Here is a 144,179-nt window from a genome sequence, read left to right as displayed (position 1 = left end):
CATCACTCAAATGAGAGGAAGGAATCATTAACCTGAAATCTATATTTTGAAGAGCAGGTTTCGGCTTTGCTATTCGCGGCTCATGGTTTCACACAAACCCATTTAAAGACAGAATCTGTGTGTGTGAGCCATCAAAGATCTGAGGAGCATGCTATGTGGGGAGTTAAAACAGCTTCCAGAACCTTGGTGGTCAGCAACAGTACTGAACAGCAATCAGGAACAATGAATGAAAATAGTGGGGTTGCAACCTAGCCCGGGACGTGCTAGACACCCTGAGACACAGTTCCAGCCGCTTCTTGCTCTGCCCAGAGCCCTCCAGTCTGTAACATTTGGAGCATGCCTTCCCTTTATAGTAGTGTTTGCGAGCGCCCTGCCTTCCATGTCCACTCCAACTCCCAGCTGCCACTGGTGCAGAAAATGCTGCCAACTGGGGGGAGGGTATCGTCTCTATTTCCAGCCGTCTTCACGGGGTCTGGCTGGAATCGATGCGACAACATCAGCACAGTAGAAGTGCAGAGAAAACTGTCTGAGAAAGATAAAACTGGATCGGAAAGCAGAGAAGCCAAATTCCGGGCGCTGCATAGATCTGCTCTGCTCACGGCATGCGCGGTCACCGAAGGAAAATCTGCCCTCCTTCATTCACCCGAATCTGAAATGCCAGAAGCCACTCTTGCCCTGCTCCCTGGGGTGCTCAGAGCTGGGAGCTCTCACGGAAGGGATTTCCATCTGTGACAATGATTCCCAATCCATACATATTCATGGCAACGAGACTAAAAGAAGTAGCCACCTTCATCAACCTGAAATGTTTTTGGGAGACAGACACCTACGGAATGATGAATATGTATGAGTGATTTTATTGACTCGGAGATGAAGAAACGCAAAAGGAGATGAATGGCCCCATTTTCTCCAAGGCTGTTTCTCTTTTCTCCATTTTGGTATCAGACCATTAGCAACAGAAGGGAAGGATGGACGGATGGCGGAAGGAAATTGGTTCTTATTGAATTCAACTCTTCCTTGAAAGTCACTGGAATAACAACACCAAGGGATGGTACTACATTACCTCAGTCACTTGACCCACACTACAGCCCGAACGACAGAGAACTACCAAGTTCAAAACACCAAACGGCTTGCCCCTGGTCACAACCAAGGGAGTCTGGCTTTGTGCCAAGCATGCTGATCCCAGGACTTCATTTTAATGTATGAGAACATCAGGAATGGTACCCCACAAAACCTCCAGTGGAGTTGCCTCAGATATTCCCGCTATTGAACACGCTGACACTGACAACCTTTTTCCAAGAGGCCAGAAACTCTTCAAGCCAAAATTTCCAGTAACCTCCTGATGGCCAACTCCACGGACACGTCAGTCTTTGCCTTCTGGATTCCTTCAAAGTTCTGGGCTCACCATCATCCTGGTCCCCCAAACTCCTACTGTTTGGTTTCCACGGTGCCATATGTCCTTCCCTTTTTTTAACGGTATCTTTTCTGACCTGGTCTGTCTTCCTGCTCCCTTGGGCTTCCTGTTTGCTCAGTGTCAATGTTCACATCTCATGTTCAATGTGCTATGTGCCTCACGTACATGGAGTCACTCCATCTGTCAGTCATGGAGTCACCCCATCTGTCAGTCATGGAGTCACACCATCTGTCATGGAGTCACACCATCTTCAGTCATGGAGTCACTCCATCTGTCATGGAGTCACACCATCTTCAGTCATGGAGTCACTCCATCTGTCATGGAGTCACTCCATCTGTCATGGAGTCACCCCATCTGTCAGTCATGGAGTCACACCATCTGTCATGGAGTCACACCTTCAGTCATGGAGTCACACCACCTTCAGTGATGGAGTCACACCATCTGTCATGGAGTCACACCATCTTCAGTCATGGAGTCACTCCATCTGTCATGGAGTCACCCCATCTGTCAGTCATGGAGTCACACCATCTGTCATGGAGTCACACCACCTTCAGTCATGGAGTCACACCACCTTCAGTCATGGAGTCACTCTATCTGTCATGGAGTCACACCTTCAGTCATGGAGTCACACCACCTTCAGTGATGGAGTCACACCATCTGTCATGGAGTCACACCATCTTCAGTCATGGAGTCACTCCATCTGTCATGGAGTCACCCCATCTGTCAGTCATGGAGTCACACCATCTGTCATGGAGTCACACCATCTGTCATGGAGTCGCCCCATCTGTCAGTCATGGAGTCACACCATCTGTCATGGAGTCACACCACCTTCAGTCATGGAGTCACACCATCTGTCATGGAGTCACACCACCTTCAGTCATGGAGTCACTCCATCTGTCATGGAGTCACACCATCTGTCATGGAGTCACACCATCTGTCATGGAGTCACACCATCTGTCATGGAGTCACACCATCTGTCATGGAGTCACACCATCTGTCATGGAGTCACACCACCTTCAGTCATGGAGTCACACCATCTGTCATGGAGTCACACCACCTTCAGTCATGGAGTCACACCATCTGTCATGGAGTCACACCATCTGACATGGAGTCACACCACCTTTAGTCATGGAGTCACACCATCTGTCAGTCATGGAGTCACACCATCTGTCATGGAGTCACACCACCTTCAGTCATGGAGTCACACCATCTGTCAGTCATGGAGTCACACCATCTTCAGTCATGGAGTCACACCATCTGTCATGGAGTCACACCACCTTCAGTCATGGAGTCACACCATCTGTCATGGAGTCCCACCACCTTCAGTCATGGAGTCACACCATCTGTCATGGAGTCACACCATCTTCAGTCATGGAGTCACTCCATCTGTCATGGAGTCACACCACCTTCAGTCATGGAGGTCACACCATCTGTCATGGAGTCACACCATCTGTCATGGAGTCACACCATCTGTCATGGAGTCACACCACCTTTAGTCATGGAGTCACACCATCTGTCAGTCATGGAGTCACACCATCTGTCATGGAGTCACACCACCTTCAGTCATGGAGTCACACCATCTGTCAGTCATGGAGTCACACCATCTTCAGTCATGGAGTCACACCATCTGTCATGGAGTCACACCACCTTCAGTCATGGAGTCACACCATCTGTCATGGAGTCACACCACCTTCAGTCATGGAGTCACACCATCTGTCATGGAGTCACACCACCTTCAGTCATGGAGTCACACCATCTGTCATGGAGTCACACCACCTTCAGTCATGGAGTCACTCCATCTGTCATGGAGTCACACCACCTTCAGTCATGGAGTCACACCATCTGTCATGGAGTCACACCACCTTCAGTCATGGAGTCACACCATCTTCAGTCATGGAGTCACACCATCTTCAGTCATGGAGTCACACCATCTGTCATGGAGTCACACCACCTTCAGTCATGGAGTCACACCATCTGTCATGGAGTCACACCATCTTCAGTCATGGAGTCACACCATCTTCAGTCATGGAGTCACACCATCTGTCATGGAGTCACACCATCTTCAGTCATGGAGTCACTCCATCTGTCATGGAGTCACACCATCTTCAGTCATGGAGTCACACCATCTTCAGTCATGGAGTCACACCATCTGTCATGGAGTCACACCATCTTCAGTCATGGAGTCACCCCATCTGTCAGTCATGGAGTCACACCATCTTCAGTCATGGAGTCACACCATCTGTCATGGAGTCACACCACCTTCAGTCATGGAGTCACACCATCTGTCATGGAGTCACACCACCTTCAGTCATGGAGTCACACCATCTGTCATGGAGTCACACCATCTTCAGTCATGGAGTCACTCCATCTGTCATGGAGTCACACCACCTTCAGTCATGGAGTCACTCCATCTGTCATGGAGTCACCCCATCTGTCAGTCATGGAGTCACACCATCTTCAGTCATGGAGTCACACCATCTGTCAGTCATGGAGTCACACCATCTTCAGTCATGGAGTCACACCATCTGTCATGGAGTCACACCACCTTCAGTCATGGAGTCACACCATCTGTCATGGAGTCACACCACCTTCAGTAATGGAGTCACACCATCTGTCATGGAGTCACACCATCTTCAGTCATGGAGTCACTCCATCTGTCATGGAGTCACACCATCTTCAGTCATGGAGTCACACCATCTGTCATGGAGTCACACCACCTTCAGTCATGGAGTCACACCATCTGTCATGGAGTCCCACCATCTTCAGTCATGGAGTCACTCCATCTGTCATGGAGTCACACCATCTTCAGTCATGGAGTCACACCATCTTCAGTCATGGAGTCACACCATCTGTCATGGAGTCACACCACCTTCAGTCATGGAGTCACTCCATCTGTCATGGAGTCACACCATCTTCAGTCATGGAGTCACACCACCTTCAGTCATGGAGTCACTCCATCTGTCATGGAGTCACCCCATCTGTCAGTCATGGAGTCACACCATCTGTCATGGAGGTCACACCATCTGTGCATTCCATTGCCTTTTTCATGGTGCCAGCTCTCAGATCCATGTCTCCACCTCCAAACCCCTGCCAGAGACCCTAGCTAGGCCCACTGGACCACTGAATCTCAGGCTCTAAAGAACTCAAATAATTTTGTTGCGCATAGCCACTCCCACCCCCATTAATATAATCCCTATGCCCATCTAATCCATCTGATGAATGGAGAATGAGTATTTCCTGTCCATTACATTAGCCCCCCCATCCATCATGGATTTCTACATAGGATCTACCGGGTCTTTCCTAATATTTCATTCATTTTGCTACCACTTCAATTCAGTCTACATGATGTCACTCATGCCACTGTGAGGGCCTCCCTAGTGGGACTCCAGGACACTGTCTCAATCTACCCTCTCTCACAATACACACCTGATAGTTCAGCTCCCTCCTGCCACCTTCCAATGAGTGCCACTGCCTGCCGAGAAAGTCCTGGTTCTTTTTCACACAGGCCCCCATTCCCTGTCTAACACTTCCCCAACCTGTTCGCTCACACACATGCACACACGCATGCACACGCATGCACACACGCACACACATACATGCACAGGCACACACACGCACACACACATACATGCTCACACACATATAGTGATAGTTAATGATGCACTGCGTAAGTCCTCCAGTGTACTTGGCATGCATAGCCCCCTCACGCCCTTCTTTCTACCTGGAACATCTCTGCTTCAGTGTGTCCATAGTCAACTCATTTCTCTACAGCCATCTCCACCCCATCCCCTAAGCTCCCTGCACAACTCAAGTTCTGCTCTCGATGTGCTGCAGTGTGACTCTCGCAGTGTCTGTCTCTCACCGCAAACTGTGTATTGCCCCAGGCTGCAATTTTAATATTTTTCATATTTTATTTATAATATGCTCTGATCCTATACTGGTACATGAATAAGAATCAGAAATTATTATTGGTATATGCACATCAAAGAAAAAACAATAAATAATAAATTATCAAGTTGAATCATGCGTTACGATCAGACGTTATAACAGGAATTCAAGGAGAGCTCATCACCAAGCCATCAATGCTGATAATTTGCATTAAAAGCACTTGGTAGATTATGATAGCTGTTCCTTAGTTTTAAAAAGCAATGCAGTGGAGCTAGGGAGATGGCTCAGTCAGGAGAATGCTGTCATACAGCACCCGGAGCCGAGTTTGACCCCAGCACCCCTATAAAACATGCAGGCCCAGTGGTATGTCCTGTAATCCCAGGCCTGGAGAGGCAGAGTGCCTTGGGGTTTGCTGGCCAGTGTCAGTCGAGAACTTACAAGCTTTGGATTGAGAGACCCTGACTCGAAAATGAAGTAGAATGGAGGCTAAGGAAGACACCCAACACGACCTCTGGCCCTCAGCCACGCCCACACATGGACACAACACAAGACAAAACGGACACTACTGTAGGACATTTGCTTGTAGAGCGCTGAGACAGTGGGTCTATGTGCAGTTATACGGTATTTAGCGTTTAGTTCTCTGGCCCATTGCGTGATCTTCTGGGTATATAATGAACAGCATAGATCAATTTTATGTTTGCCCAAATATTTATCTATTGAGATGTTCCCAGACTTTTATCAAAACACCCATCTTCCTACCACTGATTAAAGATGCCACTACTATATATAATAAACCAAATTTTCAGTTGCACTCAGATTCATTCCCGGACTTTATATTGCTTATTTTTCTGTTTCCTGTGCACCAATTCGACACCATTTTAAGCATTAAAACAAGAAAAGCTTGGTCACACGTCTTACTGTTTTATAGGAATGAATATCCCTTAGCTATATAGTGAGTTCAAAACCAACCTGGGCTAAATAAAGCACTTTTTAAAAAACAAAAAGAATAAAAATGAGTTAAGGAAATAAAGCTAATTCCCTCATGACAGATGCCTTTCTACTCAGGATTTAAAGGCCATTTTTCTCCAGAGAGGTTCTGGAGAAAGTCCAAAGACAATAGCCAGGTGCAGGCTGACACGGTATTTTGATAAATACCCAAATGTAACTCAGGAACACAGATGTATCCCACCCTTCAGCACCTCCACCAGCATACATAAAGATGGGCTCCTTCAAATGGGTGCCCAGAAGCGAGAAAGAGCAACTGAGCGCTCTTCTATAGAGTGTTCCTCGACCCAATGGGGCCACTCAACAGGGTAGAAGGTAAGAAAGCGTGCCTACGACCAGACAAGGGTAAATGACAACAAAAAGGGAAAGGAACCCTACATGACTTGTATCTCTGAGCTGACTTGTATCTCTGAGGATCAGGCAGGGAAGGCTAGTGCTCCACGTCTGTGGCCAAGTGTCCAGCTACAGTCTCCTTTCCTTGGAGGATGGAGCCTCAGCAGATCAACAAGGTGAAGGTAGAAGAGCGGCCATGACCCCTCCAAGTGCTCCAACATCACTCCCCTACGCCCATTAGGCCACAACTCAAATAGTTCCTCGGGATCTTGACAACATTTATTTCCAGCTTCCTGATCCCCAAGGATTAAAGCTGCCATCTGAAAACCCAGGAAACTTGAACATGCTCAAACAGCAAACCCTCACTGGGTATTCACCCAAGAGCAATGGATACGACCTAAACTTTGATTGCCCTAATCATTCCAAAAGCTGCCAAACTGCCAGCCTTCGCCATTTAAAAATCACTCATTTCTAATGCAATTGTCTTGTCTATGAAGAGTAGGGAAGAAATGATTACTGGTCAGGGAGTTTTTCAGACAAATTAAATCCCTACAAAAACTGACCGTGTTAGTTCCACACTTAAAAGTCCGGCAAAACGAAATGCAGTTGAGGAAGAAATTATGGCTCGTCTGTCTCCACTGGGAATGCTTTTATAAACTCCGGAGATGGCTCAGTTTTTAAATGATAAATGCTGTAGGATTTTTGTTCATTACCACTGTTATATCTCAGCTGTTGTTTTATTTCAAAGAGCCTGAAGATGAGGAGGGGCACTGTGAAATGCTGTCTTCCAGAGATGGCATGGCTGTCCCAATCATTGAACTCACAGCTGCGGTCACTTGCACAAGACCAAGACACTTGACACCCAGGTATCAGCTGGGACAGACGCTCTGGAGGCTCCGCCACACACTGAGCATCTGTCGGCAGCGGGTAGCTGCTGGGAGAGGGAGAACCATTCTTCGCTTTCTGTCAAGAATGTGGCAGCTGGTAGGTTCCCGAGGCTCTGGTGGAGGGCCACCCCCACCACACACATAAGGGCAGCGCTGACTGAACTTAGTGGTGGTCAGAAAACTAAAGAGGACATGAATTTGGGATGGGATTACTTTGGGGGAGGCAGAGAGTTGGAGGGTAATGAGAGGTAAGTAAGGTCATATTATACAGTACACATATATGAAATTCTTGAAAACAAGAAAAATGTTTGCCTGTATGTCTTGTGTCACTTGCATGCCTTGTGCCTACAGGGGTCAGAAGAGTCTGGGGACCCTGGAACTGGTGTTACAGACAGTTCTGAGTCAGCCTGAGGGTCCTGAGAAATGAAGCCCCATCCTGTGGAAGGGGCAGCCGGTGCTCTTAAACACTGGGTCATCTTTCCAGCCCCCAATAAGGAAACATTTTTAAAATACTTTCAAAATTAACAGTATTCTAAAGATGCTTTTTAAAGATGTGTTCTTAGAGTAAGGGAATGTTGCCCAAAATTCCTTCAAAATTTAGTAAATATTTTAAATGTAAAGTCTATTTTATCTATACTGTATACTACAATGGCTTTGGGTGTGTGCGTGTGTGACTTTGGAATAGAGTTATTTTTCATACTCCTCCTTCCTCTTTTGGAACTGGCAAAATACAGAAATATTTATTTATGTCTTCCCAAGTCTAGACTTCCACGGGCTCTGGCTATTTAGAGCCCACGGTTGGTGTTTGTAACCCCTGACACACATTCTTTTCTTTCATCTCTCTGATTCCTGATCACTCTCTTCAGGGCGTCTGGCTAATCTTGCTGATATTTCTGGGGCATAGATGGACTCAGAACATGCGACTGAAGAAAACAGTCAGATAGGACCACAGCTCTGGACCTTCCTTTTACCTAGGAGATTTTCTTTTATTGGTATGGAAATGAGCAGATATCCGATAACCTTCGCCCAACCTGGAGCATTCGCGCTTACTCCAGGGAATTTCTTCAGGCTGATGTTTCGTGGGCTCTCCACAGTAGATTCAAAAGTTCTGTCACCGCTATCAGAATGATCTAGGTTAGCTCAAAAAAGGGAGAGATTCATTCCTTGGCCCCTCTGCCTGGCTCAGTGCCTTGACTGTCTATAAAACAGGAAAGGTACTCTCACCACGACTGAGGAAATGTTTTATATGTACACAGTGAAACACGGCAGTGGGGGAAGGGACCATCTTCACTTAAAGTCCCAACTCCTTTCCACAACCCCACTCTTGTTTTATCTGAGCACTTCCACTTAAAAAGTCTAAAAGATAGAGAAAGGCTATAAACCGGCAAGCACTTTCCTCCTGCGGTAATAAAAGTCAATCAGAAGGCTTTACGACCTTGCCCAGGTAAGTTGCTGTGGAGAAGATGAATTCAGAGCACAGTTTTCACTCCCAGAGTCTTGAAATAACCAGCAACAATCTACCGCTGCTCTTGATCGCCTCTCTAGAAAGCTCAGACCATCACCCACCACATTCTTTCTCTCCACACTTCTCGCCTCTGTCAACATTGCCACTACTTACACGGTTTACCCAGTCACATGCCAGTCACTTAATGGTCTACCATGAAACCCAGCCCTTCAGTGGCCACCCAACTCGTCTACCCTGAAGTCCAGCCCTCAGTGGCCATACAACTGGTCTACCCTGAAGCCCAGCCCTCAGTGGCCATACAACTGATCTACCCTGAAGCCCAGCCCTCAGTGGCCACCCAACTCGTCTACCCTGAAGTCCAGCCCTCAGTGGCCATACAACTCGTCTACCCTGAAGCCCAGCCCTCAGTGGCCATACAACTGGTCTACCCTGAAGCCCAGCCCTCAGTGGCCATACAACTGGTCTACCCTGAAGCCCAGCCCTCAGTGGCCACACAACTGGTCTACCCTGAAGCCCAGCCCTCAGTGGCCACACAACTGGTCTACCCTGAAGCCCAGCCCTCAGTGACCATACAACTGGTCTACCCTGAAGCCCAGCCCTCAGTGGCCATACAACTGGTCTACCCTGAAGCCCAGCCCTCAGTGGTCATACAACTGGTCTACCCTGAAGCCCAGCCCTCAGTGGCCATACAACTGGTCTACCCTGAAGCCCAGCCCTCAGTGGCCATACAACTGGTCTACCCTGAAGCCCAGCCCTCCAGCGGCCACACAACTCTCAAGAATGCTCAGACTCAGGCAGGAACTCTAGAAGCACCAAAGCCAGTCTTCAATGTGGGGGACAACCATATGATCCTGCAGAGACTGTCTAATGCTTCATCACTTCTCCTCACCCAGATGTCCCCAAAATAAACTGAGAGAGACTCAATAGAGCTTATTACCCGGAAATGAACACAGGGAGGGAAGTCACGTGACAGCGCAGTGTTTACGAAGTGAACTCATCAAATTAGAACCTGAACATGGGCAACACCTTTCAACCAAAACCTCAAGTTGTATAAATCATAAATCTCAAGGATAGGGTCACTTAGGTGAATGTCAACCTTGTATCTTTCTCTGAAGAATGGGTGCACTTTTCAAACCTTTCCTTGTGACATCCAACAATCCAAATCACTGTTTATCACTGTTGTATCAATGGAAAATCTAAAAATAAGATGACATCCTAAAGAATTAATTAAAACATTATATTTTTAAAATGAGAAAAACGACTCACTAATATTGCAAAAAGAACCCAGGCCAAATCCATCCTGAAGTAGCAGATTCCAGGGCAGGCTCTTCTGCCTCCGACTTCTGAATGGTTATGTATAAAGAGTTTCACACCACCCAACACAGTTCAGTACTCTGTGAAAATATCCCCCAAATACAGTTGAGCATCTTTTACGTGAATTACAAAGATGAGTTTTGCTAATTACCCCTCAAAAATAAGTCTTTATCTTCCCAGACTCTTGTTCTCTAGGGGAAATTACACGTTGGGGGGGGGTCACACTGACGTCCCTTGTTCTACTGAGACTTAACCCCTTCAGTGCCTCCAGGGCAGAGGTCCACAGTTTGCTCAGGAACATTGCACTGAGAAGAAGAAATGCCTGTCTCCAATGGACAGGACCCACACATAGGGCCCCAGAGAACACGGCATTTGTTTGACAAACATGCTGCAAAGACATTAAAGACTTTGCACCTAATTAGAGGGAGACAATGCCTAACATATGTACACCCTTAAAGCTATCCTTCTCAAACATAATCCATGGGCACTTGATATTAAGACTCTATATCTCACTTACTAGCAGCAAGCTAACCCCAAAGCATCCTATCCCTGGCTAAATCCTGCAAGCTCCCTTGGACCTCATGATATCTGTGTCTTGATGCAACTCAGGCAACCATGTGTGATGTTCGGGCTCCTCTCAATGCCCCTGGGTCAGCAGAACACCAAGGCTTGGCATGCCCAAGACTGCATCGGGAGCACCACCTCCCTCTGCTATGACCGGTTTCTCAACATCACTTTTATTTCAACCAATAAATGAAATCAGCGCTTAAAATTGCACTCCCTCCTAAGCAGTGTTAAGTGAATTTTTTCAAGTGGCTTCAGCAGAACCGGAGGCCGAGTCTATCACACAACCCCGTAAATCACCAAGCATGCAGTTACGCTTCAATCTTTGTTTCTTCCTGTCCGTGCCCCTTCACCCCTTCCCTTTTCAGGACAAGAGTTGGTGCTTCTTTGCTTTGCCCAAGAGGAGTGTTCGAACAACAACACAAAGAGCCCCTTGTGAGCATGCGCCCTCAAGAATGCTCAGATAATTTTGGTGGCCTGTGACTTACTAGGATTACACATATCAGATACCATCACCTCAAGCACCAGAGTCTCTCCCACCCTGTTCTACACCCCGTTCTTCACAACGCTCAGCACAGATGTGAATAGACGGTGGCCTGTGAGTCCGTCAGAGGAGGAACTCAGTGTGCACTCAGTGAGATGGCCTCCACGTGGACCTGCTGTCTTCAACTTCGAAGTGAGCAGGAAATCAAGGAATATTGATGAAACAGCAAATAAGTCTGTGGATGGGGAAAGGCGTTAAATCGGGGCAGTGTGGCATGCAAGACTGAGGAAGGCGTCTCATCCTGAGATTTACTCTTGCAGTGTCCTGGAAGATTAACGGCGGAACTACAAAAATGCCAAAGAACCCAGAGTTAATTATTCTTGAGATAATTTCTAGATTCAAAAAACCAATTCTCCCAGGGGTGCTTTTTCACATTTTAAATTTTACAACAGTCTGTGGGTGTCTGTGTAATTGAACCCTGGTGTAGAAAACATCCGTGTGTGTATCTGGATAAGCAGATGAAGCAAGCGGATGCGGTTACTCCTAAACTCCACTATTCGAAATCACACAATATTTCATTTCAGAAAGTCACAGAAAAAAAACCCTGAAAATGCCATTAAGCAGTGTTGTCAGCCTCCACAGCAATCCACTGTTTTCTTGATGTGTCTCTCTAACCACTGATAAAAACCCTTTGAAGTGGAAGAGTAAATATTATCATGTGATAGTACTTGGACCCAACTGTGCAAATACCACTGCATTGTGTCCCACTCTGGGGGCTCCGGGCCCGTCACACCACGCAGACAGGGTTGCTAGGGAAGAACCAATGTGCTTATTAAATGAGCCCAGGAGCAGGTCAGGATACATCTTGGCTCTTACAGCAAGCCACTTCTTAATCCTCCTCACGTAGACACATGGAGTGTTAAGGGGAAAATGCCGGCTTTGGAAAAAGTGTTTCTGTGGTGCTTAGAAGGTAGAGCCACCACAAACAGGCCACCAAGGGAACCCTCAACTCTTACCGCCCCCTTTGAGAAGCTGCTGCAGGATGGCAGAGGAGGGTAGGGAGAACAGCAGGGCAAACCCGCTGGGGGCATCCCCCTGCGCCACCAGGCCAGGTGCGGAACCTTACACCAGGACACCCCGAGGCAGCATCATAGACTGGGGCGCAGCTCCCCGCAAAGCACCCCTCAGTGGCTCACCTTGCCCGGGAGGGGTCCCGGCAGCAGCAGCTTGAGAGCCTGCCTCTTCAGCTCCACCAAGCGGGCGTTGCAGTTCTCGCACCAGACGCCGCGGTCTGAGCCGGGGGAGGAGCCGCCGCCGCTGCCCGAGCCTGGAGATCCGGTGCCGAAGCCCGGTGAGCCGCCCAGGGAGCCCGGCGAGCTGGTACCGATGCCCGGAGATGCAGGACCCGGGGAGCCAGTGAAGGAGCTCGGGGACGAGGTGCCCGAGCCCGGGGACGGGGTACCGGACGAGCCGAGCGCAGAACCCGCGCCCTCGGGGGTGGGCCGGCTCCCTGCGCGAGACTCCTCGTACGCCTTGCGGTACCAGCTCTCTGGGGAGAAGGGCGCGGCGGGCTTGGTGGGCGAGCACACTTCATTCACCTGCCGGAGAGACGTGCAACGTCAGGCCCTGCGGGGTCACCGGTCCCCGAGCTGAGCCTGGAGGGCTGGGGACAGCCGTCCTGCCTGCACTGCTGCGAACCTGCCCTCCATCTAGCTCCATCCCTCAAGTGACCTGTCCTTAGACGAGTCCTGCCCCACGCACCCTCCCCAGGGTGACCGCGCGCAGGTTCTCCTCCATTCCTCCGGGAGTCAGTAGAAGGGCTTGGGGTGTTTGGGTGTCCTTCGGTTTCTGCGAGAACACCCAAAAATCCAAAGCTCCGCTCTTTCAAATCCGGTACCCGCCCCCAGCAAGTCCTAGATGCACGGTCCTGGAACACCATATCCAAGGGGTGGGTGACTGTGACTTCTAGGTATTTACTCATTCGGAGAATAGCGCTCCGGGTCCCGCCGGTAAATGAAAGGAGCTCCCCGCTCCCGGGCAGCGAGCCCAGGGAACCGCAGAGGGATTCCTGGGAAACGCTTCCCTTCGGTTTAACTCTGCCTCCAATACTACAAAAGTTACCGGTGCAGGGAAAGGGAGGAACCGGGACCAAAGAAATTCCCAGAGCCAGGCGAGCCGCAGACCCACCTCCACGCATGCACGGCCCCACCGGTGGAGACGCCAGTGCCACCCGAGAGCTGGGGGCCGTGAGCCCGCCGGCGGTTCCCGGGCAGCGGAGGACACCCGCCCCAATGGGTCCCCGGGAACGCATCTCCGCGTGGACGCCGCCACAACTTACCCCGTATTTCTTGCCCCTGGTGGAGACCGCAAGCCTCTCTTTATTTCCAGCTACCGAATTCATGGTGGCTCTTCCAGAGGAAAGGGTCTAAATGTTCCCACAAGGCTACATCCAAAAGGTTTGCCAACCCAGAAAGCGTCCCCCCTCGTGGTAGGGGTTGGTCCTCAAGTCAAGATTTCTTAATGGTGGGTTGGGAAGAGAAAAAGCAAATGGACCCCAGAAGTGATAGCACCAATTTGCAGGAAGGGTTGGAGCGCCTGGTGGTTCTCAAATAATGGGTTTCCTCATCTCTCTGCCTCCTCTAGCCACGCGTCCTCTCTTCACCGCCACATCCAGATCGCTGGCATTTTCCTTCGCCCGGCCAGCGCGTTCTCCTCCAGCTGGGCCGAGAGGGAGGACGATGGCGAGGGCGCAAGGCGGCTGCAGGGAAGGTGGGCGAGCCCTCGCCGAGCCGAGCCGGCGGTGGGAACTTGCCTCCTTCCCCGAGCTCGCTAACTGAGTTCAAAGAAATTCTCCCAAAATATAAGGATCCAGACTCGGGGAGGAGCCTCGGCGTGTCGCCGAGCCAATATGCGCCGGCCCGTTTTCTCCTGACAGTTGCGCGCAGGGCAGGGAGAGGGCGGCTGTGCGCGGCCGGCGAGCAGCCCGCGATCAGGACGCGCGTGTGCACCCGGGCTCAGCGCGGAGCCTAGGGGACCGCGAACCTGCCGCCTCGGAGCCCGCCCGACCGCCGCCGCCGCGACCGCCGCGATCCATTTACGGCGCGGCGCTCGGGCCTGGTATCGCCAGGCGCAGCCGGGGCGGGGGTGGGGTCGTAAATCTGGCTCCCGGGGGGAAGTTGCTGGCGAGGGGCCCGCGGCCGGGGGCTCCGGTGCTACCCGCCGTGCGAGCCTGCAGCTCCAAGCCGGTAGAGCTGCGCGGAAATGCGGCGCGGGAGCTTCCCCGCCTCCCCGCCCCCCCGGGGGCTGGTCTCTCCTGGCAAGGCGTGCAGGTCTGCCTTTGAAACGCCGTGCAAAACGGATTGAGTCACAAACAAGTCCGCAAACAGGCCGGGGCCAACCCCCCGCCCTTTGTTCTCCCAGACCTGCTTGGCAAACCTTTCCTTGAATCGCCCTCTCAGCCCCAGCCGGCCAGGGGTTCCTTCTTCCTCGGACCCCTGCCTGGGCACCGGGAGCCTTCAGCCCCCGCCCGCCCTCTGGCCCAAACCCCTGTTAGTGATGGGGGAAACCTCACGAGACCCGCACAGGTGAACCAGGGATCCAGCGCGCAGCTGCCGGACTGGGGAAACTGAGGGATTGGCGGCACCGCACACGCGCGGGAGGACTGCGCGGGCCTGGAGAGGGGGTGTGGCGCGAGCTGCCCGGGCCTTCGGGTTGGGATCAGTCCCCTCGTCCCCTTGCGCGTTAGCCTGCGAGCATAGGGACCTGTGAGATCTCCAGAGCACCCAGCTGTCGCCCTCTGTCTGATTCCCGCCCCCCCCACCCCGCGTAGCGCCCCGGAGCTTAGGAAGCCGGTGTACGCCGGGCTCCACACGTGGCTGCTCCGGGGTGTCATTTTTCATTTCCCGGGAGGACATTTCTTCTGGTGATCCGGCAGGTCTATTTTGTTGTGACCTTTAATTAACACCCCGCGAGACGCCTCCTGCAGGACCAGCCGGGCGCGGAGATCACGTGTGGTGTAATGGCATCCCGGCACCCCGGAAAGACCTGGCTTTGGGCTAGGTGGGGGCAGGGGGACATTTCGGGCTTTCCTAGTCTGTCTTCCTTCTGAAACATGGATAAGCAAGAAAGGGGGGACAGAAAACAGCAATTGGGGTGCTGGGACCCTGGGGCAACGCCCCCATCTTGTCTTCCTACTGGAATCTTCGGTGCCTCCAAGGTGCAGCCACCCCCGCCCCCCACCCTCTGCAGCCAGTGCGCCCGGGATATTTCACAGCCTTCAAAGCAAGGCGAAAAGGTCAAAATGAAGATGTTGAGAAACTGTGGAAGTTTCCATTACGTTCCTACTTCCAATTTCAACGCGATCATATCTGCAGAGGACCTTAGGGGGACAGGTAGCCTCCAGGCAGCACATGCCGGCTGTAGCCACATCTGTATTCTGCCTGGGTGCCGCGGAAAATATCGTCGCCATTAGCTACGCGCGGCTTATCAGCCCCAAAGCAGCATGTGGCCAGGTGAAATGGACGAGCCCGTGAAGCCCCGAGTGGGAAAGGTGGGGTATCGACGAGGGCGGGGGGTGAGAGCCATCGCGGAGCAGCGCGGTTCGCCCTGAAGAATGATGAGCCCAGTGTAGATCTGATGTGCGTCCCAAAGTATCTGCGGCCCACCACGTGTTTGATGGGCTCGGAGCGCCCTCTGTTGGTGAAATTTTAAAGCTGGCGGTCCCCTCAAGAGAGTTGATGTAAAATCTACATACAGTGAAATGCGTAATTTTTTAGTGTAAAATTTCATGAGTACCCAATTAAGATATAAATTCTTCTCAATGAAAAAAATTCACCCCTTCCCAGGCAGTCCCCCACCCCCGTTAACCATTAGCAATCGCTGTACCGATTTCCCATCACCACAGATCAGTTTTGATTGATCTTGAATTTTTTGTCTACAGAATTCGTATGTCTTTTGTGTTTGGCTTAACATGGGTTTTGGGTTTCCTGTTACTGTTCGCATGGGTCTGTTTCCTATTTTGCTGTCTTACATTCCTCCCTTCCGCTTGCCTTTCTTGTTAATTGAATAATGTCTTCATATTCTCTCATCCCTCGACTGGGTTTCTAGCTCTAATGACTCATATGAATTTCTGACTTAGCGCGGGCTGTTCAGAGGTAACATTGCAGAATTCACTAAAATGTACACTTCAGCAGGCCATTTCCATTTTACCTCTGTCCTTCGGGCTGATGATTTAAATATACACATTGTAAAATCCACAATATGATCGTTTATGTTTTGACAAATCTGTCTTTCCATGAAACTGAGAAAATATGGGGTTTTTTAATGTGTTGACCTAGTTTTTGCATGTCTGGATTCTCCCCACCCCACGAACTAAAATTCCAATTGAATTCCTTTCTTTTAGCCTGGAGAACGAACTTCCCTTAGCATTTCTTTCTTTTTTAAAATTTACTTGTTTTCATTTTCTGTGTAGAAGTGGTTGTGCCAGTGGGGGGTGGCAGTCTGTGTGTGGCCAGGATGTGTGTGTGTGTGTGTGTGTGTGTCTGGGGTGTGTGGCCGGTGTGTGTGTGCATGCGCATGTGGGCCAGTGTGTGTGTGTGTGTGTGTGTGTGTGTGTGTGTGTGTGCGTGTGTATGTGTGCATGTGGGTCAGTGTGTGTGTGGCCAGGATGTGTGTGTGTGGCCAGGGTGTCTGTGTGTGTGCGTGCATGTGGGCCAGTGTGTGTGTGTGTTTGTGTTGAGGGGTGTGGCCAGGATGTGGGGGGGTGGGGGTGAGGGGGTAGGTGGGTGGCGTGTGTGTGTGTGTCTGGCCAGTGTGTGTGTGTGTGTGGCGTGCACACCTGGTACCTGCAGAGACCACAGTTACCGGAACTGGAGCTGCGGATTGTGAACTGCCCTGTGGGTGCTGGGAACTGGACCAAGGACCTCTGCGAGAGCAGCCAGCAACCCATCTCTCCAGCCCCTCCTTTAGCAATTCTTGTAGCAAAGAACTCGTGGCAACAAATTGTCTCTGGGTCTACTTATCTGCCTTACCTCTCTGTTTAAGGACTTGATTAACCAGATATAGAATTCTCTCCGGGGCTTTTCTTTTGGCCCTTTAGAATGGTCCTCTGCCCTCTTTCTGGTTAGAGGTGAGCTGCCACTGTCATGGGTGGCATGGGTTCCTTTTTCTTTCTATCTTCTTGTCTCGGGATACTCCTGGATATGATCTGTGTTCCTCCTGCTCGGGGTTTGCTGGATTTCTGGAACCTGACAGTCAGTATTAGTCACTTTTCTGCTGCTGTGATAGAATACCCCACAAAGGCGACCAGAGAGAAGGGGGATCATGTCGGCTCATCGTTCCAGAGGCTTAGAGTACATCCTCAGGGGGAAGGCTGGCGACAGGCAGGGGAGACAGGTGGCATGAGACTGACAACCCACATTTCATTCATACACAGGAAGCAGAGAAAGAGAGAAAATAGTCCAGCCGGTTATAAGCCCTCAACGCCCACCCCAGTGAAGTCCTGTCTCCAGCAAGGTCACCTCCTAATGGCTCTGTAACCTTCCCAAAGGGAGCCACCAACTAGGGATCAATTATTCAAATACATGAGCTATGGGGGGACATTTTTTATTCAATTGATCACAAAGTTCATCTACAAAAATTTCCCCCCAATTTGGGACATTTCGATTTCAGCCACTATTTATTCAAATCCTTTTACTGCCCCATTCTGTTCTTCCTGGACTCCAATAATGTGTGTGTTGTTGTTATGCTCCGTGGTCGTGACACACGAGTTACTGACTCACCTTAGCTAACTTTAGGTCACATTGTCTCAGTTGTTCTCTTATTAAGTTCACTAGCTCTTGCTTCCACTGTTCAGCCACTTGGAGGACATGTCCTCTGTGCGTGTTCATGCGCATGCGTGCGTGAGTGTTCATGCGCATGCGTGCGTGTGCGTATGTATGTATGTATGCATGCATAGTTATTTAAATTTGTGTGTTTTGTTTAAATACTCTAACAGAATAATTCCATTCTACCCCTCCTTCGTTAGGGTAGTTCTATTTCATTGTTTCCCTTACACTTAATGAAAACAGCTCTTTGTACCGCTGCTTGTTCTTCGTCCCTAAAATGTGGTCCTTCTGGGGTTTCTGCAGAGAGCCCTACAAGCTTTCCAAGTGTCTTGAACTTGACACTGAGCTCAACTTCCCTGTAGCAGGTAAAACTTCTGCCCAGCTCTGTCACCATCTCCACGTCATTTTTTCTGGACCTTTTGGAGACCTTCTCTGTCTCAGGGTTCAAGGATGCTTTAACCCAGTTAAAGATATAAGGAAACTTAATGCAGTCTCCGAGGCAACTTCCCGTGGCTGACTCTGTTCCGGGTTTCCATGCTCCCCCATCCCCTGTGCTGGAAGTGAAACCGAGGCCTCACACACACCCGACAAGGGCTCTATCACTGAGCCACACACCAGCCGAGATTGTTACATAGTTTCAGGGGTTTCTCTATGATGTTCAGCCTGTGGAGACTAGCTATAATTTTTTTTCCTATTAAATTAAAGAATCCCAATGAACACAAATAAACCTTTGCAAAGGAGAAGAGTTGAAGTGGACGGGATGTTTCTCACTTCTTCACAGTCGAGGACGTTGGTAGTATTTCCTCAGGACTTGACTTGTTTTTAAATACCCTTATTTTAGGGATAAAATCACATATTGGCTTATAACAGCCCAAAACTTCTATGAATAATAATTAATTGATTCCATTGGTACCTTTGGGTGAGAAGCAGTGTCTCTGGTCCCTCTGTGACCACAAAATACAAATACAAGAATTCAAGTCCACTCTCTGAATGAGAATGAAGTTCGTAATCCACCTTCCTTCCCGTTTAATTATCATATGCACATAACTTCTTTGGGAATGCTTCATGGGCTTTTATATTTCAGAGCATCCAATTTAGCGTCTCCTTTGTTTATATCTCAAAGATGAATGGCTCATAAAATTTATAGTCAAAATATGTGATGCCATGGCATTTTTGAGAGTCTAAAACTACAAGTCAGAAATAAAAACCCCAAATCAGCCCTGCAACTCCTAATTGCTACACAGCACACAGACTATAACAGATTCCACTCCTTTTTAATATCTTTCCTTTGAACTAATTTCCATATCAGTCCAGGCAGCAAGATGCCAGCAGAGCCAGCAGAGTGCGTGTGCCAGCGGCGGCTGGGTTTCTCCTTGAAAGATAATTAAAGCAGCTTCCACTGTCCGTGTGGCATCTTGATGAATATGCAGACAATATTTGCATATGATCGACTGGTGTTCTGGGACCATATGATCATGTGTGGGCTGCCAAGCTGATTTTAATTTGTGTGTTTGGTCACTACTGTAGTGGGAGAGAAGAATCGTTATCTTGTGAGCCTAAGAAGGCTTTCCACTCTTAGAATATTGTTTCAATAGTTCATTATTTTATTCTTAGAAGTTCCTTTTGTGCTAAATTCCAAATCTTTTCATTTCCTCCAGTTCTTGGGATGGAACCTAGGTTTTCCTGAGCTAAGCAAGTGTCCTACCCCTGAGGTATACTCCCAGCCCTATTCCAAGCCTTGACTTCAGCCCCAAATTCAGATTCAGGAGAGGTCTATGAGCAATTGCCGTATGGCTGTCTAAAAGAGTAAAAGAGGTGGGGCGGTGAGGGCTCAGCCTGCCAACCTCGGGTGCTGGAATCTGGCAACCTCGGGCTGTGCCACTGAGGAGCACAGGAAAAAGTACCACAGCATCCCATGTGTCGCTGTTTGCAGTAAGGAAGCCCTGAGGTCAGTGTGGGGCGTGCTTGCGACACCTGCACTTGGAAGGCGATGGCAGGAGGACTAGGGGTTCAGGGTCGGCCTGGTTACATATGAACCTGAGGCCATGTTAGAAGGAAGCAGAAGTGTGAAAGGGAGGAAGATAGGGAGGGAGGGAGGGAGGGAGGGAGGGAGGGAGGAAGGGAGGGAGGGGGGACAAAATAGAGCCCATATTTCAAACATTGAGTTCAGCAGTTTTAACTTTAGGCAATGGAAAACTAAGGGGGTTTGAGTAAGTGATAGTCTATGTTGAGGACACAGCATCCCTTTGAGCTGGCAGTGTTTTAAAAGGCACTTTGGATTGGGAAATAGTAGGGAATGAAAGTGGGGAGGTTCCAATTTGGTGGTTAGAAAGCAACCTAACCCAAAGACGGGCTCCTAAGCGTGTGGAGACATTCAGCATTATTGCCGCTCAGAAAAGGAAACACCAAAGCCACCATGAGCTAGGCTTCACACTAAAGCAACCATTATCCAAGAGACAGTCAAGGGCAGCATGGGCAAGACTGTGGACTGATGAGAACACTTGGGCTGTCTGATGTGAATTAGTGAGACCACTTTGGAAAACAGCTTGACCGTTTTTCAAGAAGCTAGATGCAAAATTATTATATGTCCATCAGCTCCACTAAGTATCCACTCCAGTACCCGCCCCTAAAAGTTGGTCTTTAGGTATTTGTCCACAGAAGTTCTAGGCAGCATTGTGCATGAGTAGCCAAAGATGGAAACACCTGCAATGCCCTCACCTGATGAACAGACCGTGACACAGTCACACAATGGAATACCAATCTGGCAATTAAAATGAATGAAGAATCATAGATGCTGTGACACTGGTGAACCATAAGACTGTGGAGCCTCGTGAATGCAACCAGGAAGAAGAGGTCACATGCTGTATGACCCCATTGTCTAAAACGTTCAGAGAGGGCTAACTTACAAAGTCAGAGTAGCATGGTGTTGCTTGGGACTTGGGATGGGAATGGAGACGGACTGTAAAGTAGGCATGAGATGTCTAACCGGGACAATGGAGAGGTTCCAGGACCTATTTGTCATGATGGCGGCATCACTCAGTACATTAACCAAAGAAAATGTTGCAGGGGGCACATGAAAGAGAATGAACTTCACATGCAAACACAGCTGAGGAAAGTTTTGTTGTGATGCTGTTTTTAGTGAGGTGGGAAAGGAAAAAAGAACTAGGAAGAAGGGACAGTTTAAGAGCTACCTCCACTCCATCACACGAAAGGGATGAACAGAGGGGCCTGAATGATTTCCAGATTCTTAAAATAAGTAAGAGAGATAAGGGAGGTGGTGTATTTCATTCAGGAAAGATAATAATCCAGTTGCTTGTTCCTCTGAAGCAAGAGTGTCAGAATTGACCTGTGTGGCCAGGAACTTCAGAGTGTACAGCCCCAGTCCCATGGATGTTATCTTCATGGGGATCTTGGGAGTCTAAGCTCCAGCTCTGGGAAAGGTGTCAAGACACTGGCTGGCTTCTGTTAAGAATAGAAGAGTCCTTAAAAAAAACTGAGAATGTGTGATTAATTAAAAGTTGTGATTTCTATAAGGAATTGCAGAATAAGCTCCTTGTGGTCAGGAGGCCGAGGGGAGGGGGTGCAACTGTCTCCAGCTTGGCCATGTGAGTCTCAGCAGATGTAAGAGTGGGAAGATCAGGCTGTGCAAATGAGAACCAGGAGAGCCAGCCATAGGGAGCTGGACAGAGACACAGGCAAGCAGGCAGGAAATGTCACCCAAGGACATGAGGAAGGAGGATGTGTAAACAGGAAGTAGATAGCTTCCAGGACCACAAGGAAGGAGGAGGGAGTCACCTGAGGACCTGCTAGGGACCTAGAGGGGCGTGTAGGGAGTAGCAGAGCCTAGGAATTGCTCCAAGTAGGGCTTAGGACCAAGGTCAGTGCTTCTAAATAGTGCTGTTGCTGCTCACCCCTTTATTGTGTGCTCTGTGAGCCAGGAACCAGCAGAAGGGGCCTGTGGCACTCCCACCACAGCAAGCACACCTACGATCACACCCCGCCTATCTCAGAGCCACACACACCTGCTGTCACATCTCAGTCTGCCGTGACATCCCCACCACCACCAAGTCTTCTCTACTCAGACTCTGCCCTGGAAAGTCCACAGTGCTGATCAACTCTCGTGTGCCCCACTCAACCGGTGAATTAACACTGTGTGTGTCGGAGTGGGTGAGTGGGTGGATGGATGGGTAGAGCAAAGGAGGGAGGGGAGGACAGAAAAAGTCAGTGATTGCTATATGCATTCATGGATGGATGAGAGACATCCAGTAAGAAAAAAAAAAGAATAACTAACTGGATGCTCCTGGGTGGGGGAACACTGGCAATTCTTGCAAGTTTCTTTCTTCCTTTTTACACTTATTTATTTGGACTGTGCATGGGAGGGGGGAATGTGTGTGAGAGTGCTCGTGTGTGTTATGTGTGTGAGAGAGTGTTCATAAGTGTGTGTTATATATGTGTGAGTGTTCATGAGTGTGTGTGAATGTGCGCATGTGCGCATGGAAGTGTGTGTGCACATGTGCAACAAGCAAAGCACAGTTTCTTTGACAAGGCCAAGAAGGCTGAGGTGTGTCAGCTAAGGCTGCTTGTTCGTTCCTGGCTGCCCAGACCTGAAAGAATCACACAGAAACTGTATTAATTACAACACTGCTTGGTCAATCATTTAAGCATATTGCTAGCTAGCTCTTATATCTTAAATTAGCCCCTTTCCTATTATTTTGTATTTTACCACGAGGCTCGTGGTTTAGCAGCTACATGGCTCTCCCTGACTCCGCCTACTTTCTCCCAGCATTGTTCAGTTTCCCCACCTATCCCTATTCTGCTCTGCTGTAGGCCAAAGCAACTTGATTCATTAACCAATAAAAGCAACACATATACAGAAGGACTTCCCATACCAGAGGTGGATCAAGTTCTAGTTCTTCTTATTACTTTTCCAACATTAAAAGGTCAAAATTATCCAGGCATGGTAGGACCTGCTTTTAATACTAGCACTTGGGAGGTAGAGGCAGACAGATACCTTCAGACTCAAAGCCAGCCTGGTCTACATAACCAGCTCCAGGCCACCTAAGACTATGTAGTTAGATCCTGTTTCAAGGGGGGAAAAAATTCACAGGATTTAAATGTAAAATTTCATTTTAAAACAATAACATTGATAAGTGTCAAGAAATTCAGGAGTTATGGTTTCCACAGCAACATCATACAGCCACTGAACTACTACTAAAATAAATGAAATTAAGCATTTATATGACTCTTGACATTCAACCATATGCTAAGCAATCACATTGTTGATTTATAATTCCTTTCAGCCACCTGTGAGGGAGGAGATACTCTCATTTCTACACTGAGGATGAAGAAACCTAGTCCCAGGAGAACCATGGTCCTACTGTGTGCTTGCCAGGCAACCAAGTCTCCAGGAAAACACTGCAGCAGGGTGAGATGTCAGTCACTGCTAAAGGCCTCCCAGGTCCTGCTACTGCCCGAGGACAGCTGAAGAAACACCACTCAGCTGTGTTTCTCATGGCCCAGCTCACCAGCTACACAGAACAATGGCCGTATGCTGAGAAGAGAAGAAACAGAAGAAGAGGAGGATGCAGAAGAGGGAGGAGGCAGCAGGAAGATGAGGAGGAGGATGGAGGAGAAGAGGACAACGTCCCCTAGTGTCAAGAAGGAGGAGGAGCAATAAATACTGGGTTCTGCAGCAAAGCAGAACCTGGTGCCCCCGGTACCTTGCCCTAGTCTCATTTTTCGGCAGCCACAAGACTTCACTGGATGCTAGCAATAGTTATTTTGGTAAGGCTTTGTAGTGAATATTAGGGAATCTCCCCTGAGATGAATGCAGGTGCACGAATTCAAAGCACGACCTGAGCGGCTAAGCCACAATTCTAACGCAGGTCCGTGGCAGAATGAAGCCTGCAGCCGGCACTGGCTCTGTGCTTAGTTGGCAATTCTATTCTCCCTTTTTTTCTTTTTCTTTTTGGGATGGGTGGGTGTGGGGTCCTCATTGTGTTGAAATTCTCGGCTCAAGCAATTCTCCTGCCTCAGCCTTCTAAGCAGTTGGGATCACAGGTGTGGCCAGAGCCTAGTTTTAGTTGTCATCTTCCTATATGATCTTTAAGAAGAAATAATCACAGTGGGGCAGAAGCAGAGACAAGCAAGTTGAGAAGCCCACCACCCTCTCAATGTGAATTTCAGTGTGAAAACAAAGAATGCCAAAGGAAGGCTGGCCAGGGTGCCATACCTCCCACATCAAGGAGCTGGCTTTGAACTCCCTGTCTTTGAGCAGACATTTAGAAAGTGGTTCTCCCAAAAGAGAAACAATAAGTAATGTGGTTAGACCACTGGCATGACTATTTAGAGCCCATGTTTAGGTATAAGCATTTTGCTGCCAAGCCTGCCAATCTGAATTTGATCCCAGAGCCCATAAGGGAAGAGAGAACCAACTATTACAAGTTGTCTTTAGTAGATAGAAGTTTCTATCCCACCCAGTCCTGCAGCAGTTCACTTCCAAAGAAACACACAGAGACTTATGTTAATTATAAATGGTTTGTCCTATTAGCTCAGGCTTATTACTAACTAGCTCTTACAACTTAAATTAACCCAGAGTTCTTGTCTATGTTTAGCCATGTGACTTGGTACCTTTTCTCAGTGAGGCATTCTCATCTTGCTTTCTCTGTGTTTGACTGGTGACTGTGTCTCTGCCTTCCCACTTCCCAGAATTCTCCTAGTCTGGTTGCCCCACCTATACTTCCTACCTGACTACTGGTCAATCAGCATTTTATTAAACCAATATGAGTGACAAATCTTTACAGTGTACAAGAGCATTATCCCACAGCACTCTTCTGACCGCCACACAAATGGGGGGGCATGCTAAGTGACTGCAATGTCCCACCTCTACTTTCTCCTGGGTAATGAGCATAGTTGTTTCACTTTTATGAGAGATCCCCAAAAACAAAAAGGTTAAACAATGTGCCCAACATCACAAAGAAAACAAGGTGTTTGAGGGTGGTTAGAGCTAAATGTCAAGTTGACAGAATTTAGACTCGCCTGGGAGAAGAGATTTCTGTGGGAGATTTTCTTGAGTCCACTAGTTGAAGTAAGAAGACCTTCCCACTGTGGGTGGGAGCAGTCCACAGCCAGAGTCCTGGACTGTGAACTGGAGAAGTCAGCTGCGCGTGCACTCGTTGCTCTTCTTCCTGACTATGGATATAATTTGACCAGCTGCTTCAAGCTCCCACTGGCTTTACCTCCCTGCCATGATGGGAGGCATCTTGAGCCGTCAGCCGAAATAAACCATTCCTTCTGGGCAGAGTATTTTTATTACAGTAACAGAAGAGTACCAAAGACAGACTCAACTTCCAGCTCACAAAACCCTCTTCTCTCTGCCCACCTTCCTACTTGCTGCACAGACCCCAGGCAGGCTTTACCACGGTCACTTCAGGGAAGCGGAATTAGGAAGCATCTGTCATTCTGTGCTGTCTTATTACACATAACACAGTCTTCCTGGTTCAACCACGGTGGCTGGTCATTTGTGGGTAGAATTTGGGAGGCCAGATGAGGAATGAGAGTGAGAGAGAAATCCCTACAAGTGAGGATTGCCCCAAAACCCAGGGCCTGAGCCAGACAGTTGACAGTCCTGTGGAAAGTTGAGTTAATATATCAGTCCACGTGATGCCCCACTTCCGGTATGTTTTTCCATGCCCTCAGACAGCCCCACCGCTTCCCAGCACTTAAAGGGCTGGCAGTCTTTGGCCCTCACTGAGGCTCAGGTATCTCTATGGCCCAAATGGAAAGGGGATTTGGGTTCGCATCCTCCCTCCTCCAGAGGAAGGGAAACAGAAAGCAGCCAGAGGGCAAAGCTGTGAGAGAACACAGGAGTGGCCCTGTGCACTGCGGCACACACCAAGGAATACCCAGAGCCATTCCTATGCAAAGGGTAGGAGAGATCCTCCCGGACTCCAGAAACACCATGGTTCCTGCTGACACCTGAGGCTTGATTTTCTGGCTACAGACTGTGAGACAGGAATTTTTTTTTTTTTTACTCTTAAGGTATCAAGCTCATGAGCATCTCTTCTGGAAGCTGTGGGATACTGACATGTTGGCCCATTACGTCACCTCACAGAATAAAGCCAAACCTGGCTTGGCCAGCTCCTCCCCCGCACACCTATTGTGCCCTGTCTCCTTCTGTCGTTTCAGTTGGCTGGCCTCTCTCCTCTCACCCACCTCTGTCCTCTCCCGTTCAGCTTTCCTAACCAGTCCCTCTTCATCACACCAGGGACTCTCTGCACCCCCTGCCACCATCACCCTGGGGGCCTCCATTATGAATGCTGGATTTATACTTTGCCCTGCACTGTGTGACAGCCAGAACTGCTCATTTGGAGTAAAAGCCAGGAAAAAAATAAGCAAACAGCTCCACATCATGTCATTACTGAGTCGCAGACACTTTTACCCTGTCCTCCCCCCACGTCTTCTTTCTCGCCCGGGTCATCATCTCCCCTGATACCCAGTAATTTCAGTCATTTTCCACCCGCATTTCTGTTCGTCTCCTGAGAATTCTCATTTTCTAATGCAGGAAGGTCACTTGGGCTTTTCTGAGCCTGGGTGGCACAAAGGACCTTGTACTTGGAGATGATAGGGTGGTGGGGGGTGCGTAGGACTATGGCAGCTCATTTGCTACCCAGTTCCAGCAGCAGGGGGAAAGCGGAAGAAACAGCCTGGAAGAAATGATCTAATTACTTCCTTCCTCCACAGCCTCTTTCTTCCCGCACAGCCTGGGTCGTTCCTAGTCTTCCCAGGTCAGGGCTCCTGTCACTGAGCCAGCGAAGAGCCTAGCAAGTAAGAATAAGATGCCCTGGGCTCAGGCAGGATACGTACAAGTTCAAGGACAGCCAGGGCATCCTAGAGACTCCCTGTCTCAAAATTAAAAAGTAAAAAGAGGTGGGGGAAGGAATATAGCTCAGTTAAAAAAAATTAAAAAAAATGCTTGCCAACTGTGTGTAAGGCCCGTGACTTATTCCTTAGCATGGCAAGCAGCAGCGACAACAGAAGCCTACTACTACCTGCACTAGAGCAGGGGCCCTTGGACAGGAGACCAACAGCGTGCTTGTCAGCCCCACAACCACGCAGGGCTCTGCAACACCATGGAAACAGCCTGCCACTGTGGTGTGTACTCAGGCACACGAGTCCTTGCAGTGTCGTTTTCTTTACAAAAGAACAACCTCCATGATAGTTTAAAAATTAAATAATAGCCAAGGCTCACTTCTGAAATCCCCTGTCCTGGCTGTGTGCCCTCTGCCCAGCCTCTCCTCCGGGCCACTGCTTGGCACTTCAGGAGATTCTTTCCTGAGCTGGATGTGCTTAGCCAGCAGTTCGGTGATTTACCGTTGGAGAATCGGCTCTTTACTCCGTGTGATGAAGCATGAAGGCTTAGCGCTTGTCTGTCACACTCCTTCCTCCCTCCTCGTGGGGGCGACATTTATAAAAATAAGAATGGGCGCGTGTTTACTGGGCTGTCGAGGGTAAAGCCAGCACTGGGTACCAGATGTTGGTACTCTCTGACGTGGTTAGCCAAACTTCTATCCTTGACACTTGTTCCTCCCTGAACTCCTAGGACCCCTCCTCTAACCTCTCCTGCCCCCCCCATCACTTTTCTTTGCAACCTTTATTGCTGCCTGCCCCTCTTCCTGCCTGTGACAGGTAGGACACCCATCTGTCAGCCACTTGTCCATCTGTCCTCCACCTCCTGGCGGCTTTCCCTATCTCATGGTTTCAAGTATCTGTGGGTGGTCCCCAGGTTCCTATCTCCCGCCCTTAGTACCCCTCACCATGAACAACTTTCAACCTGATATCTGTACCCGGCTGCTAAACAGGCATCTTCAGTTCACCTCATCTCCCACCCAGCTCCTGATGTGAAACCCTGAAAGCCACCCCCGCAGTCTTTGTAGCGCCACGCCATGGAACTTCTGCCCGTCCACTTACAGTTCTGATGTCAGGGGTCATTTCTGGTTCCTTTTTCTTTCCTTCACAGCATCTAGCCCATCAAGAAACCCACTGGTTCTACTCCCAGACCAATCCCTCCGTCTGAGCATGTCCCAGCACCCACTACCACAGCATCCATAGGTGAATCTCTATGGCTCCATCGCTCTTCTCATGAAACCCAGGTCCCAGCCAGAGGCCAACCAAAGCCTTCTCAAATGTAAGGCACTTCACTCTTTTCTCACGGTGGGGGTGGCCCAGGCTAGTCTCCAACCCCTCAGCCTTCCAAGCAGCTGGGATTCTAGGTGTGTTGCAGTATGCATGGCCTCGAGTGATCTCTAACTTCTGCCACCAAGTTCTAGGATGACAGGTAACACCAGAGTAAATACTCTGAGCAAAGCCCAAGGCTCATGCATGCTAGGCAAGCGTTCTTCCACTGCGGATATGTGAGGGAAGAACTTGGGCAACCCAAAGTAACAGAGCAAGAGCTGGATGGTGATGCCCTCTGACCCTGGCTCAGACTGCTGCGTGGAAACAGTGTCAGCTGTTCGGTCACACAGAAACCCATTCTCAGGATGAGCCTCTTCCTATGCCTCTGACTTACAGTAACAATGATTACACTTGGAGTTCATAAAGCCCGAAAGTACAAAGACTGCAAAATTCTGCATGTCATAAAAATACATGAGACTTTCTGAAAATATGCTAAAAATATATTTCCATCAATAAAATATGCAGCTTTTCAAAACTAAAGAAAAAGGTAGGCTCTATGGTTGAGAGCACTTGTTGCTCTTCCAGGGGAACGAGGGTTTGTTCAGGTGACTCACAGCCACCTGACACTCCAGCTTCACGGGCTCCAACACCCTTTTCTGGCACTGGATACAGGTAGTACACACATAAACAACATACCTTTGCATACAATAAATATATACATCTTTAAGAAAAATGCAATTGATGCCGGTGGTGATGGCGTATGTCTTTAATCCCAGTGCTCGGGAGGCAGAGGCAGGTGGATCTCTGTGAGTTCGAGGCCAGCCTGGTCAAAAGAGCTAGTTCCAGGACAGGCTCCAAAGCTACAGAGAAACCCTGTCTCAAAAAACCAAAAAAGAAAAAAGATGTAAAATTGTGTCTTCTCTAAATATTTTGGAAGCAGAAGTCTGTGCTTGACAAACTCATGTGTGACCAGGATTAACATCGTTCCTACCAACACCCCCCTCTCTGTGGTTTTTAAGACAGGCAGTGTTTGGGTGGAGAGTGGTCTAGTTGAATGACAGGTGAGGTGGGTGGAACCTAACCCTGCTCTTGGGGCAATCTTCTTCAGCCCATACCACTCAGGCTCTGGTCATCAGATTCCATCCCAGTTAGGAAGTTAGCTCAAAAGGCTCCTCACCTCACAAGTAGGCGGATGTTTTCACGTGTATTGTGGAGATGACAGTGGTAGCTAGGCAAGCACATTTCATCTTGGGTATCTTAGAGGCACCCAAAGCCAGGGCTTTAGACACAGACACAATGAAACAAGAACAAGCAAAAATGCATCAGGCAAACGAAAGTAAGAAAAACACTGAGTTCTGGTTAGGTCTGGGCCAAATGTCCCCATGTAATTTAATTCAGACCTTCTGAAATATTAAACCTAACAGCAGAACTCCTTTTAACGTGAGTGGTAGAATGAACTATGGCACAAGGGATATGCAAGGCTGGGGTGCAGCTCGGTGATAGATCACTGGTCTAGACATGGGAGACCCCCAATACCGCCTGCAGCATGGCCAAAACAAGCATACACGAAAAGCTATGCAGATACTGGCATGGTTGACACACTTGTGTATATATAGGGCTGAATATATAGAACCTGTTACCTGGACATTTTTACTGTGGCAAACAAAGAAGCTCCCCAGCCAGACGATGGTGACAAGTGTTTTTAATCCCAGCACTTGAGAGGAAGGTGGATCTCTGTTAGTTCAAGGCCAGCCCAATCTACAAAGTGAGTTCCAGGACAGTTAGGGCTGTCACACAGAGAAACCCTGTCTCAAAAAAGAAGAAGAAGAAGAGGAGGAGGAGGAGGTGGTGGAGGAGGAGGAGGAGGAGGTGGAAGAGGAGGAGGAAATAAGCTCCCCAATTTCTTGTTATTACTTTCTGAAAAAGAAATCTGGGGTCAGCTACCCTTGAGGGTTGCACTTAAATTTGTATTTGCTATCATTATTACAACCATCAGAAGGAAGACACTATTTTCCTGAAATATGGCTATGCCTTGGCAAAAGGTTCACACTTTTTTCTGTTTATTAATAATAAATGCCTATTATAATAAATTTTAAAGCTACCTATTATTTCTTTTCCTGTTGCCAGTCATTCTTGCAATCTGGAATTCTTGAACCCCCAGTAATAGCCAGAGGCATGAGTTGGTCTCTGCCTACAATGTCTTTGCCCTGGGCTGCAGGTGCCTGAGGCTTCTTCCAGAGTTCTCATTGAGTTGCTAAAGGCTGAGATGGTTGTATCTGAGTTCTCACTGCTCTCCAGAAGCCAGTGCAGGGGTGAACTTCAAAGACCTTCAGGTATCCTTACCACCTCACATAGACAGTTCTTAGCCCCTCTCTCCCTCTCCCTCCTTCTACATCTACCATTCACCAAGTGGGGTGCAGCTAGGGTAGAGCACATGCTTCCCACGCAGGAGGCCCCACATTTAACCCCTAACAGTTCTCAAAACAAGCGTTACTGAGAGTCGGGGTGGTGGCGCACACCTTTAATCTCAGTACTCAGTTGGCAGGGGCAGACAGATCTCTGTGCATTTGAGGACAGCCTGGTCTACAGAGCAAGTTCCAGGACAGCTGGGGCTACACAGAGGCTAACCCTGTCTCAAGAGACAGAAACAACAACAAACAGTATTACTGGTGTCCTCCTGGAGGAAGCTGCCCGACAGTTTCCATCTCAAACATGCTTATTAGTGACGTGGCCAATCCAAACTCCCTTCATCTTTTTCTCTCCTTGCTTTGGGGTCTTTCAGATGTCAATGTTATGACAGTATGGGGGAGGCAGGACAGTCAGGGCAGGACCCTTTTATAGCTAAACTTATTTAAGCTTTGGTAATTCTCAGGGACCAGGACTGTGACTTGAGTAGTTGTGCCCAGCCTGGTGATGCTCATTCCCCTAAACCTAAACTAAGAGAGGGGTTGGGTGTAGCTCACTGGTCTATCACACGCTTTGCATTCATGGAGCACTGGGTTCTGTCACCAACGCGAAGGGCAAACCAGCCAGGTGGTTGTACTTTAGTGTCTCTATCACTTACCATATAAACCAGACACAGTGGTGGTCTTTGCAAGAACTGCCCATCCCTGACTGTCTTGAGGAGTGTCTCAATATCAGTGGGAAAAAAAAATTTAAAAAAAATTCTTTACAGGGCTTAAAGGCTTTTCTGCTGCTATTTCTGAATGTCAGAGAAAATCTTTGCTGGCTTTGTACGTATTAGCCTCAAGAAGAGAGGTAGGGGAAAAAGCCACCTTGGCAGACCACCAACAGCCGAAGAGCCGGGGTTTCATTACACGGCTCTTCCCAGGCATTTAACTGATAAACATTCCTACAAGCCCAGCTCTTCTGCCCCTTCCACGGCATCAATCTCCATGTACATAGTTCAAGACAAAGAGAGAGTTTAGCCAGATACTCAAGGTGACTGAAAGCCTCAGGAAAATATAAATAAAGGTTTTTAAATTTATGGTACAAAATAGAAACAAGAACCACGGGCACTTTCCCCTGGCCGGGGAGGATTTATGACTTTGAACTCTGCATCTGGCTGAGGAAGCCTCGGCCAGCTTCCTAAGGCGCTGTGCCCCCCACAGCTGCTGACTACTCAAACAGCCCCACCACTGCTCCTAAATCAGAACTCCTGGAAGACTGAAAACCTCCGTGTTCCTTAAAGGGGACTGGGCAAATAAAATATGCTACAACCATGCCAGAGAATACTACGCAGGACAGCTCTTCGCCAAAGTTCCACTGGTCCTTCATAGCCCAGCTAACGTGCCAGTTCCCTTGGCTTAGGCGCCTGTTCTGGTCTGAACACAGAAAGCCGCCACCTCTGCCCGAAGCCCATGTTTCACACGAGCTGGTTCCCAGCTAATGGTACTGCTTTGGGGGGCTGTGGGATCTTTACGTGGCATCCCTGGTAGAGAGGTGTCTAGCCCCCAGCTGATACATGAAGGGCCTTAGCATGCACTTCAGCTGCCCTGATCAGCTCTGTCCTGCCTTCTCACAATGATGGATGGGATGTTCTGAAACCAGGAGCCCAAACAGGCCTTCCTCCCTTGTTTCTGTCAGGCATTTATCCCAGCAATGCGGGGAATAACTAGTGTGCTGCCCCACAGGACTTTGCTGTTTCTCACCCTGATAATGGTCACAGCTGTGGTGCTGGCACATTGGGACTTCTCTGTCCCTCAGCAGACAGCAGGCCTGGGGAGGGAGGGAAGCGCGGTGGATTAGTACCCGATCCACCCAACAGTTTGGTGCACCATGTTCAGGGAAGGAGCCTACGGGTGGGGGGGGCAAATAAATGCCCGAGGTGACTGAGAGATTGGAGGAGGCACACTGGTCAGTCGCAGTTAGCAAAGGCCCCAGCTGCACTCCATAGCTCATGCACACCCTCGGGTGTCTTCCCAAGTGGTCAGCTACTCTGGAAGACTCGGGGACACTTCCTCCACCATTGCTCACATGAACCTTCAGAATCGAGGTGATAGGTCATATCTCTCTTTCGCCAGTTCGAAGAAATAAAAACAGCTCTTTTCATAGGACAAGCAGACAGGGACCTTTCAAACACCAACATTCATAAGGGAGACATCCCCACATCTGATGTGAATAATGGCAGAAAGAGACAGCTGGTCAACCACTCAGCTGTAGGCAATGATTTCCACAGGGCGGTCACGTGGGAAAGGCTCCGGGACAACCCAGGAAGATAGCCTTACAACAGAACTCCCATGCACAGAAGCGTGAGGACCATGGGGCAGAGACTACATGGTGGTGAGAAAGCATGCTCCGTTTGCACACAGCCCCCTCTCCACTCTCAATGAAAACTAAATGTCAACTGTGCAGAACTCACCTCACTTCTGGGGTGATAGTAAAACACCCTGAGTGATATCATGGGCTGCCTATGGTTGCCCTGCCAACGGCGACAAACAACACACTTGGACCCTGGCGTCAGGTAGAACTATCTGAGTTGGGATTTGCATTTCATCACCACCTGGTCCCATCCCTTAGTCTTGTGGGTGTCAGTTTGCAGCTCTAAAGCTGGGGATCATCACAGTGACTAATTATAAGGATTTGTGGGGATTGAATGAGATACCGTGAGTGAGAAGCCCAGTACGCTGCTTGGCACGTAACGAATGCTTGACGACGGTTAGATGTTATACTGTCACACCATTTCCAGTGTTTCCTGGAAAACTATTTTCCTGTCTGAATGCGCTAATCTCCATTTTCTGCAGACAACTCTCAGTGCTGGACTGACATGATCCTCCTCCTGCTGCTGTGTTCTCAGGCAGCAAGGACTTCTTCAGTGTTCTCCTTTCCCACAGTGCTGAGTAACGTCTCCTGCATCTTTCTTACCTGGTCCAATACTCCTGGAAACATCAAAACACTGGAACTGCCTTTCTTAAGAAGTTTGATCCTCCACTGTGTGTGTGTATCATGTGAAAACAAAGTCAAAATTTTATATTCATTCAACTGAATTCTAATTGTAGAAGTTCATGGAGGTTTTACTCCAAGTTAGACAGTGGGCCAGGCTGTGAGAGAAAGGGGGCTCACTTTCAAAGGAACACTCCATGAAGCAAGTGGCCATGCTGCCAGATATACTGATGTGGGAGTGATTTCTTTCTAATCTGTTGCTTTCATTGGTTAATTAATAAAGAAACTGCCTTGGCCCATTTGATAGGCCAACCCTTAGGTGGGTGGAGTAAACAGAACAGAATGCTGGGAGAAAGAAGCTGAGTCAGACAGTCGCCATGATTTTCCTACCCAACACAGCCGCAGGTTAGGATCTTCCCTGGTAAGCCACCTCATGGGGGCTACACAGATTATTAGAAATGGGTTAGATCAATATGTAAGAGCTAGCCAATAAGAGGCTAGAACTAATGGGCCAGGCAGTGTTTAAATGAATACAGTTTGTGTGTTGTTATTTCGGGGCATAAGCTAGCCAGGCAGCCAGGAGCCGGGCTGTGGGAAGAGGTCTGCAGCTCTTACTACAATATACCAGCCATAAACAGGCACAGGCATCTGGCCATGGTGGCCCACACTTTCCATCCCCAGGGCTTAGCAGGCAGAGGCAAGTGGATCTCTGTGAGTTCAAAGCCATCCTGGCCTACAAAGCCAAATTCCAGGATAGCCAGAGCTATTCCACAAAGAATCCCTGTCCCGAAAAACAAACCAAAACAAAAGGCATAGTTATAAAAAGGAATGCCACCTCGTGTGGATGCCCAGAGTCTGTGCCACCACCTGCGGCCATGTTGATATCAAAGGGCCACACTGTCACCGGGGCCATACCCATCTGAGTGGTCTGCACAGTCACTCAGGGCCACAGGGATGTCCGGGCCCAAGCTGTGACAGAGGCGCTGTCTGGGTTCATGGTCCTACCATAGCTGGGGTCTGTGTTGATGTCTGTGACCCAGTATTACCACCGGGGGCCATAGGAGAACTCTCAGAACTGGCCCTGCCCTTCTCTGGCCACCTCAGTTGCCCCCCCCCCGCAAAAGACTGGCCCAAGTGGCGTGGCCACAGGAGATCTGGTCTCCCGGATAGATGGCCACTATAACAGCGAGCTGGCCCCACCCCTCACTGTGTGTGCAGAGAGCTGGCCCCAGTGGTGAGGTATGAGACAAACAGCCCTGATCCTCGCCTGAGGGGTGTATTCCCAGAGGAACCAACTCAGCTACCACCCAGTTGGCCCACCCCAACATCTACCCTATCTCTGACCTGCCAGAGTGTGTGAAGGAACTGGTCCTGTAGAACCATAGTGGCAGGATCTCCATGACTCTGGGCAACAGCAGGATATCTGAGAGGAGTTTCCGGGAGAGTCCAGCATTGATGGTGTACCAGAAGTCAGAGGCCAGACAAACAACTATGTTGTTTGGACAACAGGGTCTACTCTGTGGCACCCCACAGCTCCCAAGGCCACTACACCAAAAGAACACATGATGGAGAGGCGGGAAAGTCAGAGGAATGAAATGTTTTCCTCTTTTTTTCTGCTTGAGTTGGGGGTTAGGCGACAAGGGAGGAGGGTGGACATGATGTGAAAGTCCCCAAAAAATTAAAAAATTACTTAAAAATAGAATGCCCTCTATGTAAGACAAAGGGATTCAGAAGCAGGGAGAACAGGCTGATGATGAGGTGTGGAGATGAATTAATAAGCTGAGGGATCATAGGCTATGGAGCCAGACTTGAGTGTCAAGACGTGGCTTTGCCACTAGCTTACTTTGTGCCCCTCTTAGACTTAACTTTCAGCTCACCTCTCAGAGTCTCAGTGTCTGAGCTGTGTAGAGACAACCATGTAAGTCAACTCACATGCTAGTATAAGGGTTACATCACATTACTCCAGCATGTCTACCTGAACGCTGCCATGCTCCCCCCACGATGCTAATGAACTGAACCTCTGAAACTGTGTAAGACACCCCAGTCAAATGTGTTCTTTACAGGAGTTGCCTTGGTCATGGGGTCTCTTCACAGCAATAAAAACCCTTGGTGTTTCAGGTGTCTTAGGTCAGTGACGGTGCTCACCCTTGACCCACCACTGCCTGGTACATGCAGGATGAGGAGACCTAGACACTGATCACGTGCCTTTCTTGGGCGTTCAATTGCAACTGTTTGAAAATACTTCTAATCCATATATCAGATTAATAATACTGCTAGCCAGTGATACACAATTGCAGTCCTAGCCCTCGGGGAGGCTGATCTGGTAAAATTGTCTCAAAATAAGAAAACAAATAGAAAGATTATAGCTGTGCAGGCTCATACATTTGGGTACTTGTTCCCGAGTTAGTGGGCAGGGTTAGGGCTTTGTTGGAGGACCTGTAACTTGGGGGAAGGCCTTGAGGTTTCAAAAGACTCATGCTATTTCCATTGTCCTCTTTCTGCCTCATGCTGTGGATCAGACAGTGTGCTCTCAGCTATAAATGTCTAACCCCCCATAAGGCAGAGGAAATGCCTTGGTCAGGGTGTTCTATCACAGAAGCAGAAAAGTAATGAGGACCAAGACCAAATAGAAATCTCCTGACTTGCTCTGGTTATGCAGGAACCAAACGCAGGTTTCTGTCTGGTTTACCAGTCCAAATTCAGCGTTAACCAATGGCAAGTTTTTAACATATGTAGGACACAGAAATTACAGATTAGCAGAGTTCATTTGTGTGGACACTTGATTTGTTTGTATATACTTGTTTGTTTGTTTGTGTTCAGTTTTGGTTTTTGGTATTGTAGACAGGGTTTCTCTGTGTAACCCTGGCTCTCCTAGTACTCGTTCTGTAGACCACACTGGCCTCAAACTCAAATTTACCTGCTTCTGTTTCATGAGTGCCGGGATAAAAGGCAAGCACCATCATGCCCAGCTGAGCAGTGTTTTGTTTGCTTGGTTGGTTTTGGGGTTTGGGCTTTATGGTTTTTCAAGACAGGGTTTCTCTGTGTAGCACTGGCAGTCCTGGAACTCGCTTTGTAGACCAGGCTGGCCTTGAACTCACAGAGATCCACCTGCCTCTGCCTTCTGAGTGCTGGAACTAAAGGCATTTGTCACTACCACCCAGCTGATCAATTTTATTTTTAAATACACATTCTAACATGCAAGTAAAATATATACTATCAAAATATTGTGCAGTATAGGTATGTTACATATAATTAAAATACACGCAATATCAGAATATATATTTATTGGTTGATTATTTAAAACTTGCTTAGGGAAGAATCATTCTGAATTATAAACTCTTGGTGTACTGGGTCTTGCCAGGTTATCCTAAATCCTTGTTTTCTTATATCCCCATGGGGTTTGAAACCTGTTTTATAAATTTTCAAGCATTTCATTAAACCAAATGCAAACACTTGGTTTCCACACATTAAGAATACACAGGTGCTGTGACAAAAATAGCCATGTAACTGTTAATTCAAACACTGCGATTCACAGCACAGCGAGTAAGGTTACCAAGAGTGGCTTTGGTGGCATATGACCAAGTGGGAATCTATAAGGGACATTGATACTGTCAATGTCAATGTCCAGAGACACATCACCATACAACTGTCAAGTGAAAATGCATATTTTAAAAGAAATCAAGAAACATTTGCTTTTTATTTTAAATTAAAAATTGGGTGTGGTAGCTCACAAGCCAGCCTTTCTACACAGAGAGTTCCAGGCCATTCAGAGGTGCATAGTGAGGTCTTGTCTCAAACAAACAAAGTCTAATAGTTGAGATAGGGAAATTATTTTTACTTGAGTTTCCTTGTGTGTGATAAGCTCTTCTTAAAATTATCAATGAAGCTCCTAATAAAATGTCTTCTGTGCCAACTGGCATGCCCAATCTGTGGCTCGCTAGCTACAAACGCATTTGTAGATCACAGCGTCGTGTCTTGATGTCAAAAGGTTGGACACCTCTGTTATAGAAAGCATAGGTGGCAGCCGATGGAGACGTCACGTCCATTAGATCAAGCTTGCCACCCCTGGGGCTGAATACTGACAAAGAAATGGTCCAGACACACTGAGCCTCCAGGAGGAAAACAATTGAAATTAATCAAAGGAGTTGATTTAGTAAAGAAAAGACTAGAACAAAAATCAAACTGACTTTGAGTTGATCAAACCCCAAGATATAAAAGTTGGTCAATATAAATGTAGGAAGTAGCTATCTTAATACCACAAAAATACAACCAAATAATCCCCAAAATGCAAAATTCTTCTGGAGAAAAACAGTTGGATACAGGAGAGGACTGTCCTGGAGTGAAGACACACAAACGCAATGGCAGACCGTGTTTGGATCTAACTGGACTAAAGCAACAGAAGGGGCACCCTGGGAAGACGGTGGTGGGCTCTGGAATGATGTGTATCGGGACACCGGAGATTTCTCTTGGGTCTGACAGCTTCTAGTCTACTAGGGAAAGGGGAAGGTGCTCCTTACATAGCCAAGACATATCTAAGTTCTTACAGACAAAATGATGTAATGTCTAGAATTTGTTTCAAAATAACCTGCAAGGTGAGGCTGATGGTGAAGAGAGACAAGATGAAGGGCACTTAGCCACGGATTAACAGCTGATGGAGGCATTTGGGTCCTATTATCCTTTCTGGATTGAAGCTTAGCAAAAAGGCTGGTTTTCATCACCTAAACTGGTGCTCACTGCCCTACAACGGTAATTTCCCTCGTAACTTAAGTGTGTTTGTGCACCATCCATAGCTACCTGCGACCCCCACCTTACCCATCAGAGAAGCATCCATTCGTCCAGAAAAGGTACTTTGAGTCAATTGGTCACTGTCCGGTGTGTGTTCAGTCTGCAGACTCCTCTACTCTTTTCACTCTGCGCTGGGTGCGCCATCCCTCCAAGGGCCCACACTTACAGAATTTGGAGCAAGAATTTGCCTTCTTCTACAAGTATCTTGTTTTAACTTGAAGCTTAAGTATCCCCTAGGGAGCTGTGGGCTATTAAAAGCTCGGTTCCTAGCTCAGCACTGCTGAGGGGCAATGGAGCCCTCGTGAAGCAGAAGCCAATGCGATGACTTTAAGGCATTGGAGTCTTGCCGTTGAATGGGATTATGGGATGCACCCAGCCTCCTCTTCGGCTTTCCATCAGTCATGATCTGCACATGCTCCTACTATGACTGATGCACTACAGGTTCCAGAGCAAGGGCACCAGGCAGTCATGGTCTGGACCCTCCAGATCTATAAGCCAAAGTCATTATTTTTCATTATAAGCTGATTTGTTTCTAATTTTAATCATTGTGATGGAAGCTAACATACTTTCTAAACAGCTTCTTGGCAGGCACACCTTGCCCCTCTCCTCAGAGGGTTCACTCCCGCACCCGGCAATTTCAAGTCCAGCGGATTCAGACTCCTCACCCTGGCTCCTAACTACAGAGCGCCTTTGATCCTCTCTGTAGCACAGGAGACTTAAAGCCAACAAGCTGCTTCCCTTATGGGAAGACTAACCTGGTTGGTCAGCCATGGGTCATGTTTATCTTTCTTACTTCCTGTGTAACTGTTTCCTGGAACTGGAACATTCCCTCCTGGAGGGCAGAGGAAGGTTTATAAGACCAGGAAATCAAAAGCCTCACAACATGAAAAAATTGAAACTTACAGGATTCATATAGCTCCCTCCACAGAGTTACAGAAGCCATAAACAATTGCCTATGCAGACTCCCCTACCTGACAGAAACTGCCTGAGACTCCTGCAGGGAGATACGGGCATGCGCCACCAAGAGTGCTCACCCAGGCTGTGGTAGACTATCCAGTGAAGTCACTGCCCTCGAGCCTTCCATGCTCCCCTAATAACCCAGTAAGCTCACTGGTTCACCAAGTTAGACTTGGGTAGAATCCTCACTTTGATCTGTCATCTGTGTCCTGTCTGGGTTTGCTCAGGTCTCCCCAGAAAAAGTCACACTGTGCTTACTTCATAGTTTTGTGTTTTTTGTGTGACCAACAAGTAGAGTTTTAAAACAAATTTATAGCCCCCACCACCACCAACGGGAGTGATGACTGCACCCACAAAAAGTGAGCCTTTAATTAGATCAAGCCCTCAGCCAACTGCCGATTTACTGCTGGACAGAACAGAGGAATGCATTCAATACGCCATGCAGATGCCACCAGCAAAAGCCAGGTGGGAGAAAATGGACAAGACAAATATCTTGGGTTCTTCAAAAAATTCCAAAGGAGAAAAAGGAATTGGAAATTAAAACTATGCTTTAAAGGCTTAAAAACCATGTTAACCAAACATAATAGTGTCTGTTACGTACACATATATATTATGTTATATTCATATACATATATATTTTCTACATTAGTGGGGAAATGATTGTTTCAACACTAGCAGGATAGCTGGTAACATTAAACAATTATTAAGAGTGATCACAGTATTCCAGGCACTATGGCTTGACTGTGAAATGTTCTCCACAGGCTAACGAGTATGATCACCTGGTTCCCTGCTGGTGGCATTGTTTTGGGAGGCTGTGAAACCTTCAGGAAAGATACCTCACTGGAGGAAGTAGGTTGCTGGATAGTGGGGCTTATGGATTAGAGACTGCCCCATGCCTGCCTCAATCTGTCTGCTTGCTGCTCTACTGAGATGCAAGCAAGATACCTCATATTCTCACAGCCACAGAGCTTCCTGGAGCCATGCCTTCCCAGTCATGATGGCCTGTATCTCAACCAATGAGCCTGGGTACTCAGTTAGCCTCTCCACATTAACTCACCCAAACCACACTCATGATTTCTCCCCAAACCTTAGTTGTTCTGCCAAATACTGCGGTATCCTTCCTTCATCAAGGTCCCCCACACTAGGAAATTCCTTTCACTTCACCTTCCAAATGAATCCCAAATCCTATCACTTCTCATCACACCCACCAATATTACGACGCCATCCTGTTGTGTTGACTCAAGAGCTGGCTGAGTCCCATCCAGTGGTTTCCCTTCCTGTATCACGCCTACAAAGTTCTTTCCCTGGCTACTTGACCCTTTGTGCTCTGGGCTCTGCCCATCTCCCATCTTAACCTTTCATTCCTTCCTCTACTCTGCTGGCCAAGGTGGCCTCTGTGCTGTTCCTTCAGGCTCTTGATGTCATCTCCACAGGGAATGCTTTTTCCCAATGCACCTTCACTCCCTTAAGGTCATTGCTCAACTCCTTAGATAGGATTTCTGATCTCATCATAGCTATAAAATACCTTCTTACCCCTCATCTTGCCTTATTTTTTCCATATTATTTGTCCTCATATGACATATATTGATTTACATTTTATCTGACTCCTGACCAGAATTTAAGTTCCATAAGGTCAAGGACATTGATTACCAGAACAGTTGTTAGCACAAAGTATTCTTAAAGAAATACTATGAATTAATGAATCAATGAAGTGAAAAATGACAAAGATGGCTTTTTCATGAAGTTTCAAGTTTATGAATTCTAGGAAAACAACTTCATTCATTCCTAGAAACACTATCCCTGTAGCGAACCTCATACAACTGAGAGATAACCACACCAAGCGTAGAAAATGTCTGCATTTCTTTAGCAAATCTGTACTGAGCAACCTGCAGTGACTGACACCTCTTCCTGAGTCCCATGTGAAGACAGCTTCCAGTGTTCAGAGTGACTCCCCAGGCCTATCACCTACATCTGGAACAGCTGGGACTCACAAGCAGAAGGGTTCCTTACCCTAAGCCACACGATAGCTCTTTTAGCTTTAGCCTCAAGCCTTCTCATTCTGGAACGTTTCCTCACCACCCCCGCCCCCAGCACTGGCATCAGGACTGCCAACACGAGCACAGGAAAACACTTGAGGCTCATCTCTCGCTTCCCTTGTGAGGCCCTTTGTGCCACAGGCAAAGCTGGCTGCCGGCTGCTCCAACCCCAAAGCCCTTTGTTAATGTTGCTGAACAACTAACTGCTGTTTGGTGTCTTTGTCCTGCTGCCTCTCCCTAAGTCTGCAGTCTCTCAAAGACGAGGCTTGTCTGTCTCTGGAGCCTAACACAGCATCTGCCATGCAGTGGGAATTCAGCGAATGTTCGGTGAGTGAGCAAACGGATTCCATGAGGAGACTTCCATGCAGCGCTGCTGATGGAGCGATGGCCAGCGGGCCTCCCGCTGTCAGCCTTTCAGGACCCTTCTTCGCTGCACATCTGCATGCACATTTCTGCACTTCCTATTTCCTTGCATAAGCTTTTGCAACATTTCTGTGCCAGAGGGGCTCATCTGCATTCCTTCTGGTAGTAACTGTTCTGAAAGAAAATGTCTCTCTCGATGAATTCAGAATCTGCTGAAAATATTATGCCTCGTGGGATCCTATTTCCCAGTGATCAGAGAGGTCCTTGTCTGAGGAAAGAGCCAGTGAGGTGCAAGTTTGGTGTCTCCTGGAGCAATTCAACTTGATGCTTTAGTACAATGCCACGGGCCTTTAAAAAGCTCCAGTAATGGTAGGGTTAAGTGTTGAAAGCAGTAGGGAGGGGAGGCAACTAGGTATGGTGTGCACACTTATTATCTGCGCTTTCGGAAGGCTGAGGCAGGAGAATTGTAAATCCCAGGCTAGTCTGGGTTACACAGGGAGACTCTGTCTCAAAGAAGAACAAAACAGTACATTCTAGGTGTGTGTACATTAACATGGAAAGACACAGTGTATTAATGACTAGCAGATTACATAACATTGTGGTTTGAGATTGCAGTAAGCAGTTGTGTTTATTATTTCTCTTCTCCACAAAGACTCTGATTTCTTACCAGAGTATTCCTCCCTCAGTTGAGTACGGTTGTGGGCGGTGAGATCCATCATCTGTGATGGATGCTGAGGAGCAAAGCTGTCCTTAGCAGGTGCACGGGCCAGCAGCAGCAGTCTGCAAAGGCAGCTCCACCCAGATGATGACTGATACGCTCTTGCTCCCTGTTGCTTTGTCCTCCAAAGCCCCGTGACTCCAGTCTGCCCCACCTACTCCACTGCAAGTTTGGAGCTTGGTGCACAGCCCTTTCTCTGCTCCTGTCTCCTCCATCAGGTCCCTATTTGCTTCTACAAGGCCACCTTGCTTTCTGCATGTCTGAGAAAAACCCTGTCAGGTCCACAGTGATATTCTGAGGACATTAGAGACATACACACATTTGGGAAAAAATTTGGGAAGAGATAAGGCCAAGTGTTAATTTACAGAGCTGTTGAAACTTCACATTGCTTCTCCAGAGACCCATTCCCCCAGAAAGTCTTAGTTTACACTTTCTAGTGACATGAGCCAACCTGCAGGGGACACAAGAGAAAACACTGGACTCCATTTATATACCGCACACGTCAGAATCAGTTCTTGTGGACATTTTCTCTGAATGGCAGGCAAAACCACTACGGTAAGCACAAGTAGCTTCAAGAAAGTGGTGCTGTGTGCTGGGAGTGTGGCCCGGGGTACAGGTCAGAGCTAAGAAATCTACTCCTGCGAGCTCTTTGCCAGCCGTGACACGAGGCTAAACAGCAATGGTATAGTCGGATTTGAGGAGCTAAAGAAATGAAAAGGTCGTGGATCAAGAAGACTCTCAGAGACAGATTTCCCTAAGTGAGGATCATGCCCTGAGCAGGTAACCAGAGCTGGAATACACCTATGACAACTAGCAAAACATTTAAATCCTAAGCACTCGGAACACAAAAACAAACTTCAGCATGCTGTAAAACTCCATGATTGTAGGCGGAGACTGCTTGTTCGTTTCCCAGCCAGCCAGACCTGAATAATCACATAGAAACTATATTAATTACAACACTGTTTGGCCAATGATTCTAGCATATTTCTAGCTAGCTTACATCTTAAATTTACCCATTTCTATTAACCTGTATATCACCATGAGGTTGTGGTTCCAGTAAGGTTCCTAAGGTTCCGTCGTGTCCTTCTCCTTTGGCAGCTACATGGCGTCTCCCTGACTCCACCTACTCTCTCTAAATACCTCTCTTTGATTTCTCGGTTGGCTTTATTCTGCCCTGCCATAGGCCAGAGCTGCTTTATTCATCAACCAATAAACAATACATATAGAGAAGGACATCCCACATCACATGATAGTGACATGATATTTAACACATACTTAAATTTCCCAAATAGCAATAAATCAGTTCAAGATTTCTTACTGATTGGTTGAAAACCTAACAAGCAACATGATAGATTTGATATTTGGACCAATCATTTAACGTCCTGATTTTATGTGCTTTTTTTTCTCTTGAGTTAGGAGGATCTCATGAATCAGGCTGGGTTCAGGCTGGCCTAGAACTCACTACATAGCCCAAGATGTCCACGAACTTCTGACTTTCAAGCATTCCTGACCCCAAGAACTGGGATTGGAAGCATGTTCCTCCATGCCTGATTTATGCAGTGTTAGGGACAGTGGAGTCCAGGACTTTATATGCTAGGAAAGCACTCAAACAACTGCGCTACACCCCAACCACAGTCCCAAATGCATGTCTTTTCTCACCAGATCAGGTGAATGACTCATGTTGCTATAAATGTGCTGTGATTGATAGCAATTCTAAAATGGAGGGAAGGAGAGATGGGAGGAAGGGAGGGAGGGAGGGAGGGAGGGAGGGAGGGAGGGAGGGAAGAAGGGTGAGCCTCCTAAACCCCCCACTTTCAAGTCCTTAACATAAACATCACAGCTGACCATTCATGGTACAATGACAGCCAACCTTTTGGTATCTCTCCATCAGCACCACCCTCACCTAACAAATGAAGTTTTTTTTTCAGCTCCCTACTTTCCCACACTCTGGCTGTCCGTATCCAGGCGGCAGGTCTCCATCTCCACCCCACCCCCTGCCTGCCTGCCTGCCTAGCTGGTTTTCTATAAATAACATCCGTCTCCATCCATTACAGCTTTATGCTATCCGTCATCACACCAGCCCTATACAGCAATTCTTTCCACTTCCCACGTGAAGATGCAGAAGCTCAGTAGTACCAGTGCCAGTTACACACTCTGTAAGGGTAACATCCAACCCCAAATCCCGTCTCCACACCATGTGATACTTCCCAGGGCAGAGGTTCGGTGGGCATTTAAGTGTGCCTAAGCCTCTCCCCCAAGTCCAACGTCCATTACAGAGGAAGATTTAGGGGCTACAACTCCAGAGATTCTCCAGAGGAGCTATATGATCATTCTTGGCTACACAGTTACTTTCTAAAAACCAGCCATCCCCCAGGGGGCTTGTGAAGCAAGTGACTGGCAGCAGTGCTTTTAGAAACACTAGAGACCGCTGAGTGTAAGTGTGGATAACCTGGAGCTGTTTCAGCTACTCTGTAGCGTGATGGCGACCTCCAAGGAAATGTCTGTATAAGTGGTGATTTCTTCTGTGGAAGTTAGGAAAGGAAAGGAAAAGAGAAAGACAGAAAGGAGAGAAAGAGCCAAACATATTCTGGTCCACAGGAAATAGGCCTGTCCTTGACAATGGGTCACATTCCCAGTTAGCCTGCCTTCCCAGACAATCCTTTTGTCTCTCATAGGCACCGGCTTGTGAACAAACATTGGTGCCCGAAGACGACAAGGCCCAGCCTGGGATCTCTGACTTCCAGGGTGTGGTGCAGAGCTCCAAGTGAGTCACAGGCGCAGTGGGATCAGAGTGTGGTCCCCAGACTCGCAGACTCATGCAGCTTTGCCTGCCGAGAAGTGTGAGAACATAGCTAGCTCTCCACAGGCAGGCAGGGCCACGCAGGAAGCCAGAGGACCCAGAAGTGCCCAGCCTTTCATGTGGGTGCTGGGGCCTGAAGCCAGGTCCTCATGCTTGTTCATCGAGCACCCTTACCACTGAGCTATCTACCCAACCCCCAGGAGTAATCTTCATCATTTTCATGAAGAACATGCAGGCTGGGTCCACCCAGGGCAAATGGGGACATAAAGTCATCCCACTTATGAAAGAAGTGAAGGAAGACAAGCCACAAGGAGCAGAGTCCCAGCTGGTGCAAAACTAAACAAAAAATGACTTTTGTTGTGAAGGTTTGACGTCACAGCATAACCCATGAAGACTGATCAATACAGTCCCATACAGCTATGCAACCTCTTTGTCACTCCCTTGGAATAAAGGTACCTATTTGATTGGGTCATCAAGAGGGTTAAATGAGTATATTTAAGGAAAGCACTTAGCCAGTGCCTGGCACACAGTTAGAGATGAATAAGCACTGTCTACTATTATTAATTAGTAATAGCATAGAATAGAGACATGCCCTGTAGCAATAGAATGAGGGCAAACGGCAAGCAGAGCACATTGTTCCCAGGAACGGCAAGCCATCTGAGCACACATAGCAGTGTGTGCCCTTTGGAGTCTTACAATCCTCTGTGCAAGCCTGCTCCTAGCCAGCGTCCCCTCCCACCTGAGCCTACAGACCATCGCTTCACTCTTCTCTCTGACTCCTCACCAATTTTGATCTTCCGTCCTTCCGTTTCCCACCGTGACTCAACACTTTCCACAGTTTGCTACTGGGCTTGGGTTATTTGAACAAATCCTCCAGGGTCTCTTGAAAACTCTTTAGTAGACTATTCCCCAGCTCTCTCATTCCCACAATACACTGCAGATCTGCACCATCTCCTCTAGCCTTAAACCCTACCATCCTCCTTCTCCTTCAGAGATAGCACAGCCAGACGCAGAGGCTCGGGATGGATTCCTAGCACTGGGGAGGAGAAGCAGAGAGGTCACAAGTGGTAAGCACAGCGAGACCCCTTTCCCTCCAGGGTTTCTCTGTGTAGCCCTGGAACTCACTCTGTAGATCAGGCTGGTCTTGAACTCACAGAGATCCAACAGCCTCTGCCTCCTGAGTGCTGGGATTAAAGGTATGCACCATTATCACCTGGCTGCAAGACCCTATCTTAACAATAACAAAAGACAGTAAAGCTAGAGGCCACTATAAGAGACTAGGACGTTAATTCACGTCTATAACCAAGGTCAAGACCGTTGTAGCCTGGATCCTGGACCCTGCGAGTGCCCCGTGTTCTCTGCCATGTCTCAGCCCTTTAAATACACAAAGCACACATGTACAGTTCCTATCTTCCAAACCCCCTCCCTCCACCTCTCTCCTCTCTATACTGCCCGGTAGCCTGTCCTCCAGGCTCTTTCTCACATCTGTTTACTCCTGAAGCCACCAGACTCTACTACCTGCCACTTGGAAAGTCTGCCCCAAGTGAGGTTTCCAGTGAATGTGTTGGTGCTGAAACTGAAGGATGTTTCTCAGTCATCAATTACTTCACATCCCCACATCTGGCTCTCCTCCCATGGCTTCCCTCTGGCTTTCCCTCCTACCAGGCTTCTTCCCATGCTCTGCAGGCTCCTCTTCTGCCCCCCACAAACTTACTATCTCCCCCAGTTCTGCCCTTGATCATAGTATTTTCCTTCTGGACACCGTGTGCTGACAACTCCGAAGCCCATGTCTCTAGCAGATGTTCCTTTATTTATCTATTGATTTTCTATGTCCTACAAGCTCCGTAAGCCGGAGATGACCACAGTCAGGCTCATCAGCCTGCTCCGTGGGTGTCTGATCTGAATGCCTGGTATCATTATTTACCAAGTGCTCAAGCCAGAAACCCAGCTTTGTGCTTGACTTTCCCTAGTCCATCAGTCGTGCCAACCGAACAGCCTGCCAGCTGGTCTCCTCGCCGCATTCAAGTTGTTTCTCAGGCTATCTGCCACTCCAAAACTCCTTTCTCTGCATGTGCAGAATAAAATCCACACTCAAACACTGAAACCTGAACCCCAATTAGCCCATTATCTCTTAGGACACGGTTCCCTGCTCCAACCCTGTCATCTCTCATCAGGTCCCAAATATCTATAAACCAGACTTTCAGTTCCCAGAACTTGTGTTTCATGACACCTCTGGGGTTTTGATGTGCTGTCCTCCTGCTGATGTGCTCTGTGTCCTGAAGTAACTACTCAGAGAATGACAGTTTTTCCAAACTTAAGAACTATTAAGTTTGTAAGTCATGTGCTACTGTCCTAGTCTGTCCTCTAGAAAGCGCCCTCAGCCCACCAGGCTTAGCCACCTGCTTCTCTTGTCCAATATTCAGTCCCCTGATGTGACTGCTGACTGACTTGCAAGTCTCCCTCCCTAAAATGTGACGTTGATTCATTAGAATTTCTCCATCATCCAACTCCAGCTTCCATCATGCTATCTAATGATACTCAGCAAATGCTTTTACCCACTGAGCCATCTCCACAGCCTAGAGAGTAAGTCTTGTGAGAGGACCATTGTAAACGCGCAAAGCTGACTCCCTCCCAGCCTCTCTCTCCTGCTTGCTCAACCATGTGCTCCTGTCTGGCTAGCTGCACTTTGGCGAGATGCATGCAAGAGTGGCCCTGGCTCGGGGTGCACAATGCTGCCTGGACCTTGACCATCTATAATGTGAGCTAAATGAACCTCTTTCTTATGGAGTCAGTCCATTTCAGGTACTACATTCTGGTAACAACAGGCTCGATACACTCAGTCCTCAGGACAATATTCCCATGACAGATATTCTGAATAGCTGAGGATTCTAAAGAGGAATTGCCATTATCAGATCTCATTCAGTCTTCCTTTCTCTGGACTCAATTATCTCACCTCCTTTAGCTATTCCATAAATGGCAACATGCTGGATGAGCAAATTTCAATTTTACACAAAGTTATTAGACTCCCAAATGAGATTTGTAATTGGCATTCACAAGAAATCAATTATTAGTGGTTACTCCAGTCGCTCTCCCCACACTCAGCCTGCTCAAGTGTTTACGCGGCTCTAAAAAGCAGCCAGCACCACAGTGCCGTCCATGTCCAGGCTGGGACCATTCTGCCCCACAAGAGCTTTCCTTCTATGCCAATCTTAGGGTGCTAGGATCAATCTTCATTTTTTGTTTAATTAATTTCAAGGTAACATTGGCCTAGTTGTGGAAAATAAGCAATAATACATTTAAGGCTAAAATATTTTATAATTCCTTTTAAATAATCAACTTGTCATTCCATGAATCTAGTCATATTAAACAAATTTATGTTTTAAAATTGGTCATCTCTAGAATACCTTGAAACAATTATGGCACAAGGCACTAAATATAAAAATTACAATCCAAAATGTGAAATTAATTAGAACAAGCAATTTTTCAAACTATCTTTTCAATTAGTGTACAGTTGTCTTAAAAGAAGAGAAAAGAAATTAAGTCTTTAGAGCATTTAATTTTCATCTATCACCATCATTGTTATGTAGTCCTTGTAATTGATGGAATTTGATTCAGGATCAATTGCAGCAGATAACATTTCTTCCATTTCCTCTTGAGAAAAAGGCTCACCTGGAGAGACAAGAAAGATCATCATTTATAGTCAGGAGTTTTTGTCTTTCCACTAGTCAGCTTCCTTGCCATGGAGCCCACAGGCCCCCAGCTGTGTCTAGTCTTTTCTCCACTGGAGCTGAACAGCCAACATATGAGAACCCAGGAGTTCAAAAGGCATGCTGCCATACACCCTGCAAGGCTGCAGACTTACTACCCTGCTGGGACCTATAGAATACACATTTCAGTCAGAACAGGAGTACATAAAACATCATGAACAAAGTTGTTTATTCACGTAAATTAAAATTATTGAAAATGCAAAAGTATTTGCTTGAAGTTAAAGTTTTATAAGCGAATATAATTATTATGTTTAGTGAAACTGTGGAGAGATGACTAGCTATTGCTGAAGAGAGAGACCAGACACTTGACTACAACATCAGGTCTGTCTCACTCACACTGGCTTAATCAATAGCACTCATCAATCATCCTAAAACTCCCCCTTGTTTGAGTCTGGGCTAGTATTGATGTCAGATGAAATCAAAAGTTGGAGAGAAAATCTGTGAGCTTTAGTTGGACTCAGGTAACAACTGAGAGCCATCTTAGAAACTGGCTTCACCAGGGTAGGACACAAACTCCAGAAGAATGTAGAAAAAGCTGACTATTTAAGACAGAACTATGTGTATGCAAAATTCATGAAGTCCTTGTTTTTTATTGCTGAGTAGTACTCTAATATGTATAAATTCCATACTTTCTTCATCCATTCTTCCATTGAAGGGCATCTAGGTTGTTTCCAGGTTCTGGCTATCACAAACAATGCTGCTATGAACATTGTAGAGCATATACTTTTGTTGTATGATAAGGCCTCTCTTGGGTATATTCCCAAGAGTGGTATTGCTGGGTCCAGGGGTAAGTTGATCCCGAATTTCCTGAGAAACCGCCATACTGCCTTCCAAAGTGGTTGCACAAGTTTGCATTCCCACCAGCAATGGATGAGTGTACCCCTTTCTCCACAACCTCTCCAACAAAGGCTATCATTGGTGTTTTTGATTTTAGCCATTCTGACAGGTGTAAGATGGTATCTTAAAGTTGTCTTGATTTGCATTTCCCTGATTGCTAAGGAAGTTGAGCATGACCTTAAGTGTCTTTTGGCCATTTGAAGTTCTTCTGTTGAGAATTCTCTGTTCAGCTCAATGCCCCTGGAAAAGCCTGGGATAAAACCGGACTCTCTGAACATAGCGGACAATGAGGACTACTGAGAACTCAAGAACAATGGCAATGGGTTTCTGATCCTACTGCACGCACTGGCTTTGTGGGAGCCTAGGCAGTTTGGATGCTCAACTTACTAGACCTGGATGGAGGTGGGGGTTCCTTGGACTTCCCACAGGACAGGGAACCCTGATTGCTTTTCGGGCTGGGGGGAGACTTAATTGGGGGAGGGGGAGGGAACTGGGAGGCGGTGGCGGGGAAGAGACAGAAATCTTTAATAAATAAATAATTAATAAAAAAAACAAAAAAAAAAAAGACAGGACTATGTCCCAATGCTAAAGAAAAATACAGGGCATCCAAGTCATCATGCTAGGCCTTTAATGGGAAAGTCTTATGCAAACCAAGGTTTGAGGGTTACTGTCTTAGTTAAGGTTTCTACCGCTGTGCAGAGACACCATGACCATGGCAACTCTTATAAAGGAAAACTGGGGTTGGCTTACAGTTCAAAGGTTCAGTCCATTAGCATCATGATGGGACATGGCAGCATGCAGGCAGACATGATGCTGAGAAGGAGCCGAGAATTCTACATCTTTGATCCACAGGCAACGGGAAGTGAACTGAGAACTGAGACTGGGTATGGCTTGAGCGTATATGAGACCTCAAAGCCCATCCCCACAGTGACAAACTCTCTCCAACAAGGTCATACCTACTCCAACAAGCCACACCTCCTGATAGCACCACTTCCTATGTGCTTATGAGGGCCAATTACATTCAAACTTCCACATTCCACTCCCTGACCCTCATAAGTTTATAATGATATCAAAATGCAAGATGCATTTAGTCCAACTTCAAAAATCCACATAGTCTATCATAGTCTCAACAATGTTTTAAAGTTCAAAGTCTCTTCTGAGATTCATGCAATCTCTTAATTGTAATACTCTATAAAATCAAAGTAAAAAAACAGACCACATACTTCCAAGACATAAGGCACAGGATATACAATACCGTTCCAAAACATAGGGAAAGGAGCATAGTAAGAAAACACTGGACCAAAGCAAGACCAAAAACCAGCTGGGCACACTCCAAACTCTGCATCTCCGTGTTTGATGTTACATTTCTCTTCGCCTCTAGCTCCTCTCATCTTTGTTGACTACAACACACTTCTCTCTTGGGCTGGTTCTACTCCCTGTTAGCTCTCCTTGGCAGGTATCCCATGGCTCTGGCATCTCCAACATCTTGGGGTCTCCAAGGTAATTCAGGTTTCAACCTCATAGCTTCACTCAGTGGCCTCTCTAGACCTCCATTAAGGGACCCCACGGACACATGCCTGGCCTCGGTGGCTTTCCTTAGTTGCCAAAGTCCATAGCCCCTTTCTTCTCTCTTTAATTCCAGAACCAGATGGCCAAAGCTGCCAAGTTCTGCTGCTTTCTGCAGCTGGAACATGGCCCCTTGTTCAATTACATCTTTACCAACTTTCTGTTTTCCATGGTTTCCTTCACTGATTAAGTTTGGCTGTCCTGGAACTTGATTTTAGATCAAGCTGGCCTCAAACTCAGTGATCCACCAGTCTCTGCCTTCCCAGTGCTGGGTTTAAAGGCATGTACCACCCACCACACCCAGCTTTAACCTTAATTGCTTTTCATAAATTGGAAATTTAGCAGAGTGGGATCTTCCCCTGAGCTTACCTCTCTTACCTGAGGTCACCTTTATTCCACTTATTAATCTGTTTATCTCCTTGAACACAGAAATTAAACTCCATTCTACTTCTCTTCAAACTGTACATTTTGTACCTTTCCTTGCTCACTGACCACCGCTGTAAGAATGGCACTGATTCAAGTGTCTCACGTGTACTAAGTTAACCAACACCTCACAAGAGGGGAGAACTACTAGGGCATGAACAGTAAAAACCCAGAGACAGATGTTAGGGTTCAACCTAAAGATCAGAAAAGCAAAGCAGTCAAGCCACTAGAGAGACCTTTTACCTCTACCAAATCTTCAGACTGTGAATCCTCAGATTTCACACTCCACTGAGTTGCTGTCTCCTCCCACTTTATATCACCTTATATCCCTCTCTCCACCAGCCATTTCACTCCTGTCTCCACCTCCCTAGTGCTGGGGTCAAAGGTGTGCGATCCCAAGTGCGATCCCTTTGTGTGAGCTCTGTTTCTCATTTAAACAGACTCAATCTTGTGTAGCTCAGGGTGACCTTGAACTCACAGAGATCCAACAGCCTCTGTCTCCTGAGTCCTGGGATTAAAGGTGTGTGCCACCACACCCTGGCCTGTAGCTTTTACTTATTAAAACACAAATAATATACCACTATAAACAACCAGGTCCATTTACAGCACATAAGCAATGCAGCCTGCCCTGCAAGTGAGTGGGGATTGAGTCTGAAGGCCAGAAGGCCAGATTACCAACCTTGGTCAAAGCACTCCACTGCACTGCTTAGAGTAAGTCTTGCTCACAGTAGTCTGCCTGCCACACTGGGCAAGGAAAGAGCTGTACAGTATTTGATTTAATATAGCAGGAAAATTGATCAACACTAAAAATCAGAAGCTTGAAGGACAAGCCTCACAGATTCAAGTTCTGGCCCTCTTACTAGCTTTATGATCTTGGGCAGGTTGCTTAACCTCTCTTCCCAGTCTACACAATACAGATGATATTATCATGGGCTTGGCATAAAGATCAAATATGTTATTATTCAAAAAGCACTTCCACAAACATCTGACACATAGCAACATGTATTTGTTTTTAAAAGATTGGAGATCCTCCCTGATGCTAAACACCATCTGATGTAATGTACACCCTGAACACACACGGTTTGCCGTGTCTATCTAACAATCCCCTGGGCATTTAGAATGTACATTCTCAAACTTAAAGATGTGTTGGCTGCTCTATGGATACTATGAAAAGATTGTGGAAATACCTTTATAGTCACAAAGCTTGAATATGCTTAAAAACAATTTGGAATTTTGAGAATCAAAATATCACTTATTAGCCATCCCCGGTGGCACACACCTTTAATCCCAGCACTCAGAAGGCAGAGGCAGGCAAATCTCTGAGTTCAAGGTCTGCAGAGTGAGTTCCATGACAAACAGTGAGTGATTCACAGAGAAACCTTGTCTCTTAAAAAAAAAAAAACACTTCTTAAGCAACCATTTTACTGAATTAGGCAGCTGCAGCCACATCTAGAGGAAGGTCACATTACACCCAATACTAATGATACATTAAGATAACATGGTTCATCTTATATGTACAGATCATACAGCATGGAAGAAATTGAATATTTCTATTTCTATTATTTTCTGAAAAGAACTGGTGCAGGCTCTGTCTATTAGGATATCCAACAGTTGCCCTGGAAGTCCAAGAATTCTGTAAATATGCCTTCCTGGAAATTCTGATAAACCAGACTCCTGTGACCCACATGGCTCTGTTATCCCTACACACAACACAGCCAGTGCCTGACTTCACTGTTTCAGCTGATAGCATTTTTGTCCCCTGCCCTCTTGTTAGTCACTATGGCCCAGGGTCCCATGATAGAGTCCTACTGCATTGATCCCCTTTCTCTAGTCCCTGTGCCAGGCCAGGCCTGTGTTAGGAACCCTGAGGATGCTGAAGGAGCCCCACAGCTTATCTTGCTGGCTGAACCTTTCTTACTCGCTTACAAACCGACCAGCACCAGAATCACTTTCCAACAGTACTGCTGCACTGGGTGACTTAGTCCAACTCTCCACCGCCCAGGGGATGACCTGAACTCAAGAGCAGGCCTCCACAGTAGCACCAATCCCCTCCATTCCTTCCCTGTTGCTCGTCAACAAGACTTGCAGGCTGGCTGAGCTCACCTTCTTCCGTGTGCCTGGATGCTTGTCTTCCAGATTTCATTCCTATTGCTTTATCCATTTCCCACAAGCCACCTTCATCAGTCTTCATTCAATCTTACTATATCTGCCATCAATGGCTCACACTATCTTCAAAGCAAAGTAAGCTGGCTCCCATCTGTAATCCCATCTGGGAGGCTGAAGCAGGAGAATTGCCTTGAATTTAATGCCACCCTGGGATAGTAAACACCAGATTCACCTGGGTTACAGAGCACAACCCTGTCTCAAAACAGAAGCAAACAAATAGATCTACTTCTCAAGGAAGTTATTTTCTCTGTCTTCCTTCCCAGGCCCGGCTTTCCAGGCTAGTTTCAGCTTGCATTGATCCTCTGATGGTTATGTTTCTAATGTCTCTCATGGATCTAGTTCACAAGTTAGCTTTGCTTCCCCAGTAAGACTATACTATGCTCAAGAAAGGGATCAGATTCCAGTATCCACCCACTGTGTTTTATCAATAAACAAACAAGGGGCACACAGTAGGAGTTGCTGAATTTCTTTGGCAGTTTTTATTAATTTCATGTGGCCTAATATACTTTAGGGTTTACTTCCTTTCATCCTTGGTTAATTATTAAAGTTAGCCACTCAGGTGATTTTAACATGGTAAGTGATCCTGGGTGGCAGCTATGACTTTCACATATTCCTTCTCTCACTTCCTGTTTCCCGATGATGAACTGAGTCAAAAATGGCCAAACCAGGTGTGCACAGAGCCTCCAACACTGTTCTCCTTGCTCAAAATGATACCCATGCCCATGGCCTCAACTGATGTATGGACTGCTGCCTCACTCAGGACTTGGCCTGCGCATCTGGGAGCTGAGCAGAGGAAGCAGAACGCCTCCCTTAGTACAGTGTGTGTGTGTGTGTGTGTGTGTGTGTGTGTGTGTGTGACAACAGCATTAATGACTTGTCCACCAAGCTGCTTTCAGGGAAAACACATGTATATACTGACATAAAAAGAGAACATTTGAAGGAAATATATAGGTATTTGTGGGAGGAAGTCCCATTATCATAAAAAATATAGTTTTGTGTGAATTCACATTCAATTTAGGCTATATTGTTTGCAACTTTACCCCCTAAGAAGGTCTTCTAAAAGAATTTTTTATATATTATAATTCAAATCTTCTGTCTAAAAAGGCACTGGCTTATGATTGACAGTTCATGTTATTTAAGTGGTAAGTTTTTTATTCAGGAAATATTTTAAGTGACTAAAGTAAAAACAATTTACATAAGTAATCATTACACTTCTATTACACAAAATCAAATACCAAACCAAACCAAAATAATAGGAATAATAAGTAAGTACCCAACCAAACAATTGCTTTTAAAGTATCATCTCTTATAACTCTTGCATAATTGTTTAAAACATTAATTGGCACTGGAGCGATGGCTTAGCGGTTAAGACCATGTACTGTTCTTGCAGAGAACCTGAGTTCAGTTCCTGGTACCCATGTCAGGTGGCTGGCCAGCCCCTGTAACTCCAGATCCAGGAGACACGATGCTTCTGACCTCTATGGGTCTTGCATTCACACACACACACACACACACACACTTTTTAAGAAAATAAAATAAGCATCTTTAAGCCTAAATCTTTACACAAATTACTCTTAAAAGAAATAAAGCCCTCTGACCTTCCTCAGTCATGTACTTGATCAGCTCTTCCTTAGTCAGAATTCCTCGTTTAGCTGGATCCAAAACCTGCGGAAAGCAGGTAGATTTTCTTTGTTGAATAAATTCTATATGATGAGTTAATTTTTCACATGTACATGAATAATCTGGAGCTTACCCACCTCAAAAGCTCTGAGAAGGACATCTTCAGCAATTGGTCTGTATCTGAAATTTTTACAATAAAGAGACTTAATGTCAGCATATTTATCTCAGTCTCTACATGAGAAATGACTGCATTAAACAACATAAAAGCCACTAATATACTAGGCTAATGGTACTTCCCTGGATAAAATTTCTTTGGGTTTCTGAATATGAATATCAATAGTACCTACCCCACAGGAATTTTTGGTATTACCTATTAGCATTTCTCATTGATATGAAAATAAATTTATCTAGGACCAAAACATCTATAATCAATCAACTGTGGAATGTTAATGCTGTAAGTAACTAGTGTTAATTTTTATTTTAAAATTATTAAAATGATAATTCACAATTAAATATAACTACAATGTTGTTCTTTTCTGTAGCTCCTTTGCCTTTTCATTGCACCTTGCTTAGATTAATAAATACTAGCCTGGCTGGTATTTGTAAGCACAGCCTGAAGCACACTGGAAGGCTAGAGGGAACCAGCCTAAGATATAGACTAGGTAAATAAAACATAAAAAGTCAAGTGGTTTGGTTTTGTTTTAAGGAAAAATTCTGTAGCTCAGGATGGCCTGAAACTATGCAACTAAGGCTAGCCTCAAATCTGTGGCAATTCTCCTGCCTCAGCCTCAAGTGCTGGAATTATAGGCATAAAGCATCACAGCTGGGAAAGTTAAATGTTTTGTAATTGGAGTAATTCTAGTTATCGTGCCTTAAAATAAAAAAAAAAAGGATTTGCTTCCTTACTTTCTTTCGAGAAGTACTCTGGTCATCACTGGAAGAAATTTTTCATATCGAATGTATCCAGTTGGTTCCTCTTCCTCTACCTAAACAATTAAAAACACTCATTTATTCATTCAACAAATATATTGAACAACTAATTCTTTTTTCAAACACTGAACCCAGTATTGGAACTTGATGATGAGAATATGGGCATAAATGCAGCTTGTGGCGCTTGTTTTCTGTAGGAGAGACACATATAATTCAAAATACAGCAACACTGGTAGTTGGGGAGACAGCTGTCAAAATGGTGCTTGCCGGGAAATCATGAGGACCTAAACTCAACTCATAGCCCTCACATCAAAAGGTACGTGTGTAGTTGCATCACAGTGGATTGTCACTCAAAGTTAACCTCTGGCATGTACACACACACACACACACACAATACCACATATTCAACTTGTTTTTACTATATAGGGTAACCTCAAACTTGCAATGATCCTCCTGCCTCAGCCTCCCATATGGTGGTATGTCTGACATGAACCACCATGCCTGACTTGAATGTCTAGTTCTAGACCTATGCGAACACCATAAGTAAAGGAGTGCGGATCTAAGGGGGAGCAGAGAGCACAGGAAATGTCTCTGATCAGGGCATCAGGGAAGTCACTGGCAAATAGTAGTGTTTGGGCTGGTTTCTCAAGGGTAAAAAGTGGCTGTGAGGCTTGAGCACAGATCCCAACAAGGGCAGTTGCTGAGGGACAATAGTCTGTACCCCATCACTATTTTAAATAAACACTGATTGGCCAGGCAGGAAGTATAGGTGGGGCAACCAGGCAGGAAGTAGAGGCAGGGCAAGGAGAACAGGAGAATCCTGGGAAGAGCAAAGATTCAGTCTGCAGTCGTCATCCAGACACAGAGGAAGCAAGATGTGATTGCCTCGCCAAAAAAGGTACCAAACCACATGGCTAACACAGATAAGAATTATGGGCTAATATAAGTTATAAGAATTGGAATAAGAAGCCTGGGCTAATAGGCCAATCAGTTTATAATTAATGTAGACCTCTGTGTGTTTATTTGGGACTAAATGGATGTGGGACCTGGTGGGACAGAAAACCTCTGTCAATAGGCAGTGCTTCAAGGTGAGGCTGAAGAGAGACCTTACCATCCACAGGATGATGTCTGTTATCCTGAGAAGAGTGTGAAACCAAATTGGTCTCATAGGTGCGTGTGTGACAGGTCACTCTACTGTGGGTAAGGTGGCTTCTTCAGACAAAGGATGATGGTGCCTACTGGAATGGTGGCCATGAAGAGAGTGGGTGTGTGACAGGACACCTTTAAGAAGACTTGACAGAGTGACTGCATTCACCCATTACAGATAACAAAGAGCAGGCATCTGAGATGACTCCCAGATTCTGACTTGCACAAATTCATTGTCTTCCCTTGAAACGAAGAATACTGAATGAGATCAGGCTATGGCCAGTCAAGATCTCAAATCAGCCTTGGACTTATGAAATACTTCCTGAGTAACAGAACTCTGTTCTGCTACCCTAAGTTAAGATTCTCAAAATAAGAACTTTTGGTGCCTAGCACTACAAGAATGAAACGGGTCTTTTTGCCTCTGGTTTCAACTAGTCATAGTTCAGCTAGCCATAGACTGACTGAACAGATCTCTACTGACCTTAACTTCCATGTCAGGCAATGTATATGGAGCTATAAATTCTGCACTCTCTTTCAAAAATCCTATTAAAAGGCTCATAGATCTCAATTCAACAGATGAGTTTTTAAGAGATTTATTGTTTCAACAAAAGATAAATCTATAGGTGGCTATTAAGTAGAATATACTGTCATTCAAATGACAACTATTTTTAATGTTCATATGAGATTCATACCTAGTGTGAGTAGAGTCTTCAGACTCCATTATCAGAGAAAATTAAACCCATCTAGGTACATCATGTTTTAGAATTTCTGTACCCATTGGTATGTGAACAATTTCTGCAGCTTCTTCTGAGGTCTGAGTTGAGCAATTTGACATCATGTTAATATAGCTCTGTTGTACTTGGGCAGTAGTCTGACACTCCCAGAACACAGAGACTTAACAGTTAACTATCTGGACGCAGGTGCAGCTCATGGTAGAGTGTTTATGGGCTCTGGGGTTTAAACCTCAGGGCAGACTTCTTAAAAGTCAATCTCAGTATCTCCTGAAAACTTCAGAGAATCTCTGCCCATGAAGTCCACCAACATGGCTGCCTAAACATGACCTGAATAAGGACAACACCAATACACATGCTAACATGGAATGGCAAATCTCAGGCAGCCTCAACCCTTGACAAAGAACTACAGGCACCTAACAACATTCTGCTCTACTCATAGACCAGCGCCTTGCTCAGCCATCATCAGAGAAGCTCCCTCCTGCAACAGATGGGAATGAACACGGAAAACCACAACTGGACAACGTGCAGAGAGAGAGACCTTGTAATATGCAGTTCTAAATGGGATGTCTCCACCAAATCCCTCCCCCAGGGCTCAGGGAACCCTGCTGGAGAGGAGAGAGAAAGATTTTAAGAGCCATGTGATTGTTGACACCAAGAAAACAAGGGCCTCTGAATGCAGCTTGACACATGTAAGCACCCACGAAGACTGTGGCAGCATGCACAGGGCCTGCATGGGTCTGGGCCAGCGGGGGGTCTTGTGTTGAGAGGGAAGTGAACACAAGCCCCTATCCCTAACTCAGACACTATCTCCAATTGACAACCACTCACAAATGAACAATTAGCTTTGTCCAATAGTCTCACTGGAGATACAAACCACTCTTAAGGGCAGGCACCATGCCCAGCAGTAGACAGCCAACACAAGACAAAATCAAGGGCACTTTTGGAGGGTCTTTTGCATATATATTATGGTTTCTAATTTTGTGTTTTTATTATTATTACTTTAGATGCCCATTTGTTTTCTAAGGAGAAAAAGAAAATGTGGATTTAGGTGAGAGAGGAGGTGGGGAGGATCTGGGAGGAGGTGGAGAAGGGGAAACCATAATCAAATTATATTGTAAGAAAAAAGTCTAGGGATATCCGCTGCTCAGGTGCAGGCCACAGCAAACAAAAGAACAGGTAAGAGGCCCACCTGCCCCTGGAACCCTCCCACACTCTCAGTTTGGATCCCAAAGATCCAACCTGCTGCCACCCCGTTTCCCATCCCACCACCCACCCCTGGTGCCATGCCCCTCCCCCTTCAGGATACCCATTGCTCAGATACAGGCCACACCAGTAAGTAGAACTGGTGTAGGCCATTCCAGCCAGAAAAATAGGCAAACTCAGGCAGACACTCACTGCTGAACCACAGACCACACCAACCACAGCAGTCTACCCACAGACCTCTTCCACTCTCTTGGTGACAACCCCAACACTATCCCCAGTGCCCCTCCCTTCATCATCATGTCCCACCCCCAATTTTGATCCAGTGCTGGACCAAAGGCCAAGCTAGTAGCCAGAAGTCCAGCCCCCAACCTGGACAGAGACTCCCTGCTGGACCAGAGGTCACACAGGCAGGCAGAAACCCAGGTCACAAACACCAGAAAACCAAAGAGGAAACAGAAATAAAAGAACAAAGCAGCCATCCAACAAAGACAAACTCAGAAATCAGTGCCTGGACCTATAATCATCCCAAACCCAGATGCCTAAACACCAGTGAAAGAACACCATCAATAACAGCCAGGGCAATACGTCACCACCAGAGCCCAGCTGTTCTACAACAGCAAGACCTAAAAATTCCAACACAAGAAATTCTTGAAGCACAAGAAAACGATTCTAAAATCAACTTTATGAAGAAGATAGAGGTTCTTCAAGAGGAATAAGTTCCTTAAATTCAGGAACACAAACATAAATCCCTTAAAACCAAGGGAAAAAAACCAAACAGGTGAAGGAAACAAACTTCTCAGCACCTAATGGAACCTTCTCCAAAACTGACCACATACTAGGTCACAAAGGAAGTCTCAACAAATACAAGAAAACTGAAATAACCGCCTGAATCCTATCAGACCACCCATGGATTAAAACTGTATTTCAACAACAACAGAAACAGCAGAAAACCTACAAACTCATGGAAAGTGAACAACTGCCTATTGAATGACCACTGGGTTAAAGCAAAAATAAAGAAATTAAAGACTTCCTAGGACTCAATTAAATGAATACACAACACACTCAAACCTATGGGACACAATGAAAGTGGTGCTAAGAGGAAAGTTCAAAGCACTTAGTAACTTCATAAAAAAAAATGTGGAGTTCTCATACTAGTAATTTAACACCACAAAGCTCTAGGAAAAAAAGAGGCAAATACCCAAGAGGAGTAGAAAGCAGGATTAATCATACTGAGGACTGAAATCAATAAAATAGAAACAAAGAGAACAATACAAAGAATCAATGAAACAAAGAGTTAGTTGAGAAAAATCAACAGGATAGACAAATCCTTACCCAAACTAACTAAAAGACAGACTATTCAAATGAACAAAATCAGAAATAAAAGGGAGGCATAACAATAGACAGTAAAGAAAGCCAAAGAATCATTGGGTCATACTTCAAAAACCTGTTCTTCATAAAATTTCCATTAAAGAAATTTTCTTTATTTTCTTGATAGATACCTCTTACCAAAATTAAATCAAGACCAGATAAACAATTGAAACAGACCTATAACCACTAAGAAAATAGACAATGTCATTAAAAGTTTCCCAAAAAACAAAAAACAGACTTTCACAGAAGAACCAACACCAATACTCCTCAAATCATTCACAAAACAGAAACAGAAGGAACAGTGCATCATTTTATGAGGCCACAGTCACCCTAATACCCAAACCATACAAAGATTCAAAAAAGAAAGAGAATTACAGATCAATTTCCCTCCTGAACATTGATGCAAAAATACTCGATAAAATACTTGCAAATTGAATCCAAGGACACATAAAAAAGATTATGATCTATTTGATCAGGGATGATTCATCATAAGAAAATCTGTAAATGTAATCTACCATACAAAACAAACTGAAAGAAAAATACCTTATAATCATCTCAATAGATGCTGAAAAAAGCCTTTTTAAAAAATCCAACACCAACACTCCTTTATGAAAAAGGTTCTAGAGATATCAGAAATACAAAGGACATACCTAAACATAATAAAGGCAATTTATACCAAGTCTATAGCCAACATCAAATTAAATTGAGAGAAACTCAAAGACAACTTCCTGAACAGTCGTGACCCAGACACAGAGGAAGCAAGATGTGACTGCCTCACCGAATAAGGTACCAAGCCACATAGCTAGCACAGACTAGAATAATGGGTTAATGTATGATGCAAGAAAGAGTTAATAAGAAGAGCCTGAGATATTAGGCCAATCGCTTTATAATTGATGTAGACCTCTGTGTGATTTATTTGGAACTAAATGGCTGTAGGACCTGGTGGGACAGAAACCTCTGTTAACATCAAAGAGTTCCACTCCCCAGTGACTAAGCATTCATATATATGAGCCTATGTGTGTTATTCCTATTCAAACAATTACATTAATGTATGTTAAAGAAGACCTCCAACGAATCAGAATAGCAAAAACTGTATAACGTTTTCTTTTTCTTTTCTTTCTTTCTTTTTTTTTCCTTTGAGACAGGGTCTTGCTATGTTACCTAGGTTGGCCTTAAAACTCTTAACCTTTGTGCCTCAGCATCTCCAGTGTTAGGATTTTTTTTTTGTTTTTTTTTTCGAAACAGGGTTTCTCTGAGCTTTGGAGCCTGTCCTGGAACTAGCTCTGTAGACCAGGCTGGTCTCGAACTCACAGAGATCCGCCTGCCTCTGCCTCCTGAGTGCTGGGATTAAAGGCGTGCGCCACCATCGCCCGGCTCTCCAGTGTTAGAATTATAAGTATTTGTCATCATGCCTAGCATAAATTTTCTTCAGTTTTTAAAAAAAAGAGAGAGAAAAAGGATAATGAATATAAACAGACTCTTGTGGTTTAAAATTAGGAAAACAGATGGCAAGATGGCCCCAAGGGCAAAAGCACTTGCTGCACCGGCCTGATGATGTACTCTGTCCCAGAACCCAAGGGAAGGTAGAGAGAGAGAAGAGATTCCACAAAGTTGTTCTCTGACCTTCACATATCTGCTGGGGCATGCATGTGTGTGGCCACACACACCATACATACACATACATATGCACACACACACACAATTGTTTAAGTCCATTTTGAATGGTTTCTAGAAGTCCATTTTGAAATTGTAAAATTCTTTCCATGACCTAACACTGCCCTCTAGAGGCCATATCTAGTATGTTCTCTATACGTGCATAAGCAAAGGCATTTAAAATATGACTACTCTAAATGACATTCCCGGAAAGTTTAATAGGTGACAAACTCTATTTTATTATAAATGGTTTTATATTCAAATAATTAATTTCCTTTCGGGATAGTTTTAACAGAAGTTGCAAAGATAATAAAAGAATTCTCATACTTCTGTTGTTTTAAATTCTTTAGGTGTTTTATTGAAGAAAGATTGACAAATTAAAATTGTATATATTTAAAGGGTACCGCAAGATGCTTTGATGTACATATATAGTGAAATTATTATAACAACTAAGGCAATTAACATATCTGTCACCTCATTAACCTCCTGACTGTATAACGAGACCACTTAAGTTCACTGTGGGTAGTGTCTATGGGGCAGGTGATTCAGATTATGCTTTAAGTTTTCATTTTCAGAGATACTGCAAATGTTTTCCACAGTATATATTTAACTGTGTTCACTATCGTGGTCTAGTAAACAAAGATAAATAAGCCATGATGTTCCCACCACGAAGGGGAAACTGCCAGGAATGGTGTTTGCAATCCCAGCATTTGGGAGGCTGAGGCAGATGGAGTGACATGAATTCAAGAATAACTTGGTCTACATAGTAAGTTCCAGGCCAGCCTGAACTTCAGAATAAGACCTTGTCTCCCTCTCTCTCTCTCTCTCTCTCTCTCTCTCTCTCTCTCTCACACACACACACACACACACACACACACACACACACACACACACGAATTTAGCAGGGCAGGATGTGGGAGTGGTATTAGCAGACCTTATGGAGAGGAGTGGGAGCAAATATGATCAGAATACACTGTAAGGAATTAATAAAAGTACTTTTTAAAGAATGCAAAAGAGTCTTGCAAAAGGGGAAATTTGGGCAGGGGAGGTGACTCAGTGGATAAAGCACTGGCCCAACAAGCATGAGGACCAGAGTTCAGATCCCCAGAGCCCACATAATAGCTAGACTAGCCAACAGGCAAGTTCTGTGTTCAAGTAAGAGACTGACCTCAATGTATAAGGACAAAAACAATCAAGGAAAACACCAGTGCCAGCTCTGTCTTCCACATGTATGCACCTGCACACATACGTGTGTTCCCACACATGTGGACAACAAACACAGGAAAAATGGGAAATTTGGGCACAAACATGTTAACTGGGAGCATGCCACTGAACAGGAAAATGGCTACCAAGATTTCAAAAAAAAAAGTTGGGGGAGAACTCCTGGTAGAGAACTTACTTAGTGTTCTCTCAGGGCCCTGACTTCAACCCCAGCATTGGGAAGGGACCAGAAAAGAGTGGAAAGAGCAGAAAGCCTGAAACAGAGCTCTGCTAGGAGACAGATAGTTATAATTATAGTTCTCCTTAGTTATGATACAAGATAAATTAGATATTAAATTTCAGATTCACAAAGATAGGATAGTATTTTCTTTAATTTTGCCAAATACAAATAGACTAAATATTGTAACTGTAATCCTTGCTTGATAATTTATATTTAATTTTACTATGCTGAAGTTAAAACCTTCCTTTTTGATTAGACAGAAAAGGGGAAATGATGTAGGGGGTCTCTGTATGCTGTGAATGTGTTTTATTACCATTGATTATTAAAGAAGCTGATTTGGCCAATAGCCAGGCAGAATAGAACCAGGCAGGAAGTCCAAACAGAACTACATGGAGAAAAAGGGCGGAGGCAGGGAGACTAGAGCAGCTGCCAGGGAAGAAAGATGTGAGGTAACTAGCCATGAGCCTCGTGGTAAAATACAGAATAACAGAAATGAGTTATTTTAAGTTATAGAGCTAGTTAATAATAAGCTTGAGCTAATAAACCAAACAGTCTGTAATTAATATTAATCCTCAGAGTGGTTATTTGGGAACTTGCGGGCAGGAGAGAAACCTCCAGTTATAGATAAAGTTTAATGTACTCAGTCTAACAGTTCAGAATCTGAAGTCAACGCATGTAAGACTTGTTTATATAAGTTTAATACCTATGGCATATTTTTATCCAAAGGAGTTGGTTTATTACTTAAGCAGAAATGCCAACATGTACCAACTGGCAATTTGCAAAATTTATTCACAATTTAGAAGAGTTATTTTACAGAGTTAATGTAGGAAAAACACCGGATGGGGCTGGAGCGATGGCTCAGGGGTAAGAGCACTGGCTGCTCTCGCAGAGGACTCAGTTCAGTCCCAGCTCATGGCCATTTGTAACTGTAACTTAAACCTTCTTCTGACTTCTAAGGGCATTGCATGCATGTAGTACACATACAGACAGGCAAAACAGACGCATAACATTTTTAAATTAATTTAACCAAAAAGAAAATGCAACTTCTTTAAAGCATACATGACAGCTGAGATGTATTATACTTTCCATGAAAAAGCTCAACTGTTACCAAGATAGAGTGAAATCAATTCAAGAGCCTCGTATTGGGAATGCCCACTGGCTTCTTCCTGTATTGGTTAGGGTCTTTTATAAAATGGGCATTGCCTTTTTCATCAAATCATAATCAGGGCTATAGATGTAGCTCAGTGGTAGAGTGCTTGTTTAGCATGAGCTCTGGGTTCAACTTTTAGCACCAAATAAATAAATAACTTATTTACCATGTTTGACCAAAGATGAGCATAGTCTTATTAAAACTCCATCCTCAAAGCAGGGTGTGGTGATACACTCCTTTAATTTCAGCACTCAGAAGGCAGAGACAGGAGGAGCTCTGAGTTCAAGGTCAGCCTGGTTTACAAAGTGAGTTCTAGGACAGCCAGACACACACACACACACACACACACACACACACACAAAAAAAAAAAAAAAAACACTGTCTCAAAAAAAACAATGCAAAACAAAAATCCATCCTCTAATCAAAGGCAGAGTCCAGCAGCAGAGTGCTTGCCTAGCATGTGGCAATGGTCCAGCCTCTAGCACTGCAAAATAAACAAAACCCTTCTAGATCCTCTGTGTCATTTATGACACAGGGATAACAATAATGTCTACCTGATGGAGCTGTGTGACAGTTTTATGAGGTAGGATATGACCACTTTATGAACCCCAAGAGTTGATGATAATGACATTACCCATAGTGTAAACCCTTCTGCTTCTATGTGGTACAATGATACTGTTTCTTAAAAGACTATGCAGAAATTCTAGGCATAGGCACACCTCACTAACCATATGGTCCTGTTTCTTCAGAAGTTTTGCATTGTCTCTTATCTGTTGGTTGTTGTTTTGTTTTGTTTTCATGGTGCTGGATATTGAACCCATGGCCTCACAAATGCTAGGCAGGCACTCTACAGCCGGGCTATATATTCAGCACCCTGACTCCTGTCTATAAAATGCCATGTGGAATGCAGCAACTAAAAATATAAGACACTAAGATGCTATGTATAAGCCAGGCAGCGGCGGCACATGCCTTTAATTCCAGCAGTCAAGAGGCAAAGGCAGGCAGATCTCCATGAGTCCAAGACCAGCCTGGTCCACAAAGGGAATTCCAGAACAGCCAGGGCTGTTACACAGAGAAAGTCTATCACAGGGGAAAAAGCTAGGTATATTGACTATGTTGTCCCTTGTCCTAGAATACAAGGTATATGTACTGGAGTGACCTGACATCCACACACTCACATATACATTAATTCCCTAAATGTCTTTGGACTGCATGAAGACACAGGCTAGCACATACCCAAACTGTGTGGCCCTACTATTCAAAAGTCAAGGCTAGGAGTGGGCAGACACAGCTCAGCTGGCAGCATTTGCCTGCAATGAAAGAAGACTTGTGTTAGATCTCCTGCACAGCATAGAGCAGACATGATGGCTCATGTCTGTAATCCTGCACTGGAAGGTATGAGAACAGGAGGCAAGGTCATCCTCAGTCACAAGGTCATCTTCAGTCACATGATCATCCTCAGTCACAAGGTCATCCTCAGTCACAAGGTCATCCTCAGTCACATGATCATCCTCAGTCACAAGGTCATCCTCAGTCACATGATCATCCTCAGTCACAAGGTCATCCTCAGTCACATGATCATCTTCAGTCACATGATCATCCTCAGTCACAAGGTCATCCTCAGTCACATGATCATCCTCAGTCACATGATCATCCTCAGTCACAAGGTCATCCTCAGTCACAAGGTCATCCTCAGTCACAAGGTCATCCTCAGTCACAAGGTCATCCTCAGTCACAAGGTCATCCTCAGTCACAAGGTCATCCCCAGTCACAAGGTCATCCTCAGTCACAAGGTCATCCTCAGAACTTTGAGGCCAATCTGGAATAATATATGAGACCCTGAATCCAAAGCAAAACAACTAAACAAATAAATTAAGAAACAAAACACAGCTGTCCAATGGCTGTAATTGAGAATGATGCAAGGATAATCCAGTTAGTCTATAAGGAGGATCCACACAGTACAGAGTAACCCAAGCAGCAGTCACAGCGAAAGTCACAAAATCCCTTTGCAAAGTCCCAAGTCCACTATCAAGAACCATTTACCTCCCCCCCTCCTCCTCCTCCTTCGAAGAAGAAGAAGAAGAAGAAGAAGAAGAAGAAGAAGAAGAAGAAGAAGAAGAAGAAGAAGAAGAAGAAGAAGAAGAAGAAGAAGCAGAAGCAGAAGCAGAAGCAGAAGCAGAAGCAGAAGCAGAAGCAGAAGCAGAAGCAGAAGCAGAAGCAGAAGCAGAAGCAGAAGCAGAAGCAGAAGCAGAAGCAGAAGCAGAAGCAGAAGCAGAAGCAGAAGCAGAAGAAGAAGAAGAAGAAGAAGAAGAAGAAGAAGAAGAAGAAGAAGAAGAAGAAGCAGCAGCAGCAGCAGCACTAGAGGAGCCAGGTGTAGTGGTGCATGTCTATAATTACAGCAGTTGGGAAAGATGGGGAGATACGGTATTCACATCACCTTTGGCTAAATCTTTTGTTAAAGGCCATCATGGATGACTTGAGAACCTGTCTCAGAAAAACAAAATAAAAAATACCAAGTATTTTGAAAAAAAAAAAAGAACCATTTATCTGAATAGTGTGCTGGCTGATAAGCCTGTCTGCTCATCCTCCAATGGAGGAAGAAGCCTTCCTGCCACCAGAGGTCCCCTCTTTACGGCTGTCATGGGGTCCTCAGATGCTCCAGGGGCCCTGTAACATGGAGCTGACCCAACAAATATAGAAACACTATAGTATTTTCTCAAATGTCAATGTTTAAAACTCAATGCATGCGGAAAACATCATTTTTTCATTTTACTTTAGTGTTAAGTCTGTTTTCTTGACCTATTTTGCATCTGAGGAGACACAGGCATTGGGAGATTAAGAGTCTAACAGAGGGCCTCAGTCTGTCAGGTGTTTGATGGGAACACGTCTAGGCTTTTTCACTAACAACTGCATGTGAAATCACAAGGCCCTCTCTTCCCATTGCAGCGTTATTTAGAACTAGAACAACAAAATACAAAGTGAAAATTCTCCACCTAGCAGAGTAACAATGAGCCAATAAGATGAACTATTTTATGCTTCACAAAAACACAGGATAATATCAGTAGCTAAAATGGCCTATAAAGCACTGCTTCGAATAAGCAAGCAAGAAATACATAATGGATTTTAAAAACTTTTTGCAGCAAAAAAAGTGAGATATTTCAAGTTAGACTCTAAATACCATCCAACATACATTTTTAGACAGACCATTCTTCAAAGCAACATAAACGTAGAAAATACTTTAACATTGGATTGAATAAAATATTTTTAAAATTGACCAATATTTTCCAGAAGTGTTCCCTTTGCAAATGATTTTTAAATGTTTACTTATTTATTTATCAAATGTCATGCCCTGCATATAAGTGCTCCACTAAGCTAAATCCCTATCCCATAAATGGAAAAGCTTTAAGCTACTGCTTTTAAAAAAATTATTAACTCTGAGTGGGAAAATGGCTCTGTGAGTAATGGTGATTGTCACCAAGCCTCAACCTGAGACAATCCCGGGGAAATGAAAGAGAGAACCAACTCCTGCAAGTTGTCCTCTGACCTCCATATATGAGCCATGCCATGCATGCGTATGTGCACATGTGCACACACACACACACACACACACAATGTAATAATTTTACATTTTTATTTATTCGAAGCCATAACTTCTTTTTCTATTACTGAAAGAATTTTAAAAATAGACTGAGCTCCTCTTTGGTTGACTGTTTGTTGTCTTCTTAAATAAGTGGTAGCTAAATCATGCCAGTGAGCAAGGATCCTTCTAACTCTGGATGTCCACGATTTGAAGTCACGGAGCAAAGGTTGAACAAGAGCCTGAGCAGCCACCAGTTTCCCTACCTGCCCTCCCTAGGGAGGCTCACGTGCTGCAACTGCACTAAATGTCCATCCTCCTTGGCTCCTCCCACCGAGGGGTAACTGCCCCTTCTGGCCCTACTGTTTTATATTTAACTGGCAGCTGGGTGCTTTTATCTCTTAGGCAAAAGACCAGAGGACTATCTTAGCAAATCAAAGCTGCAAAAGAGAAAATTCTTACAGACTTCGGTGCTGGGGACTCCCACATCGCCTAAGGTGAGATTTGAAACTGACAAGCTCTGTAGTGCAATGGCGGCACGAAACTTGTGGGGTACCAATCAATTTCTGACTGGATTTAAGGCCCACTCCATGAGATGGAGCCCAACCCCAGCATGCTTAGGTGGCCAAGAACTGAAGACTAGACAGCCCAGGGGCCTAGAGGAAAACCAGATACTAAAGTTCTGCTAAGGGAACATAGCAATAAAATAACTCCTAACAACATGCTGCTATACTCATGGACCAGTGCCTGGCTCCGCCATCATTAGGGAGGCTTTCTCCTGCGGGAGATGGGAACAAACAAGGAGACCTACAACTGGACAGTGTGTAGAGATTGAGAGACCCTTGAGCACTCCGTTCTAAATAGGATCTCTCCATCAGTCCTTCCCCTCAGGGCCCAGGGACCTCTGCTGAAAAGGAAACAGAAAGATTGTAAGAGCTGCAAGGGATGGAGGACACCAAGGAGATAGGGCCTCTATACACAGCAGGACAAGTGCACATGAGAACTCACAGAAACTGCGGAGCATGCACAGGGCCTACATGGGTCTGGGCCAGATGAGGTCCCAGTGCTGGCGGGGAGGGGGATGGACAAAAGCCCAAATCCCTAACCAAGACACTATCTCCAATTAATAACCATTCACAGATGAAATACTAGTTTTCTCCAATGGAGTCTAGGGAAACAAATCACTCTTTAGGCCAGGTCCCATGCCCAGCAGGAAAACTCGGTCTCATAATTCTCTGTTAGGGCTTTTTCTTTCTTTTTTGTTTTTGTTTTTAGAGATTTTCAGAGACAAGGTTTCTGTGTATCCCTCGCTATCCTGGAACTCACTCTGTAGACCAGGCTGCCCCCCACCCCATGCTGGGACTAAGGTGTGCACCACCACTGCCCAGCTTCTTTCTTTTTTCACCTTATAGATTCTTTGTGTGTATATTATGGCTATCGGTTTGTGTTTTGTGGGACTCCTGTGTGTGAAGTATGTGTGTCTCTGCTATCGGTGCTTCTTGTGTTGTTTCTTTGGCTCTTTTTCTTCTGTTTGCTTGTTTGTTTTATCCTTTCCTGCTTTGCTTGTCTTTATCTTATTTGATTTACTTTTTTAGGTGTTTTCTAAGGAGAAAAAGGGCGTGGATTTTGGATGGGAGGGAAGTTGGAGAGGGATCTGGGAGGAGTTGGCAGAGGGGAAACCATAATCAGAATATATATTATGAAAAGAATCTATTTTCAATTTTAAAAATTCACTAGCTCTGTGTATGCCCGTAAAGCAGAGCAATAGCTGTAAGTTGTACTGAGGCCTGAGGGGGAAATGAGCACTGAGGAGAGCTTTGTTAGCAGTTGCTCGCTGTCAAAGAGCCTTGTCTCCTACAGGGAAGGGCAGACTCGGTTACATGTCAATCAAACACGAATGCTGCAACTCCATGAAAGAGAGGGTAATAAATAGGGATTGCTGGATATACAAGATTTTTATGTGGAGTTTTCTTTACTTTTATGATATTTAAAAAGTTGTTAAACCGTCACTGATGCTCAGTCTTCACTGTGGATCTGAGTCTGTTAAGATCACTTTGGAAGACTACGGAGACACTCAGCTGATGGCGTCTCATAACCAAATGTCAAGAGTCACCTTGGAAATTCACCTGTGCGTGCGTCTGTCAGAATGTTTCTAGAAAGGGTCAGTCGAAGAAGGGAGACCTTCAGTGTGGGCAGCATCGCTCCACGGGTTGGGGTCCTGGGCTAAATCATGTAGAAAAGGGGAGCTGAGCACCAGCATCCATCTCTGCCTGCTAACAGCAGGCGCAGTGTGACCAACTGTCCCGTGTTCCTGTCACCATCCATTCCCTACCATGACGGACTCAAACCACGTGCCAAATCACACGTCTCTGCCCCTCCTGGGGTTGTTTCTGTAGGGACTTTGTCACAACAATAAGAAAAGTAACGTATATACCATCCTTAGATCGGGCTTCAAACAATAGGCTGTGGGGAGGCACATACACTTTAGTGTGACATCCCTGAAACAGAAAATGCAGTAAAGACATCCAAAGGTGTTGACATGCTTAGGCGAAGCAGATACTTAAGGCCAGAGTGCTGGCTACAAGGCCTGGCATGCTGATGTGTGGGATGGAGAAATCAAACGGCAGGTTCCTCTACAGACACTGGCTAGGAAATCCCATGGAAGTACTAGGCTTGCATCTACCACTTTCTAACAGGAGGTGGCAGTGTTGTGTCGCAGAAGACTCTCACCTCAGGTAAAAGGCACCCTTCAGGAACTGCCTCGTCTCTCCTATATGGTAAACTGGCAATTTGTGTTAAATGGCGGCATAAGCCAGCTGGGGAGGCACTGGGCCCATCAGGGGAGGAAGGAAAATGCATACTGAAGGAAGGAATGAAACTAGCTAGGGTGAACAGGAGGCAAGCCTTGCTGATCAGAGGTCTAAAACACAAGACAGGGAAACAAAAACTGTCAGCTACTTCCCAGGACACAGGGCCACCCCTCTGGCAAGACCCCTTCCTCCGGTAAGGAAGACTTGCTACCAGAAAGGCTCTTAGGGGCCTGAGATAACTAAGAGACAACTAACCAGCAATTGAAACAGAAAGGCCAGTTTTCTCCTCCGCACAGACTGACTGGGACAGATACAGCATCCATGAGTCAGAAAACCACCAGAGATTATGTTCCATGGAAGATGGTGAAAGGAACGGTGCCCTGCTCACTAAGGGCATGGGGAAATGTTGGTGAAAGCAGCCTAGGCAGCACTCGGGCCCAAGATGGTCGCCTCAGATAGTTGGCTCATCAAGCCTGGGTTCACTAGGTCCCTGTAGGATTCACTAGACCCATGCACACACAAACCTGGGTAGTTAGCATCTGTGGGGTAATCTGCCAGCCAGCTCCCTCTAGGCCATGGCAATGTGAAGTTGTTTGACCACAGAAGCTTGAGGCCTCACAGCACTGACTGCTAAGGACAAACAGAGAACCAAGGTGTGCCAGCGACTCTGGCCGTCAAGGTGGCTACAGCTGGAATGAGCGGACCCCAGAGGGCTGGGCACACGTGTGAGGGGCTTTTCCTTAATTATCTGAAGTGGGAACACACTTCTAATCTGATCTTTGCAGTGGGGAGATAACACTCTAATCCAGATCTTTCGAGGTGGGAAGATCCACCTTTAATCTGGACCACAGGGTCTACTAGCAGCCTGTATAAGAGATAAGGAAGAAAGAAGCTCTCTCTTTGCCTACCTGAGCAAGTCCATTCCTTCACTGGCATTAGAACCCACTTCTTTGGGATGCTGGTATATACTGAAGACCAGCTGAGATACCCAGACTCATGGACTGACAACTAGTGGATTCTTGAACCTTCCGTTCATAGGCAGCCACTGTTGGATTAGCTAGACCTCTACGTCATTCTAATAAATCCCCTTTCTATCTACAGAGTGATTCGTTCTGTAAATTCTGTTACTCTAGAGAATCCCTACTAATACACAGGGAGATCCCAAGATACCTTCTCGGGAACACAGCACATTAGTAGCAAAACAGAGGGGCCAACAGGGACACTGCTTGCTACCCACAACAGGCAAGTGTGGAGGAGCAGGTGGCTGAAGATGTCTCCCCAATAAAAGGCACAATCCAAGTTTAGTTCTGAAGCCTAGATCAATAATCCTATCAACACAGGTCTCTTTTTTTTTGTTTTGAGACATCTTTTAGCTTTCCTCTGTAATACAATTCTCTTTAATTCTATGTAAGTTTGAATTTCAAAGGACATAGACCTTTAAATAGTATTTCTCTCCTCCCAGCTCACATGCTCTGAAAATCCTAGATAGCTCTGACTTAATATCAGAGGCAGGGCTGCTGGTAACCTGCGTGAAGTTAAGATTTGCACTAGCCTTCCTTCTCATACCTGCAGGCTTTTATAACATCCTATTCAGACAGGGGTAACTTGGAGTAAGTTGCTACTTTTAGAATACCAAACAGATGAATCAATGTTGAGGAATTTAAAAACTGGTCTATTTTAAGAGATTTCTGATCTTCAGGAAGCAAAGAGCTGAGGATTTAAAAAGTTATGTTAGAGATGTCTCTGTTCTAAAATTTAAGAACATGATAGCTAGAGAATTCAATTTCCAGATAAAGCTTCAAAATTTTAACAGAATTATTAAATATATATTATATATATGTACTGTATATATAATAATCAAATAAGTGTGTGTGTGTGTGTGTGTGTGTGTGTGTGTGTGTGTGTTTAGAGGTCGGAGAACAGCTATGGGAATCAGTTTGCTTCTTCCATTACGTGAGTTCCAGGAATGAAACTCGGGTTGCCAGGCATAGCAGCAAGGTCCCTTTCCTGCTCAGCCATCTGCCAGCCCCAAAATAATTTTAAAGCATACCTATAAATACACTTAGATTGTTTTTTCTCTGAAGTCATTAGAGAACATTTAGCAACATGATATTCACCTGTAGATATTTCCTGTTGTGGATTTTCAATGTCCTGAATGTATTTGATAAGTACAAATACGTGTGTACTCTTCCCATTTATCTGCTCACATTCAAGGGTGCTCAAGCTGCTGTAACTCCATTGCTAGAGTTAATTGGGATAAACTGTGTTGGCACACCAGTAAACTTTTGCATAACTTATATAGGCTGGCAACCCAGTTGAACCACAACTATTATATATGTAATTTTCAGGAAAAACAAGTCTTTCTCCTAATCTTCAAAACTTTTTTCAGTTACTTATATTTATAATAGTTATGGTCTGATTGGGGTCACTGGGCAGATGGTGCATGCCTTTAATATGCCAGCCAGCACTCAGGAAGCAGAGGTAAACTTATTTCTGTGAGTTCAAGGCTATCTAGAGCTACATAGTGAGTCTGTCTCCAAAATAATAAAAAGAAAGCAAACTACAGAAAATATTTACATAAATGGGGTTTGTGGTATTTGGAAGGTGTAGGAAGGGTTTGTTTGTTTTTTCAGATTCCTAGTATATACTAAAACACACACACACAAGCCATTCTTCTTCCCTGGTCTTCAGTTCTTAGTCTTGTTCTGTTTACTGAACACACACTGACTCTCTTTTATTTGTTTTGTTTTGTTTTTCTAGAGTCAAGGTTTCTCTGTGTAGCCCTGGCTGTCCTGGAACTCACTCTGTAAATCAGGCTGACCTCAAACTCAGAGATTCACCTGCCTCTCTCTTGTAAGTGCTGGGATTAATGACGTGTGCCACCATGCCTGCTACACACTAATTCTCATTTCACCATGAATTTATTTCCCAGTTCCTACCTTCCTCATAGCGCCTTTTGCCTCTCCATGCACAGTTCCAGCTTTGTGTATAAATGTTTTGAAGCAGGCATCTAGAACACCTTAGGGGGATTAGATGGGTCCATGGGAAAAACAAGCCTTTTTCCTAATCTTCATTCAAATAATTTTTGAGATTCCAAAGTAGAAAAACAATATATTCTTACAACTTAGAATATCTTACTAAACATTCAAATAATAATGAGGAAATGATGCTGCTGCTCTGGTCTGTACCTGAAATACCCACAGGCTCTTATTTTCAACACTTGTTCCCTAGCTGGTGGTACTATTAAGGAGGCCTTGGAACCTTTAGAGTGAAGTCTACTAGAAGTGGGTAGCTGGGGTGGGTCTTTGAAGGTTACACCCATCCACTTCCAGCTTCCCTGGTACACCAGCAACTGGTAGTCTCCGCCGAAGCCCTCTAAACAGTGGTTCTCAACCTATGGGTCATGACTCCTTTGGCAACACCTCCAAAAATATTTACATTGTGGTTCATAACAGTAGCAAAATTAGTTATGAAATAGCAACGAAAATAATTTTAACGGCTGGAGGTCAGCACAACATGAGGAACTGTGTAAAAGGGTCGCACGCAGCTCTATGAAGGTGAGAGTCGCTGCTCTAGAACCATGCTCCAAAACAAGTCTTGGCTCCCTCAAGCTATCTTCGACAGGGACTGTGGTCACAGGAATGTGAAAACAGCTAAGAGCTGCTACGGTGCTGATAGCTGAGCAACAGTGTCCATCTGACTGTAAACTGCCTGACTTTCCAGTGCTTTTCCATTTAAAACTGGCTTGTAATACATTACTGAATGTGTCCTGGAGGCAAACTCTGAAGTTGGCATTATTCTGGAGAAACTGATACTCAACAGAAATCAACTGCCTTGCCCTGTTCTAGCATGGATATGCCTTCCTAGTGAGAAATCACTCCACACACTTAGAGATTCATAAAAACTCTCCAGCACAGCAGTACCCAGCTCTGGCTAATGCTCAGAGGGGCCGGCCTTGAGCAGGTTTCTAACTTATACACACCACAGGCGTGTGCGTCTCACAGATGCTGTCACCCTCGCGCCTCCTTCAGTTCCCAGCTCCAGGTTCTCTTTGAACAATTTAAACAGAGACAGGAGACTGCAAGTCTAGCCTTTTGGACAGATGGACAGACGGACAGATGTGAGGGTTACACAACAAAGATATTGCCAAAAGCATTTCTTAAGTACCCCAGTGCTGTTCTTTTTGAATAGTGGCTACCCAGGGCCATCTTGTCCACCTGGCAGTAATGGCAGGGTGGTTATAACCCTTGAACTGGCCCTTAGAGGCCCGTTCTTTGGTATGGGATGAACCTAATGGCTGGTTGTAAGTCAGTTTCCTCCTTTTGCTATGGAAATGGAGCCTAATGGAGGTCGATGTTACTAAATAAACATTGGCAGAAACTCTCTTAGCATCCCTAAACTTCAGACTTCAATTGTGGTACAAACTTTCATTTCTAGCGTTTCTGACAGGTCTGGTGAGTACACTACTTTATCTCCCAGTCACAATGGGGCAGCATTCCATAATATGTTCTAATTATGATAACTAGTAAACCCTCCTTTGTAGCATCAACTTTACTACTTCAGGTTTCTCCTACAGCAGCCTAAAATCCAGAATTTCTTCTTCTTAACCTTCTTACATCATAGAATGGTGTGGAATAATGTTTTGTACACTGTGAAGATGTGTCCTTTGTCAAGTGCTGTGGGACAATGGTCTTTCATCCTGTCACTTGTATTATTTTTAATAAAATGCTAATTGGCCAGTAGCCAGGCAGGAAATATAGGCAGGGCAATGGCAACCAGACAGGAAGTAGAGGCGGGGCAACAAAAATCCTGGGAAAAGGAAAGATTCAGTCTGCAGTCATCACCTAGACACAAAGGAAGCCAGACAGAGAGCAAGCAAGATGTGACTGCCTCATCAAAAAAGATACCAAGCCATGTGGTTAACTTTTTGTTATTATGAATAATATTTTTTTTAGATTTTTAGACTGGTTAGTGCTTTCTATTTTAGTTGATTTATTATTATATGTGCCCTGAAACTTAGTTTTATTTTCTTAAATAAATAAAAACTGCAGTCTCTCTGCATACAGTATTACTAAATATATCTATTATTGGTCTTTCCCTATGTGGTCAGACTTCCTTGTCTTCATTGGCCTATCTTGAACTAATTTAAAAACTATATATCAATAGTTGTCATTTCTTCAAGACTTGATCAAAATGCTTTCAGGTCCCATTGCTGACTTACGTGCATAGCTACCCTAACACTCTCAAACAGCACGCTGAGTAGTGCAGGGAGTTTTTAGGTTTTTGTAAGATTTTTTTTTTTTTAGTTACAAGGAGTTCTAGACTCAGCCCAGTCTTCCTCGCTGCCTACCTACCTCTGCAATGAAATCATGTAGCTCTCCTTCAGTAGGGCAGCATCCCAGTGACCTGATAATTGTCCCAATCTCTCTAGGAAAAAAACAAAGTTGTAAACAGTTTCAGAATATAAATTCTGGAAAGGCAAGTATAAATTATCAAATAATTATCTAAATTATTTCAGATCACCGGTAATATTGCAAATCACCTCACTCAAGTATTGGCTCACAGCTGTACAAGAAACGTTCTGGGAAAAGTAAAAGGCACACAAGTGAACGAGGACAGGCCAACGCTTTCACTGACTGGCAAATGCAAACCCTGACTAGTTCAAAATCTCAAAGCTCCAGAGAAGGGATCAGGACGGGATGACAGGAGGAAGAAAGAATGGCAGCCACCATTCTTACCAATCTCAACCATTGCTTAACTCTAATGGACAAGGAAAGAGAATATATATTAAACATCTAGTATGCTAATATGCGCCTAGCAAATCTAGCGCTAGCCTTGTACTGTGGGAGCCTCATAAGTTCTAGCTATAGGACTAAGGAGAGACAGGCTGGGTTCAATTTTACTTCTCTCTGCTCGCTGTACTCCTGCTTATTTCAGTTGAGTCTTGTCCTCTTATCTTGAAAAGGCAAATGCTTACAAAGCTATCTGTAGAAAGAGTTGGTCATATTTGCTAAAGTAAGAAAGACCCACTGGCTACCACAGCATCTGCTTTGGCAAACACACTTAAACTGTAATGGAAACATCCCTTCAGTGGTCATGAGATCCAGAGACCACCCTCATATGGTCCATGCAGATTTCACACTGTTGCTCAATCTATATAAGTTGTAAGAAACTGCAGGATGGGACCAGACTTTGCAAAACACTCTCTTTGGTCCATGCCTATTGGACTTAAATAAAGCTTTGCTGTACAGCTCTCTGGGTGCTGCTTGGTTTGAAAGATGGATTTCCATAACACTAGAGCCTCAGATTCTGCATCTGTAGAATGAGGATGTTGTTGTCTATCCCAGATGTTTGCCATAGAGGCTCCATTAGTGACAAAGAACTTAAATCATGGTCTCCAGCACCAAACTACATAGGATCAAATGATGATGCCACAACTGGCTAGACTGGACGAGTTCCCTTCCTAAATGCTCCTAAAGGCAAAACAGCCAGTACCTTCCTCTAAGCACACAAATGGATCTGGAGACACAGGGAGAGTCAAGTACTAGTATAATAGAAAGCTCAGCTGAGGACAATGTAGCCACTTGCTCCATCCTTCCCCATAACAATGAAATTCAATCCACCAAATAACCTAAGAAAAAGTATCCAACTCAATATTCTCTGCAAATAATGATGGTATTTGTAGTAGATTATTATACATTTCCATTCAAATTAAAGTCATATCTGAATGTTAATAAAATTTCACATATGTTCAGCCAACACTTTAATTTCCTTACCATTTTGGATAATTTTAGAAGAATTTTATTTGCTGTGTATTTTAGCAAGAAAAACAAATAGTTTCTGTGAGAATTATTAAATTCTTAGCTTAGCGGCTGTGGTGGGAGCTGACACGAGAGGCAGAGCAGCAGTGGGGAGACAGGGCTCACACATCCTCACGACAACTCATCACCACCAGCACACCAGGCAAGGTGTACTGCTTGGTTCTGTCAACCTGACACAAACTGGAGTCATCTAGAAAGAGGGAACCTCAACTGGAGGCCTCCTTCAGAGTCTTTGTGTTGTGTGATATTCCTGGCATTATCAATATAAAGCTGAACAAAGGAGATTAGATTCAGGGATCTCATTCTAAAACGCAAAAGGGGGATACAGATATGTAGCGATATTTCATTTGTATTTTAATAAATAAACCTTGCCTGAAATTCAGAGAGTAAAACAGCCGCACTGATCAGCCTTACAGATCAGGCAGTGGTGACACACACCTTTAATCCCAGTAGCCACACTAGTTTGCCATAGAAACTGGGCAGTAGTGGTACACACCTTTAATCCCAGCACTAGAGAGGAATATAAGACAGGAGAAGACAGCTCTCACACACAGTCTCATTCTGAGATTCCTGGAGGCAGGATCACCATTTCAGACTGAGGTAGAGGTAAAAGCCAGTGGCTGGCTGTTGTGCGTTTCTGACCTACAGGTTAGCTTTATTTTTTAAAATACAAACGAAATATCACTACATAGAAATGATAGGATAAAAGGGTAGATTATGGAATCTACTTTTAAACTAAAAAAGCAACTACTAGTCTTAAACATTTTACATTGGTATGGATTTGTGTATATTGATACAAATTTAAAGTTAATTTTATTATACTGTAGGTATGTTTCTACTCCTGTTTGGGGTACCATGTTTATGCAGGCTCCAGATTCCTGCTTGAGTTCCAGCCCTGGCTTCCCTCCATGATGGACTGCAATACCGAAGTGTAGACCAAATAAACCCTTCCTCCCTTTGGTCACAGTGTCTCTCACATCAACAGAAGTCAAACTAATACACAGCCCTCCTGTGGTTTCCTTTGACCCTTCCTTTGTTCCCTCTCATTTCAACCCTCTGTACTATTTTTTTTTTTACCATAGGGTTTATCTAGGCAGATCCGAACAGGACGGCCACTAGAAATATTTTATAAGATTATACTTTCTCTTACGAAGCCTCTAGCAGCAACACGAAACTGGGTAACACCAATTGGTGTGGGAAGTCCTTCTGTATATGTGTTGTTTTTATTGGTTAATGAATAAAGAAGCTGCTTTCCGCCAATGGCTTAACAGAATATAGCCAGGCTGGAAGAGATATATATAGAGAGAGTAGGCAGAGTCAGGGAGAAGCCATGGATCCGCCAGAGGAGAAAGCACAAGCCACCTTTCCGGTAGGCCACAAGCCTCATGGTAAAATATAAAATAATAGAAATGGGTTAATTTAAGATATAAGAGTGAGCTAGAAATATGCATAAGCTAATAGTCCAAGCAGTGTTGTAAATAATATAGTTTCTGTGTGATTATTTTGGGTCTGGGCAGCCAGGAACAAATAAATAGCCGTCCTACTACATATACTATATCAAACATGCTATTGAAACAACAGATTAACTACTTACTGAGCACATGAGAACAAATGTTTCATAAAGCAAGGATAATACAAAGACAAAAACCTGACAGCTCCTGCATAGGGAATTTGAAGAAATTAGAAGTGCCTATTGTCCAATACCATAGTCACTATATCTGGCTCTTAAATATTTGAAATGTGGCAGAATAAATACACATAGAATAAATATACATAGATTTCAAAAGCAGTATAAATAGAATATTAAATATCTCACTTTTATTTAATATTGACCATAAATTTAAGATATGTTAAATATTGAAACATTTTAGGTATACATGTGTAGTACACTATTAAAATTAATTTTAGGGGGATGGAGACATGGCTCAAGGGTTTATACTGCTCTTACAGAGGACCTGAGTTCACTTCCCAGGAGACCCACTTTGGGTGGACCACAAATGACTGTAACTTCAGCTTCAGGTATCTAATATAGGGTCTATACAACTACCTATGCACAAAGACATGCAAATACACACATAATATATATAGCAAATCTTTAATGTTGGTCTTAATTACTTCAATGTGGCCAATTACACACTGTATTTACGTATTTAAATACCACACTGGATTCCACAAATGAGTACGAGTGCCTTTTTAAAAAGGGGAAGGAAAGAAAGAAATAAAGAAGAAACGAGTTTAGGATATATGGAACCAAAGAGTTCATATTGAATTTCCAGCATGAATATTCCTGCTAGTTATGTCAGGAATGCAAGATTCTGGTCATTTTTTAGAGATGCATTCATGGTGGGCCATCTCAGGGGATGAGGTGATCCCTGCTTTTCCACTCTTGGTCATGAGAGCAGAACACTCCCCATGCCAATGCCGCTTTTCCGTGATGGCCCTGCTAGTCAAGGCAGTCATCTAGATTGCTGCTATAGAACTTGGAGGGCAAAGTCATTGCTCATACTGACTGTGACATAAGGAAGGCTTTTGTTACTGACCAAGGAATCTCACGTCATTATCCATGAAACAAGAACAGGCTAACCTCTGAGTTCACAACTGAGGGGAAACAAGCAGAGATGGAACTTTACGAGCATTGAGTTACAGGAGAAGATCTGAGCTGGAGCTGCACATCAGGTATGGGAGCCCCAGATGCCTAAGAGCTCCTCTAAGAAGAGCACACCAGGAGCTCAAGAGATGGAGCAATGGTTAAGAGCATTTGCTGTTCTTCCAGAGGACTCAAGTTCAGTTCCCAGAACCCATAGCAGGCAGCTCACAATCACATATAACTGCAGATCCAGTATATATGAGGACCCTGTGTTACGATCTGCTACCTGGTCCATCACCTGGGAACCCTGTTAAGAGACAAGTCTCACCCTCTCCCAATCCCTCCCCTTCTGCCAAGGGAAGCAGATATCCTGCCTCCTCCATCCTGCACTCTCTCTCTTTTCTGTCTCTCTCCCTTCTCCCTCTTCACCTCTTCCCCCTTCTCCCATTCCCCCTTCACTTTCCCCCTCCATAACCCACTAAATATACACCCACTTTCTCTGCATGGCACATTTCTGTCTCTCACCCACCTTGTGGCTCCCTGCCTGGGACCAGCTGCCTTCGTGGCCAGCTGTGGTCTTGTGCCCGCTGCCCACTGCCCACTGCCACCACTTGGAGATCTACGGTGTTTTATTTTCACCATAACATTTGATGCTCATGACTCGGCCAGGCTCTCTCCACGTTCCCTCCTGCCTTCAGGCAGGCCAGCTGAGAACACATGAAACCCTGACCTCGGGAACCAAGTTTCTTTATAATAGCTCTGTGTTCTATCTGCCTGAACACTGACCTCTATGCATACCAGCAGCTTCGGTGGTGAGTGCTCCCTTTCCAGTCCCCAACCACAGCCTTCATGGCTACAGTTGAGCCCTTTGCTAACATTCATTTCTGGTTGCTTCCCATAGCTAAAAACATGACCAAACTAAAGGGGTTAGTCTTCCCACGCTAGCACTGCAAATGTTGTGTGATGCATTCAATTTGGGGCCCAGGGTCCCTCAGATTTTTCTTTCTTTCTTTTTCTTTTCTTTTGGACCATTCATAAATTGTCCCTGCCATGAGAGACCGCTTGGAGCAGCCTCTAGCCTCTCTGGTTTCTGAGTCGCCCAGACCACTCAGGCTTCAACACCCCGCCTGTAGAGAAGAGACATTTCCTATAGGCTTTGCAGTGTCGCTGTTTCATCCACACCCCGCCTGTAGAGAAGAGACATTTCCTATAGGCTTTGCAACAGGGCGTATCATGCCTCTCGGTCTCTCTTGTTATTATGGTTAAAACTCCTGTGGCTCAAAAAACATGGCTTCTCCATACACCATGTGACTGCTGCCATTTTGACTGAGGTCAGGTGATCTTATCGCAATCTTAACTGAGGTCAGGTGACTTCACTGCCATCTTAACTGAGATTCAGGTCAGGTGACCATAACCCACCATCTTTACTGAGGTATTCCCTGTCTTGTCTCCCAGTGTTGACTCCGTTGCATGTGTGTTTTGCGCCTTGGCATGCCATTGGTAGGACCCCCCCCCAAGAGCATCCACTTCACCCAATTCCTGTTCACTGTATATGTGCATACATGTAACTTCAATGCACCTATGTTTACTGTTAAATGTTATGACTGTTCATTGTATCTCATTTCAGACTATAAAAACAGTAAGTCTCATGTTTTAAATTAGTATGTACTTTAAGTCTCTTAATCCAACCCCACTTTACCTGTTAAGTTGAAAGCCAGTACAGTCAAGCTCGGACCCAGCTCCCCATGCAGATTCTATATATATATTGTAGTTATAACTCATCTATATCCAGTAAACAGCCCTCAGCTGCTCAGAGATCTGGGGAATATGGCATTTAAATGCTTAATTATTTAAAACTTTTCATAACAAAAAGAGACAGGTTGGCTCCTAGCAGCAGCACTCTGTTTCCTCCAAAGAAGACAGAAGACAGATGGGAACACAACAACATCCATCTGCAATTCATTTCAACTGCCAAGCACTGACCACTGGGCAAAAATCTAAACTGAAGATCTCCACACAATGGACAGAATCACTGGAATTAATAGTCTAGCTGCTCAGGACAAGGTAGGTTTGTCTTCCTACAGATTTCTTAGCCCACAGGATCTCCTAAAACCTGGCAGGCCCTGTGCTAAACAACAAAAGGCAAATATGACCCTCAACGATCATGGAGGACCCTGAGGAAGGGCTCTGGGTAGAAACCAAGTCAGTTCTCTGTCGTTTTTTAACCAATAACTCCTCAAGTAAAATTTTATCCTTCTCAAAGATCTCTGATGCAGTTTTACAGCTGAGGTTTTGTCAGTTTAAAATGACAACCTCACCAAACAAATTTCAGTAAAATACAAATATAAGTTATTAAGGTGTGTACCTGCAAGCTATAAAGGTGTGAGGACAAGTGCATGCTATCAAACTTTTCTCTCGTGCTGCCTTCCATAGTCTTAAAAACACTTTTCATTGTGCAAAAACATCTGTCACAGACATTCTGATATAAATATGCTATTGTTTATACAATATATATTTCTAAAACTTACGTTTTCACAAACCCAAAGAATTGAAGAATCCACCTTAAATAGGTCAGATACACCCTTCTCAATTCCCTGGTCCTGAATTTTTTTTCTCTTCCTAAACTTAACTTTGTCCTCTATTCTGCCAAACCTTGCCAGGTCCAGGAGACACCAGACATTTCCATACCCCAAACCCTGGACAGGAGTAAAGTGACCAGCTACCCCAGGATGTGGCCAGTACCCAGCTTTCTCAGCACCCCCACAAGACGACACCCACAAATAAGCAGGAAGCAGTCTTGAGTTGTGTAATCCTCCAGCCCAATTCCTTTAACCTGTTGTGCCTAATTTCTCACCTTTTTATTATAAGAAAGAAATGGGAATGTTATGATCTGCTGGCCTGGTCTGTCACCTGGTTGAGACTGGGCTTGTGTCACAAGAAGCAGGCGTGTCTGGCTCTCTGACGATTGAGTAGCACTTCCCTCTAAATGGCAGATGGACATATGGCCAGAGAAAACAGCTCATGAGCAATTACCTTCAGTGGCAATCCAGGGAAGTCAATGCAGAGTATAGATGAGGAGATAATAGAAGGGGAAATGAGAAAGGGATAGGAAGGTGGCATTTAAATGCCACTACTTCTAAATAGTTCTTTAGATGGCAATGAAGTGAGATGAAGCGATTCCAGTAGGTCTCCATGTGTGAGGCCCTGAGTTCAATCCTAAACACCAGCAGGGACGGAAAGTCCCCCAAGTCTGTGAGGTGGGAGAAAAGGGCAATCACAGCAGACACCTGGATGACTCAGAGTTTCCCCTGTTTCCCGTGGCCTGAATAAAAGCCAAGACTGGAGACACAGAAGACTAAGCGATCCTCTAAGCTACTCTCGCACGGCACTGGTGCCAGGAACATGGGAGCACAGCAGAAGGGCCAGGTGGGCACTGCAGAGCTCCAGATGGCTTCTAGATGAGCTGGGATGCTATGCTGGCCGTGGTGAGAAAACTGGGCTGCTGATGCTGCAGCCTTAGGAACAGTGATGCTCCCAAGGGTGGGAGACAGAGAAAAAAGAACACGGGCAAGAAAAAGACTGGGCCTTTGTGCTGAAAGAGAGGGGCGGCTTAGGAAGGCAGAAAACTTGGAAGAGAAACTTAGGAAAACACCAGAAGAGATGAAAAATGCCAAACGTGGTGGTACACATTTGTGATCCCAGCATTTGGTAAATGGAGGCAAGAGAATCAGGAGCTCAGACCCTCCTCCATAGCAAGTTCAAAACCAGACTAGGCTACATGAGACTCTATCTCAAAAACAAACAAAATGATAAAAATATAATTTCAAAAAAATACAAAACAAAATTCCAACAACAAAGGAAAAAACAGAAGTGATAAAAAATGTGAGTTAGGAATTAGAAATGAAACAAAAACATAAAATAAGAAAACCCTAGTGGGAGGGTCTTCCAAGGAAGGAGGAATAGAATATAGTCTATAAGGGTATAAAGAGGAACTTACAAGGATTACGTGGGGTGGGGGAAGGGAGGACGGAGTAGAAGAGGGAATATGGGGGGGGGGGGACAACTACACTAAATGCCTTTTGAAGAGCCACGTGAAAACCTACTACTGTAGAAGCATCCTAAAATATATACATGCATAAAGGAACTTAAATGGAGTCACTACACAATGGGGGAGAGAATACCCCAAACAGACAGCAGACGCTGCCAAACCAAACCCCTAGTAACAAGAACGGGCTACATCTTTTTGAGTCATTGGCCAAAGGAGTGTTCCATAGCTCCCCGAAACACTGTAAGTTATTGACAACTTGATAATAAGACCCTACCGCTGCTGGGTGGTGGTGGCATACGCCTTTAATCCCAGCACTTGAGAGGCAGAGGCAGGCAAATCTCAGTGAGTTCAAAGCCAGTCTAGTCTACAAAGGGAGTCCAGGACAGCCAGGACTGCTACACAGAGAAATTCTGTCTCAAAAAAACAAACAAGCAAACAAACAAAAAAAAAAGACCCTATTGCTGAAAAGACTACATACTTATGGCATAGAACATGAAGAAATCTAAGTGGTACTCAGATTCATCCCACTAGCTAGTGTTCATACTGCTAGAAGATTCTATACACAGTACCTGAAGAGAAAAGTAATCATTAAATCTCATCCAGCTACAAACCCTGTGAGATTTAGTAAGACCTACCTGCAATATATGCTCACCAACATAATAGAGGCATGAATGTCAGGGAAGTAGGCAAACTTTTTTAAAAATGAGGTTTAAAGCCCACTACCTGAGATGGAACCTACACCTAAGACTAAATAGGTCATGGGCCCTGGGAAAAACCTACTACTATTATTTTGCTAAATGATCATAGAACTAAAATTATTCCTAATGACATATTGCTATACCCATATATCTTAGTTAGGGTTTTATTGCTATGAGGAGACATAGTGACCATGGCAACTCTTATAAAGGAAAACATTTAATTGGGCCTGGCTACAGTTCAGAGATTTAGCTCATTATCAGCATGGCGGGAAGCATGGCAGCACACAGGCGGACATGGTGCTGGAGAGGAGCTGAGAGCGCTACATCCAGACCAGCAGGCAGCAGGAAAAGAGTGTGCCTGGCTTGAGCTTCCGAAGGCCCACTTCCAGTGACACACTTCCTCCAAGAAGGCCACACCTCCTAATAGTGCCACTCCCAGTGAGCCCACGAGGGAGGCATTTTCATTTAAAGCACCACACCATAGATCAGTACTCTGCTCAACCTTCAGCAGGGAAGCTTCTTGCAGTAGGCAGTAATGAGCACAGAGACACACAGCTGGAAAACATGCAGAGAGGGAGATGCTCAGCCCTAAATGGAATGTCTTTGCCACACCCCTGTGTGAAGGTTCAGGGATCTATGTGGAAAGGGGGAAAGAAAAATTCAAATAGCCAGAGGTGGACAATTTTATGAAATAGCATTTTCCAGACAGCAGGGGAAAGGGCGTGTATGAACTCACAGAGACGGTGGCAGCAGGTCCAAGACTTGTACAAGCTCAAGGCTGGCAAAAATCTCAACACAAAAGAGGGGGAGCGGGCACCGTTCTAGCAAAAAAGCTACTCAAAATTAATAGCTTCTGGGCGAGGAAAGTCAGTTTTCTTCGATGGAGTGATACTGGGTGTATCAACCACAATCCAGGGCAGGCCCCATGCTCAGGAGTGGATGGCTAACACAATGAGACTCTATGGTTTTATGACTTTTTTCTCTTATTTTTAAGAGAGATAACACAAAGATGGGTGGGTAGAAAGCAGAGAAAAAGCTGGGAGGGGTTGGGGAATGGTAAATAATATGATAAAATATATGGTAAATGATAAATAGCAATTATAAGAAGAAAACAACAGCTAGAATGATATAAAATGTTAAACTCAGTTAACCAACTTCTAGCAAGTGAGATTTTTAGATCAAGTGAACTGACTGAAAATTATTTTTTTTATTTAAATCTCATCACATTTATTTGCTTGTTTTTGTGTACAGCCGTGTGTGACTATGTGTCTTTTTATGTGTACCACATGCATCTGGGCATACAAAAGGCCAGAAGAGGGAATCAGATCCCATGGAGCTGGAGTTCCAGGTGGTTGTGAGCTGCCCAACATGAGAACCAAACCCAGGTCCTCCGCAAAAGTGCTCTTACCTGCTGAGTCATTTCTACAGTAATTAAACTGAGTTTAAGTGTATTTTAATATCAACTAGTCTTTAACAATGGCTTCAGAACACTCAAAAACCTGAGAGCTCTTCTGCTGGCTTCTGCACATAAGTCTCTGATGCTGAGGAGCACCGTCACTTCAGACAGCTGACACGGGCTGTCTGTGCAAATTCCAGCAGCTCCTCCATGGCTGTCGTTATTAGGACCAACTCACACAGTAATCTATCATGTACAGAACGCAGAAATCAGCACAACAGTTGCTTCATTTTCTTTTGAAATATTATTTTATTCTTTATAAATCTGTTTTATGGAATTTCCAGTAAACTGACAAAATGAAACATTTTGATATAAATGTTCTAAAATATGGAAACTTTATTCTATCAAAGTACAGAGATGTCTTATATCAATATATACAAATCAGCTCCAAAGCCTTCTAAATAGAAGAATTTGTTTCTGGACTTATACAGTCAAACAAGGCATCGGATTGGTTCTTGACATGCTGACATTCGACAGGTGTAGTATCATGTTGCGGACACACGGTGGCACCAGTGCTATTGAGCTACAATGTGAGTCGTCCATTAGGGCAGTCAAGGTCAAAAACCACCCCAGTGAAGACAGACTAAGGGCATCTGACGCAATTCTAGGGGGCAAAGGCGGCAAACCATTCACCCTCTACGATACAGCTGCCCCACAACAGTGATGCTGCACTCAGTTTCAGTAAACGTAGCACACTTTGGAAATGTCTAGCAACAAAGCAGAATTTTGGAAAATGGGTTCCATTTATTCAATAAACATTTGCTGAAGATTACTACGCTGGGAACTAGTCACGGGAGAGAGAACAAAACAAGGACCCGGCCTTCTTCCCCGAGGAGAGTATTTTTCATACATCCACACTATTTTGATGCTAAATAATAAAATAAAGCTAAAACAAGGACAAAATCTCTAGGGCCAAGAACTATCCTGTTCCAAAGAGGTGGTCCTCTAGGCTCTTTCTAATCAACTAAAGAGCCTTTAAAAGAATAGAACAAAAATCTGGTTCTTAATTTCTACAAAGTTATTTCTTCTTAGTCACTGTGATGGAGGTCATGGCCTCAAAAGAACTCTGGGCTCTGTAAAACAGCAGACATAACAGACAGAATCAGTAACTTAATGACACAGCGACTTTGGCTCAGGGCTGTGACTACCGTGGGGAACGAGAAAGGCGAATCCCAGCTCTAACCTTGGAGCTTGCAACCAGGAGGGACAGAGCATAAGCGTAAGTAAGTAGAGCTAATTTTAGTCAGTGATAAGCACTGTGAAGAAATCGCACCATCATTGCTTCTGTCCCTGTGTCAGCTTGCTGAAGCTATGGTGATAAAGTGTCACACAATGTGGGGAGAGGTGGGGCACACACAATGTCAGCAACTTTTCTTACCTCTCTGAAGGGGAGGTCTGGACTGTGGCTTCACTTAAGGCCTTCCTGCTTGACTTGCTGTGTTCTCATGGGTATCCCTCTAAACACAGACCCCCTGGTGTCTGCCCGGTGTAAGCCAGTGGCAAGCCATATTCCAGGCAGTGAGTCCAGGAATACTGGACTCCTGGCAGTGAGTCCAGGAAAACTAGGCCTCTTTTATAGCATCGTTTTAAATCTGATCACCTCTGTAAAACATCTTATCTACACAAAAGCTCACATTTTGAGCTATCAGATTAAGATTTCAAAACACAAATGAGAAACACTTAAGACAGGTATAGGTGATGATTTTTGGTGGTGGTAGTGATGGTGGTGGTGGTGATGGCAGGAGGCCTGGAAATCTTAGCATACAGAAGCCAGGAGTGAGTTCTACCCTACAGAATAGAACAGTAACCAGGGCTTACAAGATATTTATATACTGTATGAAGATCTGAAAGAAAGGAATTTTAAAAACCCAAAGATAAACGTGTAAGATGGAAATGTTAATTACCCATGTTTACAATTATATAATGTGTGCCTCATAAATATATATACAAATTATCATGTGTCAATTTAAAAGAAAAACATTTCAAAACATGAATTTTGAGGACGGCAATAACATGGTTTTTAGCCCTCCTGCCCGGGCCACTCCACTAGCCTGCATGTCGCACTCTGCTTCCGCTGTCCCAGCCACCCTTTCCACTGTCCTTACAGCAGCACAGCAAACTTACAAGCCATTGTGTCACCTCTTACTCAACACCCTCCACGGCGTCCACAGCATTGGGGGTACTCTGCACTGGGGGCCTATCCGCCTTCTCGACTCTATCTGTACTCTATCTGTGCTGCACTCTGAAACACATGCCCACTACTCCCTCCTCTGCCTTTCCAGAACATGCTAAGGCTGTGTCCCTTCAACAGGACCTTTGTGTTTGCTTCCCACTAATTCTAAATATAACTATTTCTAGTCTTCTCTTCCTTTCCTCTTTCCCTCCTCTCTCTCTCTCTCTCTCTCTCTCTCTCTCTCTCTCTCTCTCTCTCTCTCTCTCTCTCTCTCTCTCTCTCTCCCGTGAATGTACACGTGCATGAGTGGCCTCGGGAGCCTCTGTGAAAACAGCAAGTGCTCTTAGCCACTGAGCATCCCTCCAGCTCCTGCAATATGCTCTGATATCAAATAAAGCTGCACCGGCCTCCTTTCTCTTCTCTGTCAATTGCCTTGGCTGTTCTAACTTACTTTTTCATATATCCATTAAAATTCTCTTGTCAAGTTACAGAAAATTTTCATTCCCATTTGTGCTGAACTTATGTCAATTTAGGATGTTTTGACAGGCATCTTTGTTTCAAATTTTCTATCCCTCAAACATGGTTTTCTTCCATGTGTTCTATTTTTATGTCACGTGAGTTTTCCTGTGGTATGGTTTATGTATTTCTCATTTCAGTTCTCTCTAAACTATATTTTTGCTATTATAAATGGTCTTACCCTCCACTGTATCATCTACCTGGGCTCTCTTTATAGAATCATAAGGCTCCTGATGTCTATATATTATTTTCTTTTGAAATATTTATTCATTTCCCCTTGTAATAGGTGTGGTGGCGAGTACAGTAACACCCATGCCACCGAGAGAAGGTGGAGGTCAGAAGTCAACTCTCAGGAGGCTGGGCTCCCCTGCTACTCGGTGGGAGCCAGGGATTTCTCTCAGGCTGTCAGGGTGCGCACAGTGCCTCTCCCTGTGAACCCTGTCACCAGCTTTCTGAGGATTACGCTTGCTTCTTACTACTTCACAACGTTTTACTTTTCTTTGCAATAGTTTCTTTACTTACTCTCCTAGATTTCCTAGACATTCGGCCATACATCTGCACATAGTTTTTCTCCCTCCTACCATTTCACATCCAGTATCTCTATCAATGTTATCACTTGCCCAATTGTGTTGGCTCATGCCTTGTATTAATATCAATTTACAACAGTAAATGCAGATATCCTTATCTTGTTCCTAATTTTAACTGAAACACTGCACACACCTCCTCATGGAGTAAGAGCCTTAGTTTGGGGCTAAAGAAGCATTCCCTAATACCTACTTTATTGAGGCTTTAAACTTAGGACCATGTGCTAAGTTCTGGCAAGGCCTCTGAACTACCTACGGGGATGATCTGTGACTTTTCTTCTCAGGTATATTTACACAATGCACTATATTAATAAATGTCTAATATAGCAATACTTTTACATTCCTAGAAAAAACATAGTTCGCTACTAGATTTTGTTGCTACCACTTAAATTTTATTTTTCAAGACTGGGTTTCTCTGTACAGCCCTGGCTGTCCTCAAACTCAGAGAATCACCTGTCTCTGCCTCCCAAGTGCTGGAACAAAAGGGCTGTACCACCACTGCCTAGCTAGTTGATTTTTTTTAATACTTTTTTGAGATTATAATATAATTACATAATTTCTTCTGTTTCCTCCCTCCAAACCCTCCATATGCCCCCTTGTTCTCTTCAGAAATATTCTGAAATATAAATTTCAGAAACAATTTGTCAGCTTGGGGGAAAGGGTGGTGGGGACTGGGGCTATAACTCAACAGTACAGTGTCTGCCTACCATTCACAAGGTCCTTCATCAAATTCCTAGCCTAAGAAAGAGATGCAGGAGAAGTGGGAGGGAGGAATAGGGGGAGAGAGGGAAAATGAAGGTGAGGGGATGAAGAGGAAAAGAAATATTTGCTAATTACTCTACCCATCTTGATATGTGTCCCACATTCCATGACACTGACTCAACTACATGGCCTACTAGACCACAATCCCGAGTCCCCTTCTATCTCCGGGAAACCTGGAAGTTAGAGTGGGCTACAGCTCAGAAGAGAAACATAGATCCCCACGTTCTACCAGAGTGCCCACTAGGACATTAATCGCTAGCACAACCATCAAAGCATGGGTAAGAAAACAGTGAGTTCACCACAGAGTTCCAACTGCCGGTCTAGAGATGGGGTTGGAATTCCTATTAGGCTTAACTACCTCACTGGGATAAGGGTTTCTTCCCGAACATATTTGCCATCTTTCGTGCTGTTTGATATGTCTCCCCAGCTACAGCTGCTTGAACCAGAGGTGGCTACATAACCCCAAAGTCACATCTCTCTAACAGTCTTCAAGAGAGGCCTCTGAAGTCTAGCATAAGCTCTGCCCAGGAAGGGTGCCCTCTGCCAACTATTAATAAGTGATCAAAGCAGACCTTCCCTGTTCTTCCCCAGAAGTTTTGAAGTGGGACATACAGAGCGGTTCACCTAGGAGGGGAGCAGCAGAGAAGGCGGTGAGCCATACTCTAAGACTGCAGAAGCACTGAGAAAGTAGACACAGGGGAAGGACCTGGGAAAACGGTCACCAGCACATTAGCTGAGCAGATCTGATGTGCAGCCACCACAGTGACACGAAATAGAGAGCCCCTGAAGCCTCTCAATGTCAACAAACACAAACCCAGAACCTGGACAGCTCAATCCACTGCGGTGGCTTTCTCTTGTTCTTTCTTCTGTGTGTGTTCGTGTGTGTGTGTGTGTGTGTGTGTGTGTGTGTGTGTGTGTGAGAGAGAGAGAGAGAGAGAGAGAGAGAGAGAGAGAGAGAGAGAGAATAGGCTATCTTGTAAGTAAAAATAATTCATAAGATAACTTGGAGAAATATAAGAAATTGTTTGTTTGTTTGCTTTGTCTTTTGACACAGGCTTTCTGCATGAAACAGTCCTGATTGTCCTGGAATTCACTCTGTAGATCAGGCTGGCCTTGAATTCACAGAGATCCACCTGCCTCTGCCTCCCAAGGGCTGGGATTAAAGGTGTGCGCCACCACCATCCATCTCAGAATAAAATAAAATTTTAAAGTATTGGGGGGGTTTTTTATAGCAAAAAGCTAAATGGTACTTTCTACATTTGAAATCTCCTAAAATCTTTTCTGAACTTAAATGATGTCTTATATGACACCATTTGAGACTCCATAATTTCTTCAATGGAAATTCATTTTTTTTGTTAATTCAATCATTTTTAACAGAGTCTTATGCAGTCAGGCTAGCCTAGACGTTACATGCTGAAGAGAACTTTGTCTTCTTGTCCCTCCTGCCTTTAGCTTCCAAGTGCTATGATGACAGTTGTGAGCCACCATATCACGCTCAAGCAAATTCTTTTTATTTTTAAAAACCATATAGCCCACTACTCATCCTATGTCCCAGTAACAAAATAAGGTGCAGGTCTACCAAAGTTCACTTTGGGGACAAATGAGTTTTCCAGGCTTACTTACAGAGCAATAGGTGAGGGGTGACAGGCAGGAGCACGGGTGACCTTAGAGCAGGCACACTGGAAGGTCTGCACCCAGCATGATGATGACTCCCACATGGCTATGTAGATGGAGTCCCCCTACCCTCAACAACCCAGAGGCCCTAAGGTCATGTGCAATTAGGGCAGAACCACATACAACTGGTTGGAGGGGGTCCCATGACCTGCTCCCTCCTCCTTCATACCTCTTCTATAAGAGTTGACATAGGTAACTGTGATACCAGCTGATATAACTGTACTAGCCAGTCTGTGGCAGAGGCACTGAAGCACAGGACCAGGATAGTGGGTATGACTAGAAGACAGGAAAGAGCAGCCTTTTCTCCCAGGGTGGGAGCCTATTCTCGCTTGGCTCCTAAATTCCTGAGCATCAGCTGTTCTGAAATTGGTTTAACAAAGTCTTTTTAAAATGTTGCAATATGATGCAATTTAGAATACCTATCAAAACTGCAATCCTGTTTTCTACTGGACAGCAATAGTCTTTTGTTTAAGTGTGCAGAAATCATTATTTCAATTTGATAAGAAAAATTATTCAATCAATAAGGGTGCAATTCTGAAAGTCAATGGCAGAGCCTGAAACTAACTCTTTTGACATCTAGCATACTTTTATCCTATTAAATTAAAAAAGAACAGATTACAAAAAGTGAAAATTCTTGGTAAGATTATAGTTCCTTTCAAATTGAATTTGAAAACTAGCTATATAGAAAAAATACTGTCTTGACCTTTCAAGAATTCCTTAAAGAATATGTTTCTGAGCTAGGCAGTAGTGGCGGACACCTTTAATCCCAGCACTCAGGAGGCAGAGGTAGGCAGATCTTTGTCAGTTCCAGGCTAGCCTGGTCTACAGAGTGAGGGCAAGGTTTCACAGGGAAACTCTGTCGAAAGAGAGAGAGAGAGGGGAAAGAGAGAGAGAAGAGAAGAAGACTATGTTTCTATTTTTCTATTATTTACTTTTAATAAATTAATTTGCTCTGGGTAATCAAAGTTATTCTATTGCGACATCTCTCCAGATTATGAGATAGCTCAATGGTAAATAAAGCACTTGCTTAACATGTGGAGGCCCCTGGGCCTGGGCAGGAAAACAAACAATAACAAAAACCTAAAGTGATGACTTTTTTTGAAACAAGGTCTCACTATATAACACTTTCTGGCCTGAAATTTACCGTGCAGAGCAGGCTAGACTCAAACTCATAGACATCTGCATGTCTATGCCTCCAGAGTGCTGAGATTAAAGGCATTTGCCACCACACCAAGCCAGCAATGATTTTTTTGTCTCCAAAAATTATTCATACTCAGAAGGTTGGTAATATAAATATTTTTAAATTTCTAAATGCCAGCAAATAAAATCAAAGGAAGAAGACAGGTGATATTAATCACACACCAAGATCTTTAATTTATAGACCCAGAAATAATTAAATAAGAAAAATAAGCAAAGGTCATAAACTGTGCTTGCAAATAAAAGGAGATATGAATAAATTTTTAGAGCTAGAAAAGACGTTCATGGTCTGGCAAGATGAGTCAGTAGGTAACGATGATTCCCTCCAAGGCTAGAGACCTAAGCTGGATCCCTGGAACTCACACAGTGGAAGAAAAGAAGCGACTCCCAAAAGATGCCCTGCCATCCACATGAAACCCATGGCAAACAGCCCCCCACACACATAAATAAAAGCAAAAAGCAAAAAAGAAAGATGTTCATAATCCAGAAAATAAAAATTAACAGTTTGACAAACTTTCAGAAAGAGAAAAAACAGGCCATATCACATGGCAAGATGGGAAGCCATCTTCTCAGGGTAACAATATGTACCAAAAATATCCATGCATTTTGACCTATTTCTAAGAATTTATCCTACAGAAAAATTCTCACAGTTGCAAAATATCACACACACACCACGAGTTTCTATTGCTTGGATTATTAAAGCAAAATCCTATAAGCAATTTAAATTACCAATTAAAGGAAGTACTTCAGCATATTGAAATGAATATTGACACAATGAAGAGCCATAAACAATACAAAAGAATAATCATCAGAATATATTGATAAGTAGGACAGGATAAATTAATTCCAGTAAAGTCAGGCAGATCTCTATGAATTTGAGGCCAGCCCAGTCTACTAAGTGAGCTCCTGCCTAGAAGGCCACAAAATGAGACAATGTCTCAAAAATAATTTTTTAATTACAAAAATAATAATAAAAGACATATTGATAGCTGATAAGCAAAACAGCTGGATACAGATTGTTTATATAATACTTTATTCACTTGTGTTAAAAATGCATACACATTGCCACGCAGTGGTGGCACACACTTTTAATTCCAGCACTTAGGAGACAGAGGCAGGCGGATCTCTATGAGTTCAAGGCCAGCCTGGTCTACAGAGTGAGTTCCAGGACAGCCAGGGCTACACAGAGAAACCCTGTCTTGAAAAACCGACCCCCCCCCAAAAAAATACACATCATGCGAACCACTGAACTACTTCACGTGACAGCAGGGAAAGAAGGCCAGCGACATAGCTCATCAGGTGAAGCTGCTTGCTACTAAAGCCTGACCAAGCTAGGTCCAACCGCATGGAGTCCAGCTGAGAGGCCAGATGAGCTGATGTTCATCTGCAATCCTATGGCCCCTACGCTGTTATGGGAATGGAGACAAGAGCATCACAGAAAGCTCGCAGGCCAGCTAGCATGGAGGATGCAGCACTGCGGGCACAGCAAGGGACCCCGCCTCCAAGGAATGAGGAGGAAGAGCCAACTCCCGAAAGCTGCCTCTGCCCTCCACATGCACATGTGCTGTACATACACACCCGCACCTTCACACACACACATACACTCTCTAGGGGAATCAGAGACACTTGTACACTCAGGAGCTAGAAGTAAAGAGACTCACTTATGAAACAGTCTCTGTACCTTTAGGATTTTTCTCCATGTACATATTTCATCTATTCAAATATTTAACTTTTAATCTTATTAATTTCTAAACACACACTAAGAAACTACATATAAGTAATAATAAAAATATATTATGATATGTTTTATATTAAGCAAAATCAAAATGCCTCTAGCTAATGATATTAAAAACCTGTCCAGTATTTTTCAAGGAGCTAGGTTTCAAAACCTAATTTAAAAATGGAAAGGAAAATTAAATGCTTTATAACTCAAAGCATAAAACAACACAGAAATAAATTAAATTTTCATTTAAGATATTATTACCTATACCACAATATTGCTTATACCATATTAAATAGAAGAAAAAGTTTATAAATTATTTACTTAAAGAATATAAAGTGGAACAACAGCAATAAGAGCTAATATTATTTGGAGTTAATTGCTTCTGGTTAATAATTTTCTAAGAGCTATAAAAATGTTCACCAGTGACCAGTGTGTGAGTGTGTGTGTGTCTGCATGTGTGCACGAGACAGTCAAGGGACAACTTTTGGAAGCTGGCTCTCTTTCCATTCTGTGAATCCCAGGAATCAAACACAGGTCATCAGGTAAGCACTTTTACCCACAGAGCCATCTCACTAGCCCTATTAATTCATTTAGAAATGAATCTATTGTACATTTATATAAATAAAATATTGTGGAAAATAATGTTACACATCATGTATCCTTTAAAATCCTCATGACAAAACTAAGAGTGAATTATTTAATACTGGAGGCTGGAAAGATAGCTCAGTGGTTAAGAGCATTGGCTGCTCTTACAGAGGTCTTGGGTTCAGTTCCAAAGCACCCTCAAGGGGAACAGGCTCACAATTGCTTCTGACTTGCAGGGAACATGACACCTTCTCCTAGTCTCTACAGGGACCTACACACATTTGTATATACATGGTGTATAACTATGTATAAACATACACACTAAACAAAATAAATCTCTAAAAATATACCTAATACCTCGTCTGTTTTATTAATGCGAATAGTTTTAACTTCTCAGTCACATGTGATACACTGAAGATGTACAGGATGTCACTTAACCACCTGGAGAATTTCCTGTCCTTCCAGTCCTGTGTGGCAAAAGTGAAAGGAGGGCCACAGAGAACACAAGTTCCTTAGCATCAAGAAATTGGGTTGGGACCCAGGAAGTGTGTTTATTCCCAGGTCTGAAGAAGCAGAGGAAAGATTTTATAATGTTTCATATAGTAGCAAGAAACCTGCTCACTTGGCACTCCCAATACCTGGCCTCTTTTCTATCTATTATAATAAAAATTCAAACAAAAATCTTTCCATTTATGCACAGCAGAGAGAAGGGAAAAGGAAAGAAGCCACCAATAAACTATTCAAGGCAGCCTAGGTCTACACCAAGGGAAGCAATTCCACACCTCCCCGAGGCCAATGTCCTGCTCTCCTCTCACAAAACAGCTCTTCCTGCCCAAAGCAGGCCACTCTATATTCCTTGGCACTCTTGCTACATACAAAAACATACTTTTGAGTTTTGAGGGGCATTTAAAAAAATTCTTATTTTGTTGCTCAGGATGGCTTTGAAATTGTGGTTATCCTCCTGCTTCGGCCTCCAAAGTGCTGGGATTATGTGCAAGATCCAATATATCTGACTCAAAGACAGTCCCTCTGCACCAATCAGTATACACAGAATACTGCCTCCAACCCTTCAATGTTTGAAGAGTAATAAACTCTTTATCAGATGTTAAAGCATTTCATAAATTGATAGCTCTTACTGGAGTGTTGAATTTATTGAAGACAACACAATAGATCAGAAGCCAGTTGAAACTGGATCCAATTGTACAAAAGGTAGCATGTTATACAGTAGGCCTAACAATTCAAACAGCAAATATAAACTGTTTAGTAAGTTAAAAATAAACATCTATTTAGACTTTCACTTTTAATCATAAGCCATAATAAATTCCAAACAGAGCAACTGCTTTTATAAATGGAGAGAGTTGACCCCGCTCACCATAGCATTCCCAGGGCCTCCCTTGGGGCTGGGGTACAGCCAACTTGGAAAACGCTGCTGAACAAAAGAAAACTAACTCGACTTCCCACTCTGCTGCTCACTATTGTGCAACCGTGGGCAAGTGTTTTTGTGTCTCTGTCCTTCACGTCCAGTTTATAAAGGGTGATTCATAGTTTTGGTAACACCAAAAACATGAGAACAAAGTTCCGTTTAAATCAGTCTAAGGAGTCCGGCACAGCAGCATATACTGTGGAAGTCCAGCACTTGGAGGCTGAGGCAAGAGGACTGCCACGAGTTTGAGGCCAGCCTACACTACAGAGTAAGACTCTGTCTCAAAGGAAAACAAAGCAAACAAACAAAAAATAGCAAAAGTAATCAAGATTAGAAAGCTGCAGTCATCCACGTTACTACTCTTCAAATATTAATCCTTTAGTGATAAGAACAATGCCAACTCTCTTAGTAGCCATCTATTTAATAAAATAGGCTAAGTTATAAGCACATACACTATCCCTTGGGGCCTCAGCAAAATTGCTTTATTTAGGAATAGGAAAAAGTTGAAGCCCATAAACACATCTTTTTTCCTGAATTGGCCCTTTTACCAAAAAAGGCCTGGCTGGCATCCCCGCCCTATGAGATATGGGAAATTTCCCTTTCACTGCTACTGTCAAGAAACAAGCCCAGGAATCCGTGAAGGGCTGGGCTGGGAGGATGAGGGCAGGAGGCCATGCTCCCAGGCACAGTATGACACTTAGAACTAGAAAAGCCCTGGGGTGACACTGAGCAAAGCACAGACTTGTCATTTGTCATTTGTCTCCAAAACCAGAGGTGCTACCCCTCTCACACAAATAAAAACATTACAACGAGGTGATGGACTCAAAGCTCCTAGATGTCAACGACAGGACAGATAGACTGTCGGCTAGACTGTGGACACCTTTTCTCCTTTCCTCTCTCTCTCACAAAGCTGGGGCAGGGCTGGGAATATGTAGCACAGCAGAAGAATGCTTGCCTGGCACGTACAAGGCCTTGTTGCCATCCCCAGAGATACCAAACAGACACATCTAAAGCTATATGTTCCCAACAGTACTTCTCCCCTGGCCCAGGAGGAGAGCCATTCAGGTTCAAGGAGAGGTTAGAGGACAAGAACTTGTCCATCATCTCTCTAGTCCATCTAGTTGCAAGATACTGCTGCACGCTCCATGTTACCAGAAAACTCTGCAACCAGCACCATCCCTTCCTGCTGTTTTCCTGCAAGGACACACAAACTCAGCACTCTTTGAAGAGCTGTTCCCAAAAGTGAGATGTGACCAGAGCTTCTGGGATCTGCACCGTCCTGTCATGCTAACCTTAAGTTCCCATCACATTTCCACTGTAATAGCTGAACCAGACTCACAATGCCCATGATGGTTAACCTAGATTATCATCTTGACAGGACTTAGACTCAACTAAGAGACAAGCTTTTGAGCATGCTGTGGGATAAGATTAGGTCAGCTTCTGGGCATGTCTGTGAAGGATACTGGAGGTGGAATGATCTCCTTAACACTGGGCCTGGCTAGAATAGGAAGTGATGGGTGGCCCTAGTGTATAAGCAATTCCCTTGTGTACCACCTTAGATGGCTCCCCACTGCTTTGCTGGCCTTAGTACTAGAAGCTCTTAGACTGTGAACTCATCAGATAATCCTCACTTTGCCTGACCCCCTGGAAGAATGGATTCATTACTTTCCCTTGCTGTATGTGGTACAAATCCTACAATTTCTATTAGAATCCTGTGTGATTTCCTTCACTTTCACCCCCTAACATAGAGTCTCCCTACCTAGCCAAGGCTGGCTTCAAATTCATAATCCTCCTGACCTAGCTCCTAAACGCTGCAATTACAGGAATGGACCACCACACCTGTATTCTGCTCTATCTACCTATATTCATCATGTCTTTCGATTTTTCATGCTCTGTTTAGCTCATTTATTATTTTACATGAGGAGTATATCATTCTCTAAACATTCTTTGTAATGGTAGCTTGATAATACATATCTATGTACTTTTTATAATATTTTTTAAATTATATATATACTATATATAATACAGTTCAGTGTATATATATATATATATATATACATACTATATTATTATATATAATATAGTACAGCAGTTTCTCAACCTGTGGGTTCCGACCCCTTTGGCGTCAAATGATCCTTCACAGGGGTTGCTGAAGACTATCAAAAACACAGATATTTACATTATGACTCAAAACAGTACCAAAATTAAGGTTATGAAATAGCAACAAAAAGAATTTTATGGTTGGGGTCATCACAACTTGAGGAACTATATTAAAGTGTTGTGCGTAAACAAGGTTGAGAACCACTACTATTGTATGTGTAGAATGTATATGGGGGGGTCAGGAGAGGACATCAGCTGTTTTCTTCTATTGATTTCTTTTTTCCCTTGAGACAGAGTCTCTCCCTGATCCTGAAGCCTGCTGTTCAACTAGACTGACCACTGAACTCCTGGGATCTGCTTGTCTCTGCCCTCCAATGCTAGGGTATGTGTGGCCACACCTAGCTTTTACATCAGCACTATGGATCCAAACTTGGGTTCTCATGCTTGCACAGACTGAGCCATCTCCCCATCCCATATTTGTATATTCTAAAATGCAAATTCCATTCGTTCACTAAACAGAGATTTACTGAGTACCAAACATGAGTCATCACTAAAGCTATATGAAGTTCATCTTTCTTAGCTCACAGTCTGTAGGTTGGATAGGCAATGATAATATAGTCCACCAACTAGGCTACAAAAAATAGGAAACAATTTACCTTAAAGTAGTATTTAACAGAAACGCAGAGCACAAGAAAATAAATACTTTAATAGTACAATAAATGCAAAGTATAGTATAAAAAAAAGAGAGGGGGAAGAGAAAACAGCCCCTCTCTATTTTTCTATGAATTGTGGTCATAATTTAGAATTATAAGAACAATAAATATTTCCAAACCTCACGTCTACTGTATTATTTGTTTCATGGTCAAACACTTCAAAGGCGTCTTTGATCTTCTTATGAAATTCTGCCACTATTGCCTCTGCAAAATAAAAAATAAACAAAATTTCCTTAATTATTAATTCAAAACAAAATCTCAGTAATCTAACTAGAATTTTTTGCGGTTTTTCTTTGTTTGTTTTGTCTGACCATCCATCTGTCTGTTTTTAGACAAGGTCTCACTATCGCAATATGTGGACCAAGCTGTCTTTCAACTTCCTCAATGCTGAGACTTCAGGTATGTGCTATCATGCCTGGCTAAAGTAGAAAGCTAAATAAGGAAGAACCTGAAGAGCCATTCTTGGTTTCCTCTATAAATTATATGTCACATTAACTCCCTCTGGAAATGCCAAAGAATAGCCCTGACAAAAGCAAGTTAAAGAAGGAAGGGGTTATTCTGGTGCACTGCCTCACGTTGAGTAAGTCATGGCACCAAACTTTTTTCTAGGGTTTAATAGTAAAATTACTTCAATTTTCATCTTGTGTGTGTATGTGTGTGTTGTGTGTGTGCGTGTGCATGTGAGTATGTATGTACACATGCCCACACCAGATGTAGAGCTTCTTGATTCAGATAGATTAGCTAGCCATACCCCAGAACCTGCCTGTCTCTACTCCCCCGCCCCACTTCTGAAGTTATAGATGTGCCTTGCTTCCCCTGGCTTTATGTGTTTGCTGGGGATTCAAATCCAGGTGCTCTTGTTTGTACCATCTCTTGTCAGTTCAGTAACTGAGCCATGTCCCTACTGAACAATCTCTGCAGGCCATAATTTTTTTCTTAGATACACAGAGTACATACTCCTAAAAGGCACCACCCAGATCTCAACAGGAGACCTTCCAGCCTACCCTCAATCTAACGTAGTTTGGGTGCCATCCTAGTTCAACACTCAAGTCAACAAACACCATCTGATGGAGGAGGGTCATCTGTCTATCTGTTGCTTTCATTGGTTAATTAATAAAGAAAACTGCTTGGCCTGATAGGTTAGAACATAGGTGGGGGGATAGACAGAACAGAATGCTGGGAAGAAGAGAAGTGAAGCAGACGCTATAGCTCTCCTCTCCAATGGATGCAGGTTAAGAATCTTCCTGGTAAACCACCACCTCGTGGTGCTACACAGATTAATAGAAATGGGTTAATCAAGATGTGAGAGTTAGCCAATAAGAGGCTAGAGCAAATGGGCCAAGCAGTGTTTAAAAGAATACAGTTTCTGTGTAATTATTTCTGGGCATAAACTAGCCAGGCAGCTGGGAGCCGGGCGGGATGAAAAGCAGGCCTGCCTGCAGCTCCTACTACAACCATCTACTTGTTAGGTCTGCTCATCACCTTTGTTCTGCTCTTGAAAAAGGTTGAAGGTGGGTGAGAGGCATATAAACCCACCTGTGCATCCTTCAAAGCCCTTTAAACAAGTGTGGGATTGAAGTTCACTTACATGAAACAGTGAAGTAGTCAACAAGCATTACTGACAATGTGTTACATTCCAGACACTTCCAAGGTCAGAACAAGAATCCACACAGACAAAAGTTCTGCCTCACAGCTGCTTTTATTGGGAAGATATATAAATGCCTACATATTTGCTGACACGTAGGTTGCATGACCTTGAACAGAGAAAAAAAAGAGTAAGCGATGTAAAGAGTCCCACCTTAGGGAAAAGGTGACAGGGACACAACTGTCAGGCAGGAAGAGCCCATCTGTAAACATCTCCAGAAAGATGTCAGACAGAGGAAACAGAAAGTGCAGAACAGCAGCCCAAAAATCAGACAGTGTGAGTTGTTGTGTGGGAAGCTGAATCCATTAAGGATTTTGAACTTTCCTCTGAATGCAACGAGAAATCACTGGAAGGTTCTAGACACTATGGTGACCTGATCGATCCTCTTTACACCTTTGTCACTGCGTTGAGAAAACACTGGAAAGGTCACAGAGACCAGGGCAGACACTGATTCAGGATCTCTTCAGAGCCGGGCGGTGGTGGCGCACGCCTTTAATCCCCAGCACTCGGGAGGCAGAGGCAGGCAGATCTCTGTGAGTTCGAGACCAGCCTGGTCTACAAGAGCTAGTTCCAGGACAGGCTCCAAAACCACAGAGAAACCCTGTCTCGAAAAACAAAAAAAAAAAAAAAACAAAAAAGGATCTCTTCAGATACGGTAAATGGTTGTCTTAGTCGGGGTTTCTACTGCTGTGACTCTTACAAAGGAAAACATTTAGATGGGGCCGGCTTACAGTTTCAGAGGTTCCATCCATTGTCATCATGGCGAGAAGCACGGCAACATGTAGGCAGACATGGTGCTGGAGGAGCTGAGAGTCCTATATCTGATCCACAGGAAGCAGAAGGAGTTGGACACACTAGGCCTACCTTGAGCATGTAAGATCTCAAAGCCCACCTCCACAGTGACACACTTCCTCCAACAAATCTACACCTCCTAGTAGTGCCACTCCTTATAGGGCAAGCCTTCAAATACACAGGTCAATGGGGGCCATGCCCATTCAAACCACCACAGTGGCTGAGACCATAAGAGAACCACAGACATAGAAAGAAATGATAGGATTCTGGTTACGATCACTAAGACGTGCTGACAGATTTGGGGGTGGGGGGGCAAGACTGACTTCAAAGTGCTTAAATGAGTAAAAGAAGGGGTAACTAGAGATACAGCTTAGTGATGGAGTACAAATGAGAGGCTACCAGTCTCGCCAGAAAAGGGGGTCATTATCAAGTCTCAAATTTTTACACTGATACAGCCATGTAATCAAGTCTCGAAGTTTGGGAAGCAATATGTACAAGAAGATTCCCAGAAAGGAAGAGAAAGATAAAGTATGAGCATAGTTCACCACAAAGATAAAACCACCAAATACAGAAAGAGACCTCACACCTGCCCCCATCTTAGGTAGAGGCCACAGGAAGAAATAATAATTTAAAAGTTAAAAGAAAAACAGGGAAAATTTTATCACTCATTGTCTATTCTAATACAGTCACTAATCATTTTCTGTATTATACAGGCCATCTCAGCACTGCCATTCATTCATTCATGAAGCACCTACTGAGAGCCATAGCGCCAAATACCTTGTTCGTAGACCTGAAGAAACCAAGGTTCACTGAGGCTCAGCAACTTGCCCAAGAGTTTATTAAGAGGCAGAGTCGGATGAAACCCAGATCTGCCCCACTGAATCCTGTTCTTCCCTAAATCTCTCTCCATCTGACTATTAGTATTCACAACATAAGAACTATAACCTGCAGTTCCTTCCTTTAAATGTTCTTTTCCAGAGTACAGCATAATCTTCCATCTTTAGCAGCACCACAGGAACACAACAGAATTTATTGACATGATTAAATTTTACTATAGCATGGCAATGAAAAGCTTCATTACTTAGATTTACACTTCTCTGATTACATGTGAATCTCAGTAATAGTGCATGTGTTTGTTTGCCACCTGTTTTCAGTTACGACTCGTCAGCTCCTGTTCTCTACCCAACCCTACCAGGGTCTTCTACTATCACTTAACCATTCGTGTGAGCTCCTTGGAAAGCAAAGACTTAGCGCCTGCCAAAAGCACTGCCAGCAACTTTCAAGGTCAGTTCTTTAACTTGGTTTTGTAAAATGAGAGCAGAAGCTCTTGCTGGCCATCAAAACCATCCAATACCCGCAGCAGGACAAAGGATAAGGGAGAGCTTAAATTAGCTAAAATCACCTAAAAATCTTCCAGAATTAGTTACTTGATATTGTCCCGTGATCTTTCACTCAAAGATAACATGTAAGTATTCTTCTGTCTCAAAAGATATTTCATTTTACATCTTTGTGATTGCTTGGTATTTAGAGATCTTTACCAAAATTAATTCAACCAGCTCTGCAATTGTGGACATTGAGATTATTTTCATCAGTGAACAATCTTATCCAGTTCATTTTTGTGCAATGTCATCTATCTCACTGCAATTCAATGGTGGAGGAGACTGGGGAGGTGGCTCAGTAGTAAAGTGCTCACTGAAAAGCATGAGGACCCGAGTTCAATCCCCAACACCCACATAAAACAGCGTGTAATCTCAAGTCTGTAGGGCTTGCTCACCAGCAGTCTAGCCACATCAGTAAGCGCCAAGCTCAAAAGTATACAATGGACAGCAATTGAGGAAGACATCTGACGTTGGCTTCTACACACAAACACACGCTCATGCATTCACACACATATGAGTACACACACACTCACAAATGTGCGTGCACATGCACAGAAAGAAGATGGTTGAAGTTATCCAGAATATAAAAAGGGTGTTGTTGTTATTGAAACAAAGTCTCAACATATGCCAGGCTAATCTCAAACTGACTATACAGCAGTGGATGACCTTGAACTTTTGGCCCTCTTTCCACCACCTCCTGAGTACAGGGAGTACATGCAAGTGCCACCACACCCGGTTTATGCAGTATAGGTATCAAGGATCTAAGTCACCACTCACAAAAGCTAGTAAAGTACCAACTGACCTACATCCCTAACCCCAGGGAAGCTCTTATTAGTCAGAACCATCAGAAATCAGAGAACCCACAGTTACCCACTCTGGCAAGGAATTCAGGGAACTCCTGGGGAAATAAATTGATTTTCCAGAAGCCCAAAGCTGGCGTTCATTTTAATATACAACCAGTGGGGACTGAGGGGCTGGTGGCTCTACAAGACCGTAACAAACACTCATAGCTGGACAGTGGTAGCTCATGTCTATAATCCCAGTACTCGGGAAGCAGAGGCAGGCAGATGGATCTCTGTGAGTTCAAGGCCAGTCTGGTTTACAGGGCAAGTTCCAGGAGAGGCTCCAAAGTTACAGAGAAACCCTGTATCGAAAAACCTCCCCCCAAAATAGTAATAATAATAACAAGTTTCTTTTTATTAAGTGTGTGGGCATGTGCACTTCTGAGTACAAGTGACCTCAGGTACAGAAAAGGGTCTCTAATCCCCTGGAGCTAGATTTACAGGTAGCTATGAACTATCCAAGGTGGATGCTGAGAATCAAATTGGGTTCTCTGAAAGAGCAACAAATGCTCTTTGTTACCTGAGCGATCTTTCCAGACCAGAAAGTAAATTGGGGGAAAAAAAAGAGTAAAATCCTTTTTAATATTTTAGATGTTGTAGCAGGTAGGGAAAATTCTGAATTCAAGGCCACTCTCAACTACACTGTGAGACCCTGTTTCAAAAACCAAGGAAGGCTGGCACGTGAGTAAAGATGAAAGTCTGACAACCCGAGTTCAGTCTCTGGGACCCATGTGAACAGAGGAAGGAGAGAACTGCCTCCCTGGAGCCTCTCCACATGCACCATACACACCTCCCACAACAAGGAGGATGAGGATGATAATGAACTAAAAACAAGGGGATGTAGCTCAGAAGAAATAGGCTTGCCTAGCATATGCAAGGAGATAAACAAAAGTCTATCTTCAGCACTCACAAAAGAAGGGTATCACGCTGATTATTAATGTCCAAAAGCTCTTCTAGTTATTATTCTAGCATATTACACAATATTATTTTCCATGCTTAGCTCTGAGTGACAAACCATTCATGGCCCAAAGGTCATCACCTTAAACGTTTTCATTCTCCTATGGCTCAGCTATCTCAGGGACTCAAGACTCACTTCCTGCCTTTTGCCTTCCCATCCTACTCAAATAATCACTAGCTATATTCTGCTCCCCAATGCTCCTCGTAGCCTCCTACTCATAGCTTGTCTTTTCCAATTTTTTTAATCAAGAAACTTTCAAACATACAGAAAAGTTGAAAGCTTAGTAGTAGTTGCCCTGTGCCCACCACCTAGATTGAAATATTGTTAAGACTGCCATTCTTTCCTGTCCTCCCTCCATCTCTAAGTAATTGCAGGCACAGTGGTACTTTACCCCCGAAAACTTCAACATGCATCTCCTAAAAATAAGGACAATCTCCTATATAATCTCAACACTATTTTAATATCCTTAAAAAATAACCAAATTCACTAAAATCATCTAGTGTCTATTCCATATTCAAACATCTCCATCTGTCCCAAATGTCTTTGCTACTTTCTTCAATCTAAAATTGTATAAAGTTTATGTACTCTGTTTAACGTGTGTGTATTATTTTCAACGGTCCCTATTGTTCCCTACTCCCCTCCACACCTATGAAACGAGCTTCTTGGCGAGACTGTGCTATACACTAGTTTATGTAAAAGTCCCCTATAATCTGGACTTGACTGATAGCTTCCCTTTCAATTTCTGATCCATTAAAGTCTATGCCTTCAGGGAATGCCACCTACCAAGTCTCTTTGTGGTCAGATTCCTGATAAAGTAATCTCTTTCTTCCGCTCTTCCTCCTCTCCCCTCCAAATTCACCATTCAGACTCATCAGTTTACAGGGCATGTGCAGAGTTCTATTTCACAATGAACGGATTCTTAATCTATTTACTAAACGTCTTTGAATTGGTCTCCTGCCCGTCCATCTGTAATGCCCCCATCTAGGTTTAGGGGCCCACCACCTCTGAACACCTCCTTTCCTATTCCAATCCTCAAACAATACTCACATTTTGCTTGGGTGTTTTTTTTCTATTAATTTTTTTCTTTATTTGTTTATGTGGTAAGGGAACTAGAATCTGGACCTTAAGCAAGATAGGTAAGCATTCTACCACTGAGCTATAGCCCAAGGCTAGGATGATCTTTCTGAAATGGAAGTTTAATTCTGTGACTTTGAGCTCTCCAACCCTTCAGTGGTCCTCACAGGCCACTCCAAGTAACCGCAAGCCTTCTTAGCTGGACACATGAAGGCCTTTATGAACTAGGCCCCAGCCTGTCTCCAGAAAATATGTTTATTTTTATTTTAAATTTGAGACAGAATCTCTATGAAGTCCAGGCTGCCCTCAGAGTGGTTATGCAACCCAGGATAGCCTCTTGTTTCAGTTTTCCACATGCTGGGATTACACATATGTGCCACCATGCCTACATTTCCAAATATATTTTTTAAACTCTTACAATTTAACATGAAAACATCCTTATTTTAAAATGGGGAATGTACTTAATTAAATATTTCTTTAAAAAAATACAGATAACTAATCATAACACGAGTGGCTGCTCTGTTAGTCATGAGGGAAATGCTAATCAGAGGCATAATGAAATGGTACCTCACGTGCATTAGGATGCCTATTGTCAAAAAAAAAAAAAATGGAAATACCAGGTCACTATGTCTGAGTGCCTGTCTCCTCTAAAACTCAGGCTAGGATTCAACTGCTACTGGAACAGTACTAAGAGTCAGGACCTTTACGAGGTGACCAAGCCACCTGGCCTGAGCTCTCTCAATTGATTTAATGTACTTACTTCAGAAACTGAGTGAAGTCAGCCTCCAGAGTGCCTTGTTTTATGTCACCTGACACAAAGAGCCATTGAGAAGAGGAAACTTCAGTCAAGAAAATGCCCCCACCAGACTGACAGGTGGGCCGTGCCACATCTGGGCTGGTGGTCCTAGACGCTGTAAGGAAGCAAGCTCAGGAGCCATGAGGAACAAACGGAATTGCCCTCTGGATTCTGCCTTGAGTTCCTTCCCTGACTTTCCCTCATGATGGATGTGATCGAGTCATGTCAGCTGAAATAAACCCTTTCCTCCCCAAGCTGCTTTTGGTGATGGTGCTCTATCTATCACAGCACTAGAAACCCTAAGGCAGAATTAGTACCAGGGGTACAGTCAGGCCGTATTGCTGAGACAGGCCTGACCCCATGGTGTTCTGGGGAGGACTGGGATGGCATTTGGACTTTGTGCTTGAAAGCCACTGAGTCCTCAGAATTCAGTAGGCTGTTCTGTAAGAATTTAGGAGACAATGCTGAGAGCGGTGAGAATAGTGTATGCCCGTCTTTTGAGAAGCTCCAGAGTGAGGTTCTGTTGGTGTTTGCTTAGTTTCGGTTGTTTTTTAGTTTGTTTTGTTTGTTTTTTGAAACAGGGTTTCTGTGTAGCCCTCACTGTCTTAGATGGCTCTGTAGACCAGGTTAGCCTCTGCCTCCTGAGTGCTGGGATTAAAGCCTTGTGCCACTACACACTCAATTCAGAGGGAAGTTTTAAGAGTCCCTTAAAAATGTTTTTTTTTTGGCGGGGGGGACAGCAATGATCACGCACACCTATAATCCCGGCACTCGGAAGGCAGAGACAGGCGGATCTCTGTGAGTTTAAGGCCAGCCTGGTTTACAGAGAACCCTGTCTTGAAAAACAAAACAAAATCCATGTTTGGGCCATTTTATATTTTTAATTAAGAACCACTAAAGTGAAATCTCTTTTCTAGGACAATTGATACTGGTTAGCTGGGGCTGAGAAATTAGCAATGGTACAAGGAAACATCATCTGAGACAAAGTCTGGGAAGTCTTTCTACAGGGCCAGCACACAGATGCTGTGGTCCAGAGCAGGTAGGTCAAGGCTCTACCTTTGTTGGTAGCCAAACTTATCAATGTGTAAGAGTCTTTCAAATGGTTTCTAGTTTTTAAATGCATGAAGTTGTCAGGAGTGGTGGCTCACGCTTTTAATCCCAGCCTTTGGGAGGCAGAGGCAGGTTGACCTCTGAGTTCAAGGCCAGCCTGGTCTATAGAGCAAGAACCAGGACCACCGGGGCTATGCACAGAAACCTTGTCTCAAAAAAAAAAAAAAGACATGAAGAAGGTGCCACTGGTAAGGTGGAATCCCAATCAATCACAGTCGAGAGGCTTTTGCATGTTAATATTAACATGCCAACTTAAGGACAAGGGAAGGGAAATATTGAAAGGGGATGGATTTTTTTGTCAAGTGACCAAAGGCTCAATTGTGTTGGCTAGTTTTATGTCAACTTGACACAAACTGAGTTATTTGTGAAGCAGGAACTTCAACTGAGAAAATGCGCCCCACCATTTTCTTGTTGGATGATTAAAGAAAGAGAGCCCAGACTACTATAGGTGGTGTCATCCCTGGGCTGGTGGTCCTAGAGTCTATAAGAAAGCAGGCTGAGCAAACCTGTAAGGCAAACCTGTAAGTAGCACCCCTCCATGGCCTCTGCATCATCTCCTGCCTCCAGGGTCCTGGCCTGTTTGAGTTCCTGCCCTGATTTCCCTTCGTGACGGACTGTGACTGGGATATGTAAGGTGAAATAAAATCTTTCCTCCCCAAGTTGCTTTTGATCACGATCTTTAATATCACAGCAGTAGTGACCCTAAGACAGCCTCCTTCTCTTAGCTTCTTTCTTCCTCCTCCTTCCCTCTGGCTATCCATCATGGACTGCACAGCAAGAAGGTTCTTGTCGCGTGCTGGTCATTTGATCTTAAACTTCCCAATCCCTAGAACTTTCAGGAAATAAACCCCAGTTCTCTACAATGTCACCAATATTTGTTATAGGAGCACAGACAAACAACGCGGAGAATGAAGAAACCTTGTGAATTGCCTCTGGGACTATAAAATGGCACAGATGCTATTTTAAAAAAAACAATATGGCAACTCCTCAAAAATTTAAACATTTCATTTCTATTGCTCCAACAATTCTGACTCAAAATTAGACAGCAGCAATCTAAGTACTCATAGTCAAATGGATAACAAAATGTGGTATACATATACAATAAAATATTACTTAGTGTTAAAAAGAAGGGAACTTTGAACCTTAAAGTCCTTTACACTTAATGATAAGTTAGACACAAAAGGACAATACTGTATGACTTGACTTGTATGAGGTCTGTCAGCCTGCTGAAGACAGAAGGCATAACAGGAATTGCCAGGAGCTGGAAAAGGAAGAAATGGGGATTCAGTGTGGGATGAGGAAACGGTTCTGGAATAGACAGTGGGGGATGACGCATTATGAATGCATTTAAAACCACTGAACTGTACACTGAGGAATGGGTGAGACAGCTTGAAAAGGGCCTAATTTAAATAAAGGCTTAAAAGAATTAACCATTGTGATTTTCTAAAGGTCCTACGCTTGTATATACTTGTGAATATACAAAAAATATCTGAATTAAGCACTTCAAGAGGTGAACTGAATAAAAGATAGACTACACCTTAGTAAAAGTGTTATTTAAAGGAGATGGGAAGATACCTCATAATTCTTTGATTCGCAGAGAATACAAATATATATAAGAAAGCATTTCTATTATTCTAATAACTAGAGTATGCTTTATACAGACAAAAAACTGAATGATTAAGAATAGAAATGCTAAGTACTTGATGCAAATTTTCTTCTAGAAAAATCCCAGCAATACATTCACATTTAAATTATAGCAATCCATTTTATTGTGGCAATATACATACTGGCAAGCATTAAATTCATGTATCCTTGAAAAAAGCATTTTCTTTGGCAACATTGTAACAGTTCAAGGGTAAATTTTCAGACATTTATTTCCCCTCCAAATGATTCCAATATAAAATTGTTTGCTTAAAATTCTGAAGTGAAATAATGTTTACTTTAAAAAATTACTACTAGCCCAAAGCTTCCCAACTCTAGGATAAGTTCCTTTCTCCATAGTTATTTAATGATTGATCAGAAGGTCTGTATGCATGACTAGTTTAATGGTAGAATTCATTTTCAGAAACATTAATATAGTTCATCAGGTAAAGATACTTCTGGCCAAGTTTGACAACCTGCTCACAGAACCTTCATGAAAGAACTAACTCTAGGGGCTTGAGAGATGACTCAGAGGTTTAGAACACTGGCTGCTCTTCCAGAGGACCTGGGTTCAATTCCCAGCACCCATGTGACAGCTCACAACTGTCTGTAACTCCAGTTTCAGGGGATCTGACACATTCATATCAAAGTACATAAAATAAAATGAAATAAATTATTTGAAAAAAAGTAACTCCAGCAAGTTGTCCTTTAACCTCTATGTGCCCCACTCCCCAAATAAATAAATAAATGCAAAATGCATTAGTATAGGATAGAGTTAAGTATTCTAATTACTAGCCTAAACATGCTGCCTTCATCTCATGCCCTTCTATCTGTTAGCAATTTCCATGAAGCTAAGAATACTAACCATGGGTAAAAAAAAATCTATAGAACAGCCTAACAAGGGGGCTGGAGAGAGGTTCAGTGGTTGAGGAAACGTACGGCTTTTACAGCAGACCTGAGTTCAATTCCTGTACCCACATCAGATGGCTCACAACCAGCTATAACTTCAGCTTCTCTGGCACTTTCACTCACGCCACACACACATACATGCACACACACGCACACAAACACACACACACTCACACATTAGTTAATTAATTAAAAATAAGGAAGTAGGGGCTAAAGAGACAACCAAGGGTTAAGAACGCTTGCTATTCTACCAAAGGACCCGAGTTCAGTTCTCAGCACCCATGTCAGGTAACTAACAACTTCCTGTAACTCCAGTTGGCTTCCAAAAGCACTCATACAAGTGTGGCATATGCTTGAGAAGACATACACATAAATAAAAATAAATCACTTAAAAATAAGTCAGTAAGTAAATAATGCAACAGCCTAAGAACGGGTTCTTATCCACTCCATAACTAAGCAGTAGATGGAAAGAAGCGGATCTTTCTAACACGGAGGAGAGACACACACCACACTGCAGTTATGTCCCCACTGTCTACTTATTGTGTACTTGCCATGTGAATATACTTTTGTCATATACCCAAGACCTTTATTTAAGATACAAACACATCTACATATAATGGTGCATACGTGCTATCCCAGCTGGAGACAGAAGAATTGCTTAGGTCCATATGTTAGAAGCTAGCCTAGGCAACATGGCAAGACCCAATGTGTGGGGGGAGGGCGTGCAAACATACGTAACGCAATAATAAAAGGGAATGGAGTGAAGAAGAGTGAACACCACACCTTCACAAACTCTTCCAAAAATCTGAACCGAAGGAAATTCCTCCCCACTCTCTCTGAGTGTTAAAATAAACTTGATATAAGCATTTTTCTTTTTCATTCTTTCTCTTTTCTTAAATGTGAATACTCCATCTGGTCCACGTTGGTCACAAACACCTAGGCTCAAGTGATGCTCCTATCCCATCCTCCAAGTATGAGTATACAAGCCACATAACCACAGCCTAAACATGATAAAAAGAGACACAAACAAACAAACAAGCAAACAAACGAAAAACAGAAAAAGGAAAGCTACAGACCAGTATGTTTTCAAGTCACAAAATCCTTCAAAACCACTAACAAGGGCCTGGAACAGTGGCTCAGTAATTAAGAGCAGTTGCTCTTGCAGAAGAACTCGGTTCGGTTCCTAGAACCAACGCAGTGGCTCACAACCATTTGAAACTCCAATTCCAGAGGATCTATCTCCCTCTCTGGCCTCTACAGACATCAGACACACACATGGCACACAGACATACAAGCAGGTAAAATATCCATTCACATTAATTAATTAATTAATTATTTTATGTGTGCTGGTGTTTTACTTGCATGCATGTCTGTGTCAGAGTGCCAGATCCCCTGGAACAGACAGTTGTGAGCTGCCATGTGGGTGCTGGGAATTGAACCCGGAACTCTGAAAGAGGAGCCAGGGTTTCTAACTGCTGAGCCAATCTCTCCAGCTCCTTAAAATTATTAAAATAATAATAATAAAGAAGAAAAACAGGAAAAAACACATGATCATCTCAATTATATTAAAAACTACCTGACAATATTCAACATCTTTTTATGATTTAAAAAAGAAAACTAGGTTATCTTAGTGTTCTCGAGCACAGTAGGAGCCTTATGAAAACCCTAAAACTGAAATCAGACTTTCCACATTCCCCAGAATTAGTATAGACAGAACTATCTATTGAGTGTCAACCTGGCGCACAAGTTTTTAAGTTTCTTTCTAAGGTTACTCTGATCCAAGTTTACAGCACAGAAGCCAAAAGCAAACAGATTGGGGAATATTGAAGAAACAGCCTGAAATCAGAATATCTTTTTACTTTCTGTTTTATTTTCTCACTATATTGTGCAGGCTGCCCATCAAGTAGCCCCCAGCTCAGTGAACTGAGTGGCTGAGTCTCACAGGCAAGTGACAGCACAGTGCTTTTATAACACCCCAAACCTACTACTAATATTCTGAGCTTCTCTCCTCTTGCTGATATTCTTTTTGTTTTATAATTTTCTAGCTTTCTTTTCTGTATACTTATTTAGTGATGTTCTGGAAAAGATTTAGGAGTAAGAATTGTAAGCCAGGCAGCGGGGGTACATGCCTTTAATCTCAGCACTCAGGAGGCAGAAGCAGGAGGATCTTTGTGAGTTCAAGAACAGCCTGGTTTACGGACTGAGTTCTAACACAGTCAAAGGTACACAAAGAAAATGTAACAAGTCATATGAAAGAATATAACTCCATATGTCATCACCAATTTACAAAAATGGATAATCAACATCTTCTCTTTGGCTAGGGAGCAGATCATTAGTTAAATGTTAAATGTTTGCTTCATGTATACCAGACTCTGGATTTGGTCCCCAGTGCCACAGAGAAGGGGGAAACACACAGATCACACACACATACATACATACACACACACACACACACACACACACATACACACACACCAGTCAAACAGTTCTTTTCAGGCAAAGAGGATGCCTTGGTGGAAAAAAAAAACACTTGTTTCAAAAAGCTTGAACACCTAAATTCAAATCTCACCACCTACATTAGAAGTCCAGGGATGACTATGCTCACAACTGTAACCCCAGCACTGTGAAGGGCCAAGAGAGGAGGATCACTGGGCTTGTTGGATCCAAGGTTCAGTGCAAGACCCTAAGAGAAGACCTATATTTAAGACCCCTTCACAAGGCAGTCTGTTATTGCTTCTCTCTCTCTCTCTCTCTCTCTCTCTCTCTCTCTCTCTGTGTGTGTGTGTGTGTGTGTGTGTGTGTGTGTGTGTGTGTGCACCCACGTGCACACACATGGAGCCCAGAGGGCAATTTCAGCTGTCATTCCTTAAGCACAATCCCTTTTTTCTAGAACAGTCTCTAACTGTCCTGGGATTCAAGAAGCAGGCTAGGCTGGCTGGCCAGTGAGCCCCAGGGATCCGCCTCTCCTTGCCTCCCCCACAGGGCTAGGATGGCAAGCCTGTGCCAAGATGCACAGCTTTTTTTTTAATGTGGTTCCTAGGAACCACACTCTGGTCCCTTCAAGCACTTTACTGACAGCTATCTCCCCAGCCCACAAAGTCTAATTTTAACTTGATTCATTAGTCATGTCAATAAACAATGCCATAATTCATACGTTTGCTCTAGAAATAACCAACTTCTTGCTACAGAAAATGTTTAAAGTATAACTTTACCATATATGAAAACATGATTGGTTGATAATGGAAGTACACCTATTTAATCACTATTATATCTAATTTAATGCCAGAAATATTAAATAAGTTATATAAAATTAAGTAGTAAAACTGTAATGCTTGAGTTTCCAATAAACTCTATGCAGTTTTGCTAAGCTTGAAGGACAATATTAAGAATTATGTATTTATTTTTTGGACAAATGGTATGTTCAACAATGTTTTAGTAAATGTTACTTTATATACAATACCCATTTCCAAAATAAAAACAGAGAGCTGAACCACATGTGAACATATGATGGTCAGATGCTAATACCAGAACCACCAATTAACAAACACAACCACTGCAGCGTAATATAGTTCATTTCTGACTGTTTTATGCATCTTAGAATACTGTTTACTGCCAGAGGCTTATCTATTTTGGTAAAATAAGAATCTTAGTATTTTGGAGCTTGAGAGATGGCTCAATGGTTAAGAGCATTGCCTGCTCTTCCAAAGGTCCTGAGTTCAATTCCCGGCAACCACATGGTGGCTCACAACCACCTGTAAAGAGGTCTGATGCCCTCTTCTGGCCTGCAGACATACAGACAGACAGAATATTGTATACATAATAAATAAATGTTTTTTTTTTTAAAAAAGAATCTTAGTATTTTTAAATGTTAACAGACAGGAACACTGTTCAGTTCCTGCTGCTCTCCATTCCCCATGTATTCTTCTGAGTATTTATCATCTACCAACTCTCACATGTGCATTTTAGAATGATTCTCCTTTGTATTAACTTAAACACTTTTATTCTCTTCTCAAAGCATTTTTTTAAGGATGCTAGCCAAGGGAGGTGGCTCAGTGGTAAAATACTTGTCTAATACAGCAAGGCTTTGGATTTGTTCGCCAGCACCACTAAGAAAGAAAACAGGAAGGGGGAGAGAAAAGGAATGAAACCGCAGCAGAAAAATTAAAAAGCACATAATACAATCTCAGAAAAGAACCAAAAAGCATGAGGAATAGTTCTGTGTTTTGCTCCTTAATGTCCCTTTAATGAGATGTAGCTAGAAGAGAGAATTCCAGCAACATTCAGACAAGCTTGAACTTTTAGCTAGCCACAGTAAAGGAGGCTGGAGTTTATCTAAGAGCAACAAGACAACTGAAGAGTTTATAAACGAGCACCTGTGGATCTCATATGTGGACATTAAAATACAAAGACTCACTGAGGGGCTGGAGAGATGATGGCTCAGCAGCTAAGAGCACAGGACCCAAGTTCAGTTCCCAATTCCCACAACAAGTAGTGCTCAACTGCCTGCGACTGCAGCTCCAAGGGACTGACACCCTCTTCTGGTCACCATGGACACCGGCACATGTGTAGCATTCGTGCACGCATACACAATCATCATCAGTTTTAATGTGCATATACATATTGTTTGGGGCTTTTTGTTTGTTTGCTTGCTTGCTTGCTTTTTGAGACAGAGTCTTACTATGTAGCTCTGGCTGGCCAGAATTCACGATGTAGACCAAGCTGGACTTGAACTCACAGAGATCTGCCTGCCTCTGCCTCTCAAGTACACGGATTAAAGATGTGTGCCAACAGGCCTAGCATGTGTATTTAAAATTTTGTTTCATTATCTTTATTTATGTGTGTGTATGTGTGACTGTGGGAGCCAGGGGAGTTGGAGCTCCCTGGAGCTGGAGTTACAAACAGTGTGAGTTGCCCAACATTGGTGCTGGGAACTGAATTCCTGTCCGCTGCAAGAGCAGTGTGCACTTTTAATGACTAAGCCATCTCTCCAGTCCAATATACATATAATATAAAAAAAAACAATTATTGAGCTGGGGCTGGAAAAATGGCTCAACAGTAAGAGCACTGACTGCTCTTCCAAAGGACCCAGGTTCAATTCCCGGCACCAACATGGCAGCTCACAATAGTCTGTAACTCTGGTTCCAGGGGATCCAACACCCTTACACAGACATACATGCAGGCAAAACACAAATGCACATAAAATTAAATTAAAAAACAACATTTTGCTTGGTGCCAGCACTCGGAAGGCAGAGGCAGGTGGATCTCTGTGAGTCCCATGCCAGCCTGGTCTACAGAGCGAGTTCCAGGACAGTCAAGGTTATACTGTCTCAGAAAAGGAACCTTGTCTCAGAAAACAAATAAGCAAAAAACAAAGAACCACAACAACAAAAAAAAACTATTTCTAGAGCACCTAACTGCTCAAGATAACCGCTGCTGCTCTGAAGTAACTCAACTGGAAGGGGCAAGGCTGAGGACATGAAGGGAGAGGTGATGAATGCACCCCTACTGTGCCCTGTATCCCCCCCGGGATACAGATACACGGGAACTGTGAGCCTGTCTCCCACCCCTGCTCCCATTAGACAGCAAGGTCAGTTAAAGCCGAAGCCTCACCAGCTCATCTAAGCTGTCTCCCTGGCCCGGCACAAAGGGACAGGGTGGCTACTTAAGAGCTCCATGAAGTTTATGGTATGAATGGTTAAGTGTTGAATAACTAAGAGACCCCAGGTTTCTTCATCTTAAATCAAAATCTAAGAAAGAACTCTGCTTGCAAATAACTTCCAAAAAGAAATATTCATTGTGAGAAAGCTAGCCTTAAAGAGGCTCCTGGCCTTGCCACCACCTGCAACAATTCTCAAGGCCAGTCATGTGAGCAACCCAGGAGCTAGTTTTAGCTATCTAGCAGCTCTGCTCCTGGGACAGAGTTCCGGTTCTGTGAGTGTGAGGGACAACTAGGAATCTCTCTCCAGAAGCTTCTTTGGGGGATTCTGATGAGTGGCCTAATTTGGGGAACCATTCCATTAATATAACATTGCATTTACGAAGAAAGCTAGACTGCAAGCAGAAGGACCCCACAGTCAGTGAGCTAACACAGACTAAGGTGACTCGAGGAAGTTATTTCCCCTAAAGACTGCAGACATTTTGCCTTCTCCCCCATGGTAGAATTCAGAGTCGGGGCAGTGTGCGTGCTAGGCGAATGTTCTACCACTAACTTTCATGCTCATCCTAAAATTCTTCTCCTAAATGGAAATAATTCTGTATTCAAAGAATTTTCCCTTTCATTTTCTTTCATTTTCCCCACCTGCTGGCTCCTAACACAATAGAGTGTCTTCAGCAAGCCTCCACTTACTCCACACTCCCCTTCTGCCTTCCCTCATTCTCAAGGCCAGGCTAACTATCTGTCCTCTGGAATTCATTAACTCAAGTGAGTACTTATTAGGCACTGAACACTAAAGATAGTGGAGAATAAAGTAGAAAGACTTGTGTTGCCATTCTACCGGGGGGGGGGGGGACACTAAACAAATTACATAAAGAATTGAATGTGATCAAATCCTTACACTGCAACCAAGTGTTTTACCTCCACTATACATTAAGTCCTTCAATGCCATTAAAAGTTCATCTTTAGTGTATTTAGTAGTATCTGACATAAGAGGAAGAAATAATAAATCATCTAAGAAAGATGCTTATTTAATGAAGGAAGTCCTGGAGAAGACTAGGTGGATGAGATCCTAAATACGAATGGGGAAGTTAGCTGTGAACAGAAGGAACTGATCTTCTACCAGGATGGCTATGGGAGGACAGGGGTAAAGGTATGGCTCTGTGCTACAGTGCTGGCCTAGCACAGTCAAGATTCCTGGCTCCATCCCCATGACTACAAAAACAAAAATAAAGGGACTTCCTACTTTAAGGGATGCAGGAAAGAAAAACAGTCATAAGGTAGGTCTCAAGGCAACAAAGGCTCATCCAAGCCTAACAGCTACCACAAAGCAACACCAGCCCTGGAGTCTTCGACACTAAAGCTGGAGCAGAAGGCTCAAAGGCAGACTTTTCTCCCATTCCCAAAACAAAAGAGGGCTAGCATAGACACCTTCCAGGGCCATGGACACCTCCTACCCTTCCTCTTCTTTTTCTCTTCCCCTTCCTTTTTCTTTCTTCTTCATTCTTTTTGGACATCCAGGATCCAAACACTACTCAAATTTGGAAGGAACCCCCATTGTGAAAAACTCTGTCAGCAAGTGGTGACTGCCTCTTACCAGATAAAACAGATAAGGCAGGCATGCCTTCTCCCAGTGTTCTAGTGGAAACAGAGTAGGCATGTGATCTAGGCTGGGAGCTTAGATATTTTGTGCAGGGTTCTGAGTCTTAATAAGATAATTCTAGCCAGGTGTGGTGGCCCAGATCTTTAATCCCAGCACTTGGAGGGCAGAGGCAGAAGGATCTCTGAGTTCAGTACCAATCTTGTTTGTCTACATAATGAGTTCCAGGCCAGCCAGGGCTACATATTGAGACCTTGTCTCAAAGAGACAGAGAGAGAAAGAGAGAGAGAATTTTAAAATGTAGAGACGAGATTATTTGTGGGGATGATTTCTGGCAGTGGTCCAGGGAAGAGGTTCTGTCCTGGCAGCATACCATCAGCTGGGCCTCCTCTGTTCTCATCCAAGCTGGTTCTGTGTGCCTGCTGGTTCTGTGAGCTCTTTGCTATCTTTCCATAAACTCCTTTCCTTCCACATTAACCAGAATCACTCTTGTCTGACTGATCAACTGTGGGCTCAAGGAAGCTAGAACTCTTGATAGAGCCAACACAGACTGAAGTGTGTAGGGGAGCAGAGCACCACTGGGAATCTGGAGACTGGATTGGTCAATACAATGAGGAAGTCAAGATTTCCAAGTGGCTCACAGAGTTTAACATGAAGGTCAAATGCTGAAAAGGGTTATCTTAGTTAGGACTCCTACTGCTGTGAAGAGACACCATGACCACGGCACCTCTTACCAAGGAAACATTTCAGTGACTGGCTTACAATTGAGAGATTTAGTACATTATCATCCATTATCATTATGGTAGGACATGGCAGCATGCAGGCAGACATGGTGCTAGAGAAGGAACTGAGAGTTCTACACCTTAATCCATAGGCAACAGGAAGTAAACTGTGTCACTGGGCATAGACTGAACATAGGAGACCTCAAAGCCCACCTGTACAATGATACACTTCCTCCAATAAAGCCATATCTCCTCCAAAAAAGCCACACCTCCTAACAGTGCCACTCCCTGGGGGAGACATTTTCTTTCAGCCACCATAAGGATGAACAAAAACTCAGCTCGTTTCTTTGCTCTTGCACCACCTCCCAGGAAACCAAACACAAAAACCATAAAAAGTTTCTACAAAATGCTGAAATGGAAGTCAGGCATGTTTGTGCACACCTTTAATCTCAGCAATCAGGAGGCAGATGCAGGAGGATATCTGTGAGTTTGAGCCCATCCTGGTCAACTTAGAGAGTTCTAGGACGGCCTGATCCACCTAGAGAGACCCTATCTCAAAAAGAAACAGAAATGCTGAAAGGGAGCAGAGGGGAAGTGAAAGTCACAAGTTAAAGAGTCTATGACATGAGCTTGCTGGGCAAAGCTTACATGGCCACTGAAATGACTACTGAAGTCAATCAAAGGGATGAAGGGATTCAGAGTGAGCAGAAAAATTAACAAAGAAATAACAAAGTCTTTGTGCAGAGGAATAAGCTAGAGAGAGACAGTGAAAAGGGGACAAGGAGTGACAGAAGGCACTGAGGTGGTGTAAATATCAACGTTTTCTATCATATGTAGACTCTAGATTTAAACACACATTTACATATATACATACATGTGTAATAGGAAAACAGAAAGGGGACTATTGGAGTAAGGTAAATGGCAAAAAAATAGAAGAGCAAATATGAGCAAAATTCAAAGGTATACATAGAAAAACGTAAACACAAGGAAACCCATGATTTGTAACTATCTGAAATTCTAAAATTAAAATTTTTAAATGAAAGTACAAAAGAAAGAATTTCTATGACAATGACGAGCAATAATTTTGAATTGAATTTGTACTATGAATTGTACTACATAAATGTAATCCCAGAACTGGGAGACTGAGGCAGGATTACAAGTTCCACATTAGCCTATATTACAGAGTAAAAGCCTGGCTCAAAAACAATATTTAAAATATTTTTATTGAAAGTAAAATAACTAACTTGTGTTCTTGAATTAAAGGAGACAGAGGAGGATGAACACCTTTCTTCAAGATGCCCAACAGTGGTCCCCAGAAGAGAATACTAGAGTCAAAATACAGAAATGAGGGGCTGAAGAGGTAGGGTCAGCAGTTAAGAGCACTCACTGGCTCCTCTTCCAGAAGACCAGGGTTCAATTCCCAGCAACCCACATGGTAGCTCACAACTATCTGTAACAGTTCCAGGGGATCCAACACCCTCACACAGACATACATGCAGATGAATCACCAATGAGCATAAAATTAAAAAAAAATAAAGAAGAAATGAGATGGACTTTTTATAAAGCAAGTATTTGTAAAGAAGTTTATTGGTGCTAGAAAACACTCTGAGGGGCCAAAAATTTCATGGCAGTGTTCAGGGTGGGTACAAAAACAGTGATGAATGCCAGCCATGCAGAGAATGGGAGAGAAGGAAAGACAGTGGACCAGGGACAGCCAAGAATAAAATGGAAGTTAAGCATCTTGCTCTTTCCCTTTGAATCCTAGATCTTTAAACATCCCCAACATTTGCCCAGCTCACTTTTATGAACTACTGCTTCCCCCTCTTGAGTTGATGTGATGTCTCCATGGGTGTTAATCTTTGCCAACAAACACTGGGTGGGAAGGAATAAATAACTGGTGTTTTAACATTGGAGGGCTGCAGACTTAAGAGCAGCTGTTCTCAAGGAGCTGGGAAGTAACCACTGCAGAAATCTCACACCTGACTTGATTTGGATATGACAGTCTTGACTTTTGAGCAGATGCTCAAGGGACTACAGGCCATGAAACAGGAAGCTGTGTTTATGCAGCGCTGACACCTCATTGGGTCACCAGATTACAATGACAGCCTGCCATCTCTGCTTTCATCTGTGTCTATCTCCTTCAAAGGAAAAGAGAAGAAAAAAGATAAGGGGGGAGGCCTAAGGCCTCCTGCCAATAGCCATACAGTGAACTCCAGAGTTATTCCAGAAACACTTAGCAAACCGTGTCCAGAAGCTGTGTGAGGAAAATGTTTGTACTGGAGCCTGTTCATGTGTGGTAACCTGGTGCACATTACCAGGTAACTAGTACAAGGACTGTCTAATTTATTTGCTTCTGATATTCGCTACTTAAATTCTTATTAAGTTTGATTAGTTTTCCTTCCCATTACCATTTTCATCTAAATTTTTCATGTTTTTAATTTTATAAATAATTTGAAGTTTGAAAATTATTTGTAGGTAGTCTTAAAAAGGCTGTCCTCACTGAAAAACACACTGTGTTCTACTATTGCTGTTGTCCCCACCTTAAGAGCCACAGTCCAGACGAGCCCGAGATAAACAGGGCTGGCTCCCCTCTCGTCGTGTGTGCTGCTCTACCGTAAACAGCTTTCATCAATTTGAAAGGAGAATCTCCATTTCTGAAAAAAATTTATCAAGTCTAAAAACAGTACACAGCCACAGACATGTCTATAAAAAGATGTCTGTCAACTGTATCTTGTGCTTTAGAAGAAAGCTTGTTGCAGTTTTCAGCTCACTGGCGCTATTTCCACGGGAAATTTTTTAGTATGGTGTAAAAACACAGTCACGACATGTTAAAGGCTTACAAGTGATCTCTTCAGAAAGTCAGCTAACAGGTTCTCTTTACATTCTGTTCTATGAAATAAGCAACACCTTCCTTTAAAGGCTAAAACTATGTGACGCTAATTTGAAAGGTACTGAATGTCAAGAAAAGTCATACAGCCGGACAGTGGTGGCATAAACCTTTCATCCCAGCACTTGGGAGGCAGAGGCAGGTGGATCTCTGTGAGTTCAAAGACAGCCTGGTCCATATAGTGAGTTCCATGACATACAGGGCTACATAGAGAAACCCTGTCTCAAAAAACCGAAATAAATAAATCCAGAAAGAAAGAAAGAAAGAAAGAAAGAAAGAAAGAAAGAAGAAAAGCATGGTTTCATTATGGATATTTGTTTACAGACTGAATAAATGTCAAGCTCTTGATGGGTTTCCAAAATTTCTGTATCAATAATATAAAAATTTGAAAGAGCAAACAACTCAGGCACAGTGGCACACACTCCTGTCAGCACTTGGGAGACTGAAACGGGACACTCATGAGTCTGAGAGCAACCCAGCCCTTAAATTCCAGTCCAGCCCAACCTATTTAGGGAGAACTTGTGTCCCAAACAATAAAGATAGAACTAAATGAACAGGAAATAGTAAAATGCTGCCAAACAAGCCCTTTTCTAATTAACTAATACTTAACAGGCACACATATATTGTTCATTGAAACAAAGTCTTGCTATGTAGATCTGGCCCACCTAGAATTCTCTGTGTAGTCCAGGCTTACATCAAACTTAGGGTCCTCCTGCCTTAGTTTTCCAAGTACTGGGAACACAAATTTGAACTGCCATGCCTTGAGAGACTAGTATTCTGCCACTGAACTACTCCCCCAGTACTAACTATATATTAAACAACCAAGTCCTTTAAATAGGCCACTTCTTCACCTGTACAATAAAATAGCATCTCATACGGCTGTATAAGGATTAAATAAATTAAGTACATGAACTAATTAACATAAAATTTGCTCATAGTAAACAAGTCCTTGGCAAATATAACCAAAGTAATGATCAGAAAGACTAATTAATACACAAACAAAAACCTGCTAAAAAGAAAAATTCAGCTCCATTCCATGATCTCCAATGAGAGATGAAGGACTGGGGAAAAGGGCCAATCACAAATAAGCAATAATATAATCAACCACCATAAAATGGAATCAATGGAGTCACCATAAAAATGCTAATAGAAGGGTCTGGAGAACTTCTAGACAGAAGATGATGCACCACAATCCTAGGGACTGTGGATCCTGAGTAAAAGCTTTGGAGGCCTCCTCTTCCTATGTGTCCTTTGACACCTTTTATAACAGTCTAGTAAACTCTATCCATGCTCCCATCAGTTCTGAGACTGGATACAGCAAATATCAGACTAAGAAGGGGGTAGTAGGAATGGCCAGCTTGTAGCCAAGTCAGTGAGAGGTACAGGCCGCCACTATCTACACCTGGCATGTTTTTATAGAACAGCTTTGTGGGGACTTAACTGATACAGTCAGCACTCTTTCCAGTAGTGTCAGAATTGAGTGTGTCATAAACAACCACTAGTGTCCACAAAGAACTAGAAGGCTGTTTGGTAAAGAAAACCCACACACTTTGCCTCTAAAGTGCTGGGAATAGAAATTGGCGGGGCGGAGGGGGGGGGACGAAATGCTAACAAGATTAAAGTATGTGTGATAACAGGTTAAAACCCAACCAGAGGGGGGAAATGTTAAGTTTAACTTCAAAGAAAGAAATTAATGACAGTCTACACAGAGAGCAGTCATAACCAAATAGAGTCAAACACCAAAGGATAGAGAAAATTTTGAAATAAGAATACGGCTGAGATTTTTCTGATACTGAGGTATCTGTGTACATATTCACACACTTAACTGGGTGCTCAAAACCTTAACCTGCAGAAATGAAGACAAGATAATAAGTCCCAAGAGAAGCATTTGCCATGAGAACTGTTTAAGTACACAACAGAGAAGGTAAAGGAATGCCCTCAAGGTTAGTTAACTGGAATGTGTGTTACTGTCTTGCCTGACTCAAGTAATGCCAGCATCCATTCCAGACACTGTTTAAAAACAGCCAAGGAACCGATTCTTGTCTGTGTGGAGGCGGAAGTTCTCAGTGATTCATATTTTATGAATAATTTTATCCAAAGAGAACATATCACCAAACACCCAGCCAAAACTATCATAAGTCAATCATCGTCTAGCTTTATACATTGTGCTTTTATAGGAGATGTTTACTGAGGGTTGGCTATGGTTCAGTTGAAGAGCACTAGCCTAGCATGCTTGAGGCCCTGAGTTCAATCCTTAGCGCTCGCACACATACACAAAGGATCAATCATCTACTTATTGTAGAGCCAACCTAATTGAAAAGGAAACACATCGGCTACAATAAATCATAACAGACCAATGCTAAAACTCAGCAGGGAACAAATATTCTGTAGAAATACCAGCAGCCTCCACCTCAGCCCTGAGGACAGGCCCTAGAAACTCAGTCTGACTCATACTAGAGAGGTGTTAACCCCAGCTCTCCTCCAAGTAGTCAAATCCAATCCCAAGAAATCTAGACTTACTAGACTAAAATCTTCTGTCGATTCTGTTACCACCTGTCCAAGTGTGGTTTCTGTTGCTGTGATAAAGATCATGACCAAAAGGAACTTGGAGAGGAAAGGGTTTATTTGGATTACATATCTGGGATCACAGTTCATTGAGAGAAGCCAAGGCAGGGAAGGACTGCAGAGGCAGGAACTGAATGAAGCAGAAGCCACAGAGGACACTGCTTACTGGCTTGCTCCTCGGGGTTTGCTCAGTGCACTGCCCACAGTGAGCTGGGTGCTCCCACATCAATGAAGAAAATGAACCACAGGCCATTTTCTCAATTAAGTTCCCTCTTCCTAAATGATGCTAGCCTGCGTCAAGGTAACATAAAAACTTGACAGCTATATCATACTTAAAGGTATACAGAAAAGACCTTGATCTTCTCTAAAAATTTATATAATAAAAAAATTCAAGGGTCAAGATAATTTGCATGCAGCACATAGATGGATTATTTACTAATAACATTTGAACCCTGGACACCCAAAACTCATCCCACACTTTGTGTATCTCATCAAATCCACATTTAAATTTTACTGTGTGAAATAATCAAATATTCTCAGAGATAATGGGAAAGCTATGAGAAGGAATGACCGGTGGACACTGAGCTACCATTACAAAAGCACGAGCTCTTGTGTGCCACCACACGGCACAGGGACTACAGCATGGACTGAATATTCCAAACAGCTGAGAGGAAGGAGCTTAAAGTCACGCAATAAATGGACCAGGAGACAGACACAACTGACCTCTAAGGCAAGAGCTGCCTGCACTGCCCCCGTTCTAAACGCTCTAATGGCTTCCTCTTGATGGAAACAGATGCTACCTCCCGTGGCCTGATTTCAAGGAGAGCGGCCTCTGCCCCTGCTGTACACCTCCTTTCACACCCTCTCACCTGCACCTTCCCAGCCCAGCCACACTCCTCTGCTTAGTTCCTCTAAAAAGCCAGTTTCCTTTCTGCTTAAGGCTTTTATGAGTTTTGTTTTTTGTTTTGCTTCAAGTTTTTGAGCTTTAGCCAACTGCTTTCCAGAAGAGGAAAATGTCACACTGAAAGCCCCTGAAGTAAGGAAAAATGACATCTTTGTTCCTCTGCTGCAGCCTTGAAGGTTTTGAACAATTTATTGCACATGTAATTAAATAATTACATAATTCTGTAACGGCTCTCTCAACAGTAATCTCAAAGAGGACAAGGCCACATCTTCCTATTCCTCACGAGCAGACTGTTAACACAGCAAGCACATTTACAGACATTATTTACCACACATGAAGTGCTTGCTACACGTTCCCTCACTGAATGGCACAGTTCCGCTACACTCATTCAGCATGTGAAGAAATCAGAATGCTGGGGCAGATCAGAAATTTTACTACAGAGTCTATGTTCTGAGCTACTAATAAGTACTATTTACTAAGTGTAGGATGAAAAACATAATACGTGCCGATAAGACTAACAAATAAGCCAGGCAGTGGTAGCTCACGCCTTTAATCCCAACACTCGGGAGGCAGAGGTAGGCAGATATGTCTCAAAAAAACTGACTCCGATTTAGCCCGCTGCTTGTTCTCAATTGTGGCCGAACGCCGCTTGCTCTCCTTCCGTCTCCAGGTGCCGCTTCAGAACCGGCGCGATGGGCAAGAGAAGGGCCGCTGCGCGGAGAAGACGGCCGCCAAGATGGAGAAGAAGGTGTCCAAGGCTCGCGGGAGGAGAAAGAAGACCTGGAGACCCTCATAGCCCATTTCCAGACCCTGGATGCCAAAAAGACCCAGGTCACAGAGGCACCATCTTCTCCTCCCACACCATGGTTATAAATGCCCCCCTGTCTGCTCACCCTGAGAAAGATGAATTAATTCTTTTTGGAGGTGAATATTTCAATGGCCAAAAAGTAAAGTACATGTGTTATTCTTTTTCTCCCAACCAAAAAAAAAAAAAACTGACTCCAAGAAGAGAACAGTGGAGGTATAAGGAAACTATAAATCTCTAATTATGGGAACCCTTTCTGAACCAATCAATATCAATATTGACAATATAACAAAGAAACCCAAAGGTATTACTCAGATCAAATGAAACCAAAGAGGTCAGTCAACTATATCCAATGTGGGATTCTTGGCTGAAGCCTATACTAGAAAAAACATAGTAACAGGCATTATTGACAACTGACAGAATTAAAGGCATAAATGCGCCATCTACTGTGTGAAAGATGATAACCATTCTATGGCACCCCATCCCCCACCATCAGCTATGCCAGCAATCTTCAAGTCCTATCTTTAAATAAAGAGATTTAAAGGGTATGGAAGGGTAAAATAAATAATAAATATTAAAAAATTATTCTTCTTTGTTTAGTGACCTAAAACAGGAAGAACAGTTATTAAATGGCCTCTGAAATGTGCACAGATGCTTTACATATAATCAACTGTTTTGATCAACAACAGGACTTAGGTTTGTTTTTCTTACCCTCAGATTTCATGTCAAGCACATACTAGTAATCCCTAGGCCCTAAAATGCAAGGTGCTTTCCACAGTATTCTCGTGCCAGGCACTGTGGGTGCTGGGGACATAATGAGGAATGAGAAGATACCATCCACAAGGCGTGATGGTGCATACCTTTAATCCCCGCACTGGGGAGGCAGAGGCAGGCAGGCAGAGCTCTGTAAAGTAATCACGGCTAGCCTGGTCTACAGAGTGAGCTCTAGGACAGGCAGGACTACACAGGGAGACCCAGTTTCAAAAAGAAGAAGGAGGCAGAGTCACCATCCTCATCACAACATAAAATTCTCTTTATATTTGAGGAATCCGAGGCTCCTTAGGTTTAGCCCCTGGGTTGGGAAAGACAACATACAAATCCAGGTTTCCCTCCAAGCCTCATCTAGGTTAACTGCACTGTCCAAAGCCTATAGCATATAATCAACAGTTACTAATAAAAAAATATACACATATGTATAAGTTCACTTTCAATTTCTCCATTTCCTCTACTTCAATCTAGATTTCTTCTTTTCAGGGTGTGTCTGTGTGCGTGTGTGCATGGTGATTGTGTGCGTGTGTATGTGTATTGTATCTATGCAACTATGTGCGTGTGTGGAGACCAGACGAGGACACTGGTGTTCTGAATTATCCTGCCTTAACCTTTACAGACAGTTCAGGGTCTCTCACTGAACCTGGGACTAGACAGGTAGCCAGCAAGCCCCAGGAATCCTCCTGACCCTGCCCCCCAGTTTTACATGCACCTGCAGCAATGGCTGGCTTTTCACATGGGCCCTGGGTATGCAAACCCTGGTCCTCCTGCTTGTGCAGCTTATTCATGCAGCTATCTCTCCAGCTTCTCAACTCAGATCTATATGTTTTGGTTTCAGAGTGCTACCATAAAAATTAAAAAACACACACACACAAAATAAGTAAAACCTCCTCCCCTTTATAATTGAATTAGAGTAATTGCTGACTTATGTTTTCGGAGGGTGCAAAATATCAAGTAATAATTTAGTACAGACAAAAATAATAAATTTGAAAGGGAATTTATTAGAAAAATTGATACTCCTAAAGATCCCTGGTCTGCCGACAGAATTCTACACCTAAGCAGTTGCTTTCCTGGACATGGTTCTAATTGTAAACAGAAGATTCTCCTAGTACTGTGTAAAATCTCCAAGAGACATGAACAATGGGATTAAAAGATCCAATAAATTGACAACTGCATCAATTGCCCATTTAAAAAAACAAAACTAACCGGAAGGGGAAAATTCAAACAAAAATACTGAGGAAACTTCAAAGAAATGATAAAACTTCAAAGGGAATTTTTTCATCACATTTCAAACATTTTTTTCAGTACAAAAAAAAATAAAGGACTTAAAATTGACATGGAAGTTCTTCTGTATATGTGTTGCTTTTATTGGTTGATGAATAAATCTGTTTGGCCAATAGATTAGCAGAGTAAAGCCAGGTGGAAAACTGACAAGTCGCCATGGAGAGTGACTGTCCAGGCAGCGAGATGTCTCTGTCAATTCTAGAACTTTGGAAGTTGCTTACAATGCACTTCCTGTTTACTTAGGTAATATTATATCCTTCGGGAGTCTTTTTTTTTTTTTGGATTTTTTCGAGACAGGGTTTCTCCATGGCTTTTTGGTTCCTGTCCTGGAACTAGCTCTTCTAGACCAGGCTGGCCTCAAACTCACAGAGATCCGCCTGCCTCTGCTTCCTGAGTGCTGGGATTAAAGGCGTGCGCAGCCACCACCCGGCCGGGAGTCTTTAAAGAGTTGAAGACAGATAATTATAGTTTTCCTTAGTTATGATAAAAGATAAATTAGATATAAAACTTTAGATTCACAGAGATGGGATAAATGATAGAGTATTTTCCTTAATTTGCCAAATGTAAATGGACTACATATTGTAACTATAATTCTTTCTTGATAATTGTTTTTTATATGTAATTTTACTATGATAAAGTTAAAACCTTCCTTTTTAATTAGACAGAAAAGGGGAAATTATGTGGGAAGTCCTCCTGTATATGTGTTGCTTTTATTGGTTGATGAATAAACCTGTTTAGGCCAATGGCTTAGCACAGTAAAGCCAGGCAAGAAATATGAACAGAGATATAGATAGAGAATAGGAGGAGTCAGAGAGTCTCCATAAAGCTGCCAAAGGAGACAGACACCAGAGAACCTTACCCAGTAAGCCATAGCCTCATGGTGATACACAGAATAATAGAAATGGGTTAATTTAAGATATAAGAGTTAGCCAGAAATATGTCCAAGCTATTGGCCTAGCAGTGTTGTAATTAATATAGTTTCTGTGTGATTATTCAGGTCTGAGTGGCTGGGAAATTAATGGACAGTCTCCACCTACACACAAATTAACTTGGTTTTAAAATTTTAGAATCATTTGCTTTTTAGCTAGAGAAAAAATGTAATCTAGGAAAAAGTAAATTACACTGTTCAAACACAAAATAAGCAATAGAGAAGCATAACAACATATATATGCCACATAGAAAGGGTTTCTAAGTGAGACTCCCACTTGATCCACTAGGCTGGACAGAGATACAGCACACCTCTGCAGATGCTGCAGGGCTTTTCTCAGGGACAACTGGATCTTGAGGGTACTAATCTAATCTACTTTAATCCATTGATAGATTAAAAAATTTGAACAGAGCCGGGCAGTGGTGGCGCACGCCTTTAATCCCAGCACTCGGGAGACAGAGGCAGGTGGATCTCTCTGAGTTCGAGGCCAGCCTGGTCTACAAGAGCTAGTTCCAGGACAGGAACCAAAAGCTGCGGAGAAACCCTGTCTCGAAAAATAAAAAAAACATAAAAAAAATTAAAAAAAACTTGAACAGAACTGAAAAAGGTGAGGGCTCATGGATAAAGGAGGATGCTGGGGGTGTTCCTTGGGGGTCTCGTGCTGGCCCTGGCTACTTCCTCTTGCTCCACTTTACTTCTTGTTTTCCACTTGTGTTTATCTCCCTTACTGCGCCACCTTTGGGGGAGGGCAATCCCTTCCTCATCTTCCTGTTCACTAACTTCTGACTTCACCTAAGGGCTACAATTAACTTATAAGCCTCACTTGTCCAAAGACAGCAAACATCCTGGAATGTTGTGACAAGTCACACGTTTTCACTTCAATAAACAAGGGTGTTTGCCCCAGGATGTGCTTGATCAGTCCGAGGCTGGAGATCCTTAGGCAGGAAGATTGTCAAGATGTGTGCTTGGCCCCCATTGGGCAAAGGTGGAAAGCAAGCACAGTGGCTGTGGGTCTGCCCTTACAGAGACACCGGAATAAAGTCATTCGGTACCATTTCTCTGGGAACCCTGGATACGAACCTGGCTAGTGCTCACCTTCGTGGTCAGTTGGACAATCATGGATTAGGGCTTTCTTCCCACAATTCTTAGGTTTAATGCTCATCAGATTACTTTCCATCAAACAAGCATTAAATATACAAGAACTTGAATATATGAAATATGAAATCCAGCTCTCGGCAGCCACTACTCAGACAGCTCTTCCTCTAAATTCATTTTAACAGAAAACTATGTTTTGTTAACTAAAGAATCAGGAACTCTCTCTCTCCCTCTCTCTCTCTCTCTCTGTAGGGATAAAAATTGTAAAAATCAGGCTGGGCATAGAGGTATACTTCTTTTTAATCACAACACTCAAATGCAGAGTCACATGAATCTCTGTGCATTCCTGGACCAATCAGTGCTACAAGGTGAGACCCTGTCTCTAAATAAACAAATGTATTAATTGCAAAAACCAGCAGCATACTCCAGTACTACCCTAGACATCTCCTTAATGGCTTTTTTCCCTTTTACTTTCTTTTTTCTTTTCTCTTTTTTTCATTTTGGTGCAGGAAGGTAAATAAACAAGAATCTAATTAAAAACAAACTTTCTGGGTAAGGTTTTTTTATCTGAATTTTTTTTTTCTTTTTTCGAGGCAGGGTTTCTCTGTAGCTTTGGAGCCTGTCCTGGAACTCGACTAGGCTGCCTCTGCCTCCTGAGTGCTGGGATTAAAAGCCTGTGCCACCAACCACTGCCCCAGCCACACAATAATATTTTGATAATATTCTCTCCCCTCCGCCCAAAGCCTCTCTGATCCTCCCCATCTCCCTACTCACCAACTTCATGGTCTTTCTTTCATTTAAAAAAAAAAAAAAAAAAAAAAAAAAAAAAAAAAAAGGTGGATACTTTCCTTAGAATGTACCTTTCGCATCTAAAGCACAAAATCTTAATACCTTTAAGTAGAGGTTTAAAAAAATCTTTACTACCATCCCGGCTTCAGAGATTTTCTCATGTATAAATCTCAATTCCTAGTTATCAATAAACAGATCTCTGGCACAGTCTCCTGTTTCCCTGCCGATTTTCTGTGATCACCATGACGATGACTAAACAGCTCATGTAAATATTAGTTAACTACTTTGTTCCAGACTGAAACGGGAGGGGCTAGGGGTCGACAGGGTGTGTAGTGAAAACTCAAAAACCGAACAAAGATGGAGCGTTACTTTCACTTCTATGTTTGTCCTTTTCTATTTTAGGGCTTATTTATTTATTTACTTATTTATTTAGCGGAGATTTCGACGATTAACGTGTAATTGCTGTTTGTTCACTAGATGCTAACCACGGGTCCGATTTTAAGGCATTCTGCTGTGTTAGAAACAACTCAAAAAGGTCTTGGCAGTTCAAGGCAGATGATCCGTTTTTCGGGTCCCCTGAGGGCTCGCGGGTCACTGCAGTCTCGGTTTCCGGCACCCTCGGTGAACCCGGCCAATGTGGGCGGCCCCGATGGGTCCCGGCTGGGTTTTCTTTCCGTCCTGATTAAACTGGGGATTGGGGTATCTCCTCCTTTAAGCAAGACCGGAGCAGGCACCGCGCAGGGTGACCTCGAGGCCCTGCTCCGCCGCCTGGCGGAAGAAGCAAGATGGAGGCGGTCGGCGCCTGGGGCGGGGCGGGGGTGACGGCGCGAACGCGGAGGATCCGCCGGGTTCCAGCGCCAGCTCGCATCCCCCGGCAGGGCCGCCCTCCCTTCCTCCCTCCCTCCGGGTCCGCACAGCGCAGGCCGCGGCCGGCGCCCTCACAGGGCGTGGAGGGCCCGGGAACAAGGACGCCATTATGAACGTCCCCTGTGGGGGCAGCAGCCGCAGCCCGCGCGGACCTCGGCGGGGAAAGGGCGGGAGGGCGGGGCGGCCGAGGGCGGAGCCGACGGCGGGGACGCGGGCTGGCGCGGCTCCTCGGCCCACCGTCTGCGCGCCGGGGGCGCAAGATGGAGGCCCGCCTCGGTGGCACCCCGTCAGCCTTCCTACCTGTTCCTTCTCGGTCCTTTTCCTCCGCCATTTTGGTGCGGAGCCCGTCGCCTGGGAGATGCCCATGACAACCCCGCGGGGCGCGCGAGCGGGGAGCCCGCGGCCCGCTCGGCTTTCCGGAACCCCGGGAACCGAGGCCCGCGTTCTTTAGGCCGAGGGGCGTCATTTATTCCGGAGCCCACCATGGCCTCTCGGTGACGGTCCTGAGAGCTGACGCACACCGCGCTCCCCCTCGGAGGCCGTGCCTCGCTGGCTTGCCGGCTTGTTTATTAATTTGCTTTTAAGGTTTTATTGGGGTTTTTTGTTGTTTTTGTTTTTTGGGGGTTTTTTTGTTTGTTTTTTTCGCAGAGCGCAGCCCCGTCTCATTCACAGCCGAAAGGCCGCGCGCCCGCCCGCCAGGCCCTGGGTCCCCTGCGTCCCCCGCGTCCCCTTTAAGCGGAGCCATTGCGCAGCCCAGGGAACTGGAGCGAAAATGGACGTGGGCCGGCTGCGGGAGGAAGCCAGGCCTCTTCCCGGGATCGCGGGAGAGGACTCGCTGTAGGAAAAAAAAATGTGCAAAATAGGCGCAAAACACTGCGTCGTCAAGGTTGCAATTTCTGATACAAAATAGTGTTCTCATGGCAACAAATAAATTGCCGGTCTGGTCTCAGCATTACACACATTGATATGTTGATGGTGCAACTTGGCGTGACCTGCCAATGAGAATTTTGAATCCTATGTTCCTGAGAAGCTCTGCTATAACGTTTTGTTGTTTTATGGATAAGCTCAATATACTTACATTTTTTTAAAAAAACAACAACAACACAGTTTTAAAATGCCTAACAATGTGGCTCAAATGAATATCTAGTTTTAATTCTTAATGACATTCCGGGGCATGTGTGTACTCGTTTAAAAATTTATTATAAAATTAACAACTAAATGTTGAGGCCTTTAAAATGCAAGGTATTGGGAGTATATTAAACGAATAAAACCCACTATCAAAAAAAATAAAATGCAAGGTATTAGTATTTAATTTTTTATTACTGTTTTTTTCTTAACTGAACTAATGTAATTGCAATGAATGAACCCTCAAAACAGGCCAACTATATTCTTCATTAAAATATTTTTTCCTTTAAAATAACTATTTGATGCAGTGTCTAGCATTACACCGAAAATAATTACAAACTTGAGTAGTCCCCAAATGGTGCATATTAGGAAATACTCGTGGGATAAACTAAAGTCTGCATAGTAAACTTGATACCCCAAATATGGAAGAGTAATCAGTACTCATTTATATTAATATTTACATTTCATGTGTTCCCCTTTCTCTCCTTGGAGATAAGCAAGTGTGGGGAGGAAGCAACCTGACCATTGCTGACTGCAGAGGATCCTAAATGTCTTCTGCTCCCTAAGTATCTCTTTCAGTGGTCCCATAGTCCCAGAGCTTCTCAAAATGGTTTATAGTGCTTTTACTTACTTGTTTCTGCCACAGAAATTTCCACCAGTAAAGTTGTGCTATACACTGGGTCATTCTGACTGGAAAGTGTGTGTGTGTGTGTGTGAGAGAGAGAGGAGAGAGAGAGACAGAGACAGAGACAGAGACAGAGAGAATATGTGTGTAGTTTGTGTCTTTAGTATTCGTAAGAGGAAAGATTCTCTCTGGATGCCCAGGCTGATCTTGAATTCCTGGGCTCCGCTGATACTCCTGTTTCAGCCTTGATGAATAAATTTAGCACCCCAGCTGCACGTGCCCACATCTAATTTGAAGTAATACAGGTCTTAAAAATGAAGACGTTATCGTTCTCCATGACTTTCCCTAGAGGGTAATGTCAGTCAACTTCCTGTAAGACAGACTTTCCTTTTGCATATGTTTGCATCAGGAAAAGTATTAGCAGTCCATGGTAAATAAACTGGGATCCTTCTATGAGCATTTGTACCTATACCCAGTTAACATTTTTTTTTTCGAGACAGGGTTTCTCCGTAGCTTTTTTTTTGGTTCCTGTCCTGGAACTAGCTCTTCTAGACCAGGCTGGCCTCGAACTCACAGAGATCCGCCTGCCTCTGCCTCCAGTTAACATTTATTAAAAGCTGAACAGATTTCTTTAAACCCCCCCCCCAATATTTTGTACAGTCCATTAAACTATTCAATAAAGTATTTTATCTCAGTTATTCGAAATCATATCAATCTATACTTCTTTGAATTCCCCTCAAATATTTAAAATACCATCGTCAAATCAGCTGTGGAAGATCCTACTTGTAGTCTCAGGAGATAGAAACAGAGGGCTCAGGAATTCAAGGTTCTCCTCCTCCTCCTCCTCCTCTTTCTCCTCCTCTGGCAGTGAGTTCAAGGTCAGCATGTGCTTGCCATTTATAAAGCCTAACACCAGTAGAGACCACAACAACAACAACAAAAAGGATTGAATGGGCTTCATAAGACCCTGTCTCAAAAACCCTTAAATAATTAACTAATAAACTATTGAGTTAGGTTTGGCAATTGACACCAAATAGTCACAGCACTTGGGAAGCTGGGACAAGAAGATTCCTGCAAACTTAAGGTCAACCTGGGCCACATACTAAGCCCCTAGATGATAGTGGTATATTATTTGTATTTTAATAAATAAAGCTTGCTTACAGATCAGAGGGCAAAGCAGCCATACTAGTTAGCCATACAGGCCAGAGAGTAGTGGCACACACCTTTGCTCCCAGGACTCAGGAGACAGAGGCAGTTGAATCTCTCTGAGTTCAAGGCCGCCCTGGGCTAAACAAGATTGAATTTGTCTAAAAGAGAAACAGATCCCAGCACTAAAATCCCACACCTTTAATCCCAGCACTAGGGAGGTGGAGACAGGAGTGATATGGCTGTGTGGAGAGAGGAATATAAAGGGGGAGGAGACAGGAACTCAGTGGAGTGTGGAGCCTGAGGTTGGTGGAGTTCTTTGCAGGATCGCCCCTTTGTTTGTCTGAGCCTTGGTAGAGGTCAGATCTCTCTAGTGACTTGGCTGCTTTGCTTTTCTGATCTTCAGCTTGAACCCCAATATCGGTCTCTGGGTTTTTATTATTTGTGCTTCACTAGATCAAAAAGCCAAATTAAAAAAAAAGTATGTTATGTTAGCTAACACTCCCCTCTGAGTTTAAAAACAAGAGACAGATCTTACCCATAGCCACAGTACCTAGCCTCATTAGAGCACATTTTAGGTGCTTAATACAATTTTCCAACTGGCTAATTAAAAGTTTGACATAATGTCAAATTATTCTGGAAAACTTCCCGCAGATGAAGACTGTTTTCCAAATAAAATATGGGTTTATTCCCTGAGGACCAGCTTTCATGGTACCAGAAGGGGCCGTACGTGCTTCCAAAGGAGAGGAGCAGCCAACTGGCCTACCCAGCTGTGATGACTATGAACCACAGCAAGGACCGGCATGGCACGATAACCCTAAGAGTAAAGTACTGACATGCATACCTCCGTAACCAACTGTTCTCTAACTGGACTTAAGACCAGCTCAACAAGAGGGAAATCATGCTTGGTACTAGAATCCTAGCCAACTACACAGAGCTAGTGAAGTCATAGATCTTGGAGAACTGTGGTGGTTTGAATAGGTATGGCCCTCATAGACTCATGTGTTTGAATGCTTGGCCCATAGGAAATGCCAGTATTAGGAGGCATGGCCTTGTTGGAGAAAGCATGTCACGGTGGGAGTGAACTTTGAGGGCTCATATATGCTCAATATGACAATTCACTTCCTGTTGCCTGAGGATCAAAATGGAAAACTCTCAGCTACCTCTTCAGCAACATGTCTGCCTGCATACAGCCATGATGATAATGGACTAATCCTCTGAAACTATAAGCCAGCCCCAATTAAATGGTTTTTTTTTTTATAAGAGTAGTGATGGTCATGGTGTCTCTTCACAGCAGTAGAAACCCTGACTAAGATAGGAGCTGTAGCTGGGCAATGGAGGTGCACGCCTTTAATCCCAGGATTTGGGAGGCAGAGGCAGGTGGATCTCTGTGAGTTCGAGGCCAGCATGGTCTACAGAGCAAACTCCAGGACAAGCTCCAAAGCTACACAGAGAAACCCTGTTTTGAAAAACAAAAAAAAAGAGGAGTAATGGCCTATGGCCTTTTGTGAGTAGGTGTGGCCTTGTTGAAGGAACTGTGTCACTTGGAGTAGGTTTGGGGTTTCAAATGCTCAAGCCAAGCCCAGTGTCTCTTCTTACTGCCTGCCAATCCAGACATAGAACTCTCAGCTGCTTCTCTAGCACCATGTCTGCCTGTGTGTCACAATGATTCCTGCCACGACCATAATGGACTAAACCCCCAAAACTGTAAGTCAGCCCCAGTTAAATGTCTTCCTTTGTAAGAGTTGTCGTGGTCGTGGTGTCTCTTCACAGTAGAACGTGGACAAAGGCATGGATTTCATATAAGAAGAAACATGGGAAGATAAACCCATCCGTGCCCTGAGATTCTTCTTCTACATGGAGGGTCTGCTTTCCCAGTGTTTCACAGGCATACAAGGGATGGGCTGACCCCACAGTGCTCATTACTGCCACAACCTGCTGCCCGTATGACATGCAGCCTATTGTATTTGATGCAGTTGACTGTCTTTCAGCTGGCCCTTCTTGGTTCCCACCTAAGCCTTACTAAGCAGATGCAACCTTCACATATTGCTGGAGCTCCAAACACAGGACCTACTACTCTGGTCTGATTCCAGCTTCCGAATTGTGGGCACATACCTTCCCTGGATGACAAATACCAAGAATGCCCATGTCACACTACCAATAGGTCAATAGTCTGACCCTATAATCTCAAAAGAAAAGTCTTATCAGACGACGTCAGAGAGGGCTAGGAGTATCACTCAGGAGTGTATCAAATGGTGAACATGCAGAAACACTGGGTGTGCACCCAGGACCATATACTCAAGTCAACACATTAGGGATTGGATTCGTGACAGAGCTGTAAGTTAAAAATAGTTCCTTTCCAGCTGGAGATGTACCCAAGTTGATACAATGCCTACCTAGCATGGGCAAAGCTCTGAATTCACTCTCTAACATCCTATAAAGCAGGGGTGGTTGGTTATGAGCACTAGGGAAGTAGAGGCAGGGGGAGCGGGAGTCCAAGATCGTCCTTGAAATTCAAGGACAGCCACGGCTATAAGAGACTCTGTCAACAGATTTTGTTTTTTGGATTTTTTGTTTGTTTATCTTTCAAGACAGGATCTCTCTGTAACTCTTGATTTCTGGAACTAGTTCTGTAGACCAGGCTGACCTCAAACTCACAGAGATCCATCTGCCTTTGCCTCCCACGTGCTGGGATTAAAGGTGGGCACCACCACCGCCCAGCTCCTGTCAAGATTCTCAATTAAGCTATGTGAAATACTTTGATTCCATTATGTCTTTTAATCTTTATGAGGTTGTTCACACTCCTGTTTTACAGGTGAAAGATATCTTTATATAAATGATATACTTTACGATATTGTAGGTAGTTAAGTGTCTAGTATAGATTACAGCGCATCTGGGCTCTATTTCTCTTTCACGACTGTGTCATGGGGAAACCCTGCTTAGTGACCAGAACACTTAGAGAAGAATGTTAAAAGCAAAAATTCTCCACAGAATTAGTCACCTCTCTCTGTGGCTTTTCTTCTTTTCTTTCTTTCTTTGTTTTTTTTTAAAATGTGTTTCAAAACATGAAGCAAAACATCTGGTAGAATTTCTCCGAGACACTAAAGGAAGCAGACGGGGTGTGCTCCTTGTCCTGCCTAGACAGACGATGATTTAAACTAAAGGCCTGGCCAGACGCTGGCTCGTCTCTCCTTCCCACATTGTTACAGACTGAGATTTCAGGCCTCTGTCATGATTGAAAGTTGTAGCCTTGGACAAGATCATCTTCAGAGCCAGGGGTAGTTTCAGTGTTCAGAGACGTTGGACCCAGGAAGCCAGGCTGTGGGCAGTTTGAAAGCAAGCCTTGAAGGAACCTACAGGAGCAGCTACCCAACACTCCTAGCCTTTCTCCCAAAGCAAGGCTCTTTCTGCTTCTCCAAAAACACACGATGACATAGAAAAGGACTCTTTAATTCATTGCTTACACAGCTCTAGTCCCTAAGCAACACCGTTCAAGGACTCTGAGCTAAGTCTCTGTCCTTCATGCACTGACAATGAGACCCTCTGATCTAAGAGAACCTGCTGTTCTGCTCGCACAGCTCAAGCAGGTGAAGCTCAGACAGACCTGGATGGATGTGGATGCTCCCAAGAAGCTCAGCATCCATGGGACTCTGTTGGTCCTTTTCTCCCCGAAACTTGTGTGATATTTTGATCATGTTCTGACAAATAAAACTTGCCTGGAGTTAAAGGGAGGAGTTAGCCACTAACTGACTAAAATTAACCACAGAGGTTTTGGAAGACAGAGGACAGATAGGAGAGGAAGTAGTAAGTGGGGCGGAGAGGGGTCTGCCGTTCCGTTTGGAGGAAGGAACAGAGCAGACAGGAAGGACTGGTGGTTCCTCCATTTCTCTGATCCTTCAGGCTCTTACCCCAATATTTGGCTCCTACACTTTCAGTGATAAAGAATAATTAGAGTAATGTTTCACAAACTCACCATGGCTTCCCACTTCCTTCAATAAAAACACCAGGACACTATACAGCAGGAACAGTGGGGTTGAAAGATGGATCCGAAGGCAGAGGCACACACTCCCGCGTCTTATGAACTGCATTCATTCCCTATAGCTCAGCTAGGGGAAGGAGAGAAACAATGGCTGCAAGCTGTTCTCTGACGTTTCAGGAGTAAACCATGGCACACATGCACACACATCACCCCACATGCACAATAAAAAATAGAACTCTTTTAAATAGTAACAGTAAGTCCAGGAGTGTGACTCAATAGTCAAGCGCTTGCCTAGTGTTTGTGATGTTCTGGGTTTAATCCTCAGCATGGAAAAAAGAGGATAAAAGGAAGAAGAGGATGAACAGAAGGAGGAAAAGTAGAAAGTAAAAGAGGAAGAAGATGAGGAATAAGAAGACCTCTGGGCTGGAGAGATGGCTCAGCAGTTAAGTGCCCTTATGGCTCTTCCAGAGGACCTGAGTGTGATCCCAGACAGCCACAGCAGGAAGCGTACAACCACCTGAAACTCCAGCTCCAAGTAATGAAATACCCTCTTCTGGCTTCTGTAGTCACCTATACACTGGCCTTCAATTTGATATGTAGCCAAAAATCCGTCTGCCTCCACATCCCAGGTGCTGGGATTACAGGAGTATTCCATCCCACATACACTGAGTTGTTTATTCTCTAAGTATAATAAACAGTCAGGTACTAAAAAGGGAATTTCTTCCAGACATCTTGGCACTTACCTGTAATCCCAGGTGGTGGGTGAGGGGCAGGGTGGCAAGGTGGGTATAAAGGGCAGGAAGATCATAAATTGTGTGTTTGTTGAGACTGTCTTACTATGTAGCCCAGACTGACCTGGAACCTGCTATGTTGACCAATCAGAGATCAGTCTCCCTCTACCTTCAGGGTTCACCTGGGCAGAATCATACATTTGAGGGCAGCCTGGATTACAGACTGAGACTCTCTCGCATGCAACAGAGTGATTTGTTACAGAGACAACCTGGTATCATTTTTTGATTTAAACTTGAGCCAAAAAAAGTACCAAATGCTGTACTTTACCCTGACTGTGTAAGCCCAACCTATCATCATGGTCATTTAGCAAACAGGAATCAGTTGAGGCTAACATCCCAGGGTTTAGAAGCTAACTTCTCCATCAATAGAAAGTCTTTCCTACATGATTTCAAATGCCTGCTTAGAATGAATGGTCATAAATAGCTTTTTTTTTTAAACACAGAGTTTCTCTGTGTAGCTTGGAGCCTGTCCTGGCTCTCACTCTGTAGACTAGGCTGGCCTCCAGCTCACAGAGATCTGTCTGCCTCTGCCTCCCAAGAGCTAGTGTAAAAGACATGACCACCACCGCCAGGCATAAATAGCTTCTTTCTTTTTTTTTTCTTTTTCTTTTTCAAGACAGGGTTTCTCTGCGGCTTTGGAGCCTGTCCTGGAACTAGCTCTGTAGACCAGGCTGGTCTCGAAGTCACAGAGATCCGCCTGCCTCTGCCTCCCGAGTGCTGGGATTAAAGGTGTGCGCCACCATCGCCCGGCTAATAGCTTCTTTTAAATGATTTTTTTTCCATTTGAAAAAGATTGTGGGGGGCTGGAGAGATGGCTCAGAGGTTGAGAGCACTGCTTGCTCTTCCAGAGGTCTTGAGTTCAATTCCCAGCAACCACATGGTGGCTCACAACCATCTATAATGAGATCTGGTGCCCTCTTCTGGCATACAAACATACATGGAAGGAATGTTGTATACATAATAAATAAATAAATCTTTAAAAAAAAAGAAAAAAAAGAAAAAGATGGTGACCCTGTCTTTCTTTGTGCTTTTTATTTGTAAAGAAATATTTTTTTTTATTTAATGTGTAGAAATGGGACGGTGGTGGTGCATGCTTTTAATCCCAGCACTCAGGAGGTAGAGACAGGAGGATCTCTGTGAGCTTAAAAACAGCCTGGTCTACAGAAAGAGTTCCAGGACAGCCTCAAAAGTCACAGAGAAAGCCTGTCTCAAAGAAACAAACCAAAAAAAACAAAAAATAAATGTAGTGTGTAGCAATGTTTAGCCCCTATGTACATATGTGCACAGTGCCCACAGAGACCAAGAAGAAGGCTCCTTGAACTGGAGTTACAGATGATTATTAGTTGCCATGTGGGAGCTGGGAACCAAACCTGGGTCCTCTGCAAGAACAGTAAGTGCTCTTAACCATTGAGTCATCTCTCGAGCCCGTGTTCCTTAATTTTAGATGAATGATCTCTGTATGAATGCACCTGTATCAGGCTGTTCAAGACACTTTTGTTTGTTTGTTTGTTTTTTGAGACAGGGTTTCTCTGTGTAATAATAGTCTTGGCTGCCCTGGAACTCACTTTGTAGACCAGATTGATCTTGAACTCAATGAGATCGGCTTGCCTCCCTCTCAGGTGCTGGGACTAAAGGTGTACACTACTACCTCCCAGCTGCCACCACTGCCCAGCTAAGACACTCTTAAGACAGCTCTTTTGTTTTCCTGAGACAAAGCTTTGCCATGTACCTCTAACTGTCTCAGCATCTGCTATACAGCTGAGGGTGGCCTCAAACTTGCAGCACTCGGCCTGCCTCAGCCTCCTGAGTTTGAATTCACGAGTGTGCACTGCAAGTTTTACCCTCATTTCTGTCGCTGTGATAAAATACCCAGCCTAAGAAATTCTAAGGAAAAAAAGGTTTACTCCGCTTACAATGGATGCAGTCTAACACTGAGGGCAAGTCAAGGGGAAGGGAACCAGAGGCAGCCCGTCACAGCCAAAGTCAAGAGTAAAAAGAATAAATGCATGCCTGCTCAGATCCACGTCTACTTACCCAGGACCCAAATCTAGGGAATGATGCCTCCCTCAATGGGTGGTCTTCCAGCTCTAGTAAGCAATCAAGTAAACCCCCCACAGACATGCCCACAGACCTAGATTTACCCGCAGTGAGACTCTCTTCCCCCTAGGTTCTGCCAAGTTGACAAAACTAGCCACGGAGCTCTGCCTTTAAGATCACTGGATGCTCTTCCAGAGGACCTGTGTTCAATTCACAACACCTACAATGGCAGCTCACAACTGGTTGTAACTCCAGCTCCAGGGGATTTGATGCCCTCTTCTGGCCTCGGCCACCATCCCCTACACACACACACACACACACACACACACACACACACACACACACACACAATATGCAGACATACACGCAGGTACAACACCCATACACATAAAAGAAAAATTTTTTAAATATATATGAAAAGCAAGACACCCAATGTCCGACCCACTCAGCTCTCGCAGGGAGGGAACCAAAGACATCCCAGTTATGCAACTGTTTCTGTGGCGTTCAATGTTGACATCCAAGACACTGCCAACGCTCCCGTGTGACTAGCTGAGAGCTTCCTGTTTTGTACCCATCCTCCCCTTCAAGTCCATACCCCACATTAGTTACCTTCCTTGTCTCTGTAACAGAACATCCAACAGAAACACTTTAAGGAGCAAAGATTTGGGGTTCATGGTTTCAGAGGGTTCAGTCGGTTCAGATGGGGACAGCACAGTAGGGCAGAGAGAGCAGTCCACGTCACTGTGGGCCAAGAGGCATAGAAGGAAAACTCACCTTTGGCTACCTCCTCTCTTCTCTCTATCTCAAGTATCCAATAATATTTACAGTCTCTATTATTTTCAGAAGGTCATAAGATCTAATATAAGAGTCCTGTGTGCTCAGTCCATATATAACATACGGGAAAATTCACAACTACTCTGGTTAGTCCCCTACCCCCCTCCACTCACCATTCTAGAAAATTGTGCCCTGAAGTGAGGTCGCTCCTTCAAAGACCAGTTTGTATTGACCAAACGCAGGCAGCTTGACTGCAGATTTGACAATACTAGCCACTCCCCTCTCCTGTGTTTATATCCCCAGTTTTCCTAACTGCCACAGCATTTAGTAAGTGTAAGCCTCTTCCACATTCCTTTTTAGGACAAAATAACACTCATAAATTTGTAAATCAATTCTGCCCTAGTCCTTTTGTAGGAATTTTTTTTTCTTTTAAAATATGGAATACGTCATGAATTTGCTTGTCAGCCTTGCCAGGGCCAGGCTAATCTTCTCTGTATTGTTCTAATTTTAGAGTATGTGCTATCAAAGAGAGCACTCGACCATTTTTTTCTTATTCTTTTTATGGCACCCAACAAATTATTCTTTAAATGTACCTGCTTTTATCTGTATTTTTATGGGAGGACTTTTTTTTTTTTTTCAGACAGGGTCTCACTGTGCCGCCCTGGCTGTCCTGGAACTCACTATGTAGACCAGGCTGGCCTCCAATTCATAGAGATCTACCTGCCACCATGCTTGGCTCAGAGCAATTTTTCTTAATTGCTATTACTTTAAGTTATAATACACACCCATCTGTCATATTCTTGTGGGGAGGGAGTTGTTTTAGGATAGACTCTCACTCTGTAGACC

General features: G+C 44.1%; 1 protein-coding gene and 1 non-coding gene across 4 annotated transcripts; both read right to left on the bottom strand.

Annotated features, from left to right (window-relative positions):
- Nucleotides 1–22,498: 22,498 nt before the first annotated feature.
- Drc8 (dynein regulatory complex subunit 8) lies at nucleotides 22,499–133,487 on the bottom strand. Of its 3 annotated transcripts, none has more exons than XM_075989282.1 (7): nucleotides 133,157–133,485; nucleotides 100,963–101,047; nucleotides 77,138–77,210; nucleotides 56,678–56,757; nucleotides 55,909–55,951; nucleotides 55,750–55,816; nucleotides 22,499–22,779 (listed from the first exon to the last, which is right to left on the bottom strand). In XM_075989282.1, exons 1-7 carry the CDS (start codon nucleotides 133,320–133,322, stop codon nucleotides 22,742–22,744), a joined length of 552 nt encoding a protein of 183 aa, XP_075845397.1. In that variant the 5' UTR covers nucleotides 133,323–133,485; the 3' UTR covers nucleotides 22,499–22,741. The 3 variants fall into 3 exon arrangements, with proteins under 3 accessions (XP_075845397.1, XP_075845395.1, XP_075845396.1); XM_075989280.1 differs by lacking the exon at nucleotides 22,499–22,779 and adding an exon at nucleotides 48,929–49,061 and having other exon boundaries at nucleotides 133,157–133,478; XM_075989281.1 differs by lacking the exon at nucleotides 22,499–22,779 and adding an exon at nucleotides 53,262–53,371 and having other exon boundaries at nucleotides 133,157–133,487.
- A 10,276-nt stretch (nucleotides 133,488–143,763) lies between these two features.
- LOC142859276 (U6 spliceosomal RNA) lies at nucleotides 143,764–143,868 on the bottom strand. The gene has a single exon (XR_012912183.1). It is a non-coding gene; the product is annotated as a U6 spliceosomal RNA (small nuclear RNA).
- Nucleotides 143,869–144,179: the final 311 nt, after the last annotated feature.

The sequence above is a fragment of the Microtus pennsylvanicus genome, chromosome 10 (genome assembly GCF_037038515.1).
Source record: "Microtus pennsylvanicus isolate mMicPen1 chromosome 10, mMicPen1.hap1, whole genome shotgun sequence".
Taxonomy (NCBI): Eukaryota; Metazoa; Chordata; class Mammalia; order Rodentia; family Cricetidae; genus Microtus; species Microtus pennsylvanicus.
The sequence above is the reverse complement of the archived record's forward strand: the minus strand, read 5'-3'. Positions and strand labels throughout refer to the sequence as shown.

What these genes read in the sequence shown, in the direction of transcription:
- Drc8 (XM_075989280.1), bottom strand. Translation starts at nt 133,322, where the DNA reads ATGACGCCCCTCGGCCTAAAGAACGCGGGCCTCGGTTCCCGGGGTTCC. An exon ending in AAAGGACCGAGAAGGAACAG is followed by an intron (nt 101,048 to 133,156) that starts GTAGGAAGGCTG and finishes TTTATTTTGCAG; the next exon opens with AGGCAATAGTGGCAGAATTT. An exon ending in TCCTTCTCAGAGCTTTTGAG is followed by an intron (nt 55,817 to 55,908) that starts GTGGGTAAGCTC and finishes TGCTTTCCGCAG; the next exon opens with GTTTTGGATCCAGCTAAACG.